The sequence below is a fragment of the Lepeophtheirus salmonis genome, chromosome 13, assembly GCF_016086655.4.
Source record: "Lepeophtheirus salmonis chromosome 13, UVic_Lsal_1.4, whole genome shotgun sequence".
Lineage (NCBI taxonomy): Eukaryota > Metazoa > Arthropoda > Copepoda > Siphonostomatoida > Caligidae > Lepeophtheirus > Lepeophtheirus salmonis.
In genome coordinates this window covers 2,141,732-2,258,207 of record NC_052143.2, presented here as the reverse complement: position 1 = coordinate 2,258,207, position 116,476 = coordinate 2,141,732, and the positions used below count along the sequence as shown (strand labels likewise).

At 30.3% G+C, this 116,476-nt stretch overlaps 1 protein-coding gene across 2 annotated transcripts; it reads right to left on the bottom strand.

The window, feature by feature from the left end:
* Window positions 1-12,909: 12,909 nt before the first annotated feature.
* On the bottom strand, window positions 12,910-84,224 carry LOC121127920 (extracellular calcium-sensing receptor). Of its 2 annotated transcripts, none has more exons than XM_040723500.1 (6): window positions 84,164-84,224; window positions 48,823-49,304; window positions 48,268-48,657; window positions 35,656-35,958; window positions 32,992-33,210; window positions 12,910-13,254 (listed from the first exon to the last, which is right to left on the bottom strand). In XM_040723500.1, exons 2-6 carry the CDS (start codon window positions 49,202-49,204, stop codon window positions 13,106-13,108), a joined length of 1,443 nt encoding a protein of 480 aa, XP_040579434.1. In that variant the 5' UTR covers window positions 49,205-49,304; window positions 84,164-84,224; the 3' UTR covers window positions 12,910-13,105. The 2 variants fall into 2 exon arrangements, with proteins under 2 accessions (XP_040579434.1, XP_040579435.1); XM_040723501.1 differs by lacking the exon at window positions 12,910-13,254 and adding an exon at window positions 20,472-20,727.
* Between the last annotated feature and the right edge of the window lie 32,252 nt (window positions 84,225-116,476).

Genomic DNA, 116,476 nt, shown 5'->3' with positions numbered 1-116,476 from the left:
TACCCTTCTCCAACATCAATCATGGCCTATATTCGGGCTCGGAGAGAGGAGGAAGCATCCTCTCCTTTATTTCATTTGTTTTAAATTCAAAAAGACAAAATAATCCACCAGATTATTATCAGGACTGCTCGGGGCTATATTTCATTAATTAACACTCCACGTTTGCTCCCATACCCTGTATATGTGGCTCCCCTCGAGTCCAGATACTTTATAGAGGGTTATCTCGAATCAAAGGCAAAACATAATCTCGTCTAAGGGAAGTAGATGATATATATATCAAATGAATTATATAATTAAAAATATTTACTTGGTGTGTTTTACTCTTTTTAACGTTGCCTTTTTTAATATTTACTTTGTACATATGTACTGAATATTGCCTAGAGAATATAATACTATCAAGGGAAAATATAATTATAATTGACAGGTTATAGAAATATACCGTGTTGGACATATGTTTCAATATTATCTTTACCTATCTACATAAAAGAATGGAACTGTTAAATATCTACTTAAATTGTTTCTTCTCGTCTTCATTTCGTAATTGTAATGCAAAAAAACATTCCTTAGAAAGTTCATCTAGTCTACAACATTTTACACTCTAAGATACATTTCGACCCTTTTGTCAATAAATAGAAACACTGAGAGCTGCAAATACTTTTTGAAGCTCACACTGTAATTTTTTTTAAATTTTAAATTAACAATTTACTTTAAGAGAGAAACCTGCGGACGCATCTGACTGCCCTCGGCTTCGTAGGCACGACCTAATCCCCTTTATCCACTGGACATGATAAATACTCATGTTTTTCAATTCAGACGCAACTGGTTATATTTCTGAGTATGCCAGTCTAAGCTCACTGAAGTTATCCCTCATCCCTATTTTATGTATATAACCTAATGCTTAAGACGAAATATCACGTCAGCTACAAAAAAAAAATTAAAAAAAAAAAGTCGAAAAAAAACAACAACAACGTAGGAAAAATCATGTAACATCCTTTGAAGTGTTAAAGAAAGAATATTCACAAGCAATCATTTTTTTCTTGGTTTCTATGGAATGAAATGAATTGAGACAAGGATCATTTTACGACTAAGTTTGGATTATGCACGAATATCCTCACGAAACGTTTTATTATTGCTATTATTTTAATTTTATAGGTATCCATAATAGCAAACACAAGGTTTCAGGCCTCACATTTTCTTGAATTACTTCTAGGTAATACCACACCCAGATAAAGAATGATATTTAAAATATATGAGATCTCCTCAAAAATTAAAGCTCCAATTTCTGCTCATAGATCTATGAAAATATTATGCCCAAAGATGAAAATCTAATATAACTAAATATTCGAGTACCAACATTATACAAAGGAAAACCAATATTTTTGTAATAATGTAGTAAGTTTTTCATGGTTTTTGAGGAAACATTTAAACTTCAAATTATTATTTATTTAACAATCGATAGGCCATGAGCAAAATATAAATGATAGACAAAGTGGTTTGACAGTCTATAGTTGTCTAAAAAAATGGTAGATGCTCAGAAGAATTTTCGTAGCATATTATGTGAATAATATATGTATTTTATTTTTTATTAAATAATACTATCTTTAAGATAGCCAAGTGGAATGAAAAGATTTCATTTATATTTAGCTTGTTTATGTTAAACTCTTGGCTAAAACGATTTACTATAAACTATAATTATATAATAGCTAAATTTCTATAGTAAAACTTCCTGGTCTACAACATTGTTTGTTTTTTTCTGTCCATTTGATGTAAATATAATCAAATTTCACTCCTTTTTTACCCTTATGAAAATGTGACATATAATTGGCTGTGAAAATACTAATTTTGGTAAATGTAAAGTATTTTTTTTGAAATGTTTGACCTTGTGATTTATTTATTGCCATTACCATTGCTAACTTGCCATGTTCTTTTTTCACCCATAATGAAGATTGAAAATACATTCTAAGATTAATTCACTCATCTTCTTCCTAATTCCTTTTTTCAATTTGTATTTTATATACGTTCTCCCTTTTTCTGTTTGTAAAATAATTTTTTGGTGCATTTTTTAATCTACAACCCGTACCTTAAAAAACAACTTTGAGACACGGGGAGGGGAGTCCATCTTGTTTTATGAAAAAAATCAATTTATTTAAGAAAAAAATCAAAGTTGCTCTCCAGAGCCTAGGAATCTGGTCTGATCAGAATTAAACATATCTTGAAGTAAATAACTCAAAATTCTGACCAACGTTTGTCTAATACCTAAATGTTTAAAGTCGGTATTTGTCTTTTTTTTTAAATAAATGCGTTTTTATCATTTTTTTTTCTAAGCGGGAAGTACATCATACACACAGAATCAAATTATTTTAATACTATGTAAGATTATCATGAAGGGTATTTTTTCCCCCACAAGACACTTCACAGCAAGGGTAGGGTTCTAAAGAGGGCTGTGATAGTCAATAATCTATGCAACAAAATTCAGGTATTGGAACGGCTGCCGTCTAAAACCCACATAATTATTGTTATTTAAGCCGGTGAACACGAAAATGATAATTCAAGCCTTTGGCTGGCAAAGATTTGCCACATAAAGCCTTTTTTTAAATAACAATTTTAGAGTATAATTTCAATTTAGAACCATATTTTGAAATGAAATAACTATATATATGAAAATTACAGCTAATAACAATTATAAAAAAAAACTACAGTATTTGAAAAATAAAATATTAGTTATCTTGAATACAGTTTCTAAAATTAAAAAAAAAAAAAAAGAAGAAGGCTTCAAAGGCTATACTTACTGTTATTGAAAGTTACAATGGTCATTTTTGTGTTCCATGGCATAATTAACAATAATAAATGTGTGTTTTATCCAATAGGTGACAATGCTATTGCATATTAATATAGATATTATTTTGCTGTAATGCGTTAAGAGCTAATCATTTAAAACTTAATAGTTCTAATTATTTATTCCTTAATAACTATTACTTTAGTCTACTTTTTATAAATTCTTACTCAATTATATAAAACTTGGCTATGAGAGGAGTTGTAACATTTGATTGCTTACATTGAAATACATTTTAGTAAAAGTTTATTTGATGGTATCATATTTAAATTGATTCAAACAATAGCAGACGTATGTTTGTATGTTTTTTTTTACATTTACATCAAACCTACTACAAGTATTTGAGCCAATAATGGTGTTGCAACTGTCCCCGTTAGTCCGTATCTTGAATATATAGAGTGAATATATAAGTTCATACAATTCAATTGGTAAATAATCAACTTTAAAAGTTCTGAAGGTAATTGAATATGATCTAAGAAGTCTTAGATATAAGAAAATAGTGTAAAAAACACATTTATAAAAAAATTGACTCAGTCTGGTGTAATATTCTAACTGAGATTTTAAAGCAAATTGAAGTGTCTAGAAAGGTGAATTCCTTGGAAACCAATAATTTCTTTAAATGCAATGTGATACTCTAGAAGGAAGTAATCCAGGCGTATAATGCCAAAACTACCTAAAAATATTTAACTGAAAGTTTCAATCTCTAGGAGAAGTTAATCTAGTCAATCTACCTCCCAGATCCAATCTGATCATTCCCGTACTAAGAATATCATTAATTGGGCTTTGATACCGTGTTAAAAAGAACTTCTTTTTTTTATTAAATGGAAGGCCTATTTTTAAACTGGGGGTGGGGGCCGTCCGACAATATATTTTCCCCCGTGATATGGGCGTGTAGTAAAGAATAATATGTGGGTTCATTTTTTTTTTTTTTAATTAGAAAATAATTTCGCACGTGACATAGGGCAAATACTCCTTCGTAAGTTGGCAGTATGTGCCCTGCAAATTAAAAATATAGGACATATTCCTCTTCAGCAGGGCCAATAATACATTTTTGAAGTTAGTTAGGTTATTATTTGATTTAGAGTATAAATTGTTTTTTTTTAAGGAGTATATATCAATAAAAACTCAAAACTGGGCAGCTTTACAGAGCTAATAAGATTTGATATTGTGAGTGGAAATTTGAAATTGTGCCCTTCAATTTGGTACCGTCTGAAATTCCAGAAATAAACTCTCATATTTTTGAAATGGCAAATAATTTGTTTATTCGCTCACTTTTTTTTCCATCATCTTAACATATGAAAAAGATCCAAAAGAATGAAAAACAATCACAACTTTTAACAATGCAACTAAAAGCTGCAAGCTAAATCAGATATTAATTCCCAGGTCTCCTTATTGTAAATATAAATACATGACATGCAACATCCTTTTCCTATGTACTCTACTATTCCAAATCCCGATCTTGACAATAAAGTTAAAAAGTCTGACAAACAAATAAAGTCTCATGCACGGTGTGAAATAGTTGATTATGTATGTGTGTGTCTTAGATTATAATTGAGCATTTTAGTTCCTTTGAAAATAACCAACTCAATTTTTTACACTTCCTCAAAAATAATTTTCTGAGCCTATTACACTTTTACTTTGTGAACTTTTGCCTTAAGGGATTTCGCATAGAATTAAGTTAGTATATATTTTTTTATAGATCAAAGCAATGCATTCCCAACAACAAATGTTTTATTCTTTTGAATCTGTGGCAAATTGATATGCCTGGATTTGGATTGAAGTTATCAATATCGAGAAAAAAAGTTGCGTTAATAACATGTAAATATGGGGCCAAATATTTAAGAACTTTCATATTTATTTGAAATGCTGTAAGTATCATATTAGGATCTTTTACAAATAGCAATCTGGTATAGTTTTATGGTACATTGATAGGGACTTAGTCAGCACTCAGAATCCAAATGATCATCAATAGAAGTAGATATCTCAGGGGTGTTCGGAGGATTAGATATAAATACTTTTTTTTTGGGGGTGGGTTGAAGGAGCTTTGTTTTTGTATTTTTTTAAAAATAAAATAAATTTTCGGAATTTTTTTTAAAATATTCTATTCACAAAAAAAAATATTTTTTTTTGGAATATTTTTTTATCCATATTTTGATAAAATTTAAAAAAAAATTTGAAAGCTATAATTGAAAATTTTTTTTTTCAAATACAATTTTATCAAACAATTTTTAGCTTTTTGAAAAAAAATCAAAAGTTTATTCTTTTGGATTTTTGACATTTTTCCCCCATAATTTAACTTTCCAAATTTTTTTAGAAAAAATTAAACTTTCTGTGAATAACTAAAGGTTTTTAAAACATTTTTCCAAAAAAGTGAATATTTTAAATTTAACTTTTGATATTTTTCAGAATAAATTTTGAGAAATTAAATTTTTGGAAAAAAATTTCAAAATCCATAGCTATTCACAATATATTTTCTTCATTTTTGTTTTGTTTGAAGGGGGGGTGTACAGCCCTTCCAGACCACCCCATACCGACTCCCCTGTAGCTACAATCAACATAAGTATATCTAAACATGATGTCAAAAAAAAAAAAAAAAAATTGTGAATAGCTATGGATTTTGAAATTCTTTTCCAAAAATTTAATTTCTCAAAACTTATTCTGAAAAATATCAAAAGTTAAATTTAAAATAGTCACTTTTTGGAAAAATGTTTTAAAAACCTTTAGCTATTTAAAGAAAATTTCATTTTTTTGAAAAAAATTTGAAAAATTAAATTATGGGGAAAAAATGTCAAAAAATCCATAACTATTCACTAAAAAAATAAATTTTGAAAAAAAATTGAAAAAAACATCTTGTTATTAACTGAATAATTCATATTATCACAAAAAATTGACAAACCCACATCCGAAATTGTACCTCATTCCCATTTCTTTATCCCACGTTTTTCATCTATGCAGCACGATAATAAAATCCATTTTTACTGCTGACATTTACTACTTACCCACTTAAGAAAAGATGATTCTATCTAATTATTTTCCTTTCATGATAATATGTGCATACGTTCAGGTGGTATAAGGCGTTACTCTCAGGTACTACACATCTATGAGAAATATGTATGTCTTCCTAATGATTTAAATGACTAATTAACCCTTTATTATACTTTAAAAGTAATTAATTCCCTATGCCATTCCTCTACTTCATTTTCAATTTAAATTACGAAAGGAAATAAATGAAGCGGAACAGCTGCTGAATTGAATGAACTCTGATTGATCCTTAATTAATTACATGCAACATAGAATAGTCGTATGTGTCTTTAAATATGTTGTAAATAATATGGAATGTTTTCCGGGATACCGATAATAATTTTATTACTTTTTAAAACGGAATTTTTAAATTCATTACTTGCTATAAATTTTGTTCATAGGACACTTGACAATTTTGCCATCTCCGACTCTGATATTCCAGCAACAACACTTTTCGATAAGTTAAAAGGAGTAATTATTGACGAAATGGAGTGTGTTTTACGAGCAATAGTTTTATTTTTAGCTTGTTTGTCAAAAAAACTCAGAGCTTGACTTAGTAATCAATCGTTAAAGTTGAGTACAAATATATTTTAAATCATCACTTGATCTTCATAGAAATGAAAAATATATTGGGTTTCCATTTTTTATTAATTTCTCAATTGAACAAATATTAAAATGTATATATGAGTCCTTTTCATCCAATTTAGATAAATTTGTTCGGTCAAATATCATATAATGATTTTAAAGGCTTATAAACTTAAACTAATCTTGTGATTTTAAACGAATTCACGTATAATATTAATTTACATAAATTGTTGTTATTGGAATTTATTTATCATCCAAAAACAATGGTTTTTTTAAACCATTGGTTGTATACATATTACGAAACCAAAATACAATTAAACAAAGCTACCATCTAATAAATAAATTATTCAGGGAGTTCATATAATATGAAAATTGACGATACTAACACAGGGCTGAAAATCCTGGGTACTTATCAAAGAAAAAATATTTTTTCTAGTTCAAAATTGGTTTTTTTAAAATTATTTTTATTTTAATTTGCTTAATCGAGTAGAATTTCATAACACTTTTTCCAGGCATTGCTTACATTGAAATGTATTTTCCATCATCAAAAAACCCTGTAATATCAAAATACGAAATTGTGTTGGATCTATTTCTTTGGAAATATCAAAAGTAATTTCACTAATACGTCACAAACTAAAGAACAGATTGTCATGAAATCTTGACTGCTATCTTTTGAAGGTTAGCACTAACTAAAAAGGAGGCGAATGAACAAAATATGGGGCCCTCCATCTTTGAAACCTGAGACTTTTGAGCCATTGTGTTATATAAGTTTTTGATTGAAGTGAAATTTAGTTAAACAAAATAAAACTCTTACATAGAATATACAGCATCTTCAATCTTCAAAGGATTCGGCATAAATTGATTAGTTATTAAAATAGTTTCATTCTTTATTTTTTTGTTTGTTTATGGGTTCGTTAAATTATTGGCTTTAGTTGATAAAGTTCTAAAAATAACCATTTCATATAATGAATATTACGCGTGAGTTGGTTTAAAATCACATGATTTGTTTAACTTTATAAGCATAAAACCTTCAAAAGCCCGATGAATTTGAAATTATAGTATATAACTTTATATATATATTAATAAATTAAACCTCTCATATCTACAACGCCCAAAGACCTACCACTCTAATCTTTCTTTTCTAGAGTGAAATATTGATTTGATCTTGTTTTGATAATTTTTCTTAATCAAAATGAGAGGATATGATGTTTGAGTTATTTAAGGTCAAAAAATAGAGTCAAGGTCAACCTTCCTTTCAAAACAGAATGCACAAAAATAGTTTATAATATTTTGTTGCTTAACTCTATAACTATCAAATGATGTATGTATTATATGCATCCATGGGATGAGGGATTTTCGAACTGTAATTCAAAACGCAAGGGTCTTCAATACAATTTTTTATCAAATTTATTACGAAAAGTAGTTTAGAACTCTGAGCTGGATTGAGTTGCAAATCTGAAATTTCATTTTTGAGTTTTCCAATAGTAGGTTATTTGTTACGAAAAGTAGTTTAGAACTCTGAGGTGGATTGAGTTGCAAATCTGAAATTTCATTTATTTGAAATAGGAAATTTGATTAAAATCGGATGAAAATTTAAAAAATATATATAAATTGTATTTTTATTTTTACTTATGAAGCTGTCAAAGCAAGATTATATAAAAGTTGGCAGTAGTGAAGCTTATCAGAGTACAAGAAATCAGAGCTATTCTGATCGCGGTTCCAGCCCGATAGTCCGCCTTCTCCGATAGGGTTCCAAGGGTGCATCAGTCTTCATGGAACTATGCTGGGGACATATTACGCTACTACCACTCATTATCAGATAAACACTTGAAATTCTTGCGCCGTTTAATGCACAATTCTAAGAAATTTAAAAACTATTCCGGATCTACAGAATAATTATTGTTTTATCCTTTTATTTAAATATTATTTAACTATTCTTCATTCTTTTTTATGAAACTTTTTAGCTATGCTGTGGCTTTGTTTATTTATTTACTGTCGAAATTTATAGAAATAACTTTTTGTTGAAAATGGAATGATAACTAACATCATATTTAGCAATTTTTAAGACTCTGGTTTAGAGAATAGATTTTAAACTAGAACGTTTAATTGTACATGTATTTTTGTATCTAATTTCTCTAAATGAATAAAGTCATAAAAAAATCGAATGAAAATTAAAAAATATATATAAATTTTACATAGAATATTTTAAATTTTATATGAAATAATGGAGTAGTTAAATGTGATTTCCAATTTCATTTCTTCATATAAAATATAACATTTCCAGGGAAATCTCAGAGTCCCAAGTTAACACAAATCATTTACCAAAATTTCTGTAAAAAAAAAACAGTCTTTATTAAATAGTAATATACCCTTGAAAAATGAGTCTGTTTTTTGTTTGTTTTTTTGTAAAAGCTGAAAAATAGTTTGAATGATTGGAGCGTCATTAAATAAGGATTGGCTCCAATATCGGTAAAAATAAGTTAATTGTAGCAACACAACCGTTTGGAAAAAAATCATTCTTGAAACTTCCTTACAGGTGGTTTCTGATTAAATTACTCCGTAGACCACTGTTATTTTTTTATGCACCCAAACATTTGATCCCTTGTGGAATCAACCATTCTTAATATATTATCCTCCTCATCTATGCAATACATGCGGGTAGCAAAAAAACAACAAAAAAATGTATAAAAGTAACTTTTTTAATATATAAAATACTCACGGAAAATTAAATTAACTTTTATTTAAAAATGTATACATAGGAACAAACTAGCTCCCCACACCTTCAACTCGAATACTACTTTCTGCCGCCATCATCCCACCGAATGACAAGAGCACATGTAACGTTTAGATATACCATGAGATATTCTTAATCTTATTATTTTGTGGAAGGAAGCTGTAATTTTCTTCATGATGATCTTGTAATTAGATTCATTGAAATAGGGCTATGTGAGATAATTTTTATCGAATTATGGATATATTTTTACCAAACCCAGTGAAAAAAATTTGACTTGAGAAAAATTGGTTAAGGATCTCATCTTTTGAGATAAAATTCCTTTGGAATAAGTAGATACAGTGGAAAAAATATGTATTTAATCCCTTACCAATTTTGTACGTTTGTCCACAAAAAATGAACGGTTTATTATCTAAGTGGTAGGTTATTTTAACATTGGGATGTATTGTAGGTAATAGGGTGGGCTGTAAAACGGGGACATTTAATTAATGTTCATTTTCTCATTAATATAGGAAGGTTTAGTTATTATTTCTTGTCATTCTGGTTCAATCATCCTTTGTATATAAACAAACTATAATAAACATTTCGTCATCTTGTCATCATGAGTGAGGAAGAAGGGTGGCACATTTCAGATCTTCAAGATGCTGAAGTTGAAGTGGTGTGGATTATGGATATTGTGAAATGCTCGAGGAGCCTGGTTTTTATGATAGCCAAGATGAAGACTGATGGAGAAGACCTCACCAAGAAAACAGGAAGTGGAGGGATCCGGATCTTGTGACTACTACGCCCGTCAACAGAGGCGTGTAAGGCGACTTGGGATTTTCCTCATACAAAAGGATCCTACGCCACCGTTTGACGGAGGTCATGTAGGCGAGGAGGCTTGATAGTTAAAGAGGCAAAGGGATGTGGTCCCCTTCCTTGCCGGATTTGAATCTGCTGGACTTTGCTCTGTGAGGCATTTTGGAGTCGGAAATCAGCAAAACTCCACACCCAAATGTGGACTCACTAAAGGCCGTCATAGTGGCTGCGTGGGACAACTTATCTGAGGAGTTTGTTATCAACTCCTGCAAGGCCTTCCGGCAACGTGAAAAAGGGTATGACTAATGCTGAAGGTGGGCATATTGATACGTTTTTTTTTCTTTCTGGATTCTCGTTGTTTGTTTACCTTCTTATAAAGAAAAAATGATTTATTTTCTTCCCTGGAAATCTGGGGATCTTGGGAAAATGATAAGCTTTTAATACAAATGCACTTATAGGGTTGATCTTATCTAGTGGTACGCTTTTTATTACTTTCAATCTGGAATGACATTGGTGCAAAATCGCGGATGAGGATTAAGATATATACCATTTCTGAACAGAGCAAGATGAGACGGTTAGAAAGATCAAAGAAGATTCCAAATTTTCTCAAGGCGTACAAAAAATTGGCAAAATGTTACTCTTTTCCGATTAAAATTTTTCATCCATGATGCCACTGTGAGTAAGCAGAACACCTGCTATATGACAATCGAACATCCAGACATTGTCTCCGCTTTAGTGAGACAATGTCTCAGAACAATAAAAACACTGGCAGCAAAGGTGAAGTCTACCCTCCCATTTTTGTGAAAAGGAAAGAGAGGCTCAATACAAATGCTTATCTTGAGCTTCTAGATAAGAAAGTGCTACCTTGGGCCAGATAAAGTTTTGGGAACATTTTGTCAAGACGAATCTCCATGACATCACGCAGCTAAGACACAGGCCTTTTTGAAAGACAACTTTCCGGACTTATGAAACCTCAAAATTAGGCAACTATCCTCTCCAGATGTAAACTCCTTGGATTACTCTATCTAGGTGCGTCTAGAGAAAAGGGTATGTGTTACTCCTCACAGGAGTGTACAAGTCTCTCTAGAGGCTTCCATCAAGAAGGACTGGACCAAGCTCAATTCTGACTACATAATCAAGCTCTGCAAGACATTTAGGGGTCTTATTGAGTCAGCTATATGATCTGAGGGAGGGCACACATATTGAATAAAAGTTGTGCCAAACACAATTTTCAAATGATTTTGTCAAATAACCTTCCTCACAAAAAATCTCTAATTAAATTTTACTCTTGAAAACTTGAAAAAAATAATATGTGTACATCAACATAAGATCAATCCTTATATTAATATTAACATAATCACATTCCCATAGTACAAACTAATCATGTGTAGTCTAATCATCTTAGTCCCAAAAAATTATTAATACCATTCTAAAATTACCTATATGAATTTATTTCTTTTCTTTTTTGTTGCGATCAAATTAGCTTTTCTTTTGTGAATAATTTTTCACTATTAAATATAGAGTATTTCTACGATTGGAACTATTTAGCCAACTACTAATTTATCTTAGGTATTTTTATCTTTTTACCGGAAAGGTGTAGATATACATTCATACAATGAAGAAAGCCTTAAGATATATGAATACATTTTTTGTTAGTTGCCTTATTGAAGGGGGGCACAAATAATACTGTTTTTCATTTCACATGGGATATACCCCTTTGTCATAAGTGTACGATAGCAATTTTGTGAGAACATTTAGTATACAATATGAATTAAAAAAATTCAATAAATTTATGCAGAATACACATATATATATACCTAATATTATCAAATTTGTAATGGGATCTATTTAATAGTTTGTTGTGAACTAAAGTTTCCAAAACAATGAAATATGATTTACAATTTTTCATTCCCAAAACGCAGGATATTTTTAATATAGGTAATTGATGCATTTCCAGGGGAAATCCGAGAATCCTTTGTACACTTTCAATTCCCCCAAATCTCGATATCAGAAGAATTGTTTCCAAAATGGCAACCCAGTTGCAGTAAATGGATCTGAGCCACAACTATAAAATACAGTCAAATCTGTATTAAGCAGTCAGGTCAGAAAAACTGATAAAGTCATCACTTAGTGCATGTGCCCTCTTGAACCATGCTCCCTATTTTGTAACAATTATAGATATTAAAACTGGAGACGTATCTCTTAGTGTACTGATACGCTTAAAAAGGGCGACCGTTAGAACAGGTTTGACTGGGTCAATAAACAAATTAATGGAACGACGTAGCTCAATGGACAACGTGCTCTACAAAAGTATCCTAGAAAAGGAAATATACTTTAAGTATGTTGACTTGAAAAAAGATTCCTAGGTCGGATGGAGTAAATGTATTACTATAACGTTTAATTATACTTTTATACTGAATCAGTGCAACTCCATTTGACCAATTCAAAGAACATTAACTAATTTAAAAAAAAAAAAAAAAAATGGTTCACTGATAATAGGCCGATCAATACTATTATTGGAAAACATATTCAGGGCCTCCTTAGCGCTCGGTCCCTGAACAATAAGAAGTGACGCCAACTCGAGTTTCTATGTGATATATATATAAATTGTTTAAAAACCCAAGATGCAGATGAAACTTAATAAATGTGGTAAAACGGATATTTTACCACCATTCACAAATGAGAGTTCTATACATGAGGGATCCTCGTTGGTAATGAGGAACAGGACACACCCTCAACGTAATTTCCCCTTGATGTCTGTACAGTTATGCCTTTTCCAAGTCATACTTTATGAAACAAGGCATTCCTCTAACTATGTATGTAAAAGAATGTAAATTACTCTTGGCAGTCGGAAGACGAATGCTTTTTTATTATTGGTAAAACGTGTAAAGGAGGTCGAGCTCCTATAATAGCACTACTCCTCGGAATAAACCACCATTAATTATTCTTCAACACAATATATTTATCTATATATTATTAATAATAAAAAACAATATTTATACACATTACAAACATTTGAGTATAATAAAAACTAAAGTCATGCGTCTTATGAGCTAAAAATTATATATAATTTGATAAATTTTAATACTTTTCTCGTCAAATGATGACATCATACACACATAGAATTGTACATTTCGTTAATAAATGAATCCAGGATGTCTATGATGGTTATGATGAATACTAGAGGTTTTGTAGAAGTACACATTTGGATTTGTAGATTTGAATCTCTCTTGATCGTAGATTGAAGCATAGGTATCTGGATCTAATGAGGATCGAACGTACATACCTATATGATGAATATAAATGAAAATTAATGATTATATTTGAAAATGGATAGGAGAATTTAAATAAGATAAATAAATCATTATCTCTCAGGCACTCAGGCAGGCATAAATGTTTTTGTTTTTTTCAAAATGGGGGACGGGGGGTCGTTCATAGACTCTATATTACGTATTTTTTATGTAGGGATATAACCCCAATGACCCCTGATAGATACCCGATCTCACTCCTCCTCTTCTTCACTTACTACTACAACATTGTCTCATTAAATCCTACGGATTTTTTATACAACTTTTTGAAATACTGATCCCTTCTCTCTTTGAACAACAATATGGGTGTAACAAATAGGTAAACAGGAGGGAAACAAAACAATTTGGAATGCGAGGCTGTCGTTGGAATATAAATACGTATCAGCTTCTTCCGCATAGAAAAATGTAACATGCCATGATCTATTTATAGGTAGTTGGTTGGTTAATTATATTATTATTATCATTTCAAGAGGTTCATGTTCCATAACTGTGTACTACATATGTTAGACAATGCTCTGTTTTCTTGGTTATTTTTCTATAGTAATACACTCTGTGTGTATGTCCTATTATTATAATAGGCAGCCAATTAAGGCATAGAGAGAGAGTTACCACTGATCAATCAACATATTTGCGATTGCTGAGGGATTTTGAGACATAATATTCAAAGTGAATCTCTTAAATTTTTTCAACGAACAAAAAGTTTCATTTCTAAAAAGCCATGCCTGCGTAAAGAATATATTATGAATGTGGGTTGTATTAGTCTTTTGTATAACTTATAAGATATATATCGTTCCTATCCTAGTTATCGTTTAAGTCATAGTTTAAAACGCTCTCTAAATGGTATCAGTAGGGAAAATATTAAATAACGTACGTGTATCAGTTTACCAATTTAAACCCCTTAAGTAAAAATTTCAATTTTCTTAATGTAGGATAATACTTTGCCCCTATTCTTAATTAAATAGAAAAAGTATTTATCATTTTTATAACATTACTAACTTCAAGATACCCGAGATAGATTGATGGTGACGTCACTGGTTCATATACACTGTTTTTTTTCGAAACGTCTTTGATCACTTTGATTCTGCTACAAATAACCATGTACAACAGATCAGAATTAGGATGTAAAGGAAAATCTCTGAAATGCTTTTTTTTACCACAATGTAAGATTAGTATTTATGAATTTGATTTCCAACAGTTTCAATTACAGGCTCGAGACCAGGTCGGAAGGTGGTGCATACTGTAGGAATGGAAGTCCTAAGCATACTCCTCAAATGGGACTCTACAGATGCTAAGAGGTTGGTGATGTTGCAATGGTGGACTCTACATGTTTTGGAATCAATATCTCAACATATTTTAAATGGCCAAAGATTTAGATCAGGAGGCCAAAATTCATTGGGTAAGAAATCCATGTTTTCTCTCATCCATGCTTTAACCAATTTTGCTTTATACGCTGGAGTACCATCTTATAGGAATACCCAGGACTTCTTTCCTCCTGCTGTTAGCCAGCACCATCTTGAAAAGCAAATTGGTGACATTTTGTCAACTTTTGAGACTATGATGCCAAGTATCATCACTGAGGGCAGATGATGTTTAGTCTCGGAGACTTCCAAAAGGCTTCCAGGTGTAGCAATGCAAGCAGATCTATTATTTTGTTTGTTAATGACAGGATCCACAGTAAGTGTATTCTCATTGCTCTAAAAGATGATCTTAACACCATTGTGTTTGAGTTCATTTCTTGAAGTGTTCCACACGGACATCCTTTCAACTTACCTCAGAGATCTCCTTCCAGAGCATTGGACAGCTTTAGAGACTGTAAACTTTCTCACATTCATCTTCTTGGCCAAATATAGGGTGTTTATCAGACTCAGAGGTAAATTATATTAGTTTCCTTCAGCTAAGAAATCTAGTTTCATATGATATAAATGTGAAAAAAAATGATTGGAAAATTACAAAACCTCTTAAACTGTCGGAATATTGGGAGTCAAAGACTTTTCGAACCCCCGGTATCTTAAGTTCATTCAGCAAAGATTGTTCCATCTGGCAACTTTTGCGCAGGAAATGTACGCGTCTATAAAACTTAGGAAATTTAGAAAATTAGTGATTGACACAATCCTATTATGAGTCATAAAAAGCCTTTAGAAAGAGAATTTAATCAAAAACTTTATCAGACTCCATGAAATATATTTATATAAATTAGAAACTTTTTATAAGGTTAATCGTCATGTTGTGACAGCTACAACTTTTCCACACCTGAGCAAAGGAGGGGCAGCTTTTATGCTAAAACATCGTGTTCTTCTTTGATCACATGTCGCATAATAGGGGATCTCTTATGATTATCTGGATTAAATATACGCCTTATTTTATTGATTTCAAACCATATTTGATACTTTAAGGTGAAAAAGAGTTTCTGCTATAAACAATCTACAGTGCAACTCCTGGGTTTTTAGTTTCCTATCAGGTATTTAAAATTCCAGTCACATTTTTTAAATCCAATTCTATTACTTTTTACAAAAATGTATAAGATCTAAGTTGCACTTACATATAAAATTACTTTACAATTTTTGTCGTTGAGCGTACCTTGTTTTTAAGAAAACCATCACTATTGTCAAGTTATTACCACATACATGAAGTTTTTATGTGTCTCATACATAGCTCATAGGAATTTGCACATCTCAAAGTTAAGAAAAAACTAAATTAAACTGATTAAATCACGTTTCCCTTTAACTAATAATGTGTATAATTAACTAATGTTTCTCTTTGAATTGATTTGATAATTTTGTATCTTAGCCATAAAGTTACTCATTTAATACTTAAAAGATATAAGAAGAACATTTTAATTCTATTTCATGATCTGATAAATAGATAAGCTTACGTTATTATCATAATTAAGATGCTATTGAAATAAATGCTTCATATCCTGTCTTGAAAAATAATGGCAATTTTTTTTACCATCAAAAATAAAATCTTTTATTTCAAAGTCATTCCGTATTATACTTTTTTTTTTTTTTTTGCAGTCTTATCACAAAACACTTGTAGCAAAGTTTGGTTTAAAGTATTATTTATATGGAATAACAACAATGAGATTAAAATGTCTCAAAGACATAAATACAGTCTTGAGCCTCGTATTTTGCCTAGAGATAAAGTATGACGACATAATTTATAACTATCTACACATTGTAAATCGATATAACATTCATGCGTAGTCGAATATAAATTGGATATCATTTCATATGCTTATCTGTAATTATTATCCTGTTCTATTTATAAACCGCTACTCAAAGCCTGAAGCAGCCATCAGATTGTTGTTTTCCACAATGTCATCATAAGTCACTTGATATTTTTTCCGAGCTGTTGATTAATCTACTTTTATTTGTGTCTTCAACGTTAATTTGATTAATCTTTGCATTACATTTTGTTAATCTCTCTATATTTCCTTTGCATGCAAGTTACATTTTTTTTAAAGTGGTAACTTGTACATTCAATAATCAGATTGTGCAAGTTGCATCCGAAAAATGGAATAAAACATATTTAGTATAAGAAGAAATTACCGTAGGTTGGGAGTTTTTCGAAAAATATGGTCATTTAAGCCATATTTGACTTGAATTTCATGAAAAAAGCTTCAAATTGCAATATTTCTTTGCTCAAACGCCTTTATAGGTCCTCAAAGTGCTATATTTGATGATTAAAGATGAATTGTAAACATTGCCTTTTTGGTAAAAATTAATAATTGATAAGTATGTATATATGCTGATCCATTAATGATCCATTGTCACTTACGGGTATACTTACACGTTTACATAATTCATATGAATTTGTCAAAATGAAATGATAGCCTCAATTATTTTTTTAGTAACTAAAATGGCTTAAAATATAACTAAGCATAACGTAAACATTGCAGCCGGAACGATCCAATTGTACAAGTTAAATGTTATTACTTTGTATAAATTTATGAATTAATAAATGGATCTTCGAAAAAAAAAAAAAAAAGACTAAAAGAAAATAAGAGAAATATTTTTTCTTTAAAAAAGGTTTCTTAAGAAAGATATTTAATTACCTTTCCTAACTTAAAACACTATTGAAAAAAATTATTAATAATATTAATTTTAACTTTCCCTAAAAACACAACAAATTCGAAATTCAATTTAAATTATGACAAACAAAAGATTTAAAAGGGCTTGTAAGCTCTATACACACAAAAACCGTGCCTGGTGATGTCATAAGCTCTGGTAAAGTATTAAATTTTGTTCTTTCTAAATAATCCTACGTGGTATATGTTTTGGTATCACTATTTACGAGTACCTTTCTGAATCGTTTTGTGAATTTTTTTGTTTAAAAAAAAAAAGAAGAAAAATGGTCCCTACTATTACAAAAATGAAATTTTTTACAAAAAAAATTCAAAATTTAAATTTTTTTCGTAAAAAAATTTCAAAATTAAATTTTTAGGACAAAAATTCGAAAATTAAATTTAAATTTTTGGAAAAATACCACAGAAATTTATAAAAAACTTAATTTTTTGGAAAAATATTTCAAAAATTTAAAGCTGTATCAGAAAAATAATTTTTTTTTAGAAATCCAAAGCTATTCTCAAGCAATTCAAAGTCCACAGTTACTTGCAAAAAATTTTAAAACTTTTATTTCAAATATTAAACTTTGTGAAAAATATTTCAAAATTAAATTTAAAATATTAAATTTTTAGGACAAACATTCGAAAATTACATTTAAATTTTTGGAAAAATACCACAGAAATTTATAAAAAACTTAATTTTTTGGAAAAATATTTCAAAAATTTAAAGCTGTATCAGAAAAATAATTTTTTTTGAAAAAAAATTAAAATATTAAATTCTATTTGGGGAAAAACAAAAATTCCATATATATATATATATATATTGCTTTTTTTTGGATGGGGGGAGGGGGCTTCAGTACGTCCACCCAATCGCCTACGGACGCCCCTATCTTTTATTTACGTGTAGATGCATAACTTAAATCTTCATGCATACTAATTAATTAGCGCTGAACTCATTTAGCCAAAAGTATCATAATTCCTTCCAGCCTCTTATATGACTCAATTTCCTATGACCTTCTATATAGGTATGTATAATACATCCCATAATGCAAATGCCTAATGCTGTTGTAAAAATGAATCATAAACTTCAATCTGCAAAGTAGATATTCTTTAGATTAAAGCTGTAATATTCACTAATATATAATTTTGAAAAGACAGAAGTAGTTTATCATCAACTTATTAAAAATCCATTTCCTTATTTATGTATGTATTTCTAAAATAATCTCATTCTTACGATTATCCAAACATCATACCACTGACATTATTAAGATTTATTATTGTTGGTAGGTATGTCTACGTCTTATGTACATGGTAATTAACAACATAATACTTAATATATTATTATTAGTTTTAATCAATTGACAGTAATGAAAGAAGACGGAAGAATTTTTTATTTAGGTATGTTGAAATACATAATATCAATTATAATGAATATGAACTACCCCCATTATGAAATAATGGGGCATTAACCGGCATTGTCCGGAGTTATTAAGCATAGACAAACATAAAATTTTTGCTTGAATAATATAAAAGATAACTCACTAATAAATCCTTGGAGGGTACTTTCGTTTTATCATGAGCACGCTCACACTACTCACTCAATACTTAGACGTTCTCTCCTCAAGAATAAATAAATAATAATAACAGCTAGGTAGATTTTTATTTTTTTTTGAAAATTATAATTTTACTTCGCTAGGATCCCCCTTTTTTTAAAACAAACCCCATCATAAAAATTTTTACGCATGTTTTCTACTCCAAGATAAAAATTCCTCTACTAAGGGGGAGGGACTACAGCCCACCACACCCGAAGACGCCCTTGGACAGCTTAGAATAATTATTTTAATATGATTTGATGAGCCAGGCAGTACTTTAGCTCGTAGCTCTAAAACTCATCTAAAGTCAAATTAATTTGTCAAATTTTTTATATAAAGTACTTCCTTTTTTTTCTTAATTAATATGAGCTGAACTAAGCGCCTGCGAGTATTTATTCATTTTACACAATGCTCTCTTAGTATTATAGTCCTTTTAAAAAATGCTGTATTGTTATATACATACAGATTTACTTTGCTTACAAATTAATAATAATAATTAATCATATGGATAACATCTCTAATAGTCTGCTAGATATATATCAAATAATACTTTCATATTTACTTTTTTCGTTATGGTAAATTTTGTAATAGATTGAGTTTGTTTTCTGTCTCACAAACATCTGGTAGTTTTTCAGCCATATATTTTAGGTTCTAACGTATTGCTTTTTAACTTTCGTTTATCTTAATGGCCATTAATTAGACAACTGACACCACATCATTGAGCCAAATTTTAGGGAACGTTTTCAAGGAGTACAGTTATTCTCAAATAGGAGTACACGTACCTTTTAGGATTCTGGGAGGCACTCCAAGGGGTACTTAAGATTTGAAAAAATATATATTAAAAAACAGCATCATTTCAAAAGTTCTCTGGCCACAAAACTAGGATCTGACTCTATTTGGACGTAGGATAATTAATAGATAGAAGAATAATGCATCTCTCTTTTTTTAATAAACACAGATGTGGTGCATTTTCCTTTCAGCTGTTTTCATTATTTTCATAAGATGTCTCGAATGTTCACCACTAGATATAGTAAAGGTCACATCGTGCCAAGGATAAACTTAATACACCCAAAATAAGAAAGATGATCTTTAACGAGTTCAAATAGAATATGTACACTTTTAAAAATTTTCATATGAATTAAAATGAAAGAAGAAGACATTTGGAAGAACGGCCCTTTGGTCAACAAACCACCAAAAATAAAAATCGAGTCTCAAATAGTTCTTGTACAAATAAGGAAAAATTAAGCCATAGATTTATGAGAAGGACATATAAGTCATGATTTACAAATGTGGAGCTCATTTTTCCAAAAAAATAAAAATGAAAAACCAACAATCTGCATGAATTCGATCCTTATCAAATTCACACAATCTTTTTCCTTAAATGAATTGAACTTCAAAAAAAACCCCACATGTGGTATACTTTGTTACGAACAGATGCATTGTCTACTGCAAAAACAAAATGAGTCCAAAAATTCCCAATGAATATTGATCATCCCTGAGATTAAATAATACTTCCTCAATCATTAATTATAATCCCAAATAAGATTCACAACATTTATTCGTACGAATTATTATTTATGAAAGGTTGACAAAGAGGAATTTACATAATATGTATATACAAATGAACCATCATAATATATTTATCTATTTTGATTGACTAAAGCACTCAAATGAATGACCTTGCACAGAGTGCAATCTACAAAAATCAAAAACTCACTATACATCCTATATATAAAATCTTTTTTTTTTTTCATGTTTTGAAATTTAGATGCGTTCAATCAACTCTGGATAATGATCTGAAAAAAGAAAAAGTTTCAATAAGGATTCATTTTCAAATCACCGGGTTTGTAATGTATCTATGTTAGTGTTCAAGTTTCGATTGAAAAGTGACCGGCCTAATACCGTTATAGTTTTTGAAAGACTGAACTAATACGGTCAAAGTTCGGCCTAGATAAATTCATATAGTATTAATTATTGATTAAAAAAATTCGATCTTTTTAAAAGAAAAAACCAAAAAAATCAATTTTAAAAAATTTTGATTCGAGTTCATAAAAAAATAAATTTTTTTTTTAGTAAAGAAAACAAAAAAGGGTTGATAGAAAATAAAGTTTTAGTCTATGGTTTAAGTTTCGATCCACGGAACGACTTTAAGCCGCAGTATTGACCAATGTTTTGGTCCAAATTGGTCAAGAAAAAATCAATTGAAAATAGTAAATAAATTTTGAATATAATAAAATAGTCTCAACATTGTTTATTTAAAGGTAGTTGAAAAAGTAATTTCGTATTATTTACTTTATTTTAATGCTTTTAGGAATTTTTAATTGCCCTAAATGTTCAATAACTTGTTGCCAATGAGAATACAATTTCATGATGTTCTTTACAAAATTGTCCCTACAAAAAAAGTCAACATCGGATAATCGGTTCTTTAAGAATTGAGACTTCTCCATTGAGCTAAGATTTGTACCCCAAAGCCAGTTTATATAGAAGGAAGAGGTGGTAGTCACTTTTTGCCAGGTCCGGATGGAAGGTTAGGAACATAAGAAATTCCCATCTGAGCTCCTGGAGCTTCTGACGTGTCATCAAAGATGGTTGCGGCCTGGCGTTGTTTGGATGATGTCTCGGATAATATTATATTTTCACCAATACTATTAATCTGCTCCATCACCAGAAAATTTAAATGTTATTTTTTCTCTATTCAGATTTATAAAATGAACAAAAATTCTTAAAATCCCTTTAAATGTTACTCGAACCGAAAGAGTATATATATCAATTTTTTTGGTCGTTTCGGAATGTGTTTTTCCTTTTCAGGTATTCAAATTGTAAAATATGGCAGATTTCTTTTTATTATACGATGCACGATAATTCACGAATAAACTCGGCTATAAAACACATTAAAAAGTATTAAATACATTAATAGACCTTTAGTCATCTTATCGTATCATCCATCCTATGTGACCAATGATGAACAAGATATACTCAATTAAAAAAGGGGAGGGAAATACGAAATTACTTTTTTCCCAACCTAATATATTATTAAAGAAATTAAATTCAACGTACTAAAAGATAGTGTTTTGTCGGTCCGTATTTATTTGGTCCAGTTCAGTCCAGTCGAATGACCGGTCATTAGTACTGTTAGTACTAGAACTGATTAAACAAAGAATAAATATAGTCTTTACAAAGGACTAAACTTTGTAAGTTTTTAGGACAGTATGAAGATTGTTGATCGGACTGAGACGATTGAAAGGGACTGCAGTCTTCAGTTTAAATATGGTCGACTTTTAGAGCACTACACAAAGATCTAAAATTGTCGTATTTTCCCAGGATTTTACAAGGACCCAAAACAAGCAAACAAAGTCATCCCATTTTCAGGCATTGGTAAAAATATGGAGTCAAGGTTAAAACTTATATTTAGTTGTAAGACGGTTGAGAGAGTGTAGGAGATGATTAAGACATGCACTTTATTCTTTTTTAACCTCACCTTTTGCTTTAATTAAGATGATGATGATTGTAACGAACATTATTTCCCAAGGATTTTAAAACAAATCTTAATATTTATAATTATTCATATACAATATATATATGATTATAAACATAATATATGAAATAAAATTATTATAAAAATATATATATCAATTAATTAAACTGATCGTAGACTTTTATATCTATCTTTATAAAATATTTTAATTATTAGTGTTGCCATAACTCAAACTTAAAAATGGACTCAACTAAAAAATAAAAATTGGAATAAAAGACAAACTTTTTCGATGCAGAACTTTAATTTGAAAATTATCTAAATACAGAACTAAATTAATTATAAAAATATGTCAAATCTGTACTAAGCAGTCAGGGAAGGTAAAAAAAAGGGACCTCCTAAGCCAGTTTTCATATTTTGTAAAATAATTAAATTAGGTATTAACACATAGTGTGGTGAAAAGCTTATAATATTTGGGCGTTGAATCAGGTGTGTCTGTATCATTAAAAACAATAAACGATGGTTGAAAAAGATAAAATGGAAAGAAGTTAATTTTATATATGCAGTTCATTTCAAATTACGAATGTGATTGGATATGTAATAACAGGGCAAACACTTGAATTTCGAACTTTTGAACATTATACTACATATTTGGAACACTTTACTTCACAATAAATTATTTCCAATATCTACCGAAAAAACAAACACATTTGAACCAATTATAATTGAATAAAGCAAAAAGACTAAATGTGACATTGTTTGTATAGTGAAAGTCAAAATGTTTTGTCCAAAGTGAATATTTATTATTTGCATTCTTTCTTAGATTCGAGTATTTTCCTTAGGATATCAAAGATATTACAAAAATATATAAAAGTATTGGCGTTACATTTTTATTCAATAATTAACACATATTGATCCATTTTAACTCTTTTTTTTAATGTTAGAAATATAGCTTAATTCTAGCCTTTTGGGATTTTCAAGCTTATCAAACTGTGATAAAGCAATACCCAAGTCTTTTGAATAAAGTTGCTGCAACTTTTTAAGCCATTAAAGTCAATAGAGGTAAATATCAAATTTTGATGTCTCTTAAGACAGAAACCTCAAGTTGAGGAGCCAATTAATTCAGCCTCTTATTATACCAAGGGAAATACCAAGAGAAATAGACCATAAAATAATGGTATCGTCTACACACAGAGTTGGTTATGGGTTATGAACATTCGTTTTCAGCTATAAATGATCCTAATCTGTAATAAAACAAAATTTAAAGAAATATTGCTCCTGTAACAGTAATATTGAAAACTGACTTCTGCAGATTCAAAACTTAGGTTGGGAGATATTATTTTGTTGATTTTAAATTTGTGTTTATTCAGAATCTTTCTATTTAGGTTAATTATCAAATAGATGTAAAATATAGTGCATATAAACATGAATTTATTAATCTTAAACTAAAAGTATTGTCATTTTGAATAGCACGGATGTATTTTTAGAGGACTAAAGTCTCTACTTGTGTTGTTTGCAGGGGCGTTCTTAGCTCTCATCTGTTAGCCACAAAAATTATCATCAACATTATATCATTACTTATATATATAAAGGTTTATTGTATAACACATGAGCTGAAAAAAGTCACGGCCTTAAGAGAGAAAACATGTTTTTTTTCGTACAAAATCGGGATTTTAAAATGATTTTTATTTTATCCTCTTTATGGAGAGTCCCTATAACACTTTTCAAGCTAAGCAATGGCTTGAAAAGTATTTTTTCCAATCAAAATACACTGTTAAATTAAATCAGGAAATCCTTTTTATCATTTTGTTTTCTTTTAAATCAAAGATCGTCAAAATCGTTAAGCTAAAAAAGGTTGTCATTTAAAATTTTGAAGATTGTCTTTAAAAGTCTTTATTAATGCTGAAAATGGGAAAAATTATGCAGTAAATCAAGAGCCTTTTCATCCCATGTGTTATATACATACAGGGATCCGAAGCAAAACGTGGACTGAATGACTGAGTTGAGAAAACGGTCAACAGAGAAACTTTTTTTTACAAAAATTGAATCATGAGCTTTGTACAACATAAAATCAATATGGTCGCCCTCACTCTTGTCCAAATGCAAATATTTCAGAAGATAAATCGGATAATTTAATTGCTTCGCAATCACATTCCCTCCATATGGCGGCAGAAAGCCTTGTAGGAGTTGATGATGAACTTCTCAGTGAAAAGCTGTTCCATGTGTTATTTCCTGCATTGAAATATCAGGCCTTGAAACAAGTCCACGTTCGGGCGAGATGTCAGGAAAGTGTCAATCTACAAAGTGCAAAACTAAGCATTAGTCCAATTTTGTTTCAAATCCGGCGAAGATGATGGCCAAGTGGCCTTGGGCCAAAAATCATCCATCTTGTTGGTGTAGAACTTCTGGTATTTGAAAATGTGGTGTGAGGGTGCACCATCTTGGGAAACACATAGTTGTACTTTTTGATAGGTGTTTTGAGCCATGACAAAACTTGGTAAACCTCAGCCCCTTGTTGTAGGCCTCCTGGCACATTTTCTCCACAGCCTTAAAAAAGAAGCGAGACATCTTCTTGCCGTCGGACGCCATATCCCCCATGACCATTGTTTGGGCCAGATATTTTATACAGAACACCCCTTTGACCACCTCTGGTGATTCTCCAAGCCAACGGTCGTTCAGATGGTTGTAAACCTGGTCCACGGTGAAAATCTTCTCCGGGTGAGATTTTTGTTAGTGGATCCATTTGCGTCTTGATCCAAACATGAACTTTCTTTCACCTTTGCAGTCTCCTTTCCTTTGGAGTGTACATCACAGGTGGTGTGGGGTCCTTGTGTGAGAGGACAACCCCAAGTCCTCCTTCACAGCCCTCCTATTTGTCCACTTCAAACTTGTTAAAGAGTCGATTCATCGATTTTGTAGGGTCCTCCTTGATCTTCTTCTTCAGTTCCCCAGAAACTCAGAATCCCTTTTCAAGCTGTGTCCCCCACTTCCTTCTTTCCTTGAGAGTTCTTTTCCATCCTTTTTCATCTTGGCCTTCTTCAAAATGAGACTCCTGGAGCACTTCACAATGGCCATTATCTCTGAAACCTCAATTTTGGCATCCAGAAGGTCTGAGATCCTCTGATTTTTTGCTTCTTGCTCACTCATGATGAAGGATTTGAGAAATGTTTATTTATACAAAAAGGACAGGAGACTCGGAATATACAGGGAAAAATCACAGAAACCTTTCTATTTTAATTACATCATTATCATTTATTAACAGTCCACGTTTTGCTTCCGAACCCTGTATATATATATATATGTCTATTTTATAACACATGGGCTGAAAATAGTCACGGCTGTAAGAAAGAAAACTTGTTTTTTCCGTATAAAATTGGTTTTTTAAAATTATAATTCTTGATTGATTTTTATTTTATTCTCTTTATAGAGCGGAGTCCCCAAAGCACTTTTCAAGCCCTTGCATAGCTTGAACAGTATTTTTTACAAAAAAAATGAGCTCTAAAATTAAAACAGGAAATTGTTTTTTTTATCATTTTTGGGGGAAAATAACAGAAATAGGGTCATAACTCACAAATTAAAAAACCCATTGTCATGAAATTTTGATAGTTGCCTTTTGAGGCTTGGTATTAACTGAAAATGAGCTAAATTACGAGTTGTAAAGTCCGGGACTTTTCATCCCATGTGTTATATACATACATATATATATTTTTTTTTTTTTGGGGGGGGGGGTAGAGCCGGAACTATAGTGGTACAGAAGTACTAACCCAGTTCAAAATGGTACTATACTAAATTCATATCAGAATCGAGTATTTCAGTGTCTTAAGCAATTATTCTGATTCTGAACTTCAAACTGGTCTTTTATAACGCCATTACATTTCTGAGCTGGTTCCTTTTGCCTATTTTCAAACAAAAACGCAGCGAACGTCCCTTTAAAGTAATTAAAAATTGCCCTTAATGAAATTTCTGCTTTTATTTCTTTTAAGTCAAGAAAGTAAATAAGATATTCAAATATCAATACTAAACCAGTAAAAAAATATAGGTTTTCGGACAATACTATTTCAAACATATCAAAATAACTAAAATCTCATTAGAAACATTCAGCTATTTCTATGTGATGACCTCCCAGAAAGGAGACACAATATTATCCCTACAATATATTCACTATTCACACAAATGTTTGTAAACCTTTCAATAAGGAAATGCAATACATTGCATGGCAGATTTTCTAGATTTCCTGAGCCAAAAGTTTAACCACAATTATTGCTAAATAAGTTTATGCATATGAATGTTCTTGCAGTTAGAAAAAATGAAAAGAAAAAAGAATACGTAGGGTTTTTTATTTTCACACTTCCTAATATGCACTTATTAGATAATGAACATATTTATCTGTTCAAGTAGCAAAGCTGGGAGAGACCAACCCACTCGTAACATTTGTAGAAAAGGGATTATTATGAATGAGAAGAACAAAACCGATTTTACCGTGAGTGGGGCATGAAACAAAGATAAATGTGAGAAACCCTTCTCCCTCTGGACTTTTTAAAATTTGATTTTTTTTTTCAAAATGATGTTTTCTTTTTTTCAAAAAAGGCCTTTTTGATCAATTCCTTCAAAGTAGGCAAAAACAATTGGGGTTGGCATTCTTAACTCTAAATCTTACATTACTAAAAAGTTATCTTTGAATGAACCAATACATAGCATGGAGAAATATTTATTAGACTCCTTCAAGATATTGGATTTAATTGCTAAGAAGGAGGAGGACCTTTGACAACCGTCATTGGAAGTTGGTGATTGACACTCCTCTCTGGAAATCTCGTAGGGGCTCAGGTCTAGGAGCATCATTGCAAGAGCACTCTGATTATTAAATGACCTTGAGTTTCCCCTAACGATCCAAGAGAGTGGTCCCATTCATTAAATTCAGATTTGTCCCTCTAAGTCCCATTGGGTAGCACTCAGTGGCTCCTTGAAAGGTCTACGGGCCAAGTTCAGGGATGACACCACATTAGGGTTAGGAACAGAGAATGGCGCAGTCAAAGTATATAGGGTGGGATCCAAGGCCCTATTGCGTGATATGAACACGGGACACACTAGCCCTGTTCAAAGAATCGCCTTGCTTACGGACAAGAAGCACATTTCATCCTTCTCGGATGATAAAACAACAACATTGTGGACGCCCCCTCGGGGCAGTCTATTTTTAACAGACTGCCAGAATGACTATGTCCGATCGGGAGATGCTTCTCCCGTGTTATCCCATCTCTACGGCTCTGCTTCTATGATTACACAATTAAACTACGGGATAAAAGACAATCCACTCCTGTTGTGACACTAGACCAGAGTACTCCTGTTGAAGACATACTATTGATTTCTACAAGGTAGAGCTCTATTAGCATCTGCAGGAGAGTATCATTTGAAAATCCCTAAAGACGATACATTCGAAATAGCAGAGGATATTGTAGAATATTTTCTGGAAAAATCTATAAGGTACATTAAACTTTTAAATCTTGGGGCTTAAATGGCAATAAAAATAGGGCATTTTTAGATTTCTGACTTTTAGGGTATTTTATGCTTTTCTTTATTGTTGGTATATTGGTATTTTTGGTAAGGATAAACTTGTAGAACGTTTTAGTTTTCATAAATGAGTTGTATACTACTTATTTATTGTATAGATTTTGAGTGTACTTTTGTAACTAAAGAAGTCTTTATCTTTTGGTACTAATTTTAATATACAATGTATATTTAAATTTTTTTTACATCATATAATTACTAAATTTCTTATTTTTTTTTATTTTATATAGTAAAGAACGTTAAAAAAATGCCCTCTTTAAGTAAAATTTTTCATAATGTATATCGATTGATTTTTTAAAAAGAATAAGAAGGCTTTATTTAATTTAATCATTTCTGTCATTAATACATTTTAAGACCTACTTTGAAAGAAAAAAGTGAATCCTTTTCCTTTTTTTAATGTATTTTATGAATTTTTTTCTATGCATATATATTAAAATGAAGTTATATCTTAAGAGTCGGGCCTAGGGAAGTTGTATTTACTCAGATTCATCCCTTTTACTCGTACAAACATTTTCTTCAAAATAAACAAATTATAATTTTGCGTAACTAATAAGAAAAACAACGTTTTCATTTGAAAGAATAAATAAATAACAAGGAAGAAAGAATATTTAGAAAAAAAAAAATCAAATCATTTTTTTTTTAAATTCTCAAGAGTTTTTTTTAAAAGTAAATAAAAATACGTATGTACATTCAACAAACATATGTTGTTCATGCCTACAAAATTATCTGCAAATTCAATGCCACTTTGCTCTTAACTCATTGTGCAATTATTCTAAAAAATACGATTCCTACGTGTTCTTAGGGAATGTGTACAAGTAATTTCATCAATTTGAATGATTTTGATAAATAAAAATGGTCAAATTATATTTTTAAATTTGATCATATATATTTGGGCTAAAGATGCTCGAAAGTTATTGGTCCATTCGTTTTAAGTATTATGATAATGATCACATATAAAGTTGATTAAATTATAAGGCAATAATTATTCAAATTTGCCAGTTACAAATCGTTACAAACAAAATAGCTTTATTTTGGACTATTAAAGTATCTACGTTGGTATGATCAAATATAATCAAAAGGTTTTGACACTTATTTTATAGGCAATTAAATATATAACTCCAAAAACAATGTACAAACTTTTAAATTCATATTTGTTATGTTAAAAAATAAGAATTTGACATGTTCAACTTCATGTATTGATTTTCTACACTCTTAAGGATTTAACTTGAATGTTTTAGAAATTAGGAACAAAGAAGTAACACCTGTTAGGAAAGTTATTACAAAGTGTATATTTTTTTGGCCGGAGAAAGACTTCAATATCAGGTTCTATATATATCTCTTTGTTCATACTATCCTCAAGAAGTATATAAAGTCTTTTATTTGCCACCTGAAGGCTTAAAGGGTCCCAGTTGGCCCCCCTTATGAAAAAAATTAAGTGTCACCCTTGAATGAACAGTTACGTTTAACGAGCTAAAATTGATACGTATTATTTTTTCATGGATCAAAAAATTGCTATATCCATTGGTTTTGTATTATTCATATCTTAGAAAAAATCGATTCATATCCTATATCCTTTGTAGGTCTGAATAGAGGGGCATAGACACAAAGAATGAAGGTGAAAGAAAAGAGACAGAGAGAAGGATGTAGAAAGACACACAGAGAGAAAGATGTAGAAAGACACACATAGAAAAGAGAAGATTGGGGAGACAGAGAAAGGGAACGGAGGTTTTATTTCGGCCAAAAACAGCCTTTTAATGAACATGAATGCTGTTAAAAATATCATAGGAGCATGCTTGGTTATTTTATACGTCTACTTGCTAAATTTCAGACTAATCGGTTCGACTATTTTATATGATAACACCAGAAACAGACTAGTGACCATATAGAATATATTTATTAGTGGTAGGTTTAGTCTGGAAATCCTAGACCGGTCTGAGACCGTTACATTTTTTTTTTGTTGTACCGAATTAATTCGGTACAACAAAAAGCTCGGTCTAGACCGGTCTCATAGAAAAATTCGTTCTAGATCGATCCAAAAGAAAAATTTGGCCTATTTTGGTACCCCAAAAAAATATGTCCTGACTGATTTTATTGACCAATTGTGTATAACATGACTTCAGATGTATTTTCAAGCACAATGACGTCATACGAAGCTTAAATTCGATTACCTCCACCTTTCTTTGGTCCTAACTCAAAGGGTGGCTGGGTTGTGTGGGGGTGGGGAACATATTCTTAATTCTTACAACTTACGAAATGAATAAATTGATATTTTTATCAAAAAAAAAAAATGATTATGAAAAAATCAATGAGGGTTGATCTAGAAAAAAAAAAAAAAAAATTGGTCTCTCATAATATATAAGAGCGAAAAAAATCGGTCCATAAAGTGAGACCGAAAAAAAATCGGTCCACAGTCTGGGCGGCCGAAATATCGGTCCAAATCGGTCTAGAAAAAATCACTTCAGACCCAACAAAAAAAAAAAAAAAAAAAAATTGGTGTTGGACAGAGTCTCAACACTAATATTTATGTATATTACACCTGATACGGAAGTATAAAGTGGAGTTGTCCTACTCCTCTCCAAGTTTGTCCTCCCTTCCCTCCACCCATCCATTGTTCCAACCTTAGATACTCCCTAAAGGAAGTCCTTAAAGTCACACACCGTCTAGGGGTGTCAATAGAAGGGTTGAATACGTTCCACTGGATAAAAACAGATGTTATAAAAAAAAAAAAGGAACCCTGGTAACGCATCACAAATATTATAGACACTTATAAAACAGATTAAGTCAAAATGGAAGTAACTCTACAGAAAATAAGATATGTAACATATACTAGGCATACTGAGAAGATATCTATGCATGGATTGAACGTACATATGTATATTTATTCGAACATGGATTAAATCAATTTATATACACACATAACGTGTATGTAAAATATAGTAGGTGTGCCATGATAAACAGTATTTTTCTCATTAGTCTACATTTCATAAATAATTCCGATGAGATTGGAGGATTATAAGTATGTGAGTAGATGCTTGGGTCGTAACTCCCTCCTAATTAACTCCAAATATCCATGATTATAATTATATTTAATAATGGAGGGATTGTATTGTGTATGCCACTATATTGGGACTTTTAATTGAGTTATTCCTAGGCTGGTATCGGTCCTTAGTATGGGATCGATCCTTTACCATCTTATCCGTTCTTGAAAATATATATTATTTTAACACGTCCTCCATACGACATCATTTTCAATAATATTAAAGTTAAGTATCTCAATTGGCAAATTAAATTATTGTAGAGAAGCATTCTATTCAATAGTAGGATAATCATGTATTATTATTCATAATTTAGCAGATTTAATTTCGTCTTCATTACAGTTGGTCTTGGAATTCTGGATTCATGATAGTTTATCGACGTCAGTCTGTTGTTTTTTTTTCTCACTTGAATAATAAAAGCCTTCTTCTTATATAAACTTACAGTTCTTACTACATAGTTTGTATTTAAATAAAAAATTTCCTTTATAATTCTTTAGGAAATAATGAGTTTTTTATTTAAAATGTGAATAATAATATTTTTATCAAAAATAATGACGAAGATTCAAATTTGTAATTCAAAAATGTGAAGATTGCTGAAATGCGTAGTTATATATTTTTTAAATGTTAAACTCAATAATTGTGCCCCTTTTTTTTTACTATAATATGTTATATTTTTGTATACAGAGGTGTCCAGATAATTTAAAATATTTAAAGGCTTATAACAAACGAACAAGAAGAGATAGAACCACCAATTTTATTTTAGGTGACAGCTAAATTCAATGTCATTCAATTATTTATAATGAGATCCCCCTATTTTGATAAACTCGGACACAAGATACAATATCCAGCTTTGCTATTATACTGGTTCTAGTTTTGCATACTCCCTGGATGGACAAGGTAGCCTAAAGAAGAAATTATAGCATCCAAGAAGACTGTTTTCAGGCCCAAAAGCCCCAAGAAGTGCAAGATGTCTTGGCCACAAAATTTCCTTAGTCTTATAGCCTGGATTTTTGGCCTACCTCGGGAAGAGAGTCAAGCATGAGGCCTTAGCCAAGTATCATTCGTCTGTAGAGGCCCTGAATAAGTCCATTACCCGTAAAATCTGGAAGAGTACCCACGGGCTTGCCAAAGCTTCCGTGTGTCCCAAATTATCAAGAAAGGCAGATCTTATTATAAATAATTGAATGTCATTAAATGTAGCTTTCAAATGATGATTTTACCTCTATAATAAAAGAAAAACGTCTCATTTGGGAAAATTACAATTGCCATCTTTATTCCAGGAATTTAGAGCTCAATGATATTGTCAAGTAAAGGAAATATTTGTTTTGTTCAGACAAAACGTTCAAAAATGTGTTCCGTTTCGTTTTTATATTGTAAGCTTCAAGGAAAACACTTTAGTTGACTAATAAAGTTCATCTAGCCATATTTGACGAAATTGAGACTGTAATGAAGACCTAATTAAAGTATTCCCAATTCTTATAAAAATTGGTCAAGACTGATTGATAAAGATGTCATTGGCTTATATCAATGATGATGTCATTTGGCAAGATTGTTTGATGGGACGTCTTTTGCCTTCGATTTGGACACGTACTTTAAATTTAGGACAATACCAGACTAGAAGCCATAATTTTGGGGCTGATACATCCCTACTTGGGATTAAATTACATTTCCTCTGAGTAGATCCCAATCCTTTCATACTATAATTATTGTTGCCTATCATGGGGATGTTGTTGTTTGGAATGTAAATACAAAAAAGTTGTTGTAAGTCAAGGAGGAATGAGTCTGCTTTTTTTTTTTTTGCCTTAATGCATATACCTTGTTGTTTGTTAAATAGTTTATATATACAAAATAGAACATGTAACTTCCACCTTTCATCCTGAGATAATTACAATAACGTTACTACTTCTACAATAAGTTATGTACATGAATATTTACGTTTAGAACTAAGATACGGATATTAAATATAAGCCCAGAGAAAAAGGATGTGATACCTGGTAGTCTAGGGTGATAGAATTGCCAATATTGATTGAGTTTTTCTGGTGAAAAGTGCGAGGGAAAGTAAGGTGTCTGTGCATTGTATGTCGGTGGAGGAGGTGGTGAATAGGAAGAGGATCTTCGATCCCTACACCGACTGCTTCCTGGTGGACCCTGCTGATTAGAATTGGTGGGAGTAGCTGAAGGTGGAACGACGCGTAGAGGACGGTGGAAACCTAAAAGAAAATTAAGGGATTCAGGAAGTTTCAATCGGTTTAAGTGGTTTTTTATAATTAAAAAAACATAGATGTTTCAGGGTTTAAATAATTAAGGATTTCAATTATTTGTGGGTACTAATGTTGTTCAGTATACAAGTACTATAATAATACAGTTACTATACCAAATTGATATTGAAAACGGTACTGCCAGTGATGACGTAACTCTCCAAATTTCTCCCCTCCCCCCAAATCCCAATAAATAAAAAACAGAAATAAAAATTAAAAAATTTCGGAACCTATATAAAAATATCATTACAATATTAGGTACATTGATGAAGATTGTAAAAACACATGCTACTCAAATTTATGAAATAATATTGAGCTTAGGAATCGAGCTTATTAATTAACATCTTTAAAATATCTGGTCATAACAAGCAAAAAGTTTGAAATTTAATCATTTCAAATTAACATTAGGACACTGGTTAGTGTGCTAATTTTTAGACCATGTTTAATATATGGAAGGGGGTGACCAAACTTTTGCATACAATCCACTAAATTTTTGGCTTATAGTATGAATTTGTAATCTGTAATCGAGAGAAGGGGATGGAGCATAATATTTGTATTAACATACTACGTACATTTGTATAATTAGAGTTGATATTTTTGTAAGTAAAAGATCAAGTTTAGAAACTATAAAAGAAAGAAAAAACAAAACAGAAAAAACTGCTGTTGCGTGTGTTCTTTTTTTTCCCCATTATCTAATAAGTCGTCGTGGAGTTAACTTCTCCCTCTGAAGTAGTCATTCTTGCCTATCTTTCGTATTAATTGTTTTAAAAATCTATGACAAAATAAATATATAGGAATTGAAATATAATAACGATATTTTCTCTGCAGTAAATCTGTTTGAATGTAGAAGGTTCTTCATTTTATAGTAGTAATTCATTTTCTCCTTCCAAAATCCTATAATAAGATAGCTGATATTAACAAGGGGCTCCTTGCAATCTTTTTACTTTGCAAAAATGTAAACTCTATTTATATAATAAACTATCGGTATGGTACTAATTCCCTCAAAACTTTACAGTTTTGAGCTCCTTTTCATGATAAATTTGATTTAAAGTTGTCTTAAATAGCTATGGGTATCGGGTTTTTTAAATTACTAAATTGACAGAATAATAAAATACCTCATTGGATGGTGTAAGAGTTTTAAATTGTTAATACAAATACAATTATATTATTTAATGGTTTCTAGAGATGTAATACTTTTTAAGCTTAGTAAATCTATTAACCTTTAATCTATTTACGTGTAATATTCATATAAGCTTTGTTGTCAGAACATCTTTCTAACCCAAAAGTAATGGTTTAACTCAACCATTGGATATAACTATGCCAATATTTAATAGTTAGAAGATTTGCTAATTGAAAATTATATTATATAATTTTATTGATATTCACAAATAACCTAAACCTTTCATATCGCATATGTCTATAGAATTTTTTCTGATGACAAAGACAATTGAGTGTAAATTTCTGATGGAATGCCCCATATATGTATGTATATTTTTGATCTTCAGTCTTAGACAGAGCTCCCTACAAACACTGGCTATGTTTCAGCTCATGTAATATTCATGTTTCGCTTATAGCTTTTTCTGGGAAATTTTAAAAGGAAAAATAGGGGAAAAAATATTTTTTAAAGGATTTCTTTTCTAAAAAAGGTCCTAAATTGAGGTCCAGCCCAAAAACTCTGACATGAAAGTAAAAAATATCATGCAGTCACCCTTTTTGATTCATCCATATAATAAAACATCCATGGATCAAAATTATTGCTTCAGTATCTAAGTATTTGACCTAGGATAATGAATGAAATTTTCTTGTCAAGCCATTTTCAAATTATATCTAATTACAGGTAAATGAGATTTGATTATACCAACAAATGTACACATATGTATGCTTGTACCTATGTAAATATAATGAGTAGAAAGGAAGTTGCTTCAAAATAAAGTCTTTTCTTTACCAAGGACGCTTAAATTGTCTAAGAAAATGAAGGATCGATCTTTGGATTATATATGTAGCATCATTTACAGGAAGAATTTTTTGTTGTCGTTTGATTGTGGAGTACTCATCATTCAATCAATCTCCTTTTTTGTTTTTTAATTTCATGCTCAAACATGTGTTTTTACAAGGAAACAATTTTTGAGTTGACTTTGAAAAAGAAAGAAAAAAGAAGTAAAATATGCAAAATATGGCAATAAGTTATAGATATACATATGAAAAGGGTCTCATCCTTGAACCTCTATTATCAGTACAAAATAAATCTCTTCTCACCTTGAAAAAATAACCCAACTACTCATAAATACCCATGTGTCTAAACCATCATAATCTATCCCAACTAATCTACTAAAATAGTGCTTTGAAAAAGCTAAAACTATTTACCAACAAACAATAAGAATGCAATTCCTGAATTACCTGTATAAGAATTACCACTTCTATACAAAGGACTCTCGGAGCCATGATCCTTAAAGGCAGACGACGTCCTTGGAGACACGATCCCACCGTTAAACGGAAATTTAGCACCGTAAAAAGGTTTGAAATGATAGAAAGAAGGAGCATAGGGATCCGTATTCCCAGATTGTAGAGAAAATCGATCATCTGGATGAGTGAGCTGATCCTCGATGTAAATCCCTTCCTTACCAATAGCGGAAAGCTGACGACTCTTGGGGAGAAACATGACGATGAATGTAATTGAGCAAATAACAAGCAATCCAAAACCTAAAATTATACAATATACTGGTTATTGAAGAACATAGAAGTATGTCTAAAGTGATGTTGTAAAGAACACCACAACCACGTTTATTTCGCTACATATTTTGCTGGATCCATTGCTATTCATATCTAAATAATATGTGGTTATTTCATAGATATTAAGGAACAGTAAATGTCATGTTCTGGTTGACAAATTCGATTTGGTTGATCGATGTATCCATCAATTTGCATTACTTTAGTACACATAAAAACCATAAAGACATTACCAATGAAACAAACAAAAACAATAATGATAAATGGATCATCGTTACTCGTACATGCTACAATGAAACATCCTTTTAGTAATTAAATATTAAACAAGCAGATTGGCTATGATTGACCTTCAATACTATTATTATTGGTTAATAGCTAAGACATCGAATATAAACGTAATATTTCCTATAATTATATATAAAAAGAGATATGAGAATTATATATATTATCACAGATATAAATAAAAATCCAAAGAATCACGTCTAGTAATTGATAGGATAACGTACAGAAATATCGAATGTCTTATCCTATAATTAGGAATATCGACAAGCCTTTTGATAAAAAGCACACTTAATAACAGAATCGTGGCTTGATCCAAAGAGATTCACCCTTTTTATTTGTTTTGTTTTTTGAAAGGGTGTTTTAATGTTAGTTCATACATTTATTGGACGTTTAAACCCCAAACGACATGTTTGGGAATCAAGAAATTATTTCCATGAACTGTGCAAATTATAATCTTCAAACCCCAACCATTTTTCTTTTTAAAATGAAAGGGTTCTGTCACTTCTTGTGATTTACTTTTTTGTTTATTTGTTTGTAAAAGAGATTATGTCAAAAAAACAAAACATTTGTGTTTTCAAAATTTAATTTATTATTGCATTTTCATTTGTAAAAAAAAAAAAGGATCCTGCTCATATTGAAACGGATAATTAATTGCGGCTTGAAGATTATCCTTTGCGAATTTCTTAACAATAAGTTACCCATTCTTAAATGCGTTCCAGTAGCAAATCAGTTATCGGTATTTTGATAATTTTAGGACTAAAAATATATTTTTTAAATACCGTTTTCTTTTGTACTTATAATACAAATTTTTGTTTGTGGCCATAGAGATAAAAAGTCATTTATTTATTCATCATTCCGTCCAGATCTCGTAAAAAATCATCCTATACTTCTATAAATGAACTTCCGAAAATAGTATCAATTATCAAAAAATATCGAAAAAAGGATGACTTGCCAGAATTATCGTGTTAACATGTGTTTAGGGATAAATGTTTATGCATTTTAGCATCGGAAATACCGGATTATATCTGTTTTACGATTGTTTCAATCCTTTCAGTTTCAATAAACTATACAATTATGTCTAGGACATTGTAAGCAAATTATTTATTACTAAAATAATAATAAAAATTGTGTTTTATGAAATGAAATTTGCGTTTAAGTAAATTCCACCTATTTTTAATTCTTATGAGAAAGGTTTAACATAGTTAACAAGTTAAATGTTTTGGTCAACTTATGACGGCTTCAACTTCTCTTCAGATGATCACTTTATGTTTTTTTCTCCATGATTTAAAGGAGGTTATGGAATTAATGATCAATTTGTTTGGTTGTTTTGTTTTTTAAAAAAAAGGCAATTTTCTTTCTTCCGTGTTTTAATAACGGACATCTTGGATTTGCTTGACTAAAAAAATCCACAACTATTCACAGAAAATTAAATTATTTGGAAATTTTGGCGATTCTCAAAAAATTTCAAAAAATCGACTGTTGACAAAAAATTAATTTTTTTTGGGAAAAATTTCTAAAATCGACAGCTGCTTATAAAAATAAATTTTTTTAGAAAAAAAATTAAATATTACATTTTTGGAATAAAAACTGAATATTACATTTTGGAATAAAAACTAAATATTACATTTTTTGAATAAAAACTAAATATTACATTTTTGGTATGAAAACTAAATATTACATTTTTGGAATAAAAACTAAATATTACATTTTTGGTATAAAAACTAAATATTACATTTTTGGAATAAAAACTAAATATTAAATTTTTGGAATAAAAATTCAAAAATCCACAGGTCTCAAGAAATAAAATTTTTTGAGAAATATTTTAAATATTGATTTTTTTTTTGAGAAAAATGTCAAAAATACATAGTTATTCACAGAAGATTATTTGTTTTTGGAAAAAAAGGCTATTGTTTTCATAACTAAGAAAAGTAAGAAATATTAAAAATAAGAATCACTAATCAAATATTATTTGCCAATCCTCATTCCAAAGAAAAACAATCGATTCTTCAACTCCGATTAATTGTCCTATCACTAGTTAAAATCCCATTGATATGTCCAAATAAATACAGGGTGACATTCTATTTTTTTGGGGAACGGATCTAAACAATTTTTTTAGTAGTTTCCAAATCATAGAAAACACTCCAACACATTTTTATGGTTAAATGATGTTTCACTTGAAAGGGAGTCATGCAATAAAATAACCATTTATATTTCCTTAAGACATCATTTGCAAATAATTACTCGAGTTTTCATGTTTTGGCTATAAATAATTAAAAGAAAGTAACACTTACAAATGTACATATATAATTGGATAGTCTTCAAAACTGATGGTTCATCAACAAAAAAAAAAAAAAAAAAGTTCAATAAATGTTTGAATGAAATTTCACAATCATGTACAAGGTACGGGTAAAAATGAGAAAATCTTTTATAGTAGTAAAGTGCTAGAAAATGGAATATCTATTCATAATTTGCCAAATACGTGATAAGTCATATCACAAGTGAGGCATAAAATTTTATGTTTAATTAAAGTCGTCAATTGTGTATATGTATGCCTAAATATATACAGCGTTTAAACAATACACACAAAAGTGTGTAATTATAATTTTCCCAAGGATTTTACTCAAATATATATATTTCTTCTCTTCATACAAAGTAATAAATGATTATATTTGAAGTAGGTTTTATTTATTAAAAGTGTGTTTTATTTGCCAAGGACGAGACTGACCTCACGAAGTTCTCTTGATCCTTAATTGTTCAAGAAAACTTTTTTCATATTTTTTGCCATATGGTCAATAAATCGTTTATCGATTTGTTTTTTAAGGTTAAGATAATCTATATTAAATTTATAGCTTCCTTGGAATTCATACATTATAAGAAGAAAAAAACCCACCATTTATTAGAGAATCTGACGAAATTGCTTATAACTACCAATTTATGTGGAGATTTTAGATTAAAACATTATTAGGAAGAGCATATCAGTGGGTAAACAAAATATGCTTTCAGCCGCAATGCTAATCGGAATTTTTGGTAGGTCACCCGTATTTTTACGTGAAGAGTGAATTTTCTTTTCACAAGCTGTTTTCATTATTGTTTCCTTCCTAAGGATTGAACTTCCTGCCTACTACATTCAAGCTATCATAAATAACTACAAAACCGGGTTAAACATTTGCATATGCTCATAAAGCATATGAGGATCGGCATCGGATTAATTCTTGCCTATAATCTTGTTTATTTCCTTCTCCCCCACCCCCTGTCACAGCTGTTTGTTGATGATCTAATGAAACGTCATAACAGCTAAACTACTCTCCTCAGGGTCATGTTAATTTTCTGTTTAAAAAAACAAAAAACATATCCACAGTGCTATTTAACTGTTCATCAATGGTGTCAACATCTTTTTTTATTGGGAGGAGGGCTGATTGGAGTGACCGTTAGTACACTGAGAAATATTAATAATCCAAAATTTGATGGAAGCCTAGACCCCTGGTCCGGGTGTTTACGTCCCTACTTATACACCTGGAATTCTTCATTAACATATGGATAAATATAGGATGACTTTATAAGTAATGTATTTTCCAAAACTAAGAATAAATTCATCCTTATCCCCCACCCCATTGTGTTACATTTGACCAGAGCTGGAGAGCTTCCTATAAAAAAGTGCACCTCCGTATCGATACGGGACCAAAATATGATACGAATACGGAACCATTTAAAAAAAATAGTACAGATACACGACTAAAGAGAAATTAAGTACCTACCAAATCTGCAAATTTTGCATCTATCAAAATGTACCTCTTTATTTCTAAGTGTCATCCTTGGAAAGTAGTGATGGGTCCTAAGCTTTTTTAGAGCTTCAGTATATGATTTTTATTTAGTAAAACTCGTCGAGTTGTTCCACGAGCCGAGTTGACTCGCGACACATCTCTGATAAAAAAAAAGGGTAAACCCATATACACGATACGCAATCACTATCTGAAAAAAATGATACGGAGGTACAGATAATAGCCGGCACGAACTCTTGGTACGGAGGTACGGATACAGAACAAAACACAAAACGTGTTGGTTTGGACTTAGTTTATGGTAAGATCATCTTGAGCACAACAATTCTATTTACAATGTATCACTATTATTAAAAAAATGCCTCACATTGGGGCACGAGTGTTGTTTACTTATAGTCGTTTGTAAACAAAGCAACATACAATGGTGCTGTATTGTGGCAATAATTATTCTTCTGAGTATCTGTCATTTTTTAAACAAAAAGCTACAGACTGTTACATCAACTTGCCGATAATATATACTATATATTTATTTTGCTCATGCCCTAATGAAAGTAATTGTTTAACTACTTCTAACTGATTTTGAACCTTTTTTTCAACAATAGAGGTTGAATGATATAATAAATATTGTATCCGGGATACTTTTGGCAAACCTGATCATCTACCCAGCCTCGATCCATCAATATATGTATAGTAATAATTTAATTTTTAAGACATTAATTATACATACAAAATTTTATTCCCTTTCGTGATGAGTGAAGTAATAATTAAACTTAAAAAATAAGACTTTTGTACATTAACGTATTTTTCAAAGTGTATGTATCTTTGACACACTATAACATACATAAATAGATACATTTCCGCATAGAGGCCAACTCCATCCATGAAAAATGACGATTATAAATAGATAAATATATTACTTTTAAAAACTTATACACAAGTACGTATCTAATGCCTTATACCTCATGCATATAATCAATGTAACTAGGATCCAGGATAAGTATGTACTTTCATTTACATTAGTATGCACATATTTATAGGTAGAATGTTCAAATATGTTCAAAAATCTACGTTTTAAATAGGGCATTGGTATATTCTATACTTTTTAAGTATTTGCTTTCAAATCATTCTACCTAAGTGTGTATGATATTTAAGCCATTTTGATATGCACCTAAAAAGATTTAAAGATTATGTTCCATACTGTACCCATTACATATAAAATCATTGAATATATTCCAAACTTTGAAGTTTTTTATGTATTTGAGTTTTAACTGGTTATTTCATAATATTTGCTTCTATGTTCAAAGAGCACGACAACTTGACAAGTTTTAAATAAATATTTTAGCTAATTTGGGGATTGGTCAAGGTAATACACGTGCTATTAAAATTTATTTAAAAAAATAAGCACAAGAAATACTATTTTGGGGGTAGGGGCGCTGGAAAATAAGGGCTATTGATCCCCCCATACCCTCACCTTTACAGAATTTGTATATTTGTTCGAGTAAAAAAAATTCTTCGTGTATAAAGAATTTTAAATGTCATTATTTTGAAGAAAAATAGAACTAATATTAGTTTACTCTTGTCTTGCGATAAAAAGATTATTTGTTCAAATTTAGTCTCTTCCTAAGTATTTTAAAAGGAACAAAGTTTATTTTCTCTTCCATTTTTTTAATTTGATTAAATTTGCCATCTATAAATTGACAATTCCTATCGAAAGTCCCAAAAAAGGGCTACGCCCCTTCCCCCAAATAATGCAGGCTCCCCCAATGACATCAGCACTATCTAATTACCGTAATAATAAGGGGCATTGTAGCGTTAGTTGTCTTGGAATTGGGGGTTATTCTTAGTTAAAGGGGTAATATAAATTTTGATAAACTCAGACCCATTGAGGGTTATTTAACTCGGATGCAAGGTATCAGAAAATGTTTTCTATACATTTTTAAAAATATCTATAGTTTTTTTACTATTTGATTTGGAGCTGGTTATAATTACTCATCGGCAAATATAATTTAAAAAAAAAATTTGAATATTTTTTATTGGCTATTACCTTTGTTTATCCCGATATTTGTTAAATATAAATCACTTTGGATAGTGATACATGTGTACTTATAACATACAGGTGATGAAGGAAAAAACGAATTAGTTTTTTGTCACGTCATGATCTGTCCTGAAAACATAGCATGGAATGCTAACAACTACATCAAATAAATATAAGATTATTTTGTTTCCTTCCCACGTTCTCAATCACCACCAGGGTTGTCGAAAACCATTCAAAAGTTGTGAGATTTCCCAATTTTAAATGATGTCATTTATTGATGGCGATTTTTCATTGTTATCGAAATTCAAAAAGGATGCTCAAATTTTTCAGTCCCTTTTATTCTGGGATCTATCTTCATAATTCACAATTAATTTGAATGCATTATTGTTTGATTCTGTACTTCTACGAGATTCTTTTTAATTAAAACTGTATATATGAGTATTAAAACATCTGTTTCTACCAAAGTCTAAAATTAATTTACCGCCCGTCTACTTAGAATAAAAATAATAGGCAAAACCCATTGTTAGGTTTAAAAATTGATTTTTTGAATGGATATTAAAGATTCAGACTCATTTTTCTATGAGAAGAAAGGAACTAAATCAATAAAAAAACTATATGTAAATTAATTATGGTTCGACAAAAGTATCCAGTCTGAAAATATAGTGGAGAAAAATGCCTTACAAATGAGTAGAAATCTGAAAAAGGTATTTTTTTATTAGGCATATATGATGTGTGTTCAAAAAGTAAGGAGACTTTTAAAATTTCGCAGGCAGCGTACAATTATAATTTTTTTATTTTTTTATGCTAATACATTCGCCACAAACATATATCAATTGTTTCATCTATATAATATGTTTAGTTTGTTGGTGAGAGGCATAACCGTTAGAAGTATTTTCCATGTAAGGCGAAGTAAACGTCCAGAATTATAGAAAAACTATTTATGGCTTTTGCATCATAATAATGCCCCATCTCATTCATTTTTGCTTGTGAGATATTTTTTGGCCAAAAACAACACAACAACCATGTTACCATGTTCCCCAGATTTGGCCCCAATTGACTTTTTATTGTTCCCAAAATTGAAGAGACCTTTGAAAAGATGGAATTTAGAACCATTGAGGAGATAACGACTACATCGCTGAAAAGGCTCAAAACTATACCTTAAAGTGTTTATGAGAAGTGCTTCGAGGATTGGAAAAATCGTTGGCACTAGTGTGTTGTATCTGAGGGGCATTACTTTGAAGGGGACAACATAAAAATCAATGTATAAATAAATATTTTTTCTAAAAAAATACAAAGTCAACTCCCTTTTTGAACACACCTTGTATGGGTTTTTCTCATTTTAAGTTAACTATTAGAATCCAATTTTGCATCAAAGAAAAAACGAAAATGTAAAAAAAAATAGCATCTCCAAAAAGCCTTATTATATTATAAAGAAGATATTGTTATTAAATATGCCAAAGCCAAAATTCAATAAAAACTTGCTTTTTTAATAAGGAATGAAAAATAGATCAACTATCAGTTCCTTGTGATCCCATTATTTTTAAATATAGAATTATTTAAATCTTAACAAGAGCTATTCAAATTCAACAAATCAACGCTCAAAAAACTGATAATGTGAAATAATTGACAGCTGAGAACAAAATACAGAGTAAATTTTTAAGTTAGAGGTATCTTTTGTTATCAGCTGATATAATTTGACCAAAAGTACACACTCACTCGTTGCATCTTGTTACTTTGATTGCATTTCTTAAACCTTTCTCATAAAAAAAAACAACAACTAAAAAGCCAAAAATCAGTTGGTACTAGTCAATTCCTTCCAACAATGCAATTATTATTTAATACAATTCTTGGGAATTATTCACAACTTAACATAAGATTATTTAAATAAGACCAATCAATGTTCAGAACTCTTTTAAGGAGAACAGAAGAATAAAAATCAACAGCTAACAACAAAATCTAATCTTTTATGTAAAGAGAATAAACGACTAACTTTTTGAAATAAACGAAGATGTGTTGTATTTTCCTTCCAGTTGTGTCTTGTATGATTTAAACCACCTGATACTAATTATGAACTCAAAAAAGGGATCACATATTATATTAATTTATTTAAATTTAGAACTTCAATTCAACGAATATTTAATATATACCACCTGGACAAATAATATGGCCAAAGAACAAAGACTATCTTAAGCCCGGTACAGTTCCAACCGGATCCTCTGAGTTTAGACTGAAGCCTAACTATATCTATGGCATAAAAGTATAGACCAATATACTGAAGAAGATCAATGGTTGTTGTTGAATCAAATATCCCCATTAGAATGGGAGGACCTTGTGTAAGCCTTTGCTTGATAGAAGGTGGAGAACAAAAGACGAATCCCGAAGGAATCGAGACAAACCTCCTTCGTCAATTTGATTGTTTAAGCTTCATTCATCCTACTCAAGGACCTTTTTTTAATTTTAGAATGAAATTCTTTTAAAACACGGAAACATCTACACTCTTGAAGGACAACTTGCAGAAGGGTCAAAGCAGACCATTGTTGGAAGACTCTGATACATATATATTTTATCTGGATATAATTCATCACTCCACTAACTCAACTCTTGCTATATATATATTAATACACGAATATTTATTCTAGTTTATAGGTAGTAGCTACATTGGTTATTTTCTTGAAGGTAGAAAAAATAGAAAATACTACCTCTAGCGGCAAAAATAATAAAAAATGGCTTATACATTTATTAGTTATTTTCAAGTGTGTCCTCGTTTCGCTACTTGGTACTTGTTACTCGAGGTTGCAAATGAATAACAAAGCTAAACGTGATAATACTGACTTCATACTAATAGTTTTTATTGAGGAGGTTGTTACTCGAGATGACATCAGCTGTTATCGGGGGATTTGTGCTATTCAAATCTAACAAATTTAACTCTTTTTTTTCCTTCTTAATTACTTAAGAATATAAAATCATAAGTATACGCAATGATGAAAATCCAATGTAGAATGGACATGCTACAAAAAAGAGAAACCGAAAATCAACATGGTAGCCCTGGTAATTTGAAGAATGTTTTGGAGGAGAGAATGAATAATCCTCATGACATTTCATTAGATCAGCTACAATCTGCTGTGAAAAGAGAGGAAGCAGAAAAGGATATAAAGAAGGACATTTGCAAGAATTACTCGATCCTCAATTCTACTCTGAGGCCAAAAAGGACTTACTATTATAACTGTGCAACAAATCCTTAGGGTTAAGCTCCATCTTTCAAACAAGTTTTGAATACATATATAATCTATTAAGGGAAGGATGCTCACTACTCAAGAGGAAAATAATAATGACTACTCCTAAGGAAAATAAAATTCCTTCTTTATTTTACTACCAATTACACATCAACGGGCCAGCTAAAAAACATACCGGATTTACATAATTGAGTACACGTGAATTATTATACAGTGGAGCACACACCAGTTGACAAGATCTCACACCACAACACCGCCCTTAATCAATCTATATTTATCACCATCACAAAAATATACATTGTATTTTGTTGTCAACTGTAAATGTTTCAGGTTTTTTCCCTAATCAATGTTCTGAAAGTCGATTGGTTGAATTATAATTAGCTCTTGTAAAGCTTTGGCCGCTTGTGTACAAAAGTTCAGTTGTACCATTATTGAATTATTATTCCATAGCTGGGAGAATTGGCAAATTACAAATTGATTTTGGGCCTTTTTTCCCTGTGAAAGGTTGTGTGATACAAAGGTACTGTTAGTTTTTTATAATTGCTTAAAAAAAGGAATTTTCTTGAATTACTAAATTGGAAAAAAACTCTCTGTGTCCAAAACAGTCCCATACCAATTACATATAACGTTTACAGAGGCTTCTTTTCGTTATTTAGTCGTTTTGAACTGAATTTATCTCACTTTGAACAACTTAGAGATAGTGTTTTTATTCTTTAACTATGTAGTACTTAAATTACTATTCTTTAAAGAGAAGTGAGGATATTACAAGTCATTAAATATTTAACTTTAAAGTAATTAAAGATATAATGGGGCCTCATAAGCAGCTATTATGATGTATGTATATTATGGTAAATTAAAACCAAAATTAACAACAAAACATGTCATTTTATGTATGGTAGCTCCTGTAATACCTATACAGACTAGAAATAATTTATAATTACATTATCAAATGTTCCTTATATTATTTGTACTACAATAAATTAAGTCTTTTTTTTTTTAATAAATGTAATTTACACAATTATAATGCAATTATCATTTATCTTCCTACAGGCAAAACAGCTTAAGAAATGGTTATAAAGTTGTTTAAATTGTCAATACAACTTTTAGAACTTAATTAATCATATAAAAAGTCATTAACTAATTATATAATATCTAAAAAAAAATAATATTGACACGTATTCCCCCATTATAATTACATTTAAAACATTCTTCAATTATAATCAACAGATCATTATTAATAAAATGATACAATTAGCTAAAAATAATGCCTTAGTAATGGATTGCTCTTACCAAAAGCTCCTTCAATTTTAGGTTTAAATTATGTACATGAGCTCATTAAATTATTTAAAAGCCTTAGAATGACTTGGTATTCACACCTCTGTTACTTCTCTGGGGATGTTAATCAACTTCAAAGACTGAAATATCCTTTTATTATCCAATGGTAGGTATCCTTTCTGTACTCCATTTTTTGGGGGATCTTACTTCATTTGTGTTTCACACATTTTGAAATGAATTATGGAGGTTTCAAAGAATGATTCTAATTTATTTTTAATTGTTCCTATTATTTATGAACCTAACTCAACGATGACATGTTAAATCCAGATATAAGACATTCGGATATTATAAAAATACCCTTATAGACAACGTTATTTCAAATACCAACTTGATAGGAATGACATGATGATTTTGCCTTTTTATTGGTAATGTGCACAAGTTGCAACTTGAGTAAGCAGATTAGACAAGTTTCAATTTCTTCGTCTTAAAAGGCTTTATATAATTACAAAATTGGTTGTTATAATAACCTACTATTAATTAACACTATCATTTCATTTTGATCTATTCAAATTACATGGTTATTATGTATTTATGTGTAACATAACTCTAGGCATTTAAAATTTAGAGGTTGTCCCATAATACTTCTATTTTAGTCATTTGTATTGAAATAGTCAAAAATGACATCATTAATACTTCGATCATTCGTGAAATATTCAATTATCCTGATCCAAAGTACTGTAAATCCTTGATTTGAAATTATTCATCTCATTTTATGGTTGCAACATTTACAATTTGCTTATACATGTTGCAATTTGTACAAAATAAGGAATTTCAAAATTACTTTTGGATAGCAGAAAAAACCGGATATAGTCTAATTTCCTTTATCTGGTTTTTACTCTATATAAAATAAAAAGATCGAAGGGGAATATTAATGCCTTCATTCGGTATAAAATATGTCTTATTTTATAATAACTTATAAATTATCCTCTATAGTCTACAAAATTTAATATTATTTTATCCAACTTCTATTTTAAATTAGATTTGTTTTACTAATTATTCCACCTTCTCTGTAAATTCTTAATCTATCATCTACTTCCCTTAATCAGTTTTTATTTTTGGAGATGATACTTCATTAGTTTCAAAGTTATTAACAAATTCTGGAATTAATTGATATCGAGGTTTCAAATGTTTTTCTTCATTCTTATTTTTAACTACTCAAACTATAAATATATATATTAAAAAAAGTCTTATTTCATATAGAAAATGTGCTATTTGTCAATAATTTAGTAATAGTCACTCCTTCTAGGTCTGCAAAACTTAATATTATAATCTCCAACTACTATTTTAGATTGTAAACTCAGAGGAATAAAGCATAATCGTAAAAAAGTATTCAATTTGTTCACTGATGCTGAAAATTGGTATCATAAGTAACAAATATAAAGGAGTAAAGGAAAATAAAGTTTTATACAGCTAAAATAACCATTTTAGTACACGTTGTCAAGCATTAACAGGGAAGTCCTTTTGGTTGAATTTGAATGTAAGAAATGACGAATTCAGAAAAATAATCTTAATACATTATTTAAAGCAAACTAAGAGGTTTTGTGGTATACAAAATATACATGTTCCGCTTGATGTATTTTCTCCCCTTGACATAATATATTGTTTAATTATAGTTACTCACCTTCACACACAGATTGAAATGATTCATTTAAAAGGAGGGATGCAACCACCCAGGTGATCCACAGAGGTAATGAGATAGCCATGAGTATGCCAATATATTTAGCTTCTCTATAATTGTCTCTATAATGTCGTGATTTAATAGACAATGCTGTAACGAATAGAGCAAGGAAAATTGCGTACAGAAGACTCAGAATGTGCCCCTGTGTTGAGTATGTACAAAGATTTGTAGAATATGTACCTATCCATTGGACTCCTATTACTATTTGAACCAATAGACAAAAAAGAAATAAAAGAGCCTGATATGAGGCAGGAAGGTAGACTCCGGTATTGAGTGAGATCAAAAATACTAATTTCACGAGGAGGGAAGAATAAATCAATCCATATGATAGACCTGGAATGGAATGAGATTACCAATTTAGAGACGCGTTATACATCAAGATAACAATAAATATTCCTAAAAAATACAATTTTTATTTAGTCTGTAATATTCGGAACTAAAAAATAAAATATCGCGCAACCTCTCAGGAATAATTCAATCATCATTAACAATAATTACCTGTTCCCATTCGTATAACTGAGCAAGCGAAATCATTTGGCTCTGCAGCGTATGCAAATCCTACAGATGATCCCAGTAATAGTCCTAGAAGTAACATTTGACCTAAAAACAAATGCCTTCGACTCGGAGTATGCCTCGAAGCTTTAGTAACGACGTAGATTTCGAAACCAAGTATAGCTATGACATTTATTGCGGCTAGAGCCATCATGGGGATAACCCATGTTTGACGATCTAGTATAGCTCCATATCCACCTAATGAGGGAGCATCACCCAATTTCTCATGACAAAAAGTCCCATTACCACCATGAGAGCATATAAGTTCTTGAGAGTTTTTAAGACTATGGAAGCTCCTATTGCTTGGATGACTGATATTTGTATCCATTTTCTCCAGTTAAGGATGTGGGGGTGGGTATATCTCGTCCTTTATTTTGTGTTCGGTTGTGCCCTTGTCTTATGTGCATTGTACATAGGAGAATAACATTCTGAAAGGAAATGAGAGTTATAGTATAATAATATATGAAAATGATTTCAAATACGAATTAAAACAATGTTATTTAATGAAAAAATACGCTCAAAATATGAGGTAAAAGATTCGTTTAATGAAGGGCTGTCCCATATAATATACATCCTATTTGTGCTGATGTACAATATAGCCACAAATAGATTCATGTATTAAGACGTTAAATAATGGATTCGTTCCATGTGTAGAAGGTGTAGGTTATGTTCAGAGAAAAAGACCCTAAAAAATAACAGCTAAAAACTCTTATGATATTTCATGTTAAATTACTATAATATATAATTTTATTTCATTTTTTATATAAACTCTTGGGATGTCATAAATCAAGCTCGTATCTACCTATGTACCCATGTAGGATTGTGATTTATTATTATTTGAGGCATGAGTGAAGGAGTTTTATTAATTTTTGAAGATGTTGGACTAATGATAGGTACCTTTAAGTGGTGGGGGGGTAGTACTCGTTGTCATTTTCCATACTTTCCTTAATACTATTTAAATTTTATAATACTTTTTTCACGATTTTCGTTTATATTTAATTACACTCAGTCAGTAAATAATACGTTTACCCAACAACTACTCTTCAAGAGCCAAGAAACCTTTTTTTATGGCTATCGTGATAATTTTTTTTTGCTTCATTTTCAATCCTTTTATTTACTCTGTTAACTGCAGTGTGTACGTTTGTAGAGTGTATCTACATACAGATGTAACTATCTAAAACAAAGCCCATGTAAGTGAATAATCTCTTTAAAAACTCACTCATTTATTATATGTAAAAGCTACGGCTTTTATTGAACATGTTTGTACCCATCTATGAACAGACATGAACAGAAAATAAAGACATTATTAAGACCTTTTAAGTCGAAATGAAGTCTTGTTGTCTCAACAAAGAGAAATTGAAACTATGTAAAAGGTTTTTAGCTTACTCATTAATTAACTACGTTTAAAAACTAGAAGGGATTTCTTAATAAGTCAAAGTGGTATGGAGTTTTTCGAACCTACACATTTGTACATATTATACGAGTGTAATAAATAGTTTATGTAAGTAAATGTACCACGGTTTTGATAATTTTTGCCCCCAAATGATGAAAGGTAGCTATCTGTTATCAGCTATTAACAGACGATACTTCTCAATATTTCTAGTCTGAGTGTTTAGCCCTCGGATGAGTGATTCTGTTATTTTGAAATTTGAATCCTTGTTCTTTTCTTATACAAAAAATAGTATGTGTGTTCTTTTTAATCTGTCCAAATATAAGTTTTTTGAATTGTTGGCTAAAAATTGATATTTTTTCCGAATTCAAATGAATTGATTGACTATGACTTTTTCTATATTAAAACTTCCAAAATATCACTTGTAATTTAAAAAAAAAAAAGAACGTATTTTAAGTTTTGATAACGAAATAAGTTTGCAACACCGGAAGGTTATAAGTAAGTAATTAGTATTTTGCCTGTTTAATAATACATGCATATATTTGTATATATAAAGTTTTTGATTAAAAACATTGTCAAATTACTCAAATCGAGAATTCTAAAGATCATGGTCAAACATGATACGTATGTCATTATAGGGTTCATAATATCCTATAGAATACATTTGTATACATTTAAGGGGTTAAAAACCTTGTCCCATTATCTTAAAAGTTGATTCATATTTTTTTTTTACAAATTTGGATATACCTATTTAAAGAACATTTACTAGTTTTGCTCTTTCTTTTTACCTTTTGAATTATTCAAAGTAGGGATATTCAATGTTCCACGAGATTTAATTTCCGTTTTTATTTTCAAGAAATAACAATGTGTTTGAAAATTTCCTTCTTGTAAAAACTTTTTTTTTTACAAATGATAATATTTGTTTGCATTAAGTTTCAAATTCTTTTTTTGAGAAGAAAGAAAATCTGATTTTTTTACTCTATCAAAGACTGATAATGACCGGTCTACATTTAAGATGACGCCATTGTTCTTTGTTCTATAAAATGCATAGAAATCCACTTCTCGGTACCTTTTGAAAAGTTTTACTTGCATGAATTCATAGAGCGTATGGCATGATCGCACGATCCAATAAAAAGATATAAATAATTGTATATATAATGTTTTTTATATAAATCCAAATCTAGAATTTAGCAAATAATTTAAAGCGGTTTAAATTGAGTTCAAGCAACGTATCTTTACAAAAATTCATTTGTTTTTAACAATGGGGGAAATTCCCCATTTATTATAAATGAAATTTATTTTTAGAAAAAAAATAACATTTAAAATTATATAAATATTAACGGTAAAACCCAATATTGTTCTGAGTTATTAGGCGTCGACAAAGAAATACTCTTTGTTATGATAATATAAACGATAACTTCCCAAGAAATCCTCAGTCTTACCATCCGTTTTTGATAAGCACAATATCAGGTAGTTGAACTATATAATACTAGAAACTGTTAACCGAAGGTTCAAACACGCCAGCTACAAATGGGATAGAAGAATTGTGAAATTACAACAAAAACATAACATATGTTCAAAATGCCATTTGTTGACCGTTTGTCATTTTATGGGAAAAAAGTATGTTTTAGATTCAAATTGTATAATATGATTCCTGGAAAATTCTCCTCTGGATCATTTCCCTCCGGTAAATTCTCCCCCCGGTGAATTTCCACTTATATTAATAAACCAATTTCAAATAAAAAGACGGAAAAAAAGTAAGTCGTTTTTTTTTGCACATCTATTTTCTATTAACTTTGTATTCTCTATATATTTTCTAAATTAACAGCAAATGTAAACATGACATAATATTTAAAAAATAATCATACATCAATTTTAATAGATATAAATATTCAAAATCCAATATTCTGAGCAATAGCTCATAAATAATCAAAGTTTTAACGATTCTTATAATCATTTAAACTAGTCACAATATATTGGCTACAATCACACTGTTTTCTTCTTTGAACAGATGGAGAATGACCTGCATGTTGCTGTTCTCTATACGCATCAAGGTTTTTTTGATCCTTTAAAAGTTCGAGAAATTACCAGAGAAGTGAGTGGCATGAAGCTACTTGCTACGAAAACTGCCCGTGTCATCCTTCTAATTATAAGTATATTAATAACGTACAGGATGTCCACGATAAATTGGAACTACTTTAAACTTCATCCAGATCCATAATGTGGATATTCGGAGTTAAATCATACTAATATAAAAGGTTGCGTGAACAATACACTATAACTTCCACCACAATTGTTTTGACAACAAACAATAGTCATCATGGAACAAGCAAGGAGAGACGCCATCCTCGAATTGGCTCCGCGGGACACAACCCCTCTTCTATCTACAAGCTTCCTAACTACCCCAAGACCACGGTGTACCGGGTCTTCAATGCCTGGGACGTTGAGGGGAAGGTCTGCCGCAAGGCCCACAACATGAGAAGTGACCGAATCCGCACTCCCCGCTTCCTTGAAGGCCTCCGGAAGTCCATCAAGGCTTCGTCGGGGACTTCCTTGTCCAGGTTGGCCAATAACCATGGAGTGAGCAAGCAACTGGTCTCCAAGGCTGTGAATGAGGACCTCTGGTACAGGTCATACCGAATGGCCAAACAACACATCCTCACGGCATCCATGAAGGCCACCAGGATCACCAACGGTAAGCGTCTCCTCAATGACCTGAAGAGCCATGGAGGAAGAATCATCTTCTTCTCCGACGAGAAGAAATCGACTATCGACAGAAGCTACAACGTCCAGAATGACAGGTGGCTTGCCAAGGAGAGAGAAGAGGTCCCTGCGGTCTTCACCACAAAGTTCCCGGCCTCCTTGATGACCCTGGGTGTCATCTATAGCACCGGTGAGGTGATGCCTCCTTTCTTCTTCAATCCCAAGGAAAGGGTTAACGCGATAAGGTACTGCGAAGTCATGGAGGAGTTCACCATCCCATCAGGGCATGCAAATCCTTTAGGGGCAGGATGGAAAAGATGGTGGCTGCTGAGGGAGGACATGTTGAATAAATTTATTGTTTAATATCATGTCTAACTTTTTCATATTAACAAATACACTCCAAATTCTATTTTTATAAAGCAGGTTGAATTTTAAGATAGTTCCGATTTATCGTGAACACTCTGTATATTAATCGCATAGAGATAATTTAACAGCTTGCAGGTCATCCTTCGCCTGTTCAAAGAAGACGATATTGTGATTGTATCCAACGTATTATGACTATTTTAAAGGATTAAATTGACTCACTTTATCTTTTTGTTTTTTTATTTGAAATTTGTATATTAATATAGGTGGGAATTAACCAGGGGGCATTCACTTGGGAGAATTCAGGGGGGAATTTTAGGGATGCTTCCTCTTTTTTTTCTTTCTAATATAATAGTACTGATTTCCTGGAAAAATCCTAGGATACAGAGATAACAGTCAGATTAGATAGAAAAAAAGTCATATAAAATAAAAGGACGATTTCCAATCAAAATACATCTATATGTTACGTACTAGAAATAAGATAATTTCACTTCCAATCCATAGGCAAATCACAATTACTTCTACCATTGGTTCATTAATAAAAAACCTTGATATATTAACAATGACTCCATAAATCACGTAATGTTTTAATTAATTCAACACTAATTTTGTAGTAGTGTTATTGGAATATGGCCAAAAAGTGTTTAATAGCGTGTATACAAATTCAATTAAACTCCCATTTCATAACGAATTTTGATACATAAACAAATACATATTATGTATATATTTATAAAAGGTTCATAACACAATAGATTTATTGAGTATATATCTACCTAATTATTAGTTTGGATGAAAAACGAGAGAAATATATACTTTGTGTACAAAAAGGGGTTTTGTACAGGTTGTAACAAGACGTGGGTTGAGATATCGGATCGAAATTGGAAAACCGATATATAGAGATAAATGGCCAATATCTGCATCGTATCAGTAAAATTCTTTGAAATTTTTATAGTTGCTCCCATATTTTAAATGATGCAATAAGAAAAAAGAAGGAAATTAGGTAGGCTGCGATGAGATGAAGGAAATAAAACCCCACTCCATATCTAGCAATGGAGAGTCATATATTAATTATGTCCAGTTTAATTCAAACTGATCTTTGATCTTTTATTATCCTTTTTTTCCGTCTGACTTGAATCGGGGCAAAATCGGTAGAAGGGGACTATTTTAGGCCAGGGTAGATTTGTACTACTGTTTAGTTTTATATTGGCCTATTATTACCCTACTCAGATTATCTCACAAGTGAGGTTTTATATTTGAAAGGTTTATTAAAAAAGTATTATGCAGATAATTCATACCTAAACATAAATTATTATCTCAGATACCTCAAAAATATATTAATCCTGATTATTATAATTGTATTTATAATTATAAATAACCCCACGGATTAACTGCCCACATTGACCCATCAAAATGTAACCTCTACCAGTTTAGCAGAAGCTTAAATTCACTAACCTTAAGTACAAATACTTCCCAGAGTACTAAATAACTTTTAAACCCATTATTACTCCTTACCTTACCTTATCACATAAACTAATTCCCAGATAATCTACTCGATAATTCTTATCACAACCCTTAGATTGAGCCTCAGGACCCTCCTCTACAAGGATTTGTAAGGGACGGTTAATTTTGCTGGCTTTAAGCCTATACCTAAGTAGAAATTATAATTGTAGCAAAAATTATTTAACCCTTGATTAGGCTTTAAGCCGCCTATTTAATGTAAAGTCTCATAAACATATAAAGACCTAGCATTAACATAAGAAATAACCCGACTATTACTATTAAAAGACTTAAAGGCATACTAACCCTTGCACCCTAATGATAATTGCCCGACAATTATATCAGCTATTAACCCCACCCTTAGAGTTAAGGACGAATTAATCTCCTAATTAGCTCAATTATTACTAAATGTGGTTCGCAGGGAGGGCCGGGCTTTAGTACCATCCAAACGAAACAATTTTTGTTTTATACTAGATTTTTTTATATGGAAAAGTAGGGGTTAAAAGTATTAAGAGTAAGGATTTATTTTCTATAAAAAAAAGTCATTCGGCCAAAATATGTGGCGGAGCAGAAATTTTAATTTTAGAAATTCTTTAAAAAAAATTCCTAAACCAAAAAATAGTGAAAAGGATCAATATATTTTATTTACAACTACATACAGAGGGAGAGTGGGAATCTAAAAATGAAAGACGTCCTATAATGGAGGGGGGTAAAAAAGTACAGTACATTTTTCCGGACGTCAGAAACCCCTAAGCAGTAATTACTCCAATGTCGATTCCCAATTCTACTCTGAGTCCAGCACAAACACTTATAACAATAAATTTGCACTTATACTTTATAATTATATGTTCTCTCCTCAAGAATAAAAGAATAATTAGAACAGCTTCAGAAAATATAAAAAAATGTAGCAACTACAAAAAACCTCTTCCATCTTTGTCTTCCATACAAATCACTCTTTTACTAACATTACTAAACCTGGATCATATTGATGAATCCGTACTTTCAAACTTTAATATTCAATATTCAAAAAGATTATTATTAGTTTCTTATCCAAGTTACAGACAAGGAACTTTTATTAATTATTCTACAAAATGTCTACTCTATTTTATTCGGATTCTCCCGTTATTTTAATTCTCTTAATGTTTTCTTCAGCTTACAAAAATTTATAAATAAATCAGAGGATGTAAAAGAAGTTAAAAAGAATGTAAAAGTATGGTTTCCATGTTTATTATCAAAGTCTATCAAAAAAAAAAAAAAAAAAAAAAATACTCATACATTAACACATAAAAGCCACCAATATACTTTTATCAAAGAAATGAAGGATTAACTTTTGACCCAAAATGGAAAATCGGCTTTTGAGTACACTTTAAAACAGAAACCTCTATTTAAAACCCTCCTTTAGTGAAAATCCTTATTTTGACGAAGTAAATGAACTTGGGTTCAACGTTAACTTAAATATTCAGCGAATTTTATTTCCCGAAGCAATGGTGGAATATTCTTTGGATGGTCGATATATCAATGGTGTCATTTTTTATTTTTTATTAATACATATTATGTGGCCAGGGCCTATTAATATGAATATAACCTAATTAAAAATATATATATATATATATACAAAAGTTATTGTCTCCTCAACAAAAATTAGAAATTTATTTTCAAAAAAAATCAAATCAAATTCATGTTAGAAAGAAATGGGATTTGCACATTTATCGTTGTCCTAGATCCCATTTAAGGTAAAATTGACTCAGTCTGTGGGACAGTATACAGTTTAAAAGCCCACAGTTATGCAACTCGTAAATAAATTATAAATATGTAATTTTAATAGAGAAGAAATCAAATGAAAACTTCAAATAGGAGCTGTTTATGTAAATGACTAAGGGTAATAAGACGTATAAATTATAGCTTGTACAATTTGAAAATGCAGTTATTACTTATATAGTATACGTATAAATTACATACTACGCTACAAGCATGAATTAGACATTTTGCACAATCCGTATGGGTGGTTTATATTATTATATGACTTTTATACAAGCACTACACGAATTCCTTATTCAATTTATATTTATGATAAAGTCAATTGAATCAGATATTCAAACGGACATATTTTTTTCTTTTTATGATAAAATAAAGCGACTATATAACTTTCTTTTTTTCCAAAGTTCGTATTTAGCTCCATGATTCATATGTTCATAATGATGAGTGCTTATATATGTTCCAATACGTATATTATGTACCTATTTATCGACAAAGATATATTGATCATAAAAAATAATAGGTATAAGGAGTAAGTTAAATCCATTAGAAACAAAATAACCCAATTTTTCATCCAATGACTTAATCAATCATTCGGAAATGATCAATGGATGCTACGAAAAATAAACCCAGTAAAAATGCAATATTTAAAAAAATAATTATATCCCGTTATTTATTTGGGGTATGTACCCACCCCAAAAATGTAAATTCTTCCATTTATCAGAAGATTTCTGTATGCAATTATTTTGAAATGGTACTTCATTATTTTCTAAGTTATTATCAAATTCTGAATTGAGTTCTTAATTATTCTACTGTTGAATATGAAAAAGCAATACTCTATCATAACCAACAGGGGTAGGCAAGCTTTTTTAACATGCCCAAAATACACCCGATTAACATTACTGCTTCTGCAAGGTTGGTCTTATTTAGTGGTACACCTTCTATTTTTTCAATTCTTCAAGAGTAAAATTTAAACAAGAGATTTTGTGAGGACATGTATTATACAAAATCATCTGAACATATCGCTCGGCACAACTTTTATTTATACAATGTGAGACCTCAGCTCTAATAATTGCCTAAATCCCTTACATACCTTGACAATTTAGTAAGATGTGTGCTTGGTCCACTCCTTTTTGATGGAAGCCTCTTGAAACTAGACACTCCTGTGAGGGGCAGTACAAACCCTCTCGCCCAAACGCACCTAAATAGAGTAGTGTAGTGTATTAGTGTTTTTTCCCCTTCTTCTCGTATCCTATTTTCTTGTATTTTTCTTGTCTTGTATATATATATATATATGTTTAAAGAACAGTGTTTTACTTAGTATAAATAGTCATGTATTTTATGTATTGATTAAAGTAGGTTTTTGCATTAATAAGAATAAAGATATTCTCCTAAATAACCGTTGTTTTATTCCTCCACGCCTTTCCTTCTCCTCACTTCTCTCGGTCGTCCTGGATCTCTCCACCTTATAAAAAGTTTCCTTCTCCTCACCTTCGTCAAGACGCAACATTGGTGACAAGGATGGGATCAGGATCATGTAACCTTTCCGGTGCGTGTGCTGAGAGCACGGCACGTCAATGGAGATAAAAAATTTATATACAAGAGCATATGGTTTGTCCGCACCTAGTTATGGATGGAGCGGATCAAAATAAGCTTCTGTTCATGGAGCGGAACCTGCTTAAGCACGGGCATGGAATTGGTGCGTGGGGGGGAGGTAATGGGTTACTGTTTTCTTCCCTTCTTCTCTTCTCTTATTTCTTGTAGATATATATATGTGTTTAAAGAACACATACCTCTATACCTTCTTCTACAAAAAAATAGGAAGATAGACTTCCCTTTTATACCCGCAACACCCAAGATACCCATGGTAGCGATGAGTACGGATGTAGCCGAGCTCTTTATATATAGCCATGGAGGGGGGGGGGCATGCTGCGTGAGAGAATCTTCAAATTTTTACTCCTTTTTTGCTCCATTTTAGTCGTTCTTGTTTGTTTTGTTTTTAATTGAGTCAAAACTTTACATTAGGAATCTTAAGTCACCAAACCTATCTTAGACCTAGTTTGTAGACAATCGACGAATAAATTTCCAATTTATTAAAATTTAAATTAGTGCACCACTAGCTAAGATCAACCCTGTTGTATCATTCATATATAAGACCTACCAACGGCAAATAAAGTTACCATTTTAATGTTGATGTAGCTAAACACCTTATGCAAGTAATTTTGTCATGATGTAAAGTGAACTTATGGAAGGTTAAGGCCAATCACACTCTTACAACTTATTTATACATTATAATTTTATTAATAAAAGTCATGATTCAAGCCTCTTTCATCATTCTGTTTAATAACGAGCACGAAGAAATGTAGACTCCTCGTGTCAAATAATACTAATTCATTCCATGCAAAGAGATAATGAAAATAAAATAAAAGGCATTAAAGTATCCGTCAAGACTTTTTATTACTTTTGGAAATTAAAGATGGAGCTAAGTGGGATAAGAATTGCAGAAACAGGGGAAGTGAAGCTTTGGAGTTTATAACTTATGATGGAAATTTATGTAATAATAACTCATGCAATAAAGAAAGTTGTGCACAAATGAATTCCCGGCGGTTTTAACATGTATTTTGATTTCGTTACTACAAACAATGCCTGTATGTATGTAAGAATAGCATTGAATCAAATTAAATCAATCAAATCATCCATTAATTCAGGTGTATTAATGAAAAGGTTCTAATCAGTTTATCATTAAGTATTTGTATCAAAATTTGTCAACTACGTGACGGAATGAAAATATTGAGATGGTAATACGTCGTTAATAGAAAAGTGATAACATACTATGATATTACATCCAGCTCTTGCTTTTGTCTAATGAACTAGGAGTCTCAATATTTTGACGTCCCGTCAGCTTCCGCCCTAAATTTTAAAGATGCGTTCAAATTAGGCGTAAACATTGTCATAGAGAACACTCTTTCCTAAATTATATCATTTTAAACAACAAACAATAATGTTATCGTAAATTAATCAAAGCTCAATGTTTTTATAACAAAGTTAGTAAGCTAAGATTTTTAGTTACACTTTTTACCTTATTCTTAAAGACATAGTAGATTTGAGGCTTTTGTTATAAAAATAATTACTATAATCTAATAAGTTCAAAAATATTTTATTTCAAATCTCTCAATTCTAAGAAAAACAATTTTAAAATCTTTTTTTTTTTTCAAAGTGTTTTCGGGAATAAATCATGTCACAATGTTGCTACAAAATTTATTAGTTCAGTAACATGTGTAAGCATTATTTTAAAAACGATAAATTTTTTGCAAAAACCCATTCTTGTAGCAAAGCAATATTTTTACTTACTTGGTTATACAATGCATTTGGTATTATGTATATCTTGCAAATTTAATACAAGCAGGACTAAAAAAACTACACAAGTAAAACATATATAGATATTTTGAGTACATTGACATTTATTACTAAACAAAAAATAAACTAGAATTAGTCTAATTCAAGGTATCAATATAAAGTTAGATTTATAAATAGGGTAACTTTTCTCTCATTTATCTTAAAACAACCTGAAGTTCTTAATATTACCAATTAGTACATTGCCTTTCATTTCAAATTTACCACATAGTTATGTGCTATTGAGTTCAAGATCCCATGAATAGGAAGACTAAATCTTAACATAGAATGACCAATATTAACTATAAGATAATAGTTTGATCATATTCATAAAAAAGTTTAGAAAAACTAAAGAGTAATAGAGTTTAATGATACTAATAGCTATGTACTACTGGTTAAGGTACCAAAATAAGTACAATTGTATATTTAAAAAAAAAAGAAAGGAAATTTTTCTTCAGAACAGGGTCTCACATCATAGGCAGAGTAATATTATTTATGTCTAAAGTTGATATATTTGTAAGGAAAACCCCAAGTTTAGAAATTAGAAAAGGAAAAATGGTTGTTGCGTGTGTTTTTCTTCTTTTTTGTTCCTTCTTTAATAGGTGGTCGTGTTGTTAATTTTTCCCCTCTGCAGGAAGTATTCTCCCCTATCATTGGTGTAAATTGTTTCAAAAATGCATAATAAAATTAATATATCTATTAGTATAATATTTCTCCTGGACTAATGGTATTTTATATAAAGAGAGTTATCCTTTTTAGAGCAATAATTTATTTTCTCACGCTAAAATCTTTCAACAGACTGCTGACACGCCTTGTTTTTCCTTACAAAAATGCCAACTGTATTTATGACATAGTACCCACTGTAAGTGTATTTGTATTATGAATGATAATATCGTCTTGATCGCAGATACATTAAAAGTTTTAAAATAAGGTGGAATCATTAATATGTTGCTCTTTTCAAAATATACTTTTAGTTGATACTGACCGCTATTTAGCCAATATACACAGCTTTATATTCCTAGATTCCCAAGTATACACATAATATCTAATAACCCCTTTTTCAAAAGTACAAGAGAATTGAATGTTTGATCCTATGTTAGGGATTTTATTTAGAAATCATTACATTTATCACAAATTAATTTTATTTGAAAAGTGAAAATGTTCTCCATAAAATGCTTATAGAGTCTTATTGAGAAGATACATCGACTAGAGGCAATGTAGATAGGTATATAAAACGGTATTTGTAGCAGTAATGAAGATATTAATCTAATTAAATTGAAAATAAAAGTTAATAGCTTCTGAGGGAAAATGTGACAGAGTCCATTTATTATGTTTCATTATCTGTAGGGCAAAAGTGTATAGAAATCCTTTTTTATGAGACGTTTAATATAATAGCCAAACGAATTTTCTACATTTTTAAAGGAGGAAAAGTATCTTTTATTAACAATAACAAATAAAGGTAGTCAAAAATAACTTTAAAAAAAAGGGAAAACATAAAAGAGAGATAATTGCCCCGTTGTTGTTTTATGATATTTATAAGAAAGAATACATCCTCAAAAGTATGCTTCTCATCTCTTTTCTTCTATATATGTATATAATAGGTGAAATGATGGGTCAACTTCTAAGTGTTTTTTATTTTTAATGAAAATTATTTTTGTATAGAATTTCTTTTTCTTTCATAAGAATACAATTCCTTTCAATAGAAGTAACATCCTACGTCTTATTTCCCCCTTCGTCATTTGAATTAATAAGAAACAAACAACATACCCGCACCCCCCCCCATTTATTCTTCAATCAAGGGGACACTCACTTTGAAGAGTATATCTCTGACTCATATGGAAATTTAGAATCTACTCTTAATTAGTAATTATAATCTACTCTTATTTTATATGTTGAATTTGTATTTGTCAAATCTTGTTCATTAGTGAACAAGGCTTCACGTTGTTACCTTTATTCTATCACACAAACTTTCCTCCCAAAAGACCAGAAATCCTTTAGTAGATAGCCAAAATTGTCAATCATATCAATTGTTATTTATCTCTTATGTAATCCCGGATTATTTATGGCATATTATTTTTCTACTTAATCGTACGTAGTATTTTATTCAATACGGTATTATAATATTACTTATACTTATTACTTGAGAAAAAAAACTAAAGTGGCTAATATATATATGTACACGATGAAGGATTTAGAAACACTTGTTTACTTGTCCATTTGGAGACGGAGCATAAGTGTCTAATAATAGGCGAAGTAAAAATTGCTCAGCGTTTTTTGCTTTATTTTGATCATCGAATGGACATAGTTAGGATTATCCTATTTAAAAAGGTTCAAAAGGATATAATAAATGCTCCCAGGTCGGCATAACTCAAGGATTTTTATTTTTTCATAGACATTTCATTTGCAGTTACATTCGATACTTTATTGTATACATAAACAGCAAAAAAAAAAAAAAAAAAAAAAAATGCCCCGTGCTTCGCTTTTTTCACCTTCGTTTCAGGTGATACAGAAGAATTCATCGAATTATCTCTTTTTTTACTTCCATTTTTGGAATGATTTAACACAAAACTGCCTTCACCAAATACAAAACTGTAAATGCACTTTTACGCTTAAGCTTTAAACATAATTTAAGCTGTTTTTGATTCAATGTATTAATCTTGAGATATAGCTCACTAAATACATCCTGCAAAAAAACGCTCATAAATTTGTACTCGACCTAATAGCAATTATTTATTTCTTCCTTAATTTATCTAAAATAATAAATTGTAAAATAGCAGTGCTGTATGACAGCGAACAACTAGTTAGGTAACTCAATGCTTACAATCACAAAAATTTACTCTACATTTATTTAATAGCTGTGGTGGATGATTCAGTTTCTTTTCCCCCAAATGTGCTTTTGTGTCAAATTATCTCTTATTAAGTCATGAACCATTTTCAACAAATATTGAATATCAATTCCATAGATAGAATTGCGTCTTCTTTTCTGTCCTTTTCAGAGAAAAGGTCGCGAAAACAATGAAGGAAACGTCTTATGAACCTCCTATTAAATAAAAATTGTATGAAGTTCTGATATAAGTGGTCTAATTTCAGTAAATGGGGTATCGTTGTAAATTATTTTTTATTTAAAGCGGTTTCCTTCTGCAGCAAAATAATGCCCAATCGATTATTGAATTTTTGTTACACTTATCTACCCTTAGAAGTTACAGTCCCCCAACGGCTATTCATCTTGTTTTTGAGAGTTTGAACGCCAAAATTCTTCATGGGGTTAGTTTCTGTCTCAAAATTGACAATACCTAATAACACGTACACTTTAGACAAAATTCTCATCACAGAGAAATGCAAAAAAAAGAAGATGTAAAAGTGTTGTTAAAAAAATTTAATCTGTTCCTTCCAATGGTACAAAATTACTACTCAAGCCAGAGATATGATTTATTATTGTAGATCCCTATTTTAGTAGACATGTTTATTTTGATCCTACGTCACGGCGTTGTTCCATCATTATGAAAGCTGACTTTTTTAATCATCTTTCTCCTCTCTATTATTTTTTTAGGATCATGAATAGTGATGAAGATCCTGTGTGCAATGGGCATGTTTAAAAAAGAAACCGAAAATCAGCATGGTACCCATAACAATTCGAAGAATGTTTTGGGAGGATAGAAAGAATAATACTCATGACAATTCTTTAGATCAGCTACAATCAGCTGTGACAAGAGATGAATCAAAGAAGGATATAGAGAAGGACAGTTGAAGAATTACTCTGATGCCGATCCCCAATTATAGCCTGAGTCCAACAAGGGCTTACAGTTATAACTATGCAACAAATCCTCAGGTTACGCACCGTCTTTTATGTGCACACTCGAATGTTAAATCAGATTTTGAATATCATTGAATGTTGTAGGAAAGGAAGTTCACTACACAGGAATTAAATAATAATACCGACTGCTAAGGAAAAGAAAATCATTCTTCAGATTACCAATTCCAAAAAAAAGGGGCTAACTAAAAAAATCACATGATTTGCATCACTGACCATGAACATTGGTCTGCTAAATTCGAATTACTACTTAGCAAACAGTAATATATCCCTAATACATGACAAAGAATATTCAAAAACTTAATTAACTAACTAAAAATTCCTTTTGGATTTTTTTATCTACGTCCTCTAAGAGAAAAAGTTGAGAGATGCACTGAAGATCACAATACGTTATAAATATAATGAAAGCTTAATAACTTAACAATGCCCCATCATCTAGCAAAGTTTTTGTTAATGCATTCCGAACGTCATAACTTCGAGGAAATTTGTGAATATTCTTATCAGATATAAGTGTATTTACATACATACTCCTACTTAAATTAATTGCCTCCTTATATATTGATGTAAATATATACCATGGTTATATAATTAATATTTATCTAGTTATTTGACAAAATGTATTTGAAAATATTAATATCATTGCTAACCAAAATATAAATCACAAAACCTATCTTCAAAACATGTTTTTCTTCTCTGGTCCATAAAAATATATGTATATGATTATTTTTTTTCCTTTATTTCTCAAAATGACTAATGACTCTTAATAAATAAGCATCATTATCAACTTTATTGCTGCATAAAAACAAAACAAAAAACAAGAGTATGTTTATGGGTTACCCCATGTTGGTTCATACCTATCGGTAATTGTCATGCCGTGTCTTTGTATGTGTGAGGTATACTTACATACATAACATGTACGAGATATATTATACATATGTATAACTAGAGATGAAGGAAATATGATCTACCAGTATGCTAAAAGAAAAGAAATCTTACAATTTAAAAAAAAAAAATGTTTGGAAAAGATCAGCTTAGCCGTCAATACGTTTCGACTAATTAGCTGCAAGCAGCTAATTAGTCAAAGGAAATAAACAGAAACTCGATTCTGTATCTAGCAATGATACAGACAGGAATTACTTCGATGCGGATCCTCAATTCTACTCCGAGCCCAAAAAGGACCTACACTTTTAACTAGTGATGAAAATCGGACACAGTTTTTAGGTTGCCCGTTTTTTGTAATTGGTAATCTGAGGAATTGATTTTCTTTTGCTTAGCTGTTGTCATTATAATTTAACTCCAGAACTTCATTGTCTATTATACACAAAATATCATTGACACTTACGAAACCGAATTGCACATTTGCGTTTGCACATCAAAAGACAGAGAGGTAATCCTTAAACTGTTTTTGCAGAGTGATAATTCTAAATCCTTGTTGAACTTAGAGTATACATAGTTGAGTATTGACATCGGGGTAATTCTTGCTCAGGTCTCCTCCTCGTCACAGGTATTTTAGCTGATTTAATGAGACGCCCTGATCTGTAATTTGAAGCCATGGATGACATTAATGTAAAAAGACAAAAGTTTAATTACATATCTGTGGATAACAATCAAAGGACTCCAAGGATAGATTGAACTTACGATGCCAGCAGATAAAACAAGGTAATCCTTCACCATTAGTCAATCCAAGCAAGCTTTCGCGCTTTGCATCAAACAGTTGTTGAAATAACAGAAAACATGTGTAATGTATGTTATAAACAAGATGCAACAAATTATTGGCTTATGAATAGTCTATTAACATGCAATTGACTTTGAAATACTTATATAGGGGTATTTGTGGTCCACGAGTCTTACAGGCTGTTACAAATGGAATATTTGATACAAATAAGATAAATGTATATATAATTACTTATGAGCATCACAATTTGCCGTTGAGCTATCAGGGAAACAATCTCCATTTTTGGACACTACAATCCTTACTCCAATTCTCAACATTATTTCTCCCAGAAGAGAAAAAAAAAAGATCTGCCATTTTCTCGTAATAATTAGTTTATCCAACTGTTGGCTATTCATAATTTAATAGTTGAATATCATTCATAGTTCAAAACAATCAATTTGATCTCAATATATAAACATTAAGAAGGTTTTTTTTACTAATAAAAACATTAGACTACATTTTGCTATCAGCTGGTGATTTTGTGCTTTTTTTCCCTATAATTAATGTTATGAACATTGTTTTTTTTTTTTAAATTTGAACTAGTTTTTTTTTCAACTCTTTATTTTTTTAAATAATGTTCTTTTAATTGGTTTGATGGAGTTTCACTGATGAAGTCTAAGTAAACATTATAGCATTAAAATTACTCCAACTAACCTTGGAATCTTGTGTGAAGTGTATATACATATAGTAAATTTCTTTCTCTTTGAATCATCTGGGCGCGAATCTACGCAGATTGAGTTAAAGCGAATAATATCTCCTGAGCGCGTTGCCATTTAGCTACGGCGATTCCATCAACTCTTTATTAATCTTGGGTACCTTTTTTTGTGTGTTTCTTTTTGGAGGAATGTTTCAGGATACAATAATGGCAAGAGTACTAAAGAAGTAGAAAACTGACAGCTGACAAAAAAATGCAAGGGAGTTGTTCATACTAATCTGGAGATGTTATTAAGTGGAGATGTGCAAAAAAAAGTATTTCCCATCGGTGTGGTGTTTACTCATCATTACCATGAGAAGGGAAAATGTGACGTCATTGATGATAATAACAATAATTTATAAATAATAGTTATATAATAATCTTCATTATCAAAATGACAACGCTCAAAAAATTGTCCCACGCAGAAGTATATTTATTTGGATTTGTTAAAGGAAACAACTTCAAAAGACCAATAACAATATTTAAAGAAAAAAAAATCATTATTTTATGACATGTGATTGATAAATGAATTCGTAAGTTGACAGTGGTTCAAAAGTTTTAGGCGTTGATATCATAATTACTCTTGCAAGAAGCGTACTTCAGAATTCCATCCTCTTAGTCTCTTTGTAAAGAGCTTAAATCCAATAAATCTCTATTGTACATATATAGACACATAACATGTAATTATTTTTTGTATTATATCAAAACCTAAGATTTTAACAAAAATTTTTTTTTTTTTTTTTTAATATATTGAATATTCATATTTTGGATGTATCATTTTATTTGTTAGGTATAAATAACATCATACACTAGATTTACAACCAAAGGGTTCTTCAAAAACCCTTTAACCCTTAAAATAACAATTGGGTCCATTTGACTCATTTTTTAAAATAGATTATTTGTCCTAATTGCCCAATTGGTCCCGGTCAACTAAAGTTTTGTGTAAAGTTTGTCTGTCTATTAATATATTCTTCACAAAAATAGCATGCCATACCCCTGGGCCCAGTATAAGCATATACATTTATTTAAAAAAACTTAAAACTTATTATAGAATAAGTTGAGTTTCCTTTATTTACAGAGAATAAAGGTTGAATTAATTTAAAAAACCACACCATATTTTATAGTTTTTCTTCGAACAAGGTGACTGAAAATGTCAATAGTATTTATGGTCTTCATTGGCCAATAAACTCTCAAATAAGCTTTTTTATTTTAATATTCACTTGTTTTCATTTTTCCTTCATCTTTTATCGATTAGTAAAACACACTATAAAAAATAGATACTTCAAACTAAACAGTTAAACACATTCGGATCAACTCCTTTGTACGTAATATAGCAAATGTTAACTTACGTCATTTAATTTATTACAAGAAGGATTTCAAGTGCTGATATTATACATATTATGTACATTGTACCTACACGCATCACACATGCCGGGTGCAGTGGAAAAATCTTTGTAATTCGTTTTTGCTAAATAAATGAAGGTATTTGTGAATGCGTTAAATTTTTCCGGTCAAACACTAAGAAAAAACAAAAACAAAAAAACAACAACTAGATATTCCTGAATGTCTAAAAAGCTGAGAAAATCCCATCTGAGCTTGACCAACAAATTTCGGTGTGCCCACTTTTGGACACTGGCAACAAGCCTTGGAGGAGAAGTTTTGACCATGTGTCCAGACCAACTAACGGGACATGAACAGGGTGTTCTATCAGGATGATGCGCCTGTACACACGTCCAAAAAGGCCCAGAAGTGGTTGTCGGAGAACTTACCTTTTTGTTAAAAGAAAATGTGCCACCCCCTACTCACCAGATGCCAACATCTTAGTCTTGACTTTTTGGGTACATGTTGAGTCCAAGGCCTGCACAGTCCGTCACCCAAATATCAACAACCTCAAGAATACTGTTAACGAGCACCGGGATGTCATGTGTAAGTACTACATCCGCAATGGGTGTAAGGCCTTCTATGACCCCTGCCAATCATTGCTTCCAAAGGAGGCTACATCGATGATTAGGGTAGCCATCACATCATATTATTTATTTTAATTTTATTGACATACTTTATAACAAATTGGAAGTATATACGTTTTTCTAAAGTTCTAGATTGAAAGTGTTAAGATTTTTTCGCCGCACCCGGTGGTAACCAATTGTTGTTGTAGATCCTTTGTTCCTACCTAGAGTCGTGATATTCATTAGTGATTTGCACGACTCGTGCTAATGAGAATGGACTTATTTTTGAGGTTTTAAAGAAATCCGACTCGTGAGATCTGTTTAGTGAAATATGAATGTACCTATTAAATATCAAGTTTCCTGTTGTTTTATTAGGCTAACGCTATAACTTGAGTAAGCTGATCTTTTAGATACTATATACATGTGTAGTGTATAGGTTTGTAGATATGGATATTTATATCCCTACACACACAAATATATATAGAACTTTCGCAGGTCTGATAAGATTTGTATTATCTATTTTTCTCAGTATAGAAAATGGGTATAATAGATAATGTACATTTAAATAACGAGGTGTAACAAATGAAATTAACAACCATCATCATCATCAACTTTGTCACTAAAGAAATTTATAGATGTACAAAACATTTTATGAAAGGGTTGAGTAAGAGGTTTTGTGAACCGTTAAATACAATTTTAAATGTTTTCATTTACAAATAAGTATTAGAATTTGTTAACTTAATAGTTTTGTGGCTATTAAAGATACATAATAGATTTCAGGGGATGACTAATTCTACTCGGAAACAACCTCCTATTCTTGTATTCTTTTAATATGAATCCCATCTATTTTCATGGAGCATTGTGACGAAAAAGTAATCAACAGGTTTTATTTGCTCACATGTATTTGAATAAACAAACATATTGACGATAATCATCGTTTAAATACATGCACACGTACATGTGATTCTTAAGTACCATCTTTTAAAATCTAACTAATCTAAGTGGGATTTAAAATGTTGTTACACGAGCAATGGGGAATATTGCATTGTTGGAATATTGCCACTCATTGGTTCATAAAGCAATCTCTGTAATCACATCAGTAGTTATATTTATGTACATATTCATACAAAGATAGTTGAATGACCAACGTTCCAACTACCCGTGTTCCTATAAATTCTTTTGCTCTCATATCCTGTACAGATTTAGTGTTGGATTGGTTAAAAATGACTGTGGTCCTTTCAGTCCGGTCCTTACAAGATTTGTCAGTCCTAGGACTGGTCCTAATCGGTCTTTTATGGTAATTATAAAAGCTGAAATGACTCAGCCTCTACTTACAAGGCCATTTGAGTCGCTTAAGTTTCATCATAATTCCTAAACTTTTTGAAAGAGACAAGATACCTGAAGTTAAAAAAAGAAAGTGTATGACTTGATCGTTTTATTATAGGTGACAGCTATTCATTATTTTCTTAGTTTTTATATTCTTCAACCTTAGCTAGGAGTGAAGAAATTAAAAAGATAGCTGGGACCGTGAGACTAAAAGACTGATGTATTAGTCCTTTGGACCGTTGAATGCTAAAAAAGTTCGGACCAATAACAAAAAAAAAAAGAAGCGAATGAAGGCAGGAAGATTGATTCAAAAATCCGTTCTGGAACCAATCCAACATTATGTAAGTTAATATCGTAGATAAAATACATAAAGTCATGATACCAAGGAATAGCAAAGGAGAGTCATTAACGTCAAGACAGCCAACGAGAAAAACTATCGAAAAAATACTATTTCCCAATATAATTAAGCTCCAAGAACTTCATATTACTAGTATAGCCATAGTAAAAATATCAGTTACAAATCATATATTCACACTATTTAAATATATTTTAAAATGTTACGTATGTATAAAACTATATATCATTTGGTAAAACGTGAAAGTGATTCAAGGGACCAATGTTCGGACCATACTAACAAGCCTTATTCTATTTAAGAATAATAATTATTGATTCTTGAATTGAAACTTAGTCAGAATAATTTGTAGAAATCCATCATTCATATTTGAAAGGCTTAATAAAATTATAAGTATTTAAATTTAGAAATTGGATTGGAGTTTTAAAATACTTAATCAAATAATATTTCCAAAAATACTTTAGTTACCAACTGACATTTCTAAATTAATATAAGTATTGTAATAAACTATTATTACAATAAACATTTAGTAAAGTAGTTTAAGCATGTTTATAACATAGTTAACTATTACAATTCGAATAATTTGGTCAACTGTTTATTCTTTTTGACGATTTCAACTACTTTTTCACATCATCAATCAATTTATCTTATTTCTACAGTTGATGTGAATACAAATCCTTTGTCAGCTGAAATATTATATAGCAATCATGATTAAAATTGGAATGATGCAGCTGAATATATCAATACACCTGCCTATAATTCGACTAAAATATTAATTATTTTACTTAATTAATGTGAAATATCAATTTCTAAAGTTATATATTGAAATAAAATATGATAATATGTACATGGTTCGAGATTCGACCCCGATTTCACTTCCAAAATTGGAGCAAATATCAAGTTTCGAATTCTTACAAGTAATACATATTTTCTCAAATAAAATTTAAGTCTAATATCTGTTGTTTTGAGAACCTGTAGTTGTTCTGAGTCAAATTGGACCTTGATTTATTCAATATCAAGGAACTGTTGGTCATATAACTGCAAAATATCACACGTTCCGAAATATGGATATTTTGCTCAAAAATCTGTTGCTTCATAAAAAAAAAAAAAAACTTTATAAGTATTAAGTAGTTTGAATCAAATTGTATATCATTTTCATAAAAAAGTATAACCTGGGCATAATCGATTATATCGTAATGCAAATTTTGCAAAAGATTTTAAAAACGTAAATCGTAAAAAAAGAAAATCAGTAATACTATAGCTTGTAGGAGTAAAATAAATATATCACCCTAAAATATTCTCTTTCAGGCACAAGCCATCAAATTTTCAAGTATCTAGCTTCAAACTTTTTATATATAATGACTGACGGTATTTTTTTCTTACGTCTATACAATTAGAGGATATGCGCAATATTTTTATTTTTTTAAATTTTCCTGCTCAAGAAATAGTATAAACTAGGTATCAATATAAAGCTAATTAAATTTCCAATCAAATGACATGTAAAGTCTGTAATCCTTTTTTATCAGTAGATATAACTAATTAAAGCCAGGAATTTATCTAAAAGTGTGAATTTTTGAATCTGTTTGTCACTTGAGACTTATTTTTAAAACGGCCATTGCACCAAAGTTAAAGAAGAAACAACTGAACCAGCAGATTTATTTTAAAGTCCTGACTACTATCTATCATTTGAATCAAAATAATGTTTTTTTTAAAATGTACTTTGTAGATTTTATAGGTCTAAAAAATTTGGATTTCAAAAATTTTGTAACACAAAAACTGTTATTTTTAGTGAAAATTGGTCTCAAATTCAAATTTCTTGGCTAAACAACAAAAATACAGGATTGAAACTTAAGAAATCATAATCCACAGACATTTTTACTCTAGAAAATACTTATTAAACGATTCTCAATATTAATTTGCTACCCAAATTATTTTTCCATGCTTTTGGGAGGGAAATGGGGTCAAATCTTTAACCATGTAATATAAGGACGTAATGATTCGTTGATATTTGATGATTTAATCGGTATTCAATACACATTTTTAACTTTTCGTTTAAGGAATTTAATATAAATAATTTATTGGACATTATTATGTACTCGTAACCTCTTGCATGGTGATCGGATTATGCCATATTCTCAATGCATTCTCAAAATGCATCACACTTGAAGCAATTCCTTAATCATCTTCATTATTCAATAACATTAATACAGTATAAAATGAAGGATTTCACTATAGCAAAAGAGAAGCTTAATGTCTGAGTGGAGCTCTATGCTTTGATTTTTTTAATACACTAATGTATACTTTTAAAGGCATCACTACGAAAAAATATTTACTTTTCATCCCAGTATTATACTTCTAGAATAATTTGATGACTTGAACAAATTTAGAACTGAGATTTTGACGTCTCAGAGCCTCTTAAAAAATATAAAAACTAAATTTTTGTATCCGAATAGATTCCCATCAGATTTGAAAATATAACTGCACCATGGTGTGGCTCTAACTTATATTGATAACCATATCCTAGATATCCCAGATGGCTAGGGTTTTCATTGTGATGTTTAACAATGCAATATCTATTTCATTGTTGCTGATTCATACATACATGTATGAATCAGTATGAATGTATCTCTGTTCATCAACCAAAATATGTTCACATAAATCTTTTTCCCTTTGGTGTCACTATGAGTGAGTCACCCCATTCGTTAAATCTAACCCTGGTACACCTGTAAACGTGACATATTTAATTTCTCTATGTACTCGTAAATGTGTTATTGTATGTTCATAGAAACTCCATTATTTAAGCTGTTTATTTTTTTCTCTCTTTTCTTGAAGGTATGTATCTGTGTCATTTTATGAGCCCATGTATCAATTACAGGGGAGGGGGGCATGACCACCCAAGGTGAGAAAATATGCGTTCGTTCTACATATAAAATAAATACATACATAACTACTCTAATCTCCTTGCTAACTCAGGTAAATTGGACGAGTAATCATTGGAAGATTGTTTTACATATAAAAAAGACAAAATGTTGATTTTTTAAAGCCATATTGGATGATGCAACGAGAGTCGATTTCCTTGTACAGGATGTGGAAGAAATATTTTCTGGTCAGGAAAAAACAAAATTATTTTTGGTTGAACAATTCAAAATTTTAATCACTGATTTGAAAAAAATATATTTCAAACTTTTTTGCCGAATCACAGAGGTGACATCTTTAAGAACCGATGCCAGCAACAATACGTTAGCTAACGCTGGTACAGGGTTCTACAATTTTGTCCTCAGAGCAATTGGCCCAGATCATAAAAATAGAGGACTTCAGGTCATCCACATTTCGGTATTGGGATTTTTTTGTAGTGCCCTCGATGTCACCTCATCAAAAATAATCAAGGGGGTTCAAGTCGGGGTGTGAAAAAGGCCAGAAATAAGCAAAGTTTTGGTGGAAGAACTCCATTGCATTGAGCTGTAGACGTCCCTTTGTCAACGTTCTTGGTATGCTGGATATTGCAAACGGTCCTCCCATCCACTCTGACGATGGCAGTAATGTCTTTTTGGGATTTATGTACGTCAAGAAAGTAAGATACATGACACCTTTTTGCCTTTTGTTCACTCATTTGGTGTCTGATTAAATCTAACACGGCATCAAAACAAAGCTTGTTTATGACAGAATCACATGATAAAAAAAAAACAAAAAAAAAAAATACGCTACATCTTACTCAAAAAATGCATCAAAATACAACCGGAAAATTTTCCTATTGCGGGAAGTGTAAGTAGGGTATAGGGCAATGATTAACCTGCAAGGATTTTCTTTATGTTAGAATTTTGTTTTTATAGATAAAAAATTTCCAATCCTGTTTTCTATAATTATTTTTTCAAAATAACCTTTTTTTAAGGAATACCATTTCCAGCTTTACTTCAAATAACCTTTTTAGATATAAAATATTGATTACCCAATACACTTTTTTGCCTTATATCGACCAATAATTAGTGTTGGGTCAGTCTTAATTTATTTGGTCCAGCTTAGTCGTTCCAAGAACTGGTCTTCTAAGTCCTTGGGACCGGTACTTAAGAACTGATTAAAAAAATAAAAGAAGTTGATTGATGTTATAAAAGACCAAATTTATTAGTTTTAGAATGGATATGGATGACTGAACTTGACCATGACTAAACTTGAAATAACTGCAGCGTTCAGTCGTAAATAAGGATCAACACATGTGACCACCCTTGATGCACACAGTAGCAGCATGATCAACCTTCATTCCAATTGGATTTGCCGAAAGGGACTGGCAAAATATTTTTTGTCTTGTTTTTCAAATCATAATTATTCTGACAACTGAGGAGATTTTTTTATTATTTTGATACAAAGTGCTACTCTGATTTAAATACTTTTTCTCTTCAAGCGTAGTTTGTAAATATATATGTATATTACTTCCACAGTCAGGGGTATTTTGCAATAGCTACATGATAAAAATTGAAGCCGTTATTTTGAAAAGGAAAAAAAATATTATAATTATTTTGGTATTCAAAAGTTGTAAAAGACGCATTTGGTTAAAAGGAAAGAACCCTAGTAACAAACACGTGGATGGCCATGAATTGTATTTTTGCAAATATTCAAGGTAGATTATGTAAACATTTGTACCGGAGGTTTATTCAAAGCACCTAACTAAGAAAATAAATAATATTTTTGTTTTGTTTTTCCAATTAATAAGGATCATTGAAAGTTCTTAACTCACAGTGTGGGAAGTTTAATTTGAGTTTCATGTCAATATTACCTAATAAGTTGTTCATATAATACAAATAGGAATTATATGCATGCATGGTTTTAAGGTTAGTTTACCTTCAATCAAAGTCCCTCTAATAATCATGCACAAACATAATCAGGCTTGCAAATAGTATGTATACTGTTTAAGTAAATAAAGCTTCAATTACATTATATTTAATTTATGTTTTTCTAAAGTAATTATATAATTAAGTGGTTCTTTAACGTTTCACATTAAAATAACAAACTATCCAAGTACCCCACCATTTTATACAGTAAAGAAAAAAAGAGAGTAAGAGTGGCTATTTCAGGGGCAAAACTTAAAACTAAGACTCCCATTTAAATAATGAAAAAAAAAAAAAAAAAAAAAAAAAAAGACGAAAGAGCGACCAATTTCCCTTTTTTAATTTCTTCACTTCGATTTTTTCTTACAAAAATGTCAACTTTAATTTTTTTTACAACGTATATAAAAAGGATTTCGCGATATTTAATATTTGGAAGTGGAAAAATTATATATTTGATTAATTGGCAATTAAAAAAATAACCATTCAATTCAAAAGTAAACATTAATCAAACAAAATAACCTAGAATGGTCATTGTATAATGTTTTTCATTTCCATGACAAAGCGTTTCGTAATTTCATTAATTCATATGACGTCCTACAATTTTATTCCATGATGATTTAAAAAATAATTATTCATGTTGTAGAAAAAACACAAACCATTTTATTTTTGTTGATAGTTGTTGGAATGGTCATGTCTGGGTTCATTTATGACAGTTTTTGTTAATTATAAGGGGGGGGGGATAGATCTTTCGAAAATGGCCGTAACAACTACAAACAACTTTTGAATTGGATTTGTCTTTTTTATTAATGTTACTTATTTTTGTATATATCAAATACAACGTGAACAGTAATTTCATTTCTAGTAAATTCATCCCCGAACATTTAATCCCTACTTTGAAGAGGGGTATTTACTGACGTCATACGGTTTTCTACACTAGATAGTAGTTTTTGTGAAGGGCTGTAGAGGAAGGACGGGGAAGTCGGCAATGGAGATGAATAGTGACGGATGGTCGATGGCCAATGAGAAACGGATATGAATGGTGTATGGTGTTTATAGAATTAGAAATGGCAGGGGCTATATTTGTCAATTCTAAATTTTGAAATTTGCATTCATAATCCCATATTATAATTTCAAATTTTGTTATCACCATGCTTATTTTTTCAATGCATCATTAGTACATATCAATAAGGTACACTCATCATCTGCAATTGTTTTTCTTATGAAGGAGATGCAATGGACTGAAATAGTTTATCACAGACAAAAAGTTTGTTTAATTCCCATATTATATTAACACATAAATCGATTGAATTAAATCCTCTCAAATTCTAACAAAGTAGTTTGTATGTTTTTTGCAATAACTGACTTAATTGAACTCATGATCAATTGCTATAATAAACACTTTTACTGATAAAAATCAATTCGTTGGGTGCAAAAAAAAAAAAAAAAAAAAAAAAATTAAGTGTGTTTTTAATGAGTTTTCAAAATGAGTGCCTCAAGGTGATTAGGCAATGTACTCATGTAAATACATTGTACAAGACTTCTCAAGTAGCTGATTAATGATAAATATATGTACATATGTATGCAACTATTTTATACACCTAACTAAACTAATTAAACATTCTGGTAAGAGGCTCCTGTTTTGAACAAAACACTTATTTTGAAGAATCCTTTTAACTAGTCTACTTTTCATGGCCTCACTTTTATGAAGTTGTGGGTTGGAATTAAATCTGATAAAGGACTTAAATTTGTATCTATTTAACTTTTGTTTTAATAATATACCTGGTGGACCATTAACATATGAACACTTTGCATTTTAAACATCAACAAGATATAATTTATTAATTAAAAATATAATTTCAATAAGATTAATTCTATCAAGAGATGTGGGTCTAAACTCTCTTAATCGTGAATGTAACCACCATTATCGACAATGATGGCTTTCGGGTGGATGCAGAAGGCCTGGTACAGATGTAGTCCTCTGTCATGGTGTCCCAGTGCTGGCTGACAGTAGCTTTGAGGGCCTTGGTATTTAGATGAAGTACGCTGTAGGCTTTCCCCTCGACATGCACCCAAAAGTGTCACAAAAAAGTTCAAAAGAGCCTTGAAACGAAGGAGATAAACTTCTATTATTGCTGGTGTCAAAAGTGGCCTCTCCCCTTACAAGGGTAATTTAGCCAACTTTTTTGATAGCTCTCTGGACTGTCTGGTGTGATCCCCCGAAATCACTTATATGGGCCCTCATGCATTTGAGAGAATTGGCCTTGGTTGTTTTCTTTAACTCATGCGGGTGCAGTTTGGCCTATTTGACTTCATCCGTCTTTCTTTCCAAAGTTTTGGACTTGTTGACGGCGTAGATGGTGGTCCTGGAGACGTCCAAATTCTTAGATTGCGCAAATGGAAGTTGGTGAATCCCTTTCAAGTGTCATTTTCTCGAATTGTACTAAGCTAGAGAGCTCAGATTTATTTTTATTTTCTAACTAATTTTTTATACTTTAATGTGTTGGAATTTTAACTAATTTCAATCAAACAACTTTTGTTAATTATTGAATTAGTTGTCAGATTTCAATGGAATACCCGGTATTATGCGTTATATTTTATAAAGTATACGAATATATTTTGCGTAATTTCTCATACAAAATTAGTCATAATATAAACTCCATTGTTTTTTTTTTTTACTGTTTGACCTTTTTAAACAGATTTATAATATTCTTCAATTCCTACTCTAGCAATTTTTCAAATAATAAAATCTATGTATCTACATAATGTAAAGATAATATTCAATCTTGAGGAGATTTTATAAATATCTCTACTCTTAGCACCTTTCTACATTCAAATCCAATCTTCAATATTTTATGTAGATATTTGAATTAAATAATTTTATTCAATTTTATTATTCCAATCTTGAAGTTATTGAAGGTTATCATTTTTCGAAGGCCTGGATCAAATGACAACTTGGGTATGAAGTATGAAGAAAAAAGGTGATAAACAAACCATAATTAATCACCTACCTATATCGGAAAGGTGATTGTACCTTATAAAATGTTTAATAATTGTCAATAAAGAGCTTCTTACTCATTCATTAATTTTTATTAAACCTGATATGTGTTGTACATATTGTATCTATGAATAAATTCCAATTGTTTTCTTGGAAGCAATTGAAGAACAAGAAACAATGAGTATGGATTTCCATTATATTTGCATTCATTGATCGAGACTTTACTGTGCAAACGTGTTTTAAAAGTAGCATACGTATATATAACAAATAAACTAAGGTTACCCGGCGTTGCTAGGGACAGGAAAGGTGCGGGAAATCACATTGACAATAGGTGGAATAGTTGTGATGAGGATAATATAACAACTGGATTATTGATTGAAATATTTATGGTGTGATTTTTGACAATTTTGATGAAAATTACTAATTGATAAGTAACATTTCTGTGGTAAAATTGAGCGCAGAATTATATGTATATATATTTTTTTGAGGGCAAGGGGGACTTAGTTTTTGGAATATTTTGAAAAAAAATTCAAAAAACCATAGGTACGAACAGAAAATTTAATTTTTTAGTAAAAACATTGCAGGAATTAAATTTTTTAGTAAAAAAATTCAAGTATTAAATTAAAAAAGAAAATCAAATATGAATTTTATTGGAATTTTTTTTCTAAAATTCCAAGTTATGTACAGGAAAATAATTTTTTTGTGAAAAAAAATTTGAAATATTACATTTCTTGGCAAAAAATTTCAAAAATGAAAAATCAAATATGATTTTTTTTTTTAATTTCAAAAAATTTATACTATTAGAAAAAAATTCTTATTATTATCATTAAAGATTATATATATATTTTTTTTTTTGGGGGGCGGGGGAGGCTATTTTTGGGAACTTTTTGAAAAAAATATCAAAAACGATTTCCATTTCCCTTTTAACAGCTGATTTTAGTTGATCTAATTAAAAGCAGGGGCTTCCACAGGGGGTGGCCTGGAAGGGCTGTAGCCCCTTCCCTAAATTAAGTAATTTTTGAGTTTAACTAGAAATTTTTTTTCCTCATTCGAGCAAATTATGCAACTGAGCAAAAAAATTAATATTTGACATTTTTTTCCCGAAAGCTTAATTATTATGAATATCTGTTGATTTTTGATTTTTTTTTTTTCAAAAAATTTAATATTTGGAATAAATCCAAAGTAATGAAACTTTTACAATTGTAAATTGTAAAATTGTTAATACAAATAAAATCTTGTACATAATTCAGAACTTGTATACAAATATATATATCTAGGTAGAATACTTAGTTTTGCATTTAATGAGTCAATGTGAACTTGTTTGAAAATAATTGCATATGTAGATAAAGCCATTGAGGAGTCCACCCGATTGTTGATTGACTGATGCCCAATTACTCGGCATGATTTGTATAAAAACATAAAATAGAATAAACTTATTATGTAATCATTTGAGTAAATATTATGATATACTATTTATTTGAATGATTTTCAAAGGCTTATTTTTATTATGTACAATCACTTAATGAATCTGATTGTCGGGTATGTACCCACTACTTATATAAATATATAATGTGAACTAAATTCCATTGCTTCCAATCCAATTATTTTTAAATACAGACAAACATATTAATAAATGACTTCCTTCCATTTTATATTCTTTTATGTACAATGTACATTTGTGGTTTTTGTATTCTTACATATTGTCTATTTATTTACTAAAGGTACAATATGGCCAAATGTTGTTGTTTTTTCTGTCCCGCATGAGAAAATGAGAAAAAAATAAATAAATAGGGGTGGGGGAATGGTCGAAAATATCATTTAATTTTCAAGGTAAAATTAGTTAATATTTCCGTAAATATATATTTGTTTGATATTTTTATATGTTATAAATTGAAGGCCAGTTATTGATGTTATTAGATCATTGTTAGTGCCGTGTAAACTCCCCAAAACTGTTCTAGTAGACAGTGGTATTATAGGTGAAAATACCTAGTCAAGATTGGTAGTCCATTATGATTTGAAGTAGTATATGTATATGGTTTTTATTAATTACAGTCTCATAAATGTTTCCCCCTATTTTCTCCATTCCTAATCTTTTACGAGCCAATGATCCAAAAACAGTTTTACAAATCCCAATCTGCTTTGAACAGGATGGAACCCCCCTCCACATTACCAAAATGTATATGTTGTTCGACCAATTTTGAGTCTCCTTCTCGTGATTGTAACCCTCCCATACTTTATCATATAGAAAATGGTGAAGATAAAGGCCGAGGCTTTTTCAAAAGTCAGCAACTATCACATCAGGCTAGCTACAAAGGCTGCTTTGGATGCCTAGTGCTTTTAAGAGGCTTTTGTTTGTACTCCTTTTTAAAGGAAGATATATTATATTAACTTCCTAATATGTATTCTATAGACAATAAATCATACATAATAAACTTATTTGTAACTCTTATCACTGTCCAGACATGAACCAATTTTGATGAGTGGGTAATTTACAACAAACTCCTAACAAAGGCTTGTTTTTCAACTTTATTTCATTAGATATAATTTTTTAGTTTTTTGCAAAATATGCAAAAATAACTTATTTGTTTGAGATACACTTTTTGAGTATTTATACTGCTCAACTGTAGAATTTGTTAGAGTACAGTTGTACTCCATAGAACATCAGTTGAATAACAGGGTTGCTAATTATATATATAATTATATCAATTCTACATAGAATTCAGGACATAAATGTTGTGTGTTAAAAATATAAATTTTTGAAAAATCAATTTATTTTGTAACTTTTCTTTCCATCTTTTAAGGAACCTCTTAAGAGATGGAAAGGAATATATAAAGTCTTTTGAAGGATTCATATCCAACGTAATGATATTAATATAAATCGTTTTTTGATTATTAAACTAAGATATTTACTTGTATATGTAATTGATCAATTAATTATTATTTTTTTATTTATAAAAAAATAGGAATTCTAAAGAATCTTTCATAATTAAGTAACGGTCAAAAAGGGGATTGGACCTTTTTTAGTCTTTGGTAATTTTCTAATAAAAATGATACTTTTATTTCTGTCAAAGGAATAAAATTCAATTACTACTGCGTGGGAAAAAGGTAGTGAGTAGGTTGATTTTTGATTTTTCAATTTTTGAAATCTCATGGATCATCAAAACACAGAGATAAGGAGGTAAAAAACAAAAATTGAGAGTATTGACAACAGTGTAAATATGGCTAACAACATAATTACATGTTTGATAATAATAAAATTAATGAATGGACCATCAGTGATTTAAAATGAATGGATGACTTAGCAATTTATTCATCGTAGTTTTTAATCTCTTTATCTTCCTTCTACTCTGTATACATAAAAATGGTGTGATAATAATCTTTACCATGTACAAACTCGTAGCTACCTATGTTGTATGTAGTTAAATTAAAACAAATAAACAAACCGTCAATTAATTTAAATTTATTATCTCATAAAGACCCCTAATTCCCTAAAATTGGGCAGCGATAAACCAAGTGGGGAAATGATAAACACGTGATCATTTTAATTCAAAATTAATTGGCTGCAAGAAAAGTTTATTGTCCAATAGGGGCGTTGAGTGTATAATGAATATTATTTTATAACAAACCACGCAACCTCCATGCCTTCAGTCTATAGATTTTGAGCTAAAACAAGAGAAATGTATTGAAGCGGAAAATTAGTGTACCAAAACAATGGAAAAAATAGTTATTTGTACATCAATCACTCCAAATATTCTATAACATTACACTTCCATAAAAACTGAAGAGTAATATTAAAAATAAATAAAGTCAATCGTAAAATACAATGAGGATCGAACATATAAATATTTGTAACAGTCTATATTTTGATAATATGTTTACCTATTTATTACAGCTATAATTTGAATGTATTGGTCAACTGCGATGGTGTCAATATCCCATCATCACTCTAGCATATGCATTTTGTCTCCATGGTCTTTTAATCGATGAATTGACAATATGCATTCCGTTAAGGACAGACAAAGATGCATACGTCACAAGGAAAAATGATAAAGGATATAGGCAATGCTATACGCCAAGTGGTGAAACAATGCACACATAATCTATATGTGTCTTAATATGGTTGCATATAATACAACTACTTTGTCCGATAGAGGCATTACTGGTGGATAATTATTATCTATGTTTAAATACGTAATCCCCATAAATTTAGACGTTTAGCTGGTGAATTATTGAGGTAAATTTTGTAAAGGGCAGAAAAAAATGTATATATTACGAGGAAAAATGATTCAGTAACGTAATTTGTTGCAGGATTAGATAACTCCGGCTGCAGTGGGCTTTTTGAAATATCCTAAAGAGCTACTTTGTTTGATGGCTTTTGTTATGGATTACAAATAGCTCATTTATATAAAGAGTAATCAAATATCTACTACATATTTTGTGTTCGATCAACCAACTGGTCTTTTTTTATAAAAACCATTATTTTAAAGGTGTATGTTCTTTAAGACAATTTCACTTAGCAATGTTATAGCAGTTACCTCTATAGAATCATTTTTATTTTTCCATGAATCCATCATTTTGACTGAATGAACGAATCATGGATATGTTATGTTTTTTTTTCTCTTCACTTGACTCAATAGGACATCATGATTGAATAGAAAATATTATGTACATATGTAGTAAGAATGGATCAAGGGAATTCTCGCAAACACAGAAAGAGAGAGACAATTTATGTACAACTTACTATTCGGATATCATACATAAGATGAGCTCTTTAATTATTTTGAACGCTGCATCATCACAAGCCATATAATCAAAGGTAATTTACCTATGTTCCTACCATCATTTTACATATTATATAAAATTGTTGAACGTGGAAGTATTTGAGCCATTTATAATAGGTTTTGATGTATGCAATTAGAATCAAATAATAGCCATCATCAACATAAATGCAAAAATCAACCAAAAGCACTGCCAAAAATATTTTATACATACTCATTTTAAATAAGTATGTTGCTTTGTTTCATTTAAAGAGATTGGTCCGTACCTACTAGATAATATTTTAATGCAGTTCCTTCTCTCTAGATAAAATAGAAACCATTCCATCATATATATATGCTAAAATACATTGGCCTTATAATTTGCGCAATTGTTTTATTTTTTGCAAGTACATTCTTGTAGAAATTGGAAAATTATATGGAAACATACGAATGTGGCTTGAAAACTTTTCAACGCCAACATGAAGATTGTTAATAAAAGCTACTCAACTTCAATTTAAAATTTGTTGACAGATACTTAGCAAACTTTCAGCTATTTTGGGGTTCAATGTCACACTTTTGGATGAGGGTATGTGAGGGCTTTTGTGAAAATGGACAATATCAAATATTGAGAAGTCATTATATACTTTTTTTTGAATGTGTAACCTTTCAATAGATTCAAAAATAGTAGACCGTAACCGGTAATTTTATTCCTAGTAAATTAATTCCCTATCTTTTCATTCCTAGTAATTTCATTCCCTGTAAAATTCATTCCCGGAATTCCATTCCCACTTTGAAGAGGGATAGTTAGTGACGTCATACGATTAATGTTTCTACACTAGTTAATAGTTTTTTAGTAGGGATGGATTCCCTACTCACTATTAAAGATTGATTGTGACGTCATTTCTAATCCATAAACACCATAACTCATTCATATCCGTCTTCCATCCATCACTAGTCATCACTCCTTTCCAGTGCCGAGATCCCATTGGCGAGCCTTCCCTCTACAGTCCTTCACAAGAACTACTAACTAGTGTAGAAACATTAACCGCATGACCTCAGTAACTCTCCCTCTTCAAAGTGGGAATGAAATGTCCGGGAATGCATTTTAGAGGGAAATAATTTACTGGGAATGAAATGACAGAGAATGAGTTTACTGGGAATTAAACTACCTAGCACTTCTACAGACATATACAGACTTGTTACATTAAAATTTGACGTGTCAAAGTCTATCCAACTCGGAGTAATTCAGCCAAAAAAAAAGTGTCTCATGAACAATTATTTTGCATATAAAAACGCTGATTACAATTCAGAGGGTTACAAAGAAAGTAGGGTTGCTGGAAGAAATTTGGAGAGTTACATGGAGACTACTTTGAAAAATAAAGTATCTTTGTTGGGTCGGAAACTTTTCAGACCACCCACGTACTACATAATATACAGATACATAAATAATATTGCGTGGGCTCCCAGAAAGAGTCAGCTATCCCTGATTTGTTCAACCTATTTTACAGAAATTAATATTTGGAATTGTTTTTTTTGTAACATAAAATATCTTATAAATTTGTTAATATTTATAATTTATTCCAAATCATTATTTGTAGTTGTCAAATATGTATATTCCTACATTTAAAAACCTTCAAAGGATTACATATATCCATTATGTAAACAACAGTTGTAGATGTAAATAATTATAATTACATCATAATTACCCCCAAGTCTCTGGGATCAAAGAACGTTGTCATAAAATCATTGTCCAAATTAAATTATAGCTTACCTTGAAATTATTAAGAGAAGTTCCTTATCCATCTACTATTTCTACACATGCCTTTCAATCCCTGCAATTAGATACATATTAATTAAAAGAGTTATTTTACATACTTAGTATTTTTGTTCAATATTTAATTCGTAATTATTATACATTATATATGAACTTTTAGGAAGAACACTTTTCAAAATGTTGCGTGATATCATTTTATTTAAATCTATGAAAATTCACAGTTTTTTTATTAAATAAACTCAAATGTAGTTTATTTGTTAATCACCTGTATTTATTAGTTTTCATAAGTTGTCCCTTATATGATTTGAAGCAGCTGACTCTACGTATTATAAACTCAAAATATATTACGAAGGATATGAATATTCATGCGTTTAGTATTCGCGTCATTTCATGATCATTGATTAGTAGGATTATCAATTTAATTTACATACTAATTATTAATTAATTTCTAAGTAATAGTTAAAAGTTGACAATATGAATAATACAGAAGCTCTCGCATGTTTTTATCAAATTTTTCCTTTCCCTTGTTACATTTGAGGTTGAGAGTGGGTAAAAAACAAGTCGTTATAAAGAGATGTATAATTGCTATAATATGAGTCCTTTATTGAGTGTTGAACCTGCTCAGGGCCGGTTTTAGAGGGGCATGGAACACTTGTTCCAGCCCCGGTTCTGTACTCTCCACGTTAGATTGAAAGTTTAAATATAGAATATATGAGAACCTTCTATAAAAAAATGCATACAAAAGTATAATGAAAATTGTGTGTTATAACAAAAATGTTATTCAAACATACCATTTATAAAAAAATCAGTTCTATGATGTGTTTTTTTAAAGGCCTTTTAAAAGAAAAACGGGTCTCTCATTTTATTTTCTAGAAAAGTGAAATTATATATTCAAAAAATAAAATTTTAAACAAAGAAGAAGAAAAAAAAAGACTTCTTCACATTTCTGTTTTAGGTTCCGGTCACGCCGAAACCACCTTTGGTCTTGCTATATTATTAAAATGGTTTTTGTTTTGTTTTGTTTTTTAGAGCATGCTTGAGAAATTGAGATACTTGCCTCAAATACCTCAATAATTACAACACAAAATATTATAATTACATTTAGAACATTAAAAAAAACCCACCTGTGACATATGTCATATTTAAAAATATATATCCATAATATACTCACATTATAAGCTAATTTAAAATGAAGAAAAAAAAAAAAAAACTGTCAAGAAAGGCCACACCTCAACCAAACCACCAACACAATGATTCCATTTTGACAATACACCTACTTATTCGACTTATATTTATAAATTGCTCACTCTCTCGAAAAGGGACTATTCATCAAATTCCTTTGATTAAATATATAATTACATCAATAGTTCATTTTTAAAGGCCGTTAATCAACCCATAAATGATGATCCAATGTTTACTAAAAGAAATCTTATACAAAATAAATTAAGATGGAAAGTTATATTGATGCTTTTGTCAAATGTAGCCCCGACATTAACAGCTCATCCCAATAAACGACCATACGAGTACATAGATAAGGGTTTGGAAGTTTGGACCAAATGGGAGAAATTCCATGGAAATGGGTGGATCTACATATTATGTTATGTCATTTAAATAATACGACTTCTGTCACCGATAAATACGTATCTCTGTGTACACTTTATGTACTTGCTTGTCTCAAATGGATGGTGAGAAATGTTGAAAAAGTCAGGGGTCGTATAAGTTCATAATATCGTAGATCCTTTACAGATGTAGGTCAAAAACTAAGTAATAGCTTTGTACCTTTATATATCATAGTACTTTCTTAATGATAATATTCTTATTACAACTGACGTACCAGAGAAAGTCTTGGTTTTGACTTCTTTAGATATAGTTTTATATGATAAAGTTAACTTCAATTTTATGAACAATTTAGACCAGGGATATTCAATAACAAATTGAGCCTTTTGTTGTTAACTTGAATTAACTGACAAGGAGTTGATCTAAGTTATTCAGGATTGAAATTTGCGAATAAATTAAAATTTGAAAGGATTAAGTTCACTATCAATAAATATTTTGAAAACAATATGGCATATTTATTAGATTAAACCTGCTTGGACTTGCTTGTGATATGATAACAAGACTTTTTGTATTCTTCACAGTATTACCATCTAAGGTAATTCATTATATCATTTATCACATTATGCAAATAATAAATTAAATAAATCAAAAACTTATTGCTATAGTACAAGTTATTAAAATTTGTTGAGGTTGAGTGATAGACAATTGAACCGAACCAAGCAAAGAATATTGACTTTACTGGTAGTTTTTTATTTCAAAAATAAACTCACAGTTTGATTAGAGTCAAACTGAGTTCACCAAATCTTTAAACTGGGCCATAAAACGTTCAATAATTAGAGTGACTACCTAATCGAAAATACAAATGGTGTATTAAATAAGTATTTTCGATTGAACCCTGAGCTGACCACTTGAAAGCTGTTGTGAAGCCTTTAATTAAATAGCCTACTTATTATTATTATTAAAAAAAACCAAAAAAACTTCACATTTTCTTCCCTGTATTATTCAAAGTTGTTCCAACTTGATGTGGACTATGATGGTTAAAAACAGGAAATAGACTCAAGCCACATTTAAAATAATAAAAAGACAATGTAAGTACTTTTACATATTTTAAGTACTAATATAAATTTGAAACATCATGTCTCTCAATTATTGTTATGTTAATGCTATTAAATATTTTTCCATCAAGACGTACTCTTTTAATTAAATAGTTATGCTTAAATATATAAGTATTTACATTAGGGTGTCTCCAGGCAAATGAAATAAAATATGTATGAAATATCCCAGGCTCACCCTGATCCTAAAATTATAGTTAATGCTTAAGTACCAATTGTCACGAGTTATCCTTGCCCTAGATAATTTTGTTTTTCTAATTCCTATGGAGTAATATTTTGGGACATCCTAATATGTGCCTATACATAAAATAGGAAGACTTGAAAAAACATTCCTTTATGAAGAAGATTTTAGTGTTTATTTCCAAGGTTTAGAGGAGTTTGTTGTTCTTCGTACTGTGTACAATGTACCTATTTCATTGTAGTTAAAAACATGCTTAAATGCACCCTAATACGGAAACGACTTCCATTCTCTGACCTTTCCTTTATTAATATATAAGTATATGTGATATAATTATTATTTTTTTGTTCTAAATAAGTTAAATTGAAAATCCATTAGAGCAAAAATAAGGTGTAACGTAAAAATATCAATAGGAAGTACTATATAGTATAAGAGTACCTTATACTATATGGAGGTGTTGAGATTGATCCTTATCTTAAGACCTATTTTTGGAAATATTTAAAATCTTGGTTCCATCGTCAATAACATAGAAAATAAATGCTGTTTTACTAGACATAGGACAATATTATTGTGTGATTTCATGTCACTAATTTTACAACATGTTTACTGAAGAAATTGGAGCTGCTTTTTTGCGGATGAAAAGTTGACTATAGCCGTAACATGGTTAGTGAACTGGATTAAAAAGAAACCCCCAATAATGGAACATATTTGATTACATGATAAACAGTTCAACAATCAAAATAATTACTTCATTTTAATGTTGTATTATTTTTCAACACTTCCATTCACTTTGTACTCATAAATATCAACTAAAATACTTAAAAAAACTTGTATAAGACATAAAGAAAAAATAAGTTTTTATCTTAAAATAATCTAAAGAAGGTAAGTTTGGGGCTTGGACAAGATATAATTTTTTTAATTCTGGTTATAAAAAAAATTATGTTTTTATTTTTGATAAAAAAATTATGGGATATTCATTACTTTATCGGTATTTTGGAATCCAATGAATAGATATCATTCTTGAATGAGATTACATGCGTAGATTGTATCCAGGCATTATCAAGATAAATATATAATTCCATATAATCATACTTAATGTCTTAGCACTAGAAAGAAAAGTAATTGTGATAAAATATTGATAAATCTTGAGGTGTACGTTATCCAAATTTACTAACAGAGGGTCAAATATCTGTGTATTGATTGAAAAGGATTGTAATTTAATTGAAAACAAATAATAAAGTATCCCTAATAAACAAAATGTTTTCTAACAAGTTGAAAAGAAAGGAAAAAAAAATATTAAAAAGGAAATTAAAATTGACAGATATTTTACGACATCTGATAAATCCCATCCAGTTTTTGTATAAAAAAAAAATAATAATAAAAGTTGCAATTATTTAATGTCAAAAAATATTATATTTATAAAAAAAAACCCTTATTTTTTATCATTGCCATCTATTGTATAAATCTTGCACTCCCATAATCGCATTCATTGACCTTTCGTTACTTCTAATGCAATAAACAACATCTAATTTTTTTAACCGATAACAATAAATGCATTTTACGTGAAATAAGGAGACATAATATACTTCAAAGACATTTCAATTTAACAAGCTCCTATTTGTGATACATCAAATACTCCCTAGTATCACATCTGCTAATTCCACATATTCATTTTGCTTCCGTAACGACATCTGTATATAAAGTTCCATTTTTACATATTCAATACATCACCAAGGTTAGCCCCTTATCGGTCTATCGGTTCTAGCTATTGAAATGGTTTTGGTTCTTGAACCGCTAGAACCCGAACCGGCAAAGTCGAACCGAGACCACAATATATTGCTTAGGGCTCTTGGTTCTTGTACTTTTGTTCCTATATATAATATATAAAGAAAATATCTTATATAGAATAAAACATAAATTAGGTTTAATAAGTAAGTCATTTTGCTGACTTTTTTATTGTTCAATTGCAGCATTTTCCAAAGATTTTTCGACGTCTCTAGAGTGATACAGTTGTATTTGAGTTTCAAATAGCTAATGTTTTGGATTTGAAACAGTGGTTTTAGGCAAGAGACGGGGTTGATTATGGATCCAGGTCCGCCACTAAGCTTGTCAGGGGCCAATAATATGATAATTACTACAGTAATACATTTTTAGCAGAGGCCTTTTGAATACGAAACATGTTTACTATTTTTGAGTAGACTGAAATCAATCCTCAATTCTCCACTCCATCTTCCTGCGTCCTCCCCTCTCGAGCCTCCCCTCACAGCCCCACTTTGAAAAATATTGCCTTAAGCAACTTTAGCTCTTGGGGCCCCTTCTGGAACTTGAGTGCATATCAGGTAATTACAGCTCTGTTTGTGTCTAATATCATTTCCTGTGCCCGAATTTTCTAGCAACGCCTCATGTTTTAAATGCCTGTTAACAAATTGAGCCTGTATAAAAAAGAACCGAGCCCGAAGATCAGAACCGAAACCGTTGAAATAAAAGAACTGAGACTGGGACCAATAGACCCGCTGAACCTGAACTCTGCGTAACCTTGTTAACAAGACTAATTTATAAAAAGTATTACCTGACTTAAAAGCAACATTCATATTAGAGAATTGTTCATAAATCTAAACATGATGTAACTCTTATTTAAAAAAAAAAAATATCATTTATTTGATTAGAAGTAAATGAATAAAAAGGTAGATGTTTTTAGTTATCAGCGTTCTTATGTAAGTCTTTTTGAACCACTGATTTAGAAGAAACTTAATATTTATGGCATGTGTCTTTTTTTATATTGCGACAGTAGTTGTAAACCTTTTTGAAATAACCAAGGCAATGAGATTTGCCATCGACACCCTAAGTAAGATTTTACTCGCTATCCAAATGAAAAATTGTCTCCCAAAAAACACATGCAAATTTAAGTATCACTCTTTATACAGAGTTGGGGCCCGAAACTTGCAGAACCACTGAACTATAATATTATCGCCATTATTTTTATTTACGATGTTTAATTATAGGATCAAGCACCAGCTGAAACAAAAAAAAGCCAGCAATTTTATTTATATGTAATGTCTCTAAGTGTAAAAATGTCAGGGAAGGCATGTACAACGTTCTAGGGACCGGGATCAGTGCCGAGAAGACTGCAGAGACCGTTGGCATCTCCATCCAAACTGCTTCTAGTATCAAGAAGTCCATGTCAGCTCGATAAAGCCAAGAAGAACAAAAACTTCTCCCACAACAATATGGCTGAATTCTGGACTGCCTCCATGTGGCTTTCATCCAATCCTAACCACAACTCCCTAGACTTTGTAGTTTGGGGCGTTTTGTAGAAAAATGTCTGCCGCACCTGTCATACAAATTGGATTAGCTCTGACCTGCTTTCATGAGAGTATGGTACGCCATGTACACGGCCTTCATCGTCAAGAGCTGCCAAACTGTTCGCCAGCGTGCCCATTGCTTGATAAGGAGGCATATTAGATAAATAATATCTCTATATATAATATTTAAGCATATTACAAATTAATTTTGAGTAGTGTTTTCTCGAATCCAATAAAATCCCGCGTGGTTCTGCAAGTTTTGAGTCTCCACTCTGTACATTAATTCCGTTGAATGACAAGTTTAAGTTAAAAACCAAATCTTTTGACAAAAATACAGTTTCATCCTTTAGTAGAGTGTTTTTTCCCCACTCCAATATGGACTGTCATGTCTTATGTAAATTGTGTCATAAATAATATAGAATACTCCATACCTATGGATGTAGTATGTAGCATAGCCTAACTGCCTGAGTTAATTATGTTTTGAGTTGAATAATTAATGGGCTTTAGGCTTGAAGCACTATAAAATTTACATATATATCTAAGTATATACACATAAAACCCGACCACCAGGACTCTTAAGATCTAAAAAAGGCATACATTTATATAAGTACATGGATTCCTATATAACTAATATATAAAGTATATAATTCAAGCGTGGAGAATTCGGAACATGAAAGTGAAATTAATTCTTTAATGGAGAAACTGTAGCAGCATACTCACACACACTTCACCATAAAATTATAGAAATGAGTAAGGTGAAAAAAAAAAAAAAAAATAGGACGCTAATAATGGATTGGATTAAAGCAATACACAGCATGGGAACGATGCAAAAAATAAATAAATAAAAAGTGGTTGCTCAAGAATGAGTAATTGTAATGTTATGTAGGTTGTACCCTGTACACACATATCTGATAATAATCTCTAGCTCTACCATTGGGATATACATGTCCATAGAAATGGAGATTGAAACGATACCTACTCGAAATGGGTAGAAGAGATCCATGCAACATTTCAAATGGGCACATTCCACAAGAGATTGAATCCAATGTTTCTCAAACTTTTTCAAATCACGACGTTACTTTCATCGTATCACAATGAAATACAAAGGAAATTCTTCTGTTAGTGTGCCAAGGTCGAGATATATGTAAATACATTATAGCCAGGAAGGTAACAGTCCCAAAATTTGGACGTTTCGTCCTAAATCTTATGGAAATCATGACAAAAAGTCTTGTTAAATGTTGCTATCATTAAAAATGAGAGATATATAAGACGAAGACATATTTTTATAATTTTCAAAATGAAGATTAATCACAAATCGTGTACGACAAATGATTAAAACATTACTGAACTAATTTATTTTGTAAACTGAGGTACTTTACTAAAGTTTTAGTAGTAAAGATAATGGCTATTACGCGTGCTAAGTACGGGTTTCTAGTGCGTATAACAAGGACAAAATGAGAAAAGCTTTAAGTTCAATATTAACGGTCATATATAATAGGCAGCATTATCCTACTGATATGAAAAATTAAATAATCACAATTTCTAAGCCGCTGTCGATCTATTAATATCGACTACTTATTAATCGTTTAAATAACAATTTTCCAGAACCCTAATCACAATTTATGAAGCAACAAATATCCGGACTATGCAATAAAGTAATGCACAATACTTAAATGACTAACTAACTACTAATGTACTTCTTTTTTCATTTATAATATGAAAAAAATGTTGAGTGATATGTTCACAAAATATCCCATTTCTTCAAATCATGGGTTCCACGAATTTTTTTTTCGGTTCGGTCCTAACTGATTTTTTCTAGAGCCATTTTTTTCAGTCTCACTTTATGGACTGATTTTTTTTGGGCTCACTTATGGACCAATTTCTTTTTGGTCTCAATCTATGGACATATTTTTTTCGGTCCTAGCCTGCGGACCGATTTTTTTCAGTTTCATATATTATGAGAGATCAAACTTTTTTTTTTTTTTTTGATCAACCGTCATTCATTTTTTCAAAAAATATCAAAACTACAAGATATGTTCTAAAACAAATACTGTATATATGTAGATAAAAGACGACAGAATAAAAGATAATCTGAGCTATCTCTGTTTATAACGGTCTCAGACTGCTCTAGGATTTCCTGACTGAAACCCAACACTAGTCAGTAGTACAATCTTTATTATCAGCTTTGTTTTTCGCTTATTAGTTATTACATTGCCAAATATGATTAACGTCAGCATTTTCCAAATTATGTTTGATTTATTACAGAAATTTGATATCATATTTATTAAATCTTTAACCTACATTTGCGGAGGGCTGGGAGAAACAAATCGAAACTCATTGCTTTCTGAATTTATAGTTAATTAATTTATTTTTCCGTAGAAATAGCTTACAAAATAATTACTAGATTGCTACAATAAATTTTTTAAGGAATTCAACATTAGAGGTTTTTTGTTATTTGAGGAATAAGTTTACACGGCCTTAACTTTTTCAATAACCCTTATGCATTTATTTTATGCATTGCCATTCGATTGTGAACTTATGTGAATTGTTATTCCATGTCTCTGTTTATTTATACTCCGACTGCTTTTACATCCCAAGGGAATACAAAAATCTTGCATTCTCACAAAAAGCACATATTCTAAAGCTTAATAAATGTTAAGACTGAAACATCTCTTAAAAACAATAATATATTATTTTATCCATTCATAGTACACTCAAGGGAGTAAATGCGGGTTACCAAATCTATCATGCGTGTACACGTATATTTATATTATAAGTAGTGATGTAAATCGTGCGAACTTTTTAGCTGGCCTTTTTTTTGTCAAATTGGTAATCTGAAGAATCATTTTTTTTCCTTAGCAGTTGGTATTATTATTTTATTCGTGTACACGCACGGTGGATGTGGTAAACCGCTTTTATAGAAAAGAAGAAGGTAAATATTTTGACGACTAATGTATAGCACTCGTAAAACTATATTTTTTCTTGCTTATATCATCCTCTTTTATAATGTATGCCTCACATATATTTTCCCAATCAAAATAAATTAAAAAGATATTTCGTGAAATTCTTGTAAATTAATATTACTCATAATATTTTTCCTTCCCTATTTGTGTATCCATCTTTCATTTAATTAAAAATACACAACATATTGATGGATCATGCCATATACAATATACTCGTAAATACATTGTTATGAGTACCTGTTTTTTATCAGGATTTACCCACCTCCAAAAGGAATGTGCGTCTGTACTGATCGATCCTTTTTATCAAAATATTTTAACAAAATTTTATTTCATATTTTTATTTCGTGGAATTGCATATCAAGTATATTTTTCATTGAGTGGTGATATTCAGCTACTTTTTATAGTCTCGCATTCATTTTTATGGGTGCAATTTTACATGTTAATATACATATAATAAAGCCAAAATTCATAGAAGATATTTCGATAAAGATATTACTTATTCAAATACCTATGTATAGTATGGTACATATTATAATTCATATGGATTTTTATATACTCAATAATCTCTTTATTTAATATGAAATATAAATGGCCATGTAACATTTACTTAGGGTATTGCCATCCGTATCCAGTTTTTGGTTTTAATGAAAGAAATATTTAAGCTTTTAATATATTTTAATACTATAACGTCAGAACTAAAGAATGATTATCACACAGACCCAGTATATGTAAATTCTAAAAAGTTATATGACCACCCTATGACCATTAATATCGGGCCAAAGACAGGCGGATCGAGTCAAAAAGCCTTCATTTTCATTTGTTAGTACGTAAGGATGAGTATTTCGTAAAGTGCAAGGAGAAAGGGGCAGCAAAACTTGTAATAAAACTGCATCCAGAACCTTGCTAACATTAGATGTCTGTTATATGATTTTGAAGGGATAAAATGTATTACTACTAATATTTTGTCGATCCTTATTTATAACTGAATTTCTTCTTTGTATAATCAGTTTATTTACTGAGAGTCCGATAAATTGAGGGTCTTCAGGATCGGTCCTAGGACTGTACTATACTGAATCAAATAAATAAGGACTGTCACGACATTAATTACTGGCATGACACTAATTACTGGCATTGAGCGGAGAATATTAAACTTTTATGATCGTATTAATGAAAGAAAATTATATTTAAACATATTGATTTTTTATTATATTAAGTATTTAAAAAAACAATTCATCAAAATTAGGAAATTATTCATCTCACAGAATGATTAGCATTATGCCAATATATTTATAGAATGAGCAAAAAACAAAACAAACCGAGAGCATCAATAGTTTTTCCTTTTTCTTATCTATACCTAATGCCCATCCCTATAATAATACATATATCAGGGATTGAGGTACAGCAACTCCCTATTTATGGTATAAGGATGTGTTGAGTTGGGAGGGAGAGTTTTTTTTTTTTTGTATAAAAGAGGATATATTTAAAATGGTTTTGATGAAAGGCCAATAAATATCTATGAACATCAGTAGTAAAAATATACATATTTTATAAAAAAAAAAAAAAGATCACTTCAAAGATTTCCAAATTTAAACAGTTTTAAAAATGGTGGACATGGGGAATTTGACTTTTTTTCTCAGGTGGTACAAAATATGAAAAGTATAGGAACCACCGATCTAGAGCATTATGTATGTTTAAAAAGGTTTATACATACTATTGTTTAGAGATGTAAATATATTCACAACTATATTAAATGCTACACTTTTTCAACATATTTTTTACAAAAGCAAATGCTGATAGTTTTTCTACATTATTTTGTCTAAAATAGAAAATTATTATGTACCATTAAAGCAGATCAATGTGAGCCAGAAGTCTTATTTAAACAAAAAGGGTTACAATTTTGTGTAGCGATGTGTATATATTAATGTAGCGAAAAAGATATATCCTAATTCTAGAAGTAATATATTAAAAGATTCTTTAGGTTATCTGTTATAGGTACTCAGGTGCTGCAAATCCACTTTCAAACTTCCATGTTTCCTAACGAAATTGATTTAGTCTAATCGTACATTGTCTTATATTTGTCAGAAATCCTTTAATTAAACAAGTACAGCTTTCGAGAACTGAATTACTCATACCCATTATATGTATATATACTGCAGTAACACCTGGGATAGCGAGCAACATCTGCGTCAGATAAATTTTCATAAGTCCAAAGAGCCATTCATAAATGATAATAATGAACAAGTTTGCTCACCAGAACATGAAATGTCCTCACGTTCCAAGTAAGCCATTTTCGATTGACTTACTTGGAAAAAGGAACTACAAAACACAAACCTGTATATTATAATTTATAATCTTTAACCCCAATAAAACAGTTTAGCAAACTCATTGGCTTCATCATCAAGTAAGAAATGAGTGGGATTAAGACACAAGGTATGAATTTCCAAGAAATATAGCAAAAAAAAAAAAAAAAAAGGTTTCTAGCTATAATGCTACATATAATTTCATTTTTTTCTCTATTTAATAAACATACAAAGAAAAAATTCTTTGTATGGAAAAAAATAAAGAATATTTAAATATAATAATGATTTATTTAGGAGAAAAGATGCATTGTCATGGATTTCAAGGCTTTTAATACCAACGAAAGGAAAATGGAGTCTACTGATTCCAAGATGCATATTCAAATATGTTAACTTCAATTTTTCACTTGAAAAAACTCTTAATTTAATCAATAAGCAGCACCGTTATCCTGGGTCATTAGTACAGCTCCATCTAGTGAATCAAATTATAACCTCTAAAGTGGTCATTTAATTTCAAACTACTATTCCCAAAACATTGAAAATCCAAGTGTATTTTTGTCAACTGACGATTTTCTACCCCACCTTATTAAATGTTGATTGATTTAATTGTAATTTAATTTAATGTTGAGAGTATATTCATTACTTTTATTAATTTAGTGATGCGCTACACGCAAGCTCGTCAATTGGTACTCGAGTTTTATGAAGAAAAGAAAAAAATACACCAAAAATTCGGCCTCTCCAGCCACCCACTCCGGACGCCACTGATAATTTATCTTTCCCCATAGGCAACACTATATAGAAGTATGGTAACTGTTGTGTGTAGTAGCACTGGCCTAGTCCACACGGCACCCTTTCCAACACTCTTCTAAATTTATTGTATTTGAATTAAAAAGTTTTGCATCCATAGGAGGAAGAAATTTGCTTAATCTGATCCGGTTAAGAATGTTGATGTATCTAATGAGAATCTTTACTTATTAGCAAAGTATTTTTTAAATCCATTTATCCTCTTTAAGAATGAATATTTACAATAGTTTCACTGTTGCGAAGAATTGGCTAGCAACTACCGGTAACCTCTTTTCTTTCACTTCTGGTAGTATAGGTTGAATATAATGAATATTGCTATGTACATATGAAACAAATAGGCTTTTCGAACAAAGCATTTATTTCCAATAAATCTAATAGATAATGACTCTCCCTCCACCCCACTGAGAGGGTGGTGGCCCTTCGCATCGTCGTCTTTAACCATAAGCCAAAAAGCATAAATGTTATATAAAATATTAATGACTATTTTATAAATGATACAAACCAAAAAGATAGAAGCAACACATTTATGAGTATGATCATCCCTGCTTTGAATGCCAAGAAACGTAAGGGCTTTGAAATCTACATATAGGCGTATCTAAGTACTTGTACATACCTATTTTGCAAAAATGTTTTTCATGCTTGCCTTGAGTTAATTCATGGTTATTCATAAATACATCAGAGGGATTATTACTCAATCAAAAAAGAATTAAAAGCTAGAAATAATATTAAAGAATGTGTGAAAAAAAAACCTTTTGCAATCTTTATAGTCCTTCTCTTTTTATCAAATGTCTATCATGAGTCGTGATTTTTATGATGAAATATTATTGACTGTTAATACCCATTTATTTCTTTGAATGGATGATGAAACAACATATTAGAAGAATATATAATTGCTGACCACGCAATAAATGAATTGTGTACTTATAATTACAGTCTTAAGAGGGATCCAAAATACATATGATGACATTCATGTCATCATATTCTCTCACTCTTCTGCTGTTTGTCAAAAGAAATATTTTCATTGGAAAAGCTTTGATTATTTTATTGATTTATTTATTCTTCAGTAAAAGATATCAAATGAATGAAGTACATTAAAACTTTTACTTGTTGTGTAGGTACTGAAAGGTCGTTTTTATATACGATTGTGATTAAAGCTAAGGATAGGATGAATCCCCATTTTCTCGGATTCATGTCATTTTGGATCGTTTGACGTAATTATTTAAGTAAATTGAGGGTACCCAAACTTTTGGATACATATCCAAAACCAAAATAAGACGGATTCTTGTTTCTAATTTATGTGCATATTACCCCACGTTTTGAACTTAATAAAATAACTTATTCGGATTAAATGTACATTTTTTTTTGTATATACGTACGTCATATCTATTGAAATAGTGAAAAATGGCCTCATTCATATATTGATTATTCTTTGAATATTCACTTATTGCCCTATTATCATCTCGATTACTCTAAATCCTTCATTTAAAATTAGTCATAGTTTTATTTTTCAAAATGTAGAAACTTACTTTTACAAGTTACAACTTGTACAAAATCCCAACTTGTACTGAACACGTATACTCAAAAAACATTTTCTTTTGTTTTATAATGCGTGTCCACAAAAAAGGGGCACATCACATTTGATATGCCTTCACTTCCCTTTTAATTTCTCTCATCTTTTCGGATGAAACTTAATTTGTAGCCCTAGCTGGAATCATACAGTGAAAATAAATCACATTTTCGAAATGCAGATGAAAATGCTGGTACTTTTTTCAGTATCCTGACGGATGCCGAAGGCAAATATTGAATTTATTTCCAATGTATATACAAACATTTGATATATTACTACATAGGAAGGGAGGTCTCATAACTTGCAGTAGCCTTTAATTGATACTTTATCCCGGTAACTTTTAATTATGAAGTTTTATTACGCAACCCAAACAGCAATCGAAACAATGTCTTTTTTTATTCCATGTCGATAAGTTTAAAAATGCTGGAGCAACAAAAACAAAACAAAAATCAACACGTGTTCAATCTCCTATGCACTGTGTCAGTGATAAGAAGGTTGCAAAGACCGTTTGTATCTCCATCCGGACATTACATCCCCATACATCCGAAAGAACCCACACTTATGCAGTAATAAAATGTATGACTTTTGGGGTGCTCTCCATCTGGCTTTTCTTCGGCCCTAACACCGACTACCTGGACTTTGCAGTTTGGGTCTTCTTAGAGAAAAATGTATGGCCCACCTCTCATCTAAATTTGGGTTCAATTCGAGCTGTCATCATGACTGCATGGTATGCCATGGGCACAACATTAATCGTCAAGACCTGTCAATCTCTTTGCCGGTGGGCTCAGGCTGTAATTGCTTCTGAAGGAGGGCATCATTTATAAACTGTATAAACAATAACACATTTCATAGATTTCTTTTGAGTTATCTTGACTCCTTAAAAATCTCCTCCCCGATTTAGGAATTTTTGCTTTTCATTAGTAATATTTTTTGTCATTCGGAAAATTATGCCACAAAATTGTGAATAGCCATAGATTTATAAAAAATATAATTTTTTATAAATAGCTGTAACTTTTCGATTTTTTTTTTCAAAATTGTAGATTTTTTTGTTAATAGCAGTAGACTTATGAATTCTTTTCGAAAAATATTTAGTATTATTTTTTAGGATTTTTTTTTCCGTGAATAACTATCGATTTTTGATTTTTTTGAATAACTATAGATTGTTGATTTTTTTTTACAAAAAAATAATTTTTTAAAAATAAAATTTCAAAAATCTACAATTATTCACACTATATTTTGGATTTTTTTTTTTAGAAAAAATGTAATATTAGAAATTTTTTATTCAAAAAAATTATTTTCTGTGAAGAGCTATTAATTTTTTCCCAAAAAAATCCAAAAAACCAAGACCCCCTCTCCAAAAAAAACATGACAACAACAAAAAAACAAAGAAAAAAAGAAGACATATATTTATAGAATCCTTCTGATGCCCCTGGGCCCCCACTCTGTATTGCCTCCTCATATGATATACTTGGTTTCTTCATATCTTGGACTTCTTTAATTAAGAAATAGTTAATCTAATGGAGGTGGAACGACAAAAAAAGGTCAGTACTCAGGAAAAAGACGTTTCAGTTTGATTTATTAACCATTTTTTTTCTTCCTCCTTTTTTTGTAATTAGACATAGGTGCACATGTTGGGTGTAAAATAGGTAAATATTTTAATACTCAGATACAAATAGAGCAAAGATAATAATGATCAGTGCTTGTAATACATAAATACTCATTGTGGCTCATTTAATTATATTTTAAAAAGAAAAAAAATTATGTTTCTTTTAGGTATATGTAGGTATGTATTGTTCATAAGTCTCTACATATAATATACTAGCTTTGTTATGGATACATTTGAAAAAAATAAATTAATAACAACCAGTCTTTGGGCTGGAAACGCCCAAAATATGTTTTAATCATTTCGACCCATTGTTTCATCATCTGTTAGAGTTGTACATATCTAAAGTTAGATCCTTATATCCTCTTAGTAGCTAAATCTTAGACTATCATGTGACACATTGGGCAATGATATCTGTAGTTAATAATGGATAACTTTTATTTATTTTTGCCGTTGTTGTTGGTCCTCTTCTCTTGCCACTTACACAATGAGTTCATATTTATTTATAACTCAACCTTTCCTGCAAAAAGAGCAAGGAAAAGGTGTAACATAAACAGGTGGGAGTCCAACTATTTGGATTGTTCTTCATTTAATAGTATTGGGGAATTATAGGCAGCCTAACTGGAGCTATCTCGAGGTCAACCAATCCACGTTTAGTACGCTAATAAAGGGCAAAAGTTGTCTTCAAATCAACAGCTGACTTTAAAATACAGAGATACGCTAGTGGGAAAGCCTGTCCTTCATAGTGTCCTGAAGGATGCTTTGTTGAACTCGAATTAAATATGAGTATTCGATTCGTCACTCTTATGGATTTAACATATTCTTATGAAAACATATAATGACGTAATTGCCAGACTACATGTTAATTTCGGCCCTTTTATCTTTCTTCTTAAAAGAAAGAAGGGAGATGTAATGAAGTTCTCATTGTCATATAGACACCTAGTTCACAAACTCCCTTAAATGGTATGCAGAGACTTGAGTAGGCCTGGTAGTACTTATAACATGATTACTAAAAGAAATTGTAGCTTACAAAAAAAGTTCTATAATATTTTGTCAAAGTATATTGTCAAATTTGACAATTTTTAAATAATGATTGAACTTGACTCATGTTCATACCAATTTTCAAATATATATTTGAAATATAAAAAGTTTAACTATATACTAAATATACGCAGTTGGACATCATAGCTCTTAATACAATCCATTAAATCACTCCCAATAAAGACAGCGACAAGAGGGTAACAGCATATTGATTTCTTTGTTTATTTGTATGTCAAATGGTAGTTTCTTATTTGGGGTGGGGATTGTTTGTGCCACTTTGTGGTCTGGAATCCTACTCTTAATGATGTGTGCATGTTCCAACACACCCATGAAAAATTGGATACAAAATATGTAGGTATTCTTATAATTGTAAAAGAAATTTGTCAGGAGCCGCCTAGACGTTGACGGTGTCCAATATTTTCAATGGATTTTTTTTTACCATTAATATTTTTCTCCTTGGAGATTAAAAAAAGTACTAAAAATGGTCGTACTCGACGATTTCCAATGTTTTATCCACATTTTTGAGATCAAAACTACCACTAATCACATTTTCAGCCACCTTGCTTCCGTTTCGCCTTTTTCAAAGAAAAACTGTAAAATACGGCTACTTTTCTCTTTGTCAGTGTCCATCAACAAGTTTTTTTTAGAACGAAACCTTATTTTTGTAACGCCATCTAGCGTAAATTAATCACATTTAGAACAGGAGATACACAATGATAAAGCCATCTGTGGAACATAATGGATTTATTATTAATATACCTATTATTTTTGAATAAAAATGATTTTCTTGCATAAGTATCTTCTTCTAATGCACTTTTTTGACAGATTTTCTTTTTCCAACTCTTCTTGTATCTTTAGTTTTATATTTTGACAATTTTTCAATTTTTTTTCTCCTTTAACAAAAGTATTTAATACATAATATATTATGCATTTGAATAGCTGATTGAATATACTTATATATATGCCTAGTACCTACAGGCGGAGATGAGTCGACTGATTGCAAATGATATGTACATAATAATAATATCTTTATCGGTTGGGTATTATGAATAAATATGAATAATATCAGGCTATTATTCAATAAATAAAGTATGTACAAACAAGATAAGTAAAAATGAATGCTCATAGATGGATAGGAGAAAATATCAACAACAAAAAAATAATAAAAATTACGAAGATAATAACACAAACATCCTTTTCTATCTACGTACATATATGAAATTTCTCTTTCAAGTCGTTGAAATTTCGTTTAGCAATTTTTTAATTTATTTATAAATAGCATTTTCTTTTCAATATATAAAAGTAATTAATTTTTCTCTATGGGATACGTTGACAAATTTATGTTACTTATTAAAATTATTTATGAATGATGGATAGAACGGGTATGCTTGTGCAAAAGGGAGTTGTGTCGGTCCTTAATACAAGACCTCATCTCTATTCAAGACTTCTTACATTTTGAAGCCACCTCAAGAAAGAATAACCTTCGCTCTTATAACGTCATCTGGACTAATGCATTGTCAAGTTTTTCTCATTTGTATGAATTATAAGTTTTTTTTCTGCTACTAGGAGCAATTTTTAATTTAATTTAAAATTTGTCAAAATCGAATATTTACAATTTTTTAGTTGATAGTTAGTACTTGATATTTTTTTAAATTCAATTTAACTGTCTGACTAAATTGCTAATGTTTTTTATAAAGAAAAAATCTTCATAAAATACCTCTAAAATTCAATTTGTACAGAGTAGGGACCCAAAATTTACAGTAGAAGGAATGCCTTCCGAAAAACGTGATTTTTAAGGAATCAATAAAATTCAACTTAAAACCGACTTGTGATATGTTTTCAAACTATATATATTTTTTATTCAATATTCATCCTCCACATTTAATAACAACCTCGACACGATGGGGAACAGATTCGGAGCTCTTGACGATGAAGCACCCCTCCATGACAAACTACTAAGTTTAATGGCTGCGCCAAACAAAACCAAATTTGGATTTGAGGTGTGGCAGACACTATTCTCCAATACACCCTAAACTGCAAATTTCAGAGAGTTGAGCTCAGGGATGGAGGAGGATTACATGGAGGCATCCCAGAAGGCCGTCATATTGTGGCCTCACAAGTTTTGTTTCTTCTTGCCTGTATGAGGATGTAATGGACTTATTAATGTTGGAACTAGTTCGAATGGAGACGCCAACAGTATTTCCAGCCTTCTCATCACTGAGATCGGCGTGGAAGAGATCGCACTCGTGTTAACTTTTTTTCGGGTACTCAATGTGTTTGCAACACTGGAAAGGCATAAATACGTTGTTTCAGTCTTAATTTAGGACTGAAATCTGCAGTTCCGTTCGATTCAGTCTCGGTCTCGTTTAGTTCAGTCCTACATATCAGTCCTAACACTTATAAAGTTCGATCCGTGATGACGTCAATCAACTTGATTTTTTAATCAGTTCTAGTACTGTCATACCAAAGGATCAGTCTCAAATACTGATAAGACTGGCCCTAAGAATGGACTGGACTGGACCAAATCAATAAGAACGCACACAAGACAAGTCATAAGTAAGTAATTTGCATTTTATTATTAGTTAAAGGACCCATTGATTTTGTAGACATTTACAATTGGAGTCATGAAGTTTTTGTCGACTCAAAGAGATGAATCGAAAACTCATGTTTTAAATAAAAGATAATACTCAATAAAAGGTATATTTCAATGATCTAACTATTGCATGAACAAAATATGTGAGAGTATTTGGCCATTATTTTAAATTAAGGCTTAATTGATACTTAGCAGTAACAATGAAAAATATGTTTTTAAAGTAGAAATTGCTTAAGGCGTTAAAACTTAATTTTGATATTTGTTCAAAGTGGAGATTATTCAAGTGCCGAATTAGTTATAATTAATTCGATCAGGTAGAGTTTCTATGCAATATATTCTACTGTAATTCCCAAATAGTGTAGATAGGTTGACGATGATGTCACTGGCTGATATTTATATAGATGATCCAATTGATTATTGATTGTTCCATGATGTATCTTTTGCGTCCGATGAGAACGGGGTAGAGCTAAACTTCAAATCTTTGATACTGATAAATTCCAAAAGTAAATGACGAATATCACCAATACTATTCAAATGAAATTTTTCTGATGTTACAAGGGAGTGGATGTAATCCATCACTCCTGTGTGTGTAAAAAACAATTATTCTTAAATTGTAGAAGAATAACACTAGACAAAAAAAAAATGACTGCTATGGACTCGTAAGTTAGTACATAACATACCAAATATGTGACCAGAAGATGAATGAGTTTTCTTGTGTCAATGTTCCGGAGATGAATGATGATGTCAAGGGATTATTTTGGGTCAATGGAATTTTATGTTTAATTACAAAAGTACTTATAAAGATACATATTAGATTGTGATCTCATTTTTCTAACAAATTGGAGATCCCCTTTGATGAATTTTGATATGAATTTAAATTCTTACAATTGATCTAATGCAAGTCATTAGTGCAGGAGTGTAAATGAAAATCCTAGGCCTGATTAAATAGGAGATTTGGTGCTGTTAGAAAGTTTAAACAGGAGCATTTAAAAAAAATATATATATATATTGATCAATTTTATATTATTAAAATTTGCCCCCGTTATAAATCCTTAGGGTTAATATCCGTCAGTAGTGACGGAACCATAGTGGCCAACGGTCTATTGCCCCACCCCCACACTTTTGCATATGTTTTATAATAATTAAAATAAAAAAATGTCCTTTTGTCTATAAAGTTTAAAATGTCATAATTTTCGAGAAATAAATTTATTTCGATTTTGTTAAAAGAATTAATATTATTCGTTTAAATTTAGTCTCTTCTAAAGAATTTCAACTCAAAAAAGTTTTTGCTCCTGTAAAAAAATAGTTTGTCAAATTTGGCATTTATAACAAAAACTCTTTAATCAAAATTGATGTATACAATTTGACCCCTACTCCAAAATGGCGCCTGTGGTCTCAGTTTTTTATGAGCACATGTAAATTTTAAGTCCGATCTTGTACTAATACTAATTCATGGAATGGTTTCTGTTGTTTGTTGTATAAAAGGAAGTTAAATAATTATGATAACAGCTTAGGAAAAGAAAAAAAAAACTTTTCAAACTGTAAACTTACAAAAAAGAAATGATCTAAAAAAATGCTTAGAATAAGGCATCCCTCTATATAACTATGCATAAATTAAAATACAATCTGTCAAGACCACGGTGTTATTGCCGTTTTCTTCCAGTTGTACAAAAATGGGAGTAGCTGTGGCACTTTCAAATCTATTTTATAATGTGGAAATCCCGAATGTAATTACTTTCATTGATGATCTATAGCAGTTTGTTTCTTATTTATACATAAATGTTATTAAAAAAATAAACGAGGAAAAATTGTTTTTTTTTATTTGTGGCTACGCCTTAGACAACACACAATTAGCTGCATTGGTACCTCACAAATAAAATACCTCTCAATTACATATACGTATGTCGATGTTTCCCTTCCTATCTCAGTCGAAAAAAAAAAATGAATTGAGAGGTTAAATGCAACAAAAGATTTTCTCGTAAAAAATAAGTTCAATATTATATTTGTCAAAATATAATGCATTTTATTTGAAAATAAATTCTTTCAAATACTTTTGTACAACTCTATCCAATAAAATATATATTTTATATTATAAAAATTAATAAAAACTAATTCATTTTGGATACACATAAATATCAAAGCAAATAGGTCTTTTATTCGGATTTGCATGTTCCATTGATGTCCTATTTCCTGTTGGGCCCTAGGTTCATGGAAAAAATGTGATTTTTTGACTGTACCTGAATGGTATATCATGATTAATATCTATTGTTTGGAAGAAAAAAAAGGAAGTACATACATTTAAGAATCAATGAATGGGTCTTATGATGTATTGATGGACTGTGATATCAGCTTCATGTTCAAAGTTTGTAGAAAAATGAGGAAACAACTACATAAAACTAGCCCTTGACCACTTAATATCCAATGAATAATATGATTATTTCGAGCAAATCTATTAGGAATCTTCGATAAAGAATTATTATATAATCTCTAGTGTATTTTTCAACATCTCCTTTCAATAAGGAAAGTATTAGGACTGTAAATTAATTAGTAAATTACCAACGACGCCACTTTCTCTTGCAGTGAGAATCATTTTTATTAAATATAATGCTCAAACGTCGCTGATTTCATTGAATATTGCAACCTTTCCTATGCAAAGAAAACAAAATAAAATAAAAAATGTACCAAAATCAGTTGGCAGGAAGACAATTCATACAAACTATGGAATTACTATTCATTAACTATTGTGATTTTTTCACAGTTTAACTTGAATTAATTCAAATTTAAGTAATCAACGTTTAGAACACTGATAAAGGGGGAAAAACACAGAAAATCAATGGCTAACAACCAATAGAGTGTACATTTTTATGTTTGTGCAGTATCAGTGTGACACGTGAACAAATTCAAACTTCATGTGATGTCATTGGACCGATCTTCGCAATTAAGAAATACATGTAATAACGTCATCAACAACTCATCTTTGTAGTCGGTACACAGTGAATGAGTAGATTTTACCTATTTCTAAGGCAAAAACGAAGTTTAGAAAACGCAGAAAAACTGTTGCATGTGGTATTTCTTCTATTTTTTTTCATTATTCTATTACCTATCGTATACCGCAGTTTTAATTTCTAACTCTGAAGTAAGGATTATTGCCTATATTTGTTACAAATATTTTTAATCTACATGAACTTAAATATATTTAATATTTTCAATGCACTGATGCTATTTTAAATGTAGAGGGTTGTTCTTTTTATGTCTGTTATAAATATTCTCCCTCCAAAATTATAGAACAAGCAGATGATATTAACAAGAGTTTTAATTTAATAGTACCAAATGCATGGCTCCAGCCCTATCTTTGCACTCTTTTTTTCCTTACAAAATTGTCAACTCTATATATGAGACCTATCGATAATGATTTTTTCGTGGGACCGATCTGGACTTAACGTCCATAAAGGACCAAATTGGGGGGGATCTAAATACAAAATAACCATCTCAGAGAGGTCTAGTATTTTTGTCTGAAACCCAAAACTTATCCATTAGCTTTAACATGTTTGTAGGTATCTATATCTTGATAACTTTGAGCAATGATTTAAAGATGTGATGTATTTCTTTCCGGGATTTAATTTCTATTTTTTATAAATAATCTTTTGGAATGTTTTATTAATACATAGCGTATAATAAAAATATTATATAACATTTTCTCTGTCAAAAATATCTATATTTTTATATAAATAAATAAGTTAATGTTATTTTATCAAAATATTTGCCTTCCTTATTTTCATATTTTTAAAATTCTTGTTTTTATTTTCAAATAGTTACATTAATACTCATATATGTTAATTACTCTAATATGTTTATAAAATGTCTATAAATACCTAATGTGCCTTTTCTGTTATTTTTAGCTATTTGATTGAGAGACGGAAGATGATTAAAAAACAGTACTACTACCTTTAACATTTTAATTATCTCCTTGTCCTTGAAGTTGAAGTAACAACTAATTAATAGGTAACAAATCTTTTTTCTTTCTTCATTTTTCCTTCTCTGTCCTTTTATCTCGTTAATTAAAAAGTGTTTTAATTGCTTCAGAAATAATTTTATTATTTATTGGTTCGGAAAAAACCCCACAAATCTCCACCTTTCATCATAGGTATGATAAAATATAAAGAATAATAGAATAAAATATAAGTACAATGTACATACACATTCAAGCATAATTTAACTAATCATCTATTTATTTTGTTGACAATAATAATCTCAAATACACTCATCAAGAACAAATATTTAAAAGTTAAATAACAAATGCATATTTTGACATAATTAAATTATAACTCAAAAAATAATTATATATTTTGATACTTTACTTCCTAAAAGGAAGGACCAAGGCAGACCCATGGATAACAATACGGTTTGCCCTGTAATTTTTTTGTCGAGAAATGACGTAGGGATTAATGTAATAAACAATCATTTCGTACAAAATAACATGTGCAAAATTTCATTAATATATTCTAGTTACAGTGTAACTTGTACGTTGAGATGGGGTTTTTGTAAAAGCACAAGGAGAGAGTGAGAGCTAGGCACATGCTACTACTAAATTAATAACTTTTGTAATATTAGCTACCTGTTATATGATTTTATGCGGAGAAAACTAGGCACTGCCTTTAAAATAACGTTAGTATATGAAAAATATCATAATGACATATATTTAAACTTTATGAATATTTATTTTATTTTGTATTTTTAAATCAATTTACACCAGACATAGGCAATAATTCTTCTTTTAGAGGGAGATGTTTACACCCCACGACCTAATGTTTTTCCTTTTCTAACTGCTAAACTTAGTTTTTTCTTTACTTATATGTTAATATAAAGATAATTGGCAACCTTTTTTTTTGTAAAAAGTCTAAAATAAACAAATAGATTAATGATATTTTCTTTCTTTATGCCAATTTTTGTTAGGATAGCTAGAAAATGGAATTCCCAAGAACAAAAACAATAATGATTGCCACTCTTTCTCATGTACAAATTTGTTACTTTTTTTGGAATTGAGGAATGTCTGATTCGTTTTCATCTCCCCACCTTAACTCTTTGGACTATATATTGTGACCCTTGAAGAGGCACTCCAACTGCATCCACACCAAGAAAGTTGACTTCCTCAATTCAGCCATCAGGGAGGCATGGGAGTTCCCGTCCATTCAGGAGATTCCCTCAGCTTCCTCCTCATTGCAGCTACGTCTCGAAGTTGTCATTATAGCTGAGGGGAAATACCTCCAATAGTAGTTATTGAACTCTAGTTTAGTCATTTTCAATTCAAACGTGTTATAAATAATTAAATTATGGCGGATAAAAGATTTTTTAACATTTTTAAAGTATATTTTCAGCCCCTCCAGTATTCTCTATTTTTCCTTTACAAGATGCCCATCCTAATATAAATTTTTTATAGATTAGAAAAATCTCTATCAGAACAATTATACTCAAAATATAGTCATATTCATTATTTTAATATTTATAAATAAATATAATTATCACTTTAAAAAACTATGGTAAGATGTGTGATCCGAGGACGACATTGTGAAATATATATATTTTGTATAGTTTATTTTCTTACTAAATAAAAACTGTGCCATACTAGCCATAATTAAAATTCGAAAATGTTAACCCCCCTAACCAAAAATGAAACGTCATCCATGAGGACGAAAATTATTGTGCAAAAATATTCTCATGAATTTGTCATCTGCTTGATAATAAAATCTCTTCTTTTAAAGGGGAAAACTTCCTCTGTTTTTTTTTAGCTTCCAGGTGAAAGTTTTTTGTTGTTTTTTTCAACAAAGATAATTATTTTTTAAATGTACATTCTTACTGCCAAATGTCCCATCTCTTAATTATCCTCATGACTTGATATGTACAAAATAACACTACTAAGAAAATATCTTTTCATGCACATACATAGAAAACACTTTTTATTATTGCCATGCAACTGACTAAATGTCTAAAAATATTCATGCAGTGAAATATTATTAAAATAAATACAGCAAAATAATTTATTATTTTGTTATAAGTATATTGTTTTAACTACAGTTGTCGAAATAAGATATGATTTTTTTCTCAATCTCTAACCATACTTTATCAAATAAATTTAAATACAAAAAAAAAAAAAATAATTCAATCTACAGAGTGTGTATTTACTCCAAATTGATATAAAAAAACTTGTTTTGAGATATTTATTCAAACTAACTAATCATATTCATGTTCTAATGTACGTCATAAGTAAATATGATAATAACATTTATTGATTAGTCATTCAGTATATCAATTCAAAAATAATATAATAATAACAAATAAACATGTTATACAATAAATAAATAACTTCGACTCCGATGAAGAAAATAATTAATGGATTTTAAATTGGGTTCTATATATAAAATATATCATTTGTAGTAACTAATAATATACATATATTATACGTAAATTATTTTGATAAATATATATATAACACTCTTACGTTATTGGAAAATAAACAATGAAATATTATTTTTTTTATATATAAATTCACCCTATATTCGCTCCCTAAGGATGATAAAAATATCAAATAAGGTCAAATTTTAAAAGTTGAGTTAACTATTATAGGCGTGGTTTTTACGTTGACTGCAATTAAAACAATTTTCCCATCTCTAATCATAACTTTTTTTTTCAATATGCTAGCTTTTATTAATGTAATAACGTTCTATTGGCAAATATCATATTTGCTAGTTATAATTAAAATTTTAGGGAACGTTTCTATTTTATTTTCAATTCTCCTTCATAATTCTGAAATGATCCGTCATTTTCATACTTGAATTAACTTCAAAGGCCTCTTGTGTAGCTTCTAGAGTTATTTGGTAAGTCGACCACTCCTAGGTTTATCTTAAATGTTATCTCTCGGTTCAAGTCATTTCCTGAGCCTCCTGACCCTCCAGAACGTCTGATTGCCGACTGAGAGCATGTTCTTGATGTGCACGATGATGTGATCACTGTGGAAAAGGACAGCAAACTTTTTTCTTTTGGGTTCCATTTTCCGCTTAAAGAGTATTTAATCTGACCTAAACAACTAATTTTATTTTCTAAAAATATCTCGTCAATAAGTTTGGACTAATATTTCCATTAAAATAGCTACGAAACTTCTTAAATTTCCATTTTAAAGACTTTTTGAACATCTGGTATATGATATTTTTAATTTATATACGACTTTCATTTATGTATTTAACAAACCCTAATGATTACAATCATTAGGGATTCGATTTTATGCAAAGCTTTCCTAACGTTTCTATTGATTTGTACGGTGATCAAATGTTCATAATGTGGGGATCTGTTGATCTGCACTCAACAAGAAAAAAACAAAAAACAAACATCATACCATGTAATTCAATCCAGGGTTTAAAAGGTTATCGTTATAGGTATTGTGAGGACTTTCATGGTAGAAGACCCGTTTTAAACCAGATCATACTTATCTTACATACATATATAAGCATATAATAGGCACCTACTTTTTAATACCCTCATTGTCTTTTCTACAATAGACAGGGACTTTGCTTTGTAACATACATATTGGTATTATAATATGTTTATGATAAATATTACTTATAATGAAAATATTGTTGTATTGCCTTCCATTGATTGAGTTTAGTCGTAATGAGTCAAATCAAACCGTGTTGAGTTGAAAAATTAGAAAAGGACTACTTAATTAACTATTAATGTTGAAGTTCCGTCTTGTAATCCGAGATCGGTTTGAGACCGTTTTGCTTTTAAGTGGATCGAACTAATTCGGTCCTGCCGAAAAATTTGCACAAAAAAGGTCTAGAAAAAATAATTTAATTCCAAACCGAAACAAAAAATACTCTCTATTTCCATTACACATTTATTAATTTATATTCAGTATGTACTTTAATTATTATATTTTTCAATTCTTAACAAAACAATGGCATTAATGGTTCTGTCTGTCTCCTCAAAACCTTAAAGAATATCATTAGAAAATCTGATTCATTACATTTTGAAACAGAATCGCCACAAAGCTTAAAAGGTCATTTGATGAGGCTTAGTGATAAAAATGAATAAAGCTACATGATAAATTATGATGTTAATTTGTCCTTTTTTCGAATTTGATAATAAACTCACCATTTGAGCCGAGTGGACATCCAACTAGATAAAAACATCCTTTTTTTTTGTTCCTGCAAAAATATACAGTATCTAATACAATGTTCGTAGATTGAGGTAAGCCTGTACGAATATTAAACCCATCCATGTACACATACATCATCATTTTCAACACTCAAATAAATAATTTCACTTATTAGTGTAATTTTTCTTCAGATAATGAGAAAAGTGGGTAATTTTACCCATTCATAAACAGGGGTCTCATGTTTCATTATCTATTAGGTGGATGGTCCCCCTTAGCACATCAACAAAGAAAATTTCCGACTGAATAAGGTAGAGACAACAAGAAGAAAAACGTATAGACCATGGAATGAATACAGAAAGAAAGTGAAGAAATTGATGAATAAATAACAAAATAGGTAGTATTTAGAGTTATAAACATGCTTTGACAAAAAATAATATTTATTATTTTAGTAAAATTATTAATAAATTTATTAATGTTTTGTTCTTTAAAGTGCGCATAATATCAAAAATATTTCTTGAGCAATAATAGAAAATATGTATACGTGCTTTACAATTATTATTTTGATATTTGTTAAAATGAAAAAATAAAATAAAAATAGAAAAACATTACTCCATCCACCCGAACTCTCTACATAGCATATGGTAGTTTCACGTTGAAAGGCCTAGTAAATTAATTCACATAATAGAGTTTTCATTCATTCTTTGTAAACATTCTTATTTAATGCCTTCACTTTTATTAAGTAGATGTATTGATGGAAAAAATATCAGATGACCTTTGCAAGGTATTTTTACCAAAAAAGAGACTAAATTTCGGATGCACTTCATGGAACTTATGAGTTATACAAAGAGAAACTATGACATATTATTTGTTCACTAAATATCCAAATAGGGGTTGGTCACTTTTTATAATCCCTAACTAATTATAAAAGTACTACATTTACTCCTTGGAATTTCATGGATATTCCTGTCCATCAAATCTTACAACAAAACGAAGCTGTATCCTAGTATATATGTTAAAACAAGGATAGAATACAAGCCTATGTATCTGAAAAATTATCTGTAAGGTTTTATTAAAGTTGTTAAGCTTAGTAGATGCAATGACCTCTCCATCATTACTTCAAAAAACTAGTCGCTCAACACCCTAATACTGGATGAGTGACGTCAATCCAGAAGGGTACTATAGGTTAATAGAAATACAAGGTTAGACCATGATATAATGGGGCTTGCTAGAATTTTCAATTTGATGTATCGTATGGACTTCTGAGCAAGGCAGACAGATTTTGATAAAACACGTAACCAATCATTTTCTATGACGTCACTATTACTAGAATTGTCAATTTGATGTATCGTACTAACTTTTGAGCAAGGCAGACAGATTTTGACAAAATACGCAAACAGTCATAATCTATGAGGTCACGATTCCTAGAATTTTGAATTAGATGTATCTTACAAAGTTCTGAGTAAGGCAGACAGATTTTGGCAAAAAAAAGCAAACAATCATTTTCTATGACGTCACTATTAAAAAGCGTGAAGGAAGTCAAACATCAGTCGTACTCGCGTTATGGTATAACCTTGTACTTCTATAAGCTTTAAGTACGATCAGATTCATGTGTGCCTTTTCACGGGACGTCAGAATTGTTGGTATCGGCCATTTTAGGGCCTAACCGAACAAATTTCATAACTTTCAAAACTATTTTTTTTCATTCATATTATGGAGAATATTTAAGTATTTGATGAAAAAATGGGATCAACACATATAAGGACCTACTTTGAGGAATTGTAGATTAAGAGATTTCTTATTAACAATTAAATGTAATTAGAAGGGAAATTGGACAAAGGGATAGTTTAAAAAACAAAAAAAATCATAATGGGACTGAAAAATCGACAGATTCGGAGATTAAAGGTACTTGAATCTACGAAAAAACCATATATGAGATCAGTAAAGAAAAAACGGGGAATCTATGGACGAAAAGGCTTTTTTGAGTGAAATTGTATTGCACGCCCAAGAATTGCATTTCTCCATGCATTGATTTATGTACAGAACCAAAATAAAAATCTTTCCTTTTGAAACATATGAAGAAAAACACCGCAGAAGAGACAATGTGTAATTGTCTGTAAAAATGAAAAAGAGACCCTGATATATTTTTTCTCAAAATGTTACTGGAAGTCCAGTTTCAGAAATATTGTATGAGAGATACAGAGTTACATTAAAAGAAAATCATATTTATTTTAACTAGCAGGTGATATTTTAGATTTTGTATATAAGATTTGTCAAATGAATTTAATTTACAGTTCCAAGTTTTAAAAAAAATACTAAGAATATTTTAGTGTAAGAAGGAAGTACCAATTGTATAATAAAGAAAAGTTGAAGTAAAATAAAGTTGTACCTAGGTACAAAAAATAAATAAAGGATTTAAACCTTACTACCCATTTAATTTTTAACCTTCTATTACATAGTTTTATTATATATCAGAGACTAAAATATATTAAAATTATTTTTTTATATCTTTATAAAATCATATTTCCATGTTGTAGTTAACAATTAGCTATTACAATAGAAATAATATGACATTTTTCTCTAACGATCCTACTTTTCTCGTTCCTAATTGATAAAAAACGTGCAAATCTAGCTAGTTTGAGTAATTTTTAGTATATATTAGTTTGATGTAATTCAAATATCACTGTTGATCATTAGCATCAAGAAGTATTCAATGGAACTATCGTGTCTATTTTATTATTAAGAGTATTTGATAAAGTTTCATATAGATTAATAGCAAATATATATATTTTATCTTATAAAAATATCAACTTTGAGCCCCTCAAATGGCGTGCCCTTTAATTATAGTACAATTTATGACGTCAGTGAAAAGTCCTTATATTATTAAGGAGGTTTTCACTACGAAATACATGGTAAAACTTGGGAGGGATATGTACCTAACACTAACGGCCCTCATGGTCCAATCATCCTAAAATTAATTGCTAATATTATTTTTATGAACTAAACGTCATGGCAACTAATGTTACATGTGCACTTGAGTGATCCTTCAAAAATAAATATATATATAAAAAAGTATCTTTGTCTTTTGTTTTTTGCGTATATTCCCTAGAGTGCACAGGGGTGAAAGTGTCATCATCATGCCCCAATGTTGTAGTCATTGTTGAAATTACTCTAATCAACAAACATGGCTAATTTAATTAGGGTTTCTTTATTCTTGATAGGAATATCGTTAATTGTAAGTGCCTAATTTGTTGAACGATATTTTTTCAATTAGTCTAGGGACTTGACTACTGACTACAATGCATAGTATTTCCTACTATTAGCTACAACAGTTGTATAGTATTAGTATATCCCTTGTAAAAAAACATCGGTTAAAAAAAAAAGAATCAATCATGATTGGTTCTTAAATTGAACTATACTAGTCAGAATCAACTCCTAAATCAATCATTTATATTTTGCTAAACTAAATAAAATTATATTTAAATTTAAAAATTTGAATAAATGTTAATATAATTCATCAAAATATCTCTTTAAAAATAATTTATTAATCTATTGACATTTCTAAATTGATATCATTATGGTAATAAATGATTATTATAACAATATATATTAAGAAACAAAAAATTAAAGCACCCTCTACATTTTTAACATACCCAACTATTACAATTTGAGTGTATTGGTCAGTTATTTCTTCTACTTTTTCACATCAACTCTTTATAGATAGAACATGTATATTATATCAATAAGCCCTTAATATTGAAAATACATTTGGTTAAAAAATGTTTTTTTCTCACACTTTAACAACCTTCTCTCAGGCTGTTAACCTTCAAAATCATGAATGCTTATAAATGATCTAATAACACAAACCAAAATACAGTAGAATACACAACTCCTACTCTCCCATCTTCCCCATTACTCAAACCTAAAATACAGGAATCATTTCATTAATCAAGGAAGAGGTAACAACCATATGATGGTTGTCTACATGAGAGGGTTAAGGAAGGAGAGAGAGAGAGGAAGAAGAAGGTAGAGGATCATTTATCATCCAGAGGGTTGAAAAAGGCAAAAAGTTTTTCAATTATTTATATCTCTACCATCGTCCACGTATAAAAAGGATAATTTATTATATATACAAATATACTCGCTATGGTTTTTTTTTTTGTAGGGGTTGTTTGTTTGTTAATTAAAAACTTAGATTTGACAAAAACAAATATAGATACAACGGTCTCTCTTGTTGTCGGAATAATATTCGTTTCCCATTGTTCAAAACTTTTCTGCATTGGACAATAAATGAACTGGCTTGGCCAATGTTTATAAGCCTTTCAGTTCATACAAAAAACTTTTACAATTTCTAAGCCTCTTGTACCGTGGCAAATATTGTGTTGTTTATATAAAATTGTACTTTTTATATTTTTGAGTATTTGGGGTATGAGTCAAAAAATATTGTGCTTCTAGTTTTTAAAAATTGAAGGAGTTTAAGAATTCTTAATGATTTGTGTTTTCCTTATTTTTATAAAGCAAAATATTGCCAAATGTAACACTAATTGAAGTGATAATTGTTGAGTGAAAAAAAAAGCAACATTATCTTTAATAAAACAGGGTAATTTCACATCTTGAACCCTTGCAATTTTTAAAAGTAATCTGCACAAAAAAAATTCAGTTTTTTATTGTCCCCTGCAGATAAAGTATTTTTTGAAAGGGAAAAAATCGAATCATATGTCATAGCAGATGGGAAAGCAATTATAAATGAAATGGGATGTTAGAATGCAGTTAAATGTTCCTAGATCATAAGTGACACATCAATTACCCCTAAACTTCAGAGTTGATACCCCAATATGCAGATAATGGGAATTTAAGATATATACTAATATTTTAGAGGGTAATATGGATTATTTAAAACGGATGACGATAACTGATTTAACGGTCCATTCTTTTCCTTAAGAATAACTTCTGAAAACTTAATCTTGGCTACTCTGGCCTCAATTACTTTTCTCCACATAATAGCTTATAGAGCATGAAGCTGTTTATGTCATCGATGCCAGGTATTTTTAACTACATTTTTGAGCAATAAAATAATTTTTACAAAAATAGCACTTAATAATCATTAAGCATTTCTCAATTGAATTGCTTGTCAGTTTTAAAGGGTT

Bases quoted from the DNA above. Each gene is read 5' to 3' on its own strand.
- LOC121127920 (XM_040723500.1), bottom strand. From the start codon at position 49,204: ATGGATACAAATATCAGTCATCCAAGCAATAGGAGCTTCCATAGTCTT. The intron at 35,959-48,267 runs GTGAGTAACTAT...GTATAATTTTAG, and splicing joins ATTTCAATCTGTGTGTGAAG to GTTTTGGATTGCTTGTTATT. The intron at 13,255-32,991 runs GTATCACATCCT...TTCATCATATAG, and splicing joins CTATCACCCTAGACTACCAG to GTATGTACGTTCGATCCTCA.